Source organism: Glycine max, chromosome 11 (genome assembly GCF_000004515.6).
Source record: "Glycine max cultivar Williams 82 chromosome 11, Glycine_max_v4.0, whole genome shotgun sequence".
Lineage (NCBI taxonomy): Eukaryota > Viridiplantae > Streptophyta > Magnoliopsida > Fabales > Fabaceae > Glycine > Glycine max.
The window spans coordinates 2,840,949-2,957,158 of NC_038247.2; the positions used below are offsets into that span (position 1 = coordinate 2,840,949).

The 116,210-nt window shown below is 33.7% G+C and overlaps 5 protein-coding genes, 1 long non-coding RNA gene and 1 pseudogene across 10 annotated transcripts; 3 read left to right on the plus strand and 4 right to left on the minus strand.

The window, feature by feature from the left end:
* The first annotated feature begins 10,338 nt into the window (after positions 1-10,338).
* Positions 10,339-11,305, plus strand: LOC100527873 (uncharacterized). The gene is made up of 2 exons (NM_001248042.2): positions 10,339-10,819; positions 11,072-11,305. The coding sequence occupies exons 1-2, from the start codon at positions 10,527-10,529 to the stop codon at positions 11,256-11,258; spliced, it is 480 nt and encodes a 159-aa protein (NP_001234971.1). The 5' UTR covers positions 10,339-10,526; the 3' UTR covers positions 11,259-11,305.
* A 4,499-nt stretch (positions 11,306-15,804) lies between these two features.
* Positions 15,805-70,786, plus strand: LOC100780088 (uncharacterized). Its single transcript, XM_006590526.4, is given in 64 exon segments — positions 15,805-16,125; positions 18,421-18,524; positions 21,265-21,399; positions 21,496-21,546; positions 22,972-23,066; positions 23,159-23,276; positions 23,694-23,795; positions 24,392-24,580; positions 24,672-24,832; positions 27,131-27,301; positions 27,407-27,499; positions 27,606-27,927; positions 28,029-28,133; positions 28,227-28,322; positions 31,871-31,938; positions 32,654-32,774; positions 32,855-33,049; positions 33,127-33,330; positions 33,430-33,539; positions 35,550-35,646; positions 35,754-35,852; positions 37,503-37,664; positions 37,741-37,815; positions 37,889-38,383; positions 38,463-38,939; positions 42,505-42,618; positions 42,704-42,888; positions 43,090-43,198; positions 43,388-43,531; positions 43,698-43,988; positions 44,317-44,955; positions 45,057-45,248; positions 46,438-46,541; positions 47,519-47,808; positions 47,905-47,989; positions 48,083-48,412; positions 48,722-49,081; positions 49,191-49,680; positions 51,201-51,364; positions 53,434-53,596; positions 53,697-53,966; positions 54,103-54,300; positions 55,266-55,308; positions 55,839-55,963; positions 56,047-56,544; positions 57,305-58,069; positions 58,179-58,252; positions 58,377-58,568; positions 58,570-58,723; positions 58,803-58,901; positions 58,992-59,147; positions 59,932-60,113; positions 62,468-62,980; positions 63,820-63,997; positions 64,110-64,246; positions 65,296-65,422; positions 66,317-66,538; positions 66,606-66,965; positions 67,338-67,496; positions 67,584-67,868; positions 67,938-68,156; positions 68,275-68,327; positions 69,377-69,485; positions 70,171-70,786. Coding segments are annotated over 64 exon segments (13,059 nt in total). The 5' UTR covers positions 15,805-16,028; the 3' UTR covers positions 70,510-70,786.
* A 285-nt stretch (positions 70,787-71,071) lies between these two features.
* Positions 71,072-76,057, plus strand: LOC100780619 (lon protease homolog 2, peroxisomal-like; annotated as a pseudogene).
* On the minus strand, positions 73,806-75,812 carry LOC112998373 (uncharacterized). Its single transcript, XR_003263363.2, has 2 exons — positions 75,677-75,812; positions 73,806-74,786 (listed from the first exon to the last, which is right to left on the minus strand). It is a non-coding gene; the product is annotated as an uncharacterized lncRNA (long non-coding RNA).
* A 1,709-nt stretch (positions 76,058-77,766) lies between the features above and the next one.
* On the minus strand, positions 77,767-93,045 carry LOC100781159 (uncharacterized). Of its 4 annotated transcripts, none has more exons than XM_003538715.4 (23): positions 92,863-93,045; positions 90,903-91,750; positions 90,246-90,361; positions 89,005-89,213; positions 88,327-88,446; positions 88,089-88,217; positions 87,841-87,966; positions 87,461-87,516; positions 87,248-87,347; positions 86,690-86,807; positions 86,339-86,548; positions 85,827-86,151; positions 85,455-85,548; positions 84,830-84,938; positions 84,481-84,746; positions 84,235-84,359; positions 83,201-83,435; positions 82,170-82,358; positions 81,794-82,077; positions 80,733-80,940; positions 80,412-80,651; positions 78,933-79,018; positions 77,767-78,209 (listed from the first exon to the last, which is right to left on the minus strand). In XM_003538715.4, the coding sequence occupies exons 1-23, from the start codon at positions 92,863-92,865 to the stop codon at positions 78,050-78,052; spliced, it is 4,356 nt and encodes a 1,451-aa protein (XP_003538763.2). In that variant the 5' UTR covers positions 92,866-93,045; the 3' UTR covers positions 77,767-78,049. The 4 variants fall into 4 exon arrangements, 3 of the variants coding, with proteins under 3 accessions (XP_003538763.2, XP_014619299.1, XP_006590590.1); XM_014763813.3 differs by having other exon boundaries at positions 90,903-91,889; positions 92,863-93,015; XM_006590527.4 differs by having other exon boundaries at positions 90,903-91,895; positions 92,863-93,015.
* A 3,623-nt stretch (positions 93,046-96,668) lies between these two features.
* LOC100792689 (histone-lysine N-methyltransferase, H3 lysine-9 specific SUVH3) lies at positions 96,669-99,214 on the minus strand. Of its 2 annotated transcripts, XM_014763815.3 has the most exons (5): positions 99,071-99,214; positions 98,903-98,967; positions 98,262-98,702; positions 97,098-98,149; positions 96,669-96,943 (listed from the first exon to the last, which is right to left on the minus strand). In XM_014763815.3, the coding sequence occupies exons 3-4, from the start codon at positions 98,696-98,698 to the stop codon at positions 97,117-97,119; spliced, it is 1,470 nt and encodes a 489-aa protein (XP_014619301.1). In that variant the 5' UTR covers positions 98,699-98,702; positions 98,903-98,967; positions 99,071-99,214; the 3' UTR covers positions 96,669-96,943; positions 97,098-97,116. The 2 variants fall into 2 exon arrangements, with proteins under 2 accessions (XP_014619301.1, XP_006590593.1); XM_006590530.4 differs by having other exon boundaries at positions 96,669-98,149.
* A 2,402-nt stretch (positions 99,215-101,616) lies between these two features.
* LOC100793750 (regulator of nonsense transcripts 1 homolog) lies at positions 101,617-114,211 on the minus strand. The gene is made up of 29 exons (XM_006590532.4): positions 113,438-114,211; positions 110,226-110,477; positions 109,971-110,141; positions 109,800-109,850; positions 109,550-109,642; positions 109,312-109,407; positions 108,622-108,672; positions 108,421-108,539; positions 107,788-107,896; positions 107,192-107,314; positions 107,042-107,113; positions 106,886-106,957; positions 106,674-106,740; positions 106,090-106,232; positions 105,931-106,002; positions 105,728-105,856; positions 105,389-105,544; positions 105,108-105,221; positions 104,928-105,026; positions 104,772-104,849; positions 104,509-104,643; positions 104,179-104,253; positions 103,914-104,034; positions 103,305-103,675; positions 103,141-103,203; positions 102,981-103,052; positions 102,675-102,806; positions 102,464-102,583; positions 101,617-102,301 (listed from the first exon to the last, which is right to left on the minus strand). The coding sequence occupies exons 1-29, from the start codon at positions 113,963-113,965 to the stop codon at positions 102,179-102,181; spliced, it is 3,807 nt and encodes a 1,268-aa protein (XP_006590595.1). The 5' UTR covers positions 113,966-114,211; the 3' UTR covers positions 101,617-102,178.
* Between the last annotated feature and the right edge of the window lie 1,999 nt (positions 114,212-116,210).

Genomic DNA, 116,210 nt, shown 5'->3' on the forward strand with positions numbered 1-116,210 from the left:
ATGAATCTCTCCCTTAAAATTTATTAAACTAAATTTTGAATCATTTAATAAATTAAACAAAAGAACCAGATTGATGCAGTTATTTTCATAATTGTGGACGATCTTCGTGACCGAGATTGATAAATATGACACCTGATCCCTGTCTAGTCCACAGTTACACTTACAGCACATGTACAAAGGAGTATGTTACTTATATGACCATTTTTATGATATCATTTTGCAACATTATTTTTTATACATAAAATTTTCAACTATGTATCTTCAAAATTTAACTCTGAACCCAAAAAGTTATTAAGTAATTTAGGAATACTACATATCTATGGTCTTAACTAATTTAGGATTAGTTGACTACACTAGTAAGGATCATAATGGTTCAAACTACTAAATAATTTTTCCAATTCATTCTTAAGTAACGGATAAAAATGGAAAAAGTTATTTTGTCTTTCACCAATTTCATTATCATGTTTAACTTAGCCTTCTATATATTTATGATATTGATTCTTTAAAGATTGAAAGACACAAAAATACCACTGAGCATGTGGATCCACTGGTGTATATTTTTCAGTTTAACCAGTAATCTTGAATTTAATTTATTGTATAGTTACATTAAATATTTTGAAAAAGAATCTTGCCTCTATACCAAAAAGGCAGAAGAATAATTTTTATCTTCTAAATTACAGCTGTATATTTGCTAGATACTTTTTGGTTTATTTATTAAATACTTTTTAATTTATGTTGATAGTATTGAATTTAGTTTAAGTAAAATAGTTTTTATCTTCTAAAAATATTATTGAATAACAATACACAAGTATCCTTTGTGTTAAATTTTTGCAAAAAAATTAACACATCTATTGTGTACAATTTCATAATAAATAGCAAAAGTTATTTTCGTCGTGTATGGTAAATTCACACCTCTTAACGTAATAGAAAAAAGTTTTCATTGTGTATGTATTATGTATGACTACTGGAAATGATATTTTTGTTAAGGGCATTTATATCAAAATAATAAAGTTGGGTTTTTATGCAAAAAGTTGGGGGTTAACTTGGACAAAAAAGAGATGAGAATAACAAAGTCCAATGGATCACCCTTAAATGACAGTTTCTCGGATGGTTAATTTCACGGGTCAGGCTCTCATGATGGGCTTCTTTTATTTCATACACAAGCACAACTATGGACTGTGACTGTGAGGCCTATAACCAGGTATTTTCTTCCTGCACCCAGAAAATTTCCTCATACACCCAGCACTGAAAGGAAAAAACCAAAAACACCCTTATATATAGCCTATAGGATTTTCAATCCGTATAGGCCTTATGGATTGTTAAAAATATGTTTAATAATTTAAAATTAATGACCCATGCAGGTCTTAAACCAGTGACTTTCGTATTATTAGTACAACACTTTAACCAACTAAGCTAATAGGTCAATTATATTAAAAAATAACTAATGTCGCTATATATAACACTAAAAATTCTAATGTATATTTAATACGCATATAATTTTACATAATAAATTATATAACATCTAATTTTGATCTAATAATGCATTTTTTACATATATAATTTTTTTATTAAACCTATGATTTTTATTTAAATTTTATATATGTAAAAAAATACATTATTAAATCAAAAAATGGTTACAAAATTTATTATGTAAACTTATATGTGTATTAAATATACATTAAAAATTATAGTGTTATATATATTGACGTTAGTTATTTTTTAACATAATTAGCTTATTAGTTTAGTTGGTTAGAGCGTCATGCCAACAATGCAAAAGTCACAGATTCGAGACCTGCATGGGCCATTATAAGCCCATACAGATTGTCAATCCGTATGAGCTTATGAATTGGCTTTACGGATTACCAATTTGTATCGGTTATAAATAAGGACAATGTTGGAATTATAAAAAATATATTAGGTATAGAAGAAAAATGTTGGTACTACCTATACTAACAAGATACATATACTTTTCGGTAACCCATCATTTAAGAACTTTATAGTTAAGCATGCTTGCCTTGAAGTAGTTACGATATGGGTGATCTTTCGGAAAGTTTCCTAAGAAGCATGCGAATGAGAACAAAACATGTTAAAAAGTCTTGTGTTGATTTGTGGGGTTAATCATTGATCTTGAAAGCAGACAAAACTGATTTTCAAGGTCTAAAAAATGACTACCTATAAAAGATTCTGATCGACGATGTTAAATGAAATACTATCACGTGAAAGTGTTGTAGTGCGAGAACTGCTGAGAAATAAAAAATTAGAAACATTACACACGACATTATAAAGAGGGTGTCGAGGGAAGGAGAAACCACCACGAGAAAAGCAAGAGTTATTGTGGGAGAAAGGGGAGTCATTGCGGATCCCATATACTTACCACCCAAAAGACTCTTGGAATAAAAAATAAGAGAAAAAACCCTATGCATGGCATTTTCATGTAGAAACCTTTTTTATGGTATTCATCTAGAAATCTTTGTGTTGGTGACATTGAGATACTCGAAAGTGCCTAAATAAATATTAATGCACATACTACTTTTTTTTTTCCTTCCATAACATACAATAAGAAATTCACACAATTATGTATTAAAATCTTCATAAACACGTAACTAAACTTTAGAAAGGAAAAAATCATGCACTTTCTAAAAAAATTACTTATTAATTAAATTTTTATTTAAAAAACATTTGAGGAAAGTTTAAAAGCTCCAAAACAGTTATGCACCCATCATGATACTTTTTTCCTTTTTTCAAACGTTGTATATTTTGAATGACTCGAGGTAAATATATCGATCTTGTAGGTAAATGTTTTAAAGATATCTATTTAGATAAATCGAAGAAAAAAAAATCTAATTAGGATCGGTTTAGTGAAAGAAACTTAGATAGTTCATATAAAAATTTATAGTTAAAACTTCACATCTTATTGTTGTCATTGCATTAAATATTTAATTTTCAGTATAATAAATACTTTTTTTGTAAACATTTTTGTGTTTTCATTACTTTAATGGGTCTTTAGCAACTTTTCCTAGAAGTATCAGATTGGCCACATTCATGATTATGTTTTCCACTTTAATTAGGAACAACTTAGTGCCCCTGGCTTTCCCCTCCTTCTGGAAATGGTTTTGGGATCCAACTGTATAGAATGGTAAGAGTTCAAGTTGTGATTTGGTTGTTGTCAATTGTGACATGTGAGGCTGTCAGCCATATGCGATTCTTCTTCTCATGATTTACAATAAACTAGCGCTAAAGAATACTACAAGGTAAACAAAAGACGGAAAGCCTTTATTGATTTAGCTTTAATTGCTGTGCCTTTGCCCGTTAATGAACTTTTCATAGTACTAATTTAATAAATAATAGTAATTGCTCTAACTCAAATGAGTGTTACTCTTTAATTATGTAAGAATCTAACAAAATATTTTAATGTGGTGGTAGCCAAAGATTTGCCGCTCAAGATTATCACTAATTATATGTACTGTATTTTGTATCCATTTAGGAGGATTCCCGGGGATGGTGGTTTCGTGTAAACATTTGGCTCTCCTCAAACTGCTACATAACCTGATTCTTTTTTATGCTTTTTCTCTCTAGTTATTGATTCAAGCATATAAAAAATTAAAACCTTTCAAAAGATTTTTTATAGTATTTTCTAATACAATTTAAGATAGTTTTTGACAGAAACTTTATTTATTAACCTTTTAATTATAAGATATTTCTTAAAATCAACCCCTCGAGTTGTGTTTTACTGTTTTATCTTCATCTGCCTTTACTCTTCTACAACTATCAAGGAAGGACCCATCTTTATAATTCATCCATTTAAATCATAGATTTTATGTTCCTTTTTTTCATATTTTGTTTTGTCCAGATCTGTGATGTAAACTGTTCGACTTTTCATTAATCCCCAAATATGAAATATCGCTAGGTAGTTTCTTCCATCACTTATTGAGTACTGATAAGAAACTACGAACAATGTATACTCTCCTATTATATTCACTAGCCCAATTGGATGGACTAAATACAGCATCTTCGTAAAGTAGCTTTATGATCTTCTTATCGAGTTCGTCTATATTAATTTATATATTATAAATATTTGTAATATTCAAGAAATATTATTTATTAAATCAACTAATTTACTTATTCTAATGACATAAAATCACTTTCCCATAATAGAATACATGATCAAGTATCCCACTATAACCTTCTTTTTTATACTTAATCTTTGTTTGCTTCATCCAATTTAATTACTCGAGTTTAGCTTCCATGATTTTTCAATGGTTAAAATAAACTATTTTATTAAAAAATCATTAATTAACGAAAATATAAACGAAAAGTGTAACACTAAAAGTAGCTATTGTAAAGCATTTGAAACAATCATTCATGCACATATATTATGTAACTTACATACACCACATCTTGTATTGCTGAAATGATTGTTTTTAATAAATATTATTCGTTTACAAAAATATATATAATGTTGTTGTTTGTCGTCTAATTCTCACGATTAAAAATGTGTATTTTATAGTTTCCCGAGAATAAAATTACTTTTCTACAATAATTACTTCTCCGCATTAGATATGACAATTAACTTTGTATTATTTTATCAGAAGTTTATCAAGGGATCAACCGTGCAAGTATTCACATTGTTTTTAAACCAGTGTATTATAATGTCTTTCATCATTCAAGATGTGGTCCGAACTTGATAATTGTTCTGTAATTTTCATTGGCTAGAATTTAGATTCGACGTCTTCAACTTCAATCAATCAAAGCATTTTACAATCTTAAATTTTTATGATCGTTTACAATTAAATAATATTATAAAATATTTTTATGCAGATATATATGTTTTAATTAGGATTATAATATAATGTAATTTTTAAAATAACTTTATTATATACTAGTATAATAGTTTAGCATGAGATAACAATATAAAATACTTTTATATTATTATAAAAACTATGATTTCTTTTTCAATGAATCAACCATATATTTTTTAGTGGTAAAAATGGAAGAAGAAAAAATTAAAATAAAAAGTACCATAAAAGTGTGTTCGGTAGTGGGAGAAAAAAATGATGAATCTCTTATTTTTTATATTTTATTTTAATTTAAATATTTTTTTATTTTATCATTTGATCCAAACACACCCGTTTTCATTTTATTTTCTTTCAATCAAATATTATTTTTAGATTAAATTATTAATTTGGTTACTATAATTTCATGATTTTTATCTTTTTAATTTTCTTTTAGTCCCTATAGTTTTAAAAATAATTTTTTTAATCCTTATAATTTTTATTTTAATTCTCTTTTAATCCTTATAGTTTGAAAGTAGTCTTTTTAATTCCTATAATTTATATTTTAATTCCATTTTAGTTTTTGCCATCAAAATATCAAAAATATTATCAATTACAATTAACTACAAAAATAATAGTAAATAATTTATCATAAGATAATTTGTAATAAAAAAGATTAATAATTTATAACTAATTTATAATTAATTATTTATATATATATTTTTTAATAAGAATTAAAATATAATTAAAATATAAATTATAAGAATTAAAAATATCACTTTCGAGATTAAAAATGAATTAAAATATAAAAAATTATAAAATACACTTTTAAATTATACAGGATTAAAAAAAATTAAAATATAAATTATAAGATTAAAAAATCACTTTTAAATTATAAAAACTAAAAAGTTAAGAATTATAAAACTAGACAGATGAAATAAATAATTTAATCTTATTTTTATTTCTTTTGATTCAAAGTCAAACACAAGGCAACAAAAGAACTTAAAATTGAAAGTTCAGCAAACGCAAACTAAAAAAAGCAAGAGAATTAGATGCAAGATCCGACGGTGACATGAGCGAGTCAACTAGTCAATGGAGTTGGACCAAACCAAAATAAAGGAATCAGAGGAGCGGGAATTAGGGAGCAACAAGCAAGAAAAAGTTGCATCTGTCCGTTGAGACCACGTGGCAGAAAATCAACAGTGACGAGTGCCAGCATCAGCCACGTGTCATACACGTGTTGAAACGGTAGCAGCGGGTGGGTGAGCCGTGTCGAAGGCTCGAAGGGGAACACTGAACACCAGTCCTTGGGAAAAGCAGGTATTTCTTTTTCTTCTAAAAACACTAGCAATTTTCACGAGAAACAATTATATACAAAACTTTTTTATTCTAACACATTTGTATATCTAAAAATTCAATTAAACTAAAATAATATCGTATTAATTGATTTGTTTAATGCGGGTAAAGTATGTTGATTTGAGCATGTAATAATAATGGTAAACAAATCCCGAAAAGGGCATCGAAACCATTTAAAAAAGTAAGCCACGCCATCATATGATTATGGTGTCAGTGTTGGTGGGGCCAACGTGCTTCGAGGTTAGCGAAACGGGACCCGTTTCGGTTTGTGGAGGAAAACGACGAAAGAATCTGGGAAAAAGTTAAGGGCATGGGTGACGTTGGGGAACTGGAGTGAGAAGCAAGGTTCAGGGAAAAAGCGGAACCGTGGGTTTCGGTTTCGGAGCGGGAAAAAAAGAGTAGCGATGCACGTACAATTGGACAGTTCGCTGGTTTCACATTTCTCACTCCCACTCAAGGCGCGTGCGTCCCAACACTTCTGTGTCTTCTCATAAATTTGCACCAATTTTGGAATTTTTGTTTGGCGGACACTAATTTGAGATTTACACACAACACAAAAGTCTATATGTGCCTAAAAAATTAATAATATACATGTCTAATTTCTAAGCCTTGACATTGTCGAAGAAAGTTCAACTTGATCATTGCCGCTGAGTAACCTGTACAGTTGTTAGAAGTGACATGTATTCATATTTAAGAAATTTCAAATAATTACTATATTAACTGGATAAGCCTGTAAGGTACTCTACCAAAATATATAAAAAAAAGTAACTCTACCAAAAAAAGTGTATAAGGTACGATCAACAAATAAGTTTTTTTCAAAGCTTTTTACTGCTCCATTCCAACTAAAACAATGATATTTTAGTTTTTCTTTTCATAATTATTGCTATTTTACGGATTTTTAATTTCATTAATTATTTTTTTCACATAAGATATTTTGAAAATAAAGAAGTTTGGACTAAAGATAGTTACATAAAGATAACTTCTAAACTTTTTGAAAATAAGAAATAATTTATATGAACAGTGAATGGTAAATAATTAATTTCATACTGCTTTGTTAGTTGATAACAGGAGTTCAACATTTTTTCTCCAAAGCTTTTTCTTTATTTTTTATATTAATTTCTTTGTATTCTCTCTCTGTTTTCCTTTTATCATTAAACAAAGACTTATTAATAATGTATTAACAAATAAAATATGATTTTTTAAACTTTAATTTATTTAATGAAATATGAATTTAAACATGTATATTTATCTCGCAATACGAAATTAAATATTAGGTATTAGCTACTATATGTGTAAGATCCTTTTAACAACTTCATAAAATAAAGAAATTTAATTAATTTTATTAGTGATATTAAAATTTTCGATTATATATATATATATATGTATATATATAATCATTAGGATTTCATTTGGTTAATTTATTTCCATTAATTAACTAATATATCTTTAATTATGATTTAAAAAACAATTAATAAATCATTTTATTTATAAGGTAGTATCTTTTATATAATAGAGGTATTCTTTAATTGGGACTTATTATAGATTAATACACAATCAATAATTAAATTGTTCACAAAAAAAGTAATTAAATTCGGACTAAAATATTTGAAAAAGAAATTACTATAATTGTGTGGGACTTTATTTTTTAATAATAAAATAAAAAAATTCCGAAATCGAATTTAATTTAAATGGTTTTTTTTCCCTAGTAATTGTATTCATACTCCCATAGCAAATGAAATTTGTTCAAGGTCAACCGTGCTACACGCGATATAAATACGGTAGGTTTGGTTTTTGAAAAACACCTATCATTAAAATGAGAAAAGAAAAATAACTCCTCCTCTGTTTAAAGTGAATTTAGGAAATTATTGATTGGTCATTTTTCTTAAGGAAAAAGGTTCCACCGGGCGCCGGTTAATGTCAAGCGTCGAATGGTGTGAAAAGTCGGGAAAAGTCATCATAAATTGAATGTGTTTCTGTAAGTTAGAAAAACAAGTTAACTTTAGGCATGGGCTAAGGAATCACCCGAATTTGCAACTTAATTGCGCACATTATTTTTTTTTTGGGTACAGATACGCACAACAATTTAAATATTCCCTATTTTCTGTTATTAGATTTAAATTTAAAATGATACTTAAAACATTTTATAAAATTTGATCTATAATATTTTTATTAATTATTTTTAAATTAAAAATAAAAAAATATATTGGCAAATAATTAGAAGAAATAAAAATATTAATAATAATGATAATTTTGTAAAAAAATTTAAATTTAAAATAAATTTATTATTATCAACTAAATTTAAAATAAAAAATATTAATATTGATTTTTTATTTTGCTGATTACGTCACTTTTTTTTTTTATCAAATACAGTCAATTTTAAACCTGGCACTTAATTGTTTTCAGTCTTAAAAAAAATATTTCAGTAAAAAGTGCGGTTGTTGTTTATTTTCATTTTTTTTATTTCTACAAAATCAAACATACACAATTTCTTATCTTTTTTCTGCATTCACTTTTTCCTTTTTTTTTTTCTTTTATTTCTCACTGCTCAACGGACCGTAAATGAGTTCACGTAGATTTTTTTTATAATAATAAAAAATTATAATCTAAATAATACGAATCATTTGTTTAAACTATATTATTCATAGGCATCGACACACTCAGGCCTCATGATAATTGTCTTTCCAGTTCGGTCATATGAGCTGGGTTCGATTCTAATATCAAAACTATATTATTCACAAGGTATGAATCTATAACCCAACCTTATTTCCAGGTTATACTTTCTTGAAAACATTTACCTATAGAATAAATATACTTCCTTTTTCCTAACCAATTACTTAATTATTTATGATTAAGAAAAATAATTAATTTAATCTATAGCAATAAATTATTTTAAATTTATAATTTTTTAAAATTATCATTACCATTAATATTTTTCTATTTTATAATTATTTGTTAATATTTTTTCTTCTTCTTAATTTTAAACTCGAATTTTATAAATAGGAAGGAAAAAAATATTAATTTATGGTCATGTTAATTAGTGTCAACTAGAAGAGAAATTATTTAATGTAAAAAATTATAAGAAAGTAAAAAAATCATAAAGAATATAATTTTTCGTTTCTTAATAAAAACATTTATTTTTAAGTTGCTTAACAATTGATATTAGAACATTGATTATCATTCATCATTAATTTATTTTAAAACATTAAAAACCATTTAATATTTGCTAATTAGATTTTCGTTAAGTAAATAAGACACTAGGTACCCAGGATTAGTTGTAAAATTTAAAGTTATTAATAACATTAAAAAACCAGAGTAGGAGGTACTGAGGTAGTAGGAGTAATTCCGAAGAGAAGATTAGTTGGGTTTAGAATTAAATTAAGCATTGAATGTGAGAGGCAGGTGGCCCGTGGCCCGTGGCCCAATTAATTAGCCCCTGAAAAAAACCAGGGTAAAGAAAGAAAAGAAACAGTGCAGTAGTTATTGTGGGACACACATACATTAGGGCTTAGGCGGTGTGTGAGTGACCGTTACTCTTACGCGCACTGCGCGAGTTTGGGTCCCAAGACTTTCCTTACACCCCCAGCACAATTTCACAACAAGCAAGAGAGAGACATGTGCCTGGGCCCCACCACTTCCCAGAATTGTAACTGCTAAGATCTTCCCTCCCCCACTTCATACCCTCGCATTCCCTTCAAATCACAAAACTGCCACCAACCCCCTCCCTCATCATTTTCTAATGAAAAATGTTTCATACACAATCTCCTTATAGAATTTATGATAGGAGAGACTTTGATAGAGGCAGATCATGAAAGAGAAATAAATAAACGGTAAATATATAAAAGATCATATTTTGGAATTCATTTATTTATTTTTTTTTCTTTTTCACTTTATATTTTTTTTCCATTCTACCAAATATATACAAAAATAAAAGGAGTTAATTGAGTGTTTAAAATACAAGATGGTGAATGGATCGTTACTCATCTCTAATTCCTCCCTTAGGCCTTCTCGCACATTCCATGGCATTTCTGTAATTTTGGGTACCCCTCCAATAATTCCATTCTTTAATTAAATGAAAGTATTTTTCTTTTTAGATGCAGGTATTTCGAACCAATGGATTCACCGGGACGGGTTCGTGTTCGTAAATGTGTAACTTGTAACCTGCCGCTGTTTGTTTGTTTATTATTATAGCCCCCCCCTCTCTCTCTCGTTTCCGCATTCAACGAAGAAAACAAAAAACCTTCACCTACCACTTTATAAAACCCGTCCCTTCTCTTCTCCTTTCCCAAATCATTTGATCACTCTGTATTGTGTTTTGTTCCTTCCTTGGTTCGTTCCCTCCACAAACCAAAAACCCAACAAAAGAACGTTCATTTTTCATTTTCGTTTCTAATAAAGAGCATGGCCGGTGGTTCTATCAAGAGACATTCTTTCTCCGAAGAGGACCATGGTTTCGCTTCTTCCATGGAGCCTGGGTATTCTGGGCACAACCACCACTTCCATCATGGTTTCGTGTCTAGGACTTTGGGTTATGGCACTTTCTACAACCGAGGTGTTAGGAGCCATTCGATTTTCTCGCCGAGATCTGGGAGATTTTATGATGCAAGATTCGAAGATCACCAACCCCACTTTCTTCAAGCTTGTTCTCTTTGCAAGAAGCGTCTCGGGGATAATAGTGACATCTTCATGTACAAGTTAGTTGCAGGCCCTAATTCCATCTTCTTACACCTCTCAATTACTTGATTAGTTTCCTTAATACAAATACTTGATTTGTTTCATCTTTTACCAGTCTTGATTATGATTCTTAAATCTAAAGATTTATTTTCCCCCTCTCCGCATTGCTTAGAAATTATTTCATGCCTCAGAATTGAGTATCAAGATTTAATGTGAATTTTGTTAGATCTCTATGTATTTTGTTCTGATTGGGGGTGTCAATTTAATTGCAGAGGGGACACGCCTTTTTGCAGCGAAGAGTGTAGACAAGAGCAAATGGAGAGAGACGAAGCCAAGGAGAAGAATAATAACCTTTCTTCTTCGATGAAGGCTTTGAGAAAAAAAGAGCAAAGAAATTCTGTCTCCCCAAACAAGACCCAAGATTACTCATTTCGTGCAGGGACGGTTGCTGCTGCTTAGTTGAAACTTGTATGGTGATTAGCTATTAAGAGGAAAGAAGAACGAAAAAAACAGTTTAACCGCTACAGCCTTCTCAAAAAAGAAAGGAAGAAAAAAAAGGAGGAAAACAGATGAACAAAGGAAAGTAGAAGCCAAGTTCCAATCCAAGTTACTTTCTTTTCCTCGAAGAAGGGTCAAGAGAGAAGAGATCCCCCCCTAAAAAAAAGGATTTTTGTTCATGAAGCTGTATATGGTAATACGTGTAGAGAAGTTCGTTGCGTGTGGGATCCTCTCTCCCAATTGGCTCTTTTTCGGGTTTATTTTTTATAAAAAAAAACATATATATCAATGTCTCTTAGTTACTTACTAGTACTATTTTATATGATGGTGTGGTGTCTAATAGTTTCAAAGTTTTAACGAAGAAACTGAATAGTACCAATTTAGTTGATATTTCTTTCCCTGATTCCATTTGTATATTTTTAGCCTTTTATGTGGCATTTGACTTAAATATGAAAATCCAAGAAGGCAGAAAAAATGTACATGGACGGACTTTTATATGCCGTGGCTGTGGCCTGCAGGACGTGAAACACTATGCCACTAAGAAATTGGGAGAGTCACGTGGAATTTTGAGGTGTGAAACGAACTAGTATATGCCATTGATATTATAGAGAAGAAATAGACAATTAAGAAAAACCTTCTATCACTGTTTCGTTTTTTATTTGTTAACTAATGTCCTTGATTCAAGAAATAAAAACTGTGCTGTAACCATGTCTATAATTGAATCTTTGTTTTATGCGGGCGAGATCAGTGAAGCCTCACTAATACTGAGATCATTAATTAACAAATACTAGTATCAAAGTAACGAATTTAGAGGCTGTTAAGCCGGATTTAAAAAATGAAATGAGAGTGCTATTATTAACAAAGACACTTGTCTAGGAACACCAAACATATAGATCAGTTGCTAGTTTGAATATTGGGAATGTAATTGCTTTATCAGTTAGTGTCTAATTTGAGTTTTAAATATGCAAATCTAAGGGTAAACTTGCTTAGATTTACATATAATAATAAACATAGTACATTCTAAACTTATAAAAACATAAATAAACAACATATTTAAAAAATAATCAACAGCTTGACATATATTTTGTTTACATAAACAATCATTTAAAGTATATACAGCATATAGACTCAATTTTATGGAGATTCTTGATATTTTCAGCGACTACAAGCATTTCTTAACAGGGTGCATCATGACTACCAAGTTATAACAACGGCCAAGCTTTAGTGGTTTGTGAGAATAAATACACTTGGGTAATGGCTCAAGACTTGCGATGGCCTTGGCACCTTGTGGAAGGGTGTTACTAGGTGCACCTAGCATTATTGTTAGTGCACTCAGCACTTAAGGTGAAATGACGAAAATATTTTTAATCCGTAAGTCATTTAAATTTAATCGCAAAAGTTTTAAGGATCAACTTGATCCGTAAGCTTTTTACGGATCAACTTGATCCGTAAGACTTCTATGGATCAAGTTGATCCGTATTGTTCCATAAAAGACTTATGGATCAAGTTGATTCGTATCAACTTTACAGATCAATGTGATCCGTATGATTTACAGATCACCCTCACACACACCCATCACAAATGCGAAAAAAGCATAAGAACAGTTTTAGTATTTTAATAAAATGCTAGGTGTAACTAGCAACACACCTTGTGGAATTAGCTGTTGTTCTTGCCCAAGTCCATCATCAATTACCCAAGGCCGTATCCAACACTAGGTTGAGGCTTCTACAAACTCAACTTTTGTATTTGTTCAATCACAATATCAGGTTTATTATAATCTACCTCAAACTCATTTGATATTCTCTTTTCTTGCAGGCAAAAAACATGTAATATAAATCTTTTTTTTTTCTTTGATTCGAATAGATAAATAATAGATTATGTGATGAATAAATACTATTCCCTTCGTTTTTCGTTCTTATTTATAAGATCTAATTTAAAATAATATTTATTTCATTTTATAACACACAACCTAAATTTCTTAACAGTGAAATGAATTTAAAGTTTATGATTAGGGCTCAAATATATTTTTAGTGTCTCAAATGTAGGTCATATTTTTTGTCTTTTAAATTTAAAGTTATTTTTTTAGTCTTTAAAATTCATAAAATATTCTTTTTTAATCCTTCTCTATAATATGAGTTAAATATAAAATAAGAAATTTATGATTTGTAACAATTTTGATTGTCAAAATTTGATTTTTTATTTTATTTTAAAGTACATTTTTTTGTTGTTTTAAATGGCTAGAATCAAGTCAATAAAAAATAATTTTTAGTCCTTTTACACAATTTAAGTCAAATATAGAATACTGAGATTCACAATTTTTGTCATTGTTGATAATCAAAATTTAACTTTTTATTTTATATTTAAAACAACGGGTTGTGAAAGTTAAAAAGTATCATAATCAAGTCATTAAAAAAAATTAAAACCCATTAATTACTTTAAAAATTACTTTGATTTTTTATTGACTTGACTCTGGTAGTCTAAAATTGCCAAAAAATTATACTTTAAAATATAAAATAGAAAATCAAAATTTGATAGTGAAAAAATGACAGAAATTATGAATCTTTTATTTATTTTTTGACTCACTTTACATAATGACTAAAAAAACATTTTATGAATTTCAGGATAAAAAAATAACTTTAAATATGGAAAACTAAAAAAGTGACTTATATTTAAAAGACTAAAAACATATTTAAGTTTTGTTATAAACTTTAAATTCATCCCACTATTAAGTATAATTATTTAATTCATATTTATTCATCTCCCTCTTATAACATATATCTTAAAGTCAAAATTTAAGATACAAAGAAATAAAGAAATAATATTATAGAATTTGGTTTAAGTTGAGGGCATGCTGTTTATGAATGTTTTTTCTGCTAGCATTTGAATATTACATGCATAGAGTTTTCAGAGCTCAAATTCAAACAATCTTTTTAGTTAGATAAAAATGTTTAAGAAAAGTAAAACCGTAAAAGACTCATCTTAATATTGAGGATCCAAGTACTGTTTATTAGAACAAACAAACCTGTTTTCTATACCATTTTTAGACATCCATTAGTAATCATATAGCATATATTGGTGACACTTTTATTTTAATACTAACAATTATTTCAAATGTTTTACTAGCATTTTTTTTTATGTTGGATTAAATATAAACATATAAATTTAAAGTATTTAATTTAAAACGAGATATATTCCATCAATTTACATTTTTTTAAAGTCATATAAATATTATGAAAACTATAAAAAAATGTAGAATTACTTTAATAAACTTATCGTATTAAAAAATACTCTAAAAAATTTAACTACCTTCAAAAGATCACTCGATTCTAATTTAATATAAAAACCTGGATGAAATAAGATGGTACTATATAATTTGTTATAATTGAACTGCAAAATACAATTATAAACAAAGGGCAATATAATATGCAATTTAAATAATTTCACTTGGATTATATGGTTGTTGTTCCAATTAAGGCTGACATATGAGTTTCATATTTTTCAAAATAAATATGCATACTTAACTACTTATTTCGTTACTATTTTTAGAAATTTATTTGTTTCTTTTTATAATATTTTTTTTTTAAATATATTAATTATTTTTTCCTGTTTACTTAATCTCTTTTCAAATATTAATAAAAATAATTAAGTGAACAAAAAGATAAAAAAATAATTTTAAAATAATAATATAAATAATTAATATATTTAATATAATTAATTATTTTTATTAAAAAACATAAATTAATTAAAAGAGTCTTGTAATGAAAGACATAATGAGTAATGTATTGAAAAATTATTAAAAGAGAAAAAAAATAATGAAAAATATAATTTTTTTTATTAATTTTAAATAAATTTATTATTATAAATAAAATTAATTAATTTTCTTAATTTTATTGAATTAGATATTGAGTCTCTAGAACAAAAGAAATATATAATTTTTCATTATCCACGTTGCAAGGTACTGGCTGACTTGCGCTGTCAGCAATGGCAGATCAGGCCACGAAGTCATTTAATTGCATACTTGAAGGGCAAGCGTGTCTCACCCAACGGCAACCGCATTCAGATATTGGTAAATGTGTAGATTAATAAAATGATAAAAAAGCTTTTAACATACTCTCTTAAGTTTATTACTACTACTATTTCATTATTAATTAAAATTAGTTAAAGATTAGTAAAGAATTAGGAAAAAAACTTGTACAGTAGTATTGAATAAGAAATAAAATTTAAAAATATAATTTCTGTTAAACTTTAGTATTTTTAATTATTAATTATGTTGGGAATATATTGATAACACCTCTTTAATAAAATCGATAATTTTTCACGGTTTCCTATGTCTACAATACTACCCTCCTAAACAGCCACGTTGGTGGACACGTGATCAGTTTTGTACGTGGTCAACTCTCATGTTTGAACAATAATCGTATAATATTATTAGTTTATCGTATACTTATGCAAGATATGAATCTACTACTGTTGGAGAACCTTACAGAGCAAGGATAGTAATAACATTTTTTTTATTTTAATTTTATTTTAATTTTATTTTATCTTTATTTATATATTTTTGGGGCCAAAGCGACAACAACGTGACCTTCAAGTTCCGAATCACTCATTCCTTGAGAAGTTTTTGTATCCTCTTTTTTATTTTTCTTCTTATCGCCGTCGTCGTCGTTTTCGTCTTTCTTAATCGCCGCGATCGTCGTCGTCGTGCGGCGTATATGATCACTCCGCCTCAAGATGCTGGAGGATCAGGTGGCGTACCTCTTGCAGAGGTACCTTGGCAACTATGTGAGAGGGCTCAGCAAAGAAGCTCTCAAAATCAGTGTCTGGAAAGGTTCTCAAAATCCTAACTCCTACTCTTCTTATTTATTCTTCCTCGCTTTCTTAATCACTCTCTGAAACGTTGAAATGCTGAACTGTTTCTTATTTTTCACTTGATTGCTGAGTTGAAGTTAGAGTGAGGCTACGAGTTCGTGTATCAACTGCAGTGGTTGATATTTATTTCCGGCGTTTATATTTGTCGAATTGAAATTTAAGTGCTCAATCTCTTGAATGTGCTAGAGCAGGCAACCGTAGCGATTGCGCGCGAGTGATTCGACTACCTAATTGTGTTTGGAACTGTTGTTTTTGGTGTTTGTGATATTTCTGCATTGTTGCACTATATGTGGTTATTAATTTCGGGCGTTTATATTTGTAGAATTAAATTTCCGAGTGTTCAATCTGTTGAGTTTGCCAGAGGAACCGTGGCAAGGGTGCGCGAGTGATTCGAGTAGCAAATTGTGTTTGAAACTGTTAGTTTTTGGTGATTGTGAAATTTTTGCCTAGTTCCAATCAATGTAGTTTTGAATGAGAGGGGAAAGGTATTAGATGATGATTCTGCTATCAACAGTTAGCATTTGGCTATATTGGATGTTTTTACGTTTTTCTTTTATTTCCTCTTTCTGAAAATGTGATGGAGAATTCAATGCATAATTTGTTCTAGCTGTCTTGATTTAGTGGGGTGTTATTACGAGGTCAATGTGCATTTTTTGGCGAGGTCCATCTATGCATACAGATATATATCGTAGTTAGTCATCATTATTGAAGGATTTGGGGTAGACTTCATGGTTTCGGATGGGAAGGAAAGACAGGACAATTTTCTTATTTTTAAATGATGAGAATTATATCATATTTACAAGAAGGCTTAATCATCAATTTGGTCCCCAAATTATTTTAAAAGATTCAATTTCGTCTCTAAGTTTTTAAAAGATTTAATTTAGCTATCAAGTTTTTTAAAATGCACCACTTTGGTCCTTTTAGTCCAATTATAGTGACGCTGTTAAGATTGCAAATTCTAGTAGTTTTTGTTTACGAATAGTGACGGTTTTTAACCGTCACTATATTTTGCTCATATACATATCCGCTTGCTAGTGACACACGATGACGCCACCTAGCCTGACCTCCTCCCCCTCCCATTCCATCTCATCACCGATCTACAATGGATGAAGAAGAATAAGCAGTAACAACAACAAAGAGAATGTCCCAAAAGCTAGGGTTTCCCCTCCTTGCTGGTGGTGACACAAAGCTCGCGACAAGCCTCAGCATCCTCATCGCATCAATTGAAGAAGCCAAAGGCTGCATCTCGCAGATCGAGTACATCTTATACTCTCAGCTCTTCCCGCAGTTCAGATCCGATGCCGTATCCAAATGATGTCACATCAAGCACATGGAGGAGTTGCTGTAGTACAAGGAGATCATGCTCTGAGAATCCGAAGAGAAGCGAAACACTGTTTTTGAAATCCTCCCATGTTGCCAAGATGATTAAGTCCTCCAAGCAGAAGAGCCCCAGGCTCTGGCAAAGCTGGTTGAACAATGTCGTGGAGGCCGAGGTGGTGGAGAGCAACGACCTCGTGGCCGACGCCGGTAGAGACATAGATGATGCGGCAGGGGTCAAAGATGATGTTCGTGAGTGTGACACTCCCTTTCCTATTGACCTTCTTCCTCACACTCTCCCAAGCTCAATCACATTCCGATGCTCCACTGCTGCCCTCCTCCATCGTCTGTCGTCGATGAGTTTGTCTCCTCCCCCCATTTTATGTTTTCTGGATCTCCTTGTCATCTCCTTCTATGCTTCTTTTATTAAAAATAATATTGAATATAGTGGCGGTTAAAAACCACCAATGTTCGTAAACAAAAACCCTTGGAATTCGCAATCCTAACGGTGTCAGTTTAATTGGATGGAAAGGACAAAATTGGTGCATTTTAAAAAACTTGAGGACCAAATTGAATTTGAGGACTAAATTGAATCTTTTAAAATAAGTTGGGGATCAAGTTGATAATTAAGCCTTACAAAAATAGACAAAATATTAGGACATCCAATTTATGCTAATTTATCACATTATTTCTTCCATTAAAAAAAAATCAAATTAGAGGATATTTTTTGGAAATTAAAAATTTGTCTTGTCTTCCCTTTTCCTCCAAAATCCAACTCCCAAATATATCCTTACTGAGTTTAATCCAACTCCCAAATATATCCTTACTGAGTTTATGTATGTACATTTGTGTGCTTTTGCTTTTTATCTACCTCGAATTAACTTTTCATAATATATCTCTTATCTTTTTTTGTTGCCTGAACTGAAATATGAAACAGGTGATGTAGAGCTAAAGAATATGCAGTTGAAGCCTGAGGCTCTAAATGCTTTAAAACTTCCTGTGAAGGTTAAGGCAGGTTTTCTTGGATCAGTGAAACTTCAGGTTGGTGGGGGGATCAACTGTTGTTACTCAGAAATTTAGAAATATAAGATGTTGAGTGTGGTTATATATATAGGGATTTTCTAATGTACACACACTTGTTTTTTAGTATGAGTACATTAGCTAGCTATACCATTGATATAGTTTTTTTTTATCAGCAAAAGTATATATATATATATATATATATATATTATATAGAACATTAAAAATAGTACAAGCAGTACTATTGTATATACATCCTAGCATTTGTAAGGTGCAGAATTGTGGTGACCTAATACATGCTAACCAACTTGAATTAGGAAACCAAAGATCTGGTTAACCGCTAGGTACCCAACCAGCCTAACTTGTATTATATAAACTATCCCCCCTCAACACAAAAAACTATCCCTAATGTTACTGGACCAGGAGTGAAACGGGATATCAAATCCTTTCTCTAGATTTTTAAGCTAGGTCCAACAATAAAATAGTGTCCTCCATCACTTTATGGTTGTTGAAACTTTCATTTTGGAAGACCATCCTATTCCTATGCTGCCAAATACACCATGTCAAAGCAATCCACCAGGTCTGCCACCTCTGAAGTCCGCTGATATTGTAGTAGGAGTGTTGTTTCGAATTTTCCGAGAAAGCACCCACTACATTTACCCATGATTGCGATTCCCACCATAGCGGAAAGATGTTAGTTCAAGTGAAGAATAAGTGAGCCTTGTCCTCATCATGACTTCTGCAAAATGCGCAGGTGACGTCATTAGTTTCCACATTCCTCCTTCTTAAGTTACTCTTTGTAGGCAATCTTTCTCTGATCAATATCCAAGCGAAAATTGTTGCTTTACTTGGGACTTTTATCTCCCATAGTGCTTTAAACATTTCATCCAGACTCTCCAACGGAAAATTCCTATTGAGTAATTCGTAAGCACTCCCCATTGTATACTTATCGCTCGAATCTCCCTCCCATCTACACATGTCCTGTTGCTGCACATGTATCGTCAGACGATGTAAGTGTTTCATAAATTTTGCAGCCGTGTCTATTTCAGCCTCCAAGAAGAACCTCTTCCACTGAAGCTTCCATTCCCAACCTGTATCTGTTATTGTCCCCATTTGCTGGATGTGTCGGTTTTGTTGTTGAGAGATCTGGTACAGTCTTGGATACTTCTCCTTAAGCGAGACCCCATCCTCCATCCATCCATCTTCCCAGAACAAGACCTTTGATCCACATCCTACTTTCCATTTTGTCCCATTTTTAAGCCAGCTCCCTTTCTCGGACAGATTACAAGCATAGCCAAGATCTCGCCACCAAAGAGATTCTCTGATGGACCTTCTTGTCGCATCTAAATTCCTCCACCCCCCAAACTTTGATTCCAAAACTTGTGCCCACAGCTCCCCATGATGATTGAACAAATTCCAGCGCCATTTCCCGAGTAAAGCCAAGTTAAACTTCCCCAAATCCCTTATACCCAAGCCCCCTTTCTCCTTTGGCAGACAAACTTACCCCAATTCACCCAAGCAATCTTCTTTTGGTCTGAGTTTCCGCTCTACAATAACTGCCTCTGTAGCCCCACCAGCTTGTCCATCACTTTCTTTGGCACCCTGAAAAAGGAGAAAAAGAAGATAGGTATTGAGTTCAGGACTGACTTTATTAGAGTCACCCTTCCCCCAAAAGAAAGATATTTTTGTTTCCACTTTGATAGTTTTCTCTCACATTTTTTGACTACTGAATCCCATGTCTCACTACACCGTGGGTTTGTCCTAATAGAGATACCCAAATAAGAGAAGGGTACCGACAACACTCTGCAGTTTAAGATATAGTTTAAGATAATCTCTAGTTATAGGTTGCTAACGTACTCATACTAAAAAACAAGTGTGTGCGTGTTAGCAAACCCCACAAGCATTTGCTAATGTACACATGCGTGCACACATACTCACAGACTTGTTTTTTAGTATGAGTGCGTTACACCATTGGTGTATTTTAAAATATCTAGTTATAACTTGCTAATGTACTCGTATCAAAAAACAAGATAATATCTAGTTATATATATTGCTGCATGTAATTAAAGTACGTATATATGCATGCATGCATTGGGTGAGAGGAAATGATTTTGATTATTCAATCTTCCATGGATAGCCAAGATTGATTTTACTTCAATCTAATCTTGATTCTTGATCATTTATGTAAGATTGAATGATCAAGATTGACTCCTCTTTCTTTCTACTGCAAACCTCTTCGGCCTAGGATGAACATAAAGGAAAACAGGAGAATGAGGTGGAAAGAAATGGCATTAAAAGAGCAAGAGCTTAGATGAAGAAACATGAAGCTTGAGCCTTGTAATGTTCGATGAAGAAATGAAAAGTTGAGATAGATTTAATTTACACAGTAAAGCAGCACCTTAAAAGTATTATATTTCAATTATTTTTGCTGTGTTATTTGTATTTTGCTAGCTTTATTCTCCCATTTTTGTGATTAACTTGTGGTTAAACCAACTATTTTATTTCTCATTTTTCTAATTTCTGGTTTTTGTTTTTCATAGTTGATTTTTCATTTTGAGGATAATGACATGTTAAATGAGTGAGGCACTGTGGGGGCTATTTCAGCAGCATGGCCATGGCATGGAACGATTTTTCCTGTTGATCTTCTTTGTTTTATTGTTTTATGAGCATATCATATTCATAATTGCCAATGCTGTAAGAGAGTCACATATTCCTTTCTGCACGAGTGATGGTCACATTTGATGTTTGTATTTCTTTTAAGGTTCCATGGAGTAGGCTTGGTCAAGATCCAGTCTTAGTATATTTGGATCGCATTTTCTTACTAGCTGAACCTGCAACTCAAGTTGAGGGATGCAGTGAGGATGCTGTCCAAGAAGCTAAGAAAAGCCTAATACAGGTAAGAACTCAAGTAAGAATTAGATGAAGTTTAGTTCAATTTGGCTTGAAGACGTTTTATTTGATGAAGCATACTTTCCCTCCCTTTTGGCAACAGGAGATGGAATTGAAACTGTGGGAGAAGTCACAACAGTTAAAGTCAGAAATGGTATGAGCTTGGCTTTTAGTAATTTTTTGTTAAATAAATAGTGGATTTTCACTTTGTATTGTGTCAAGCACCATCCATGCACCCAAGGTTCTGCAGAACTGCTCAATTTCTGGACTTATTTGAAATGGTAACTCCTTAATATTTAATGGCAGAGTACTGAATAGAATAACCCATAAACAGAGAGCATTTTGCTCCCTCCAGGTTCAACTACACAAAACCGGATTGTAAGATGAGGACTGCCTAGGCTTTATAGGCTCTATTTAAGCCAAATCTCTAGTTGATGTGGGACTAAACACCACACTTGAGGCTACAATTAAGGTAGCCTCCAAAGAGGCTGTAATTAAGGCTGGGTAGGGGTCACTGCAATTAAGATGACTTTCCAACACTTGGCCTCTTGCCCAGGGTACCGGTTTAGAGTGTGATAATGCAAGTGGCCCAACAATTAATCTAGGATAGACTCTGATATCATCATATAATTTGGGCTTAGGGCTTCTAATTTAATCCCACAAAATAGACTTGTAAGGTGAGGACTTCCCAAACTTCATGAGCTCTATTTAAGCCATATTTGATATCTCTAGTTATGTGGGACTAAACACCACTTGAGGTTGCAAATAAGGCAGCCACCAAAGAGGCTGCAACTAAGGCGGGCTTGGGGAACTTCATTTAAGGAGGCTTTCCAACAAAAATGATGAAGAGAAAGAGTAGGAGAGAACTTTCAGAAAAATGAATGTTTTATTAGGAAAATGTGAAAAGCTTACACTGTGCATTTGATCATACTCAGTTGTCAGTTTGATAACTTACTAGCTCTAGCTTTCTAATACAGGGTACAACTATCCTAACTCCTAACTAACTCAACTTAGTTGCATGATGACAGGTCAGCAGCTGAGTTCACACATCATGAACACACCCAAAACTTGCACAGTACATACTGTACACACTGAATATAATACATATACTGTTATGTTTCATCAAAGGACTGCCAAAACTGCATCACTGCCACAAAACTTTTGCCTCCTTCTTGTCAAAGCCTTTAAATTTTAAATGTTAACAATCACAAACTGTTCCAAAGTTGAAGGACAAATCCCTGGCCTCACCCTAAACCCCAAACAAGATATTTCTCATGAAAGTTACCAACAAATTTGCCTTATAACTAAATGGTGATGATATTTTTAAAGTTATCTTTTCAAAGTTGCATTTCATTTCCTATTAGTAGTGAATTGGGAAATATGTGTAAAGTTTATTCATGGATTCTGGAATAAAGCCATTTCGTATATAATTTTCTTGTACCTATGCATTGGATGCATATGTTTAGGGTGATGCTTTCCATATTCCTCTTTGGATCCTTATGTAAACATATGCATGCATGTTTCTGTATGATCAAGAATACCTTATATGGGCTCATGTATCTTTTTCTTTAATCTTAAGAATAAATCATGGTTGGGATCCCTCATCAGCACCATCATTGGAAATTTGAAGCTTTCAATTTCTAATATTCACATCAGATATGAGGATGGTGAGAGGTAAAGGAGAATTTTGGGAATGTTTTATGAATGTAAATTTGATCTCACTCAACTTTCTATATCCTTCTATAGCCTGATATTCTGTCTTGTAGCAATCCAGGGCACCCATTTGCAGCTGGAGTTATGTTGGACAAACTCTTGGCTGTGACAGTCGATGATTCTGGGAAGGAGACTTTTATTACTGGAGGCGCACTAGATCGCATTCAAAAGGTTCCAATGTGACTTAGTGTCAATTGATATTGGTTGTAGCAATGAAATCCTTTTGTACTGATTCAGATGCTTGTTAATTTGATAAAGGTTTAAAGTATATCTTGCATTGAAACAAAGGAAGGTTATCTTAAATTTTGTATCTTGGAAATTTTATTTGCTTGAGAGTGAGGAGCTTATTTTGTCTATCATATTCTGCAACTCTATTATTTCCTTGTTTTGTTTTCTTTCAATGAATCTTTTTACTTACCAATGAAACATAATTGCTTGGAACAATAGTTAAGTCCATAAATTGCTGAATGAAAATAATGCTACTGCGTAGTCTGTAATGATTAATGCCTTTCATTCCGTCTAACTATTCTATTGCTACTTGCCAGTGTTCTTTTGTTGTTAATGTCTTTTTTCCCCATTGCTTTGCAGTCTGTTGAACTTGATCGACTTGCAGTTTATTTAGATTCAGATATTATACCATGGCATGTTAACAAAGCATGGGAAGATTTGCTTCCTTCAGAGTGGTTTCAGGTATGTATGGTGGATACTGGAGTGGATAAGGAGGGCTATGGATTTACGTAGATCCGTTATTTCTTTCCTCAACTTCTTTGAAGTCCTTTTCTGTTTTAATATATGTCATGTATTTAAGGAGTGGATGTGAATGTGTTTGGTATCCTAGTTAGTTTGGTTATCATGATACTATGTTTGTGGTCAATGTTGATAGTCTTGCTGTGCGGGAGGAGAGGGGCTGTTTCAAATTGGTTCTCTTGAATGGTAGGGGAAATTAGTGTGTTTCTGTGCATTGTCTAGGCGGTTTGATGGGAGTTTGCTTTTGCTTGTGGATTGTACTTATTGGCTAGGTGTCAGAGTGTTCTTTTATCCCGATCCTGTAAAAGATGGGGGGTGGGAGGTGTTGAATGGTGATAGATTTCTTTCCTTTCCCTGTTAAAATTACTACAACAACAACAATGGTCTTTTCCCACTAGAGATATTTTGCCTCTCTGACAAATTATTCACTTGGCTCCTTTGGAGGTGGCATGCAATTTTCTTTTGTTTTCATCATGAATTTATTACTTAACCTCTTTTTCTTTTAGTTTCTCTTCGTAATTTTCTTGTAAAAAATTCAGATATTTAAATTTGGCACCAAAGATGGGAAGCCAGCTGATAATTTGTTAAGAAAGCACTCGTACCTTCTGCAACCGGTGACTGGGAAAGCAAAGTACTCCAAGCTGCTGCCAACTGAAGTTGCTGATAGCAAACAACCTTTACAGAAGGCTATGGTGAATTTGGATGATGTTACAATTAGCATATCTAAGGTTCATTTGATGTTTCTTTATTTTTGTTTTTCTTTTTTTTCCAGAGTTTGTGATTAATTTTAGGGATAGTTTTTGCATTTTTTCTTTGTAGGATGGATATGGTGATATCATGAAATTAGCAGACAACTTTGCTGCATTTAATCAACGTCTAAAGTATGCTCATTATCGTCCACTGGTGCCAGTAAAAGCTGATTCCAGGTCTTGGTGGAAGTATGCGTACAAAGCTGTATCTGACCAGATAAAGAAGGCAAGGTACTTGAACACATTCTGATTCTGTTCACAGTCTTTTGCCAAGCTAAATTTTGTGAATACTAATTACTGTAGATTGGGAGTGTCACTTTGATAAGTAACCCCAATTTAACAGCCAAACTTACAATTAAAATAAGACTAGTGACTAGTGTTTGACTGAATTATCTTGGAAACATGTTAGTAAGTTAGAATTGATATCTACGTATCTGTTTCCCAAATCTGCCATAATAGAGTATCCATGCTTCATCTGCACATATGCTTTTTCATCAAATTATTTGTATGATTATCTTTAAAATTGAAACTCTCAACTAGTAGGCTTTATATTTAGGTGAGTGTAGTTAAAGGAGTTAAAAAGTGTGCCTTAAATGCCAAGATGGGATGAATGATGATGGATAGTACAAGTGCCTCTTACATGTTATTTTTCTGCCTCTTCTGTGAGTTGTGCTCATGTTATATCTTAAAAAGTGCTTTTACTTCACAACGGAAATGCCCCAGGTAAGTGCCCTGGAGAGCGAGGAATTAGCAAAGCTCAGTCCATGAGAAGCCTAGATATTAATATGACCAATAGTGGCAACCCAGAGATCAATCACCGCTTGAAGCAAAATGAGTTGTATAAAGCCGAGGATGATGTAGAAAAACAGAGTATAATGGTGACTCTGATATATTGAGGAAGAACAGTACAATAAAGAAGTGCTGGCCACAGCAAGGATTGACCTGTCAAATCCCATAGAATCAGAAATTAGAAACAGAGTCACTAAAATAAGGAATTAAAACTTTAAAATATTCCTCTTGAAAAAAAAATTAAAATATTCAGATTGACTAAGATAATAAACCTAATAATCCCAAATAAGGAAATATATAAGATACAATAATTTTGATTTGTCACAATCTATCACATTTCCACACGTGATTAACTGTTGGAGAAATTGCCTTAATTGTGGTCATCCTTAACCTGCCTTAATTGCAGCCTAACAGAGTTGGTTGTCTATGTCTCGAAAAGGGCTATGTATGAAGGGGCTTACCAGAAAGGTTAAGTGAAGCATTGTATTGTGCAGCCCATGGTAGGGGGTTAAGATCTCACATTGAATAGAGATAAAACCTAAGTAGTGCTTATAAAGATTGGACAATCCTAACTGAGTTACCATACAGGCCAGTTTTGTGGGGTTGATTTATGTCATAAGTCCAAATTCTAAAGATTAACAACAGTTGAAAGGAGGCAAAACATCACTCACTGATCCATATCATACTTTTTTAATTTTTAATTTTTTTTTGAAGTTACTATTCTTTCTTTCTGTATATGTTTGGCGGTTTCATGATACGATAGGGCTGCAGTCAAAGCATGGTGAAGCTGTGTATATCTACCCTCCCCAGATCCCACTAGATGGGTTCTCATGCAATGGGTTGCCCTTTACGATAGGGCAAGCCTTGACACAGTGGTAAGGTTGCTGTCTTGTGACACGGAGGTCAAGGGTTCAAATCGGAGAAACAGCCTCTCCACTTGCAATGGTGAAGCTGTGTATATCTACCCTCCCCAGATCCCACTAGATGGGTCCTCATGCAATGGGTTGCCCTTTATGTTGTGCTGCAGTCAAAGCATGATGCTCCTTTATTCTCTTCGTTGTTTTTTCACTACCAAATCTCTTATTTAGGAAATTTCAGTGTCACAACAACTTTTTATATATATATTTTATCCCTCTTTATAATTTTTTGTTTTATGTTTATTGAGTGCAATAACATGCACTATTTTTGGTTTGTTACATGCGGAGTCTACAAACACTCTTCTTTTTCATGTACAGAACAGAGTAACATGAACCCTGTTCTTTTGCATTGGACCATCATACATATTTCCTAATAGCCGCAACTCTGTTTAAACAACTCCATACAGAGAATATGAGCAAATAACATCATTGTTGCTTGTTTTATTAGCTTTCATCTCTAAACTTAATCAAAAGAAGTCTAATAAAGCTCACTAATAAAACTCCAACAACAGAAGATACTTTAAGGGGCAGTTTTTCAAGGGATGTTAGAAGATGCTGTTCTAAAACATTCACTTAGCTTTCTTCCATCTATTTCTCAACCTTAATCTTTATTAAACCTTTATAAGTACAAATTTAGAGGGTGTTTGGTTTGTTATGTTCTCAAATTCTCATCAAACCAACACCCTCTTATGGTTGCAGTTTCAACTTTTCAGAATGTTGTACAGACATCTAAAAAAAATTAATATTAGAGCTTTGTGGGATCTTTGGTGATAGTTGATCTTTATTTATTATTCATTGACTACGGATATTGTGCTTCTGTCAGTGGAAAAATGTCATGGGAGCAAGTTTTAAGATATGCAAGCTTGCGGAAGAGATATATTTCTCTCTATGCTTCACTACTCAAATCGGACCCCACTCAGGTGACAATTAGTGGCAACAAAGAGATTGAAGATCTTGATCGTGAACTTGATATTGAACTTATACTACAATGGAGGTACATTGTTGGTTTTGTTATGTTAATATTTAATATTAATATTGAATTAATCATATGAAAAAACAAGGGTATGTAAGGTAAGTCTATATTTCATGGTGTTGGCAGAATGTTGTCTCACAAGCTGCTGGAAAAATCGGCAGAGTCAAATCATAACATGAGGAAACAGAAAGCACAGAAATCTTGGTGGTCATTTGGATGGTGAAGAGTCTTGTCTTAAAATATTTTCATGTATCAGTAACTAAATAATGGATTTTATTTTAGCTTTTACTGTGTTGCTCACCTATGATCATGTTCTATGCTCCAGGACCAGTCAATCTTCTAAAGAGGAAAGTGAGGAATTTAATTTCAGTGAAGAGGACTGGAACCAGTTAAATAAAATAATAGGATATAAGGAGGGTGATGATGGGCAATTGGCTGTAAATAGCAAGGCTGATGTTATTCATACTTTCCTGGAAGTTCACATGAATCATAATGCTTCAAAGCTTATTGGGGAAACCAAAGAGTCCGTTGCTGAATTATCATGTGAAGACCTCAGTTGCTCAATAATTCTTTATCCAGAAACAAAGGTCTTTGACATTAAGTTGGGCTCATATAAGTTATCCTCACCAAAAGGTCTCCTTGCAGAGGTTGGACTCCTTATCATTGATGTTAATTTTCTGCATTTTGATTTTTATGCTTGCATAATACTATTTGTGATATCTTGAATATTTGTTCCACATCCTTTCAGAGTGCAACTTCCTATGACTCATTAGTCGGTGTCTTCCATTACAAACCTTTTGATGACAAGGTGGACTGGAGGATGGTTGCCAAAGCTTCTCCATGTTACATGACTGTATGCTGTTATTCATTTTTGTCCCCTTTCTCTGCTTGAGTTTTTATTTGTTTGGTTTACGAGTTTACTGATTTGTCTTTGGAGTTTGGACAGTACATGAAGGACAGCATAGATCAAATTGTGAAATTCTTTGAAAGTAATACTGCTGTAAGTCAGACCATAGCACTAGAAACTGCAGCTGCTGTGCAGGTATTATTTGACTTCACATCTCTGCTATTTGGGAACATGTTAATTGTCAAAGACTCAAAGCTGGAATTGTATATTAACTATGATACCAGGAGTCAGTATATTAATTAAGAAGGTTAAGAGTGTGAGCCTTTGTTAAAGACATGAGCATTCTTCTCCAATCAAATGAACCAGAACTTGGAAAAACCAAAAACTTTGTAATGAATGCCACAAAACTTTTGCTTCCTTTTTTTCCAAAGCCTTAAAAAACTTCACCTCAAGAAACTATTCGAAAGTAGGACATAACTAAACCTCACCGGAACCCCAAATAAAATTTTCATAAGGTGTTGCCTTGTTCTACAAGAATAAGTGCTCTATAGATTCTGAACTTGAAGAGTACATCATGAAATTGACGAGTTCTCTGGTGCACCCGATTACTCAAATGATGGTGGACCTATAAATTTTACTGGTTATAGCAAGTTATTACCAGTAAGCATTTTTAAAAAAAAAATAGTAAAGATACACTTAATTAGGTTCTTAATCGATATAAGTTAAAACCTTGAATCTTAATCTTCTTCATTGTCAAACACACACAACCCAGATTTTAATCTTTTTCAGAAAGCTTTATCTTCAAATAATTTTTAATCAAAATAGATCCTTTTCTCTACACAGGCATGACTTTTCCCTGAATCTTCTCCTTCTTCAGTGTCAAACCACGCAACCTGCACCGTCCTTGTTTGGCTTCTTCCGTGGATGCCATTCTATCAGCACCAAATCAAAACATCCAACCCCATAGGAACCATATACAGAGAATCGAAACCACATCATAAACAACATAGGCACCGATACCCACAACAAACCAAAGCCCAAAACCTGTAACCAGAGCATGAAATAATTAATGCAGATAAAAAAAGAAGAAAAAGAAAAGAGGAGAGTGGAAGAAGGAAAAGAAGAGAAGAAAAGAGAAGGAAAAGGCAAAAACGAAAAAAGCAAAAAAAAATACCTTATTCAACTGGGTTAATTATGTTTTTGGTTCTTGAACTTTTTCGGATTTCCACTTTTAGTCCCTAAACTTAATATTGATTGGTCTTGGTCCCGTATCTTTTGTTCCGTTAGTGTTTTTAGTCCCTACCATTGAATGATGACATGACATAAATTTATTAATATTTTTTCAGGCGGTTACTTTTTTGATGGTTAAAAATTGCCAGGAAATTGATTTAAAATGTTTAAAATGGATTAAACAAATTCTGACAGTTTAAACCTCGAGAAAATTGCTTTTGCCTTATATCCCGTCGCTTGTTTTATCAAAGCAACCAAAACCTTCACAGTTCATTAATGACCAATTTCTTTTGTTTTGTTCTAAATCTTCTCTAAAATAATATTTTGAGCTGTTCAATAGTGATTTAAAAATCTAGTTTTTGGAAGTATTTCAGTTTAATTAGCGAGATTATATCCTCACTTTCATTATTTGTGGCCAATAAAATGGACCTTGGACGATTAGTCCCCAGACTGCAAAAGTCTATCACTGTTCTTTCTTCTTCTTTAAAGTTTCATTATATATCTAATTGCGTCAGTTCCGTGGAAACATTTAATTGCGTCAGTTTCATTAGGCTAAATTCCTTCTTCAACCACTGTGAATCCGCTTCTATGGTTGAAACATCATCATCATTGAAGCAAGCATCCACTTCCGTGGCCAGCTATGGCACCACCACTACAAATCCATAACCTCTCATTAACCACCACTTGAGCTGTTTGAAAGGTTCATTGATACCACTCTCCACACATCCAAGCATTCCTCTTCACCATGGCATCTCGCCACTGCCGGAGGTGAAACATTGCAGATCTAGGGTTTTTTGCCCTAGAAACAAGGGAGACGATGTCGTTTTGGTGGAGGCGCAGATCAAATCCACGATCTCCATAGATCAACCTGCACATAATCAACGAAGTCTACACCGTGGGCTGCGTTGCCCTCGCTGCCGACAAGCTCGACGAGACTCTCTGCTCTCTCTCGAAGTGCTTTCTCAATAAGTCCTCCTCAGCTCTCGAAAATCCAACTCATGTAGTTTCATTGTGTTCTCGTGAATGTTGAAGGGCAAATTGTTTGAAGTTGTTTTGTTTTTCTATGTGATTGATGTTTTGAACATGATTTTGTTTTTCTCTATCACTAATTCTGGAAAGTTTTGTGTGATGGGAGAAGGTGAGGGGAAAGAAACAATTCATGCCTTTCAAAAACCCATCCAAACATTTTCTGGTGGCTTTCAACCGCCAAAAAATGAACCCATTAAATTATTTGAAAAGTATAACACGTGGCATTCTCAGTGGTGGCCACATCATTGTTTAATGGGACAACAAACGGCAGGAACTACAAAACATTAATGGAGCAAAAGATCAAGGACCAAGACCAGTCAATTTTAAGTTTAGGTACTAAAAGTGAAAACTTGAGAAAGTCCAAGGACCAAAAACATAGTTAACCCTTTTCAACCTCCACTGAGGGCTGCTGTGCGCTGCCGCCGGCGATTTCTGGTGGTGGTGCTCCCCGTACTCTTATTTTTTCCTTTCTTCTCCTCTCCTTCTTTTCCCCCCTCTTCTTTTTCTTGCTTACCTCTTCTCTTTGCCACTGTGTGGCTATGTCATAACATAAGTGGTTTCCGGTGGCCCTGCTCCCGTTTCTTTCTTTCTTTTTCCCACCTTGCACCACCACCCACCATCTTCTCTCTCTTTCACCTTCTTGTACATGCAGCCACAGGCAGCCTCTGGCATTGCACACTTGTTAGAAAGTCTTGCATCGCCTGCCAATTGGTTTAAAGCAGAAATCTTGCAACACTCCCTTCTCCCAGCTGCTTCAGCAGCTGCCCAAGACAAACTAACACCATTTTAATTTTAGGGTTAGGTTTACACATTTTGTTAATCTGCAAATCCGTAGTGTTCATGAAGATAATAAAAGTTAATATGCAAAAAAAATTAATCAAAAGGTGGAAAATGATAATTCATGTTACTAATAATGAATCATAACCGTTTAATATTTAATCAATTAATCTAATGGTTATAATTCACTTGTCCAGCATAAACCACCTGGGACAGTTTCCCATATTAGTCACTGTCCATGGAATCAGGATATAGAGTAAGGTGATGCTCACAAATTTGTATCAGATCAGTTGTCTATACCGTTAGAGGGACCCCTGGATTTACCAATTGGTTATATAAAAAGAATATCTGGTGATTGGGGGAGCGAGGTAGGAATTGAAACAAGAGTTTACAAGGAAACAAATAGATAAATCTAAAGTCCAAACTCCCTTATCTGGAATGGTAGTAGCCTGAGATGAACATTGGAACCTTACTAGCTTCCCTATATTTAAAGTCTCTATGTACGCTCTTATTGCACTGTCTATGCTTATCTTTTCATTTATCTTTTTCTCCTGCATTTTTCTTTTTTTTTTGTTATATTTCTCTTTGTTTTCTTAATATATTTTCTTATGCTAAAAACATGGAATTTATTTTTGACTCGCTAGAGTGTTCTGCTGATTAGTCTTGTGTAAAAGGATGTTCTCATTAGCTTGTATCATTGTTCCTAGATGACAATTGATGAAGTGAAGCGCACTGCACAGCAGCAAATGAACAGAGCATTAAAGGATCAGGCCAGGTTATTTTCTCTATTGTCTTGCTCTATTATGTGTGTGTGACAGCCATTAGTAAGAAACTGTCCTATTCAGTTGTTGAAGTATGACAATGGGAAATTTCTTTTTTATGATTATTGTCAAATTTAAATAATTTAGAATGATTTAGATTTATGATTATTGTCAAATTTAAATAATTTAGAATGATTTAGATTTAAAGCACATGCTTGATGATTAGTATTAGATATTACCCGCTATATATGTGCTGATTAGATTCTCTTGTAACTAACGATGTACATAGTATATATCTAACTGCATGGGTTGATACACAATTTTACCTCAATTATTTTCTGATTCTATGTGTGGTATAAGTGATTTAATCCTTCACACCTGTGGCTCAATTCCATCTGTTTACTTGAAAGAGAAAAGTAATTTCCGAATATTATTACTTGATAATACAAATGGAGGTACGACATGTATAGGTGGATTCTAATCTAATCTAAAATAGGAAATATTGGGAAATGATGTCAAATAGAATCTGTACAAATCAAGTCTGCCCTAATTATTGGAAATTAGGGAATAAATTTAAACAAGACTAGAGGATAAAAAATTCAAATCATTGCTAATTATTCTGGATTTCTTTTTTCACTGTTTATTGTTCCATTATGTAATCATTCCTCAAACCAGAGGGTTTCTTCTTGAGAAACTCCTTACTAATTCTAGCTGTTGCTTATCTGTTAGGTTTTCATTAGATTTGGATATTGCAGCTCCCAAGATTACTATTCCTACTGATTTTTGTCCGGACAATACCCATGCTACAAAGCTTTTACTGGACCTAGGGAACTTGTTGATTCGTACACAGGTGGATACTCTGGATTATTTTCGTAATATTTTTATTTTGAACTTGTTTAATCTGTTTAAAACATTAAAATATGTATTCAGGACAACTATCAACAGGAATCAGCTGAGGATAATATGTACCTGCGATTTGATTTGGTCTTAAGTGATGTATCAGCATTTTTGTTTGATGGTGACTATCACTGGAGCCAAGTTTCTCTGAATAAGTCGGCCCATTCTACCAACAGTGGTTTCTTCCCAATTATTGACAAGTGTGGAGTCATCTTACAACTTCAACAGGTAAAATTCTTCACATATTGGAATTTCTAATTTTTAAGATAAGAAACATTCAAACTTTTTTTCCTCATTATGATCAGGTTCGTTTGGAGACTCCATATTATCCTTCAACACGCCTTGCTTTGAAGCTTCCATCATTGGCCTTTCATTTTTCACCTGCTCGGTATCATCGACTGATGCATGTAATAAAGATCTTCGAGGAGGAGGATGGTGACAGCTCTGAGTTTCTTCGACCTTGGAATCAGGCCGACCTTGAGGGGTGGTTTTCTCTTCTAACTTGGAAGGTAGTGGTCTCTTTCAGACCCTCTAGGTTACCTATTGTTGTCCATGTAGCGCCATCATAATCTGATATATTCTATCACTTGTCTCCTTAAATTTATTAGGGTGTGGGAATTAGGGAAGCTGTGTGGCAGCGGAGATACTTCTGCTTAGTTGGGCCTTTTCTTTATGTACTTGAAAGCCCTGATTCGAGATCTTATAAGCAGTATACCAGGTGCGAATGCCTTCTTTTTGTCTTGTTATCATACTATATATTACACGATTCTGCATGGATTACATTTGAGGATTCCAGTAAGTTTGTTCGGTAAGCTTTGGTATAGTTATTATTGTAGAGTTGAACTCCTAACTGGATATTATATGGTCAGGAGTATTTTAGAACGGTTTTTATTTTTTGGTCAAGTTTTTTGATTTTTTGTGTTTCCTAATTTTAGTTTAAACATTTTTTTGTAATTTTATTTAGATGATTTTTCGTAATATGAATTGATCTTTAAGACTTAAAGGGGTTCTGTAATTGTTATTTTGGGTGAGATTTTAAACCCTAAAACCTAAGTTTCCTATATCCTTTATAGAAAATGGGGACTTATGTATGCGCTGCACCTGTACAACAGTTATATGTACCCTATTCCTTAGGTATAAATACACTTAATGGGGCGAATGACAAGTTTGCATAATTCATTCACAATTCTTTGTCTCTTTTGACTCTCTGTCTAACCTCTTTCTTCATGGATCGAATTTTTTTTTTTTTTTTTTGGAAGGCTTTCATGGATCGAATTACTAAGACCATTTAAGGCTTGATCCATTAGATAAAATCGGATCCACTTTGCAAAATTCAAATGCTGCCTTTCGCTTCCTAGAGCCTAATTGTCTACTCTTGTAAGATGTATGTCTCTGGAGTATTTCCATGGTGGCATAGTTTGGAATGACCCATTGACTACTGAATGTGAGCTTTAACACTTTGTTTATATGGAAACGAGAAGGATGGAATGAGACTGAAAATAAAGCACTTCCACCATTTGGTTTAAGCATAAGTGGGAAGGGAAATGGTTAAAAGTATGTGGGATATGCAGGAAATGGCTTTCCACCCCTTTTGCCATGAAATTTAGTTGCTTCTGGTGAATATTTGCATCTTCCGATCTTACCCTTTCATTATGAACTGTTCTCTCTCCGTGCAGTGTTGTGTTGACATGCAGATTCATTGCGGTGACACAACCCGTAGTAGGAATGGGCTAGTTGATTTTAGGAGTTATGTAGATTTCCGTTGTTTTTTTTCTTTGATTTTTATTTTTGAATTTATTTAATTATATTTATCATTATAGTACTGTATTCAATTGCAGTATGAGGGATAAAATAGTCAAATTCATGTTTTATATTTCTTTCCTTTCACTTTTTAATCTAACCAAACAACTAAAATTAATTATTTCTTCTCATTTCTTCCTAATTTCATCAATCCAAATAACTCTAAAATTCCACTTTAATTCATGTCAATTCCAATCTTTCTTTCTTTCTTTTTTATTTCTTTCCTTTCTATGTCCATGATTATCCAAACGAAGCCCAAGTCTGATGGTTTCAGTTGTGATAGGAATACAAGTTCACTATGTACAACCTGGATCTCCATTGTTGTTACTACACACTCCTCTTCCCACTGCTCCGTCTTCATGCTATTAGTTGTGCACATTTAAGTTTTGAAATAGAGGCTTGGCCAGTAAGATCAAACTTCAAGACCCCAATGCCATTGGTGTTCCACCCACCTCCATGTTCCAATCTAGGTCTGGTGGTAGCGGCAATAGTTTTGTGACTCCACCCACCTTAATGGACAAATCTGGGTTTGGTGGCTTGGACATTACTCACACTAGTTTTTGTTTCTCTTCTTCCATCATCTCTGCTGGAACCAAATTGTTGAAGTCCCGAATCACTGCTGCTTTGTCTTTTACCTTAATTTTCTTTACCATTTTCATGGTCTCAAGCATCTTTGTCGCTGAGTCATCTTCTATTTCTGTCTTTTCATCTGATTTTGATTTTGTATTTGGTTCTTTGTGCGCCATTATTGATAGCTTTGTATGGTGCACCTCAGAATTTGTTTGGCCTAGTGATCCATCCCAAAGGATCAGTTTTGTTGAATTTGGGCAATTCAATCGTCTTTGTTCAACTGTTTATTTAATTGTTATCTGCATCTTCTCCTGGATTATATATGCTATTAACAGCCTATGTAATCTGATTGTCATAGCTTACGAGGGAAACAGGTATATCAGGTTCCACAAGAACTTGTTGGTAATGTACAACATGTTTTGGTTGTTTGTAGTCCTACACGATCCATCAATAAGGTAAAAATTCTTTTTCTGTCATCCAAAAACCAGATATGGGAACTTTCTGTTCTTTCCATGAAGGTTTGAATTTCTATTAATAGAAATCACTAAATGGTTGGTTGTAGGTTGTGGAGGACACAAATGCACTAATTATACGTTGTGAATCTGAGGATTTGAAGAATACCTGGCATAGTTGCTTACAACGGGCTATTTATTATGCATCGGTTTGTTTTCTTCCTTTCCCTGTGTGTGTGTGTGTGTGTGTTGAGAATGGTTTTATACTTTTTGTAATCCCGATATAGTTTAGAAGTGAATGTCAAATATATCTATGTATGGTCTTGCAGCATCATTTGCCCTTGTCAATTTTTCTAGTTTTGCATTTCTCATTTAAATTTATCTAATTTTAGCAACCCATTATGGTAAATTACTTTTTCCCACTTGTTGCAGTTTGCCCTGATAGTACATCAGACATTTACAACTTTCTTAGCAGTGAAGATACTTGCTTATAATTGGACAATATTCTATTTTCTATTTTATTTTCACAAATAAAACTCCTCTGCATTGAGAAATTGTATGAGCTTACTACTTATATAAGGAAAATGATAGGAACTGGATAAAAAATGGAAGAAACAGAATTTCTTTATTGATTGAGTCTATATCTACTGAGAATTTTCTGGAGATAGTCCCAATTCTTTTTCACCAAATGACTAACTCAAGATTGAGAAGGGGTCACATGATCATAAATCATGGGATCACGAATCGTAAGATCCCACATAACTTATAAAACTTGTATATATGCATATAAAATAGCTTAAATAAAAAAAAACCTTAAAATCACACTTTAAATGCTTAGTTAAACTTGTTCATAAGCATAGGAAGGAAAGCAAGTCAACCAACCAACAAAGAACACCTTACTGAAACAGAAAAACCCAATCAACCTAAAGTTAAAATACTGAAAAGTGAAAACCCAAGCACCCTAAAGAAAAGTGCACGACCTCAAAGTCTTGAATCTGGATACTTCTGAAACAGAAGAAAACAAGCATTTGGTGCTACCCTGAGCGCAATGGAGATGGCCTTGAGGGCGTCGGAGAATTCCCTTGCAAATGGTGACTTAGGGTTCACGTTGTGTAGCAGAGAGAGAGAACAGAGAAGGTTGCATAAGGTGAGTTGTTAGGGTTCAATGATATGCGCCTAGTGGAATAAGTGTGGTTGAGAAAATGGGCTTGGGTTTTAAACCCAAAAGCCCAACATTTTTCTTTCATGGAGTGTGAATCTGATCTGCAAAATCCAATGCGTAAAAAACACATGCTCCCCCATTTTTACGATTTAGCACAGTGATTTTTATGATTAAGCAGGAATCCAATTTTGCTTGTGATCAAACTCGCCTGGGTGCCTTACAATTGCGAAATTGGACGATTTGACTTGTGATCATGACTAAACTGCCTCTTCCTATTTAAAGGCCCTGCCTTTTTTATTTCTTCTGACTATGTCAGCCTAATAAAACCTAAATAACTAAGGCCCTAGGCTAACACTTCAATCATAAAAAACATTGTGTTTACTTCTTAAAAGTAATCCTTGACTTCTATAAAAAAATTTAAGCTTTAAGGTTCTTCTCCATTTAATTGGTTGTTTTTGTTTACTACTTGAAGGTTCCATTTTCATTGGTAAAATAGCTTTCACAATCTTTTAGTGGGTTTTTTGTGACTGATTACGGGAAATAGTTGTTTTTCCTCTATAACTCTGGAAACTGCAGAATAAAAGGACTTTTTCAAAATAAACAAGTCTACAACCATTGTTTGATTGAGAGTATCTAGTAGACCATGATGTTAAAGTGATTGAATGTTAAATGTCGATATTATGCTTTATTTGTGCAGAATACAGCTCCTATTTCTGGTCTATCTGAAACCTCATCAGATCATGAGGATACTGAACCGGAACAGGATAATCATGGTATGATTGATGTAGGGATTGCTGAAAGATTGTTTGTAACTGGTGTTCTTGATGAGTTAAAGATTTGCTTCAGTTATAGTTATCAGGTTAGCCTGTTGCCTTTTTCGTGATTTAGTTTCAAATTTGAATTTCCACATGAACTAAAAATGTGTGTTGCTGTAGTCTGATCAGAGCTTAATGAAGGTTCTTTTAAATGAAGAAAAACGTTTGTTTGAATTTCGGGCAATAGGTGGTCAGGTAAAATAGCTAGTTTGTTGTTTCTTAACTGGATGCTTTGATCTTCCCTTTTGAGGCATTTATATTTAAACAGGTGGAGGTTTCTATCAGAGACAATAACATTTTCGTTGGCACTATCTTGAAATCTTTGGAAATAGAAGACTTAGTTTGCGGTAGTCAAAGATGGTCTCAGCCTTGTTTTTTGGCAAGATCTTATATTGGGACGGCAGATGAAAATTTGTTATTCTATAATACCATGACAAGAGATGTTGAAAGTGGTGGGTTAATCCCTACTGAAACTGATGATAAGTTTTATGAGGCGCCCGAGACTTTAGCAGACAGTGTTGATTATCCTATGCAATCTCCTGGAGGTACATCAGAATACCCATCTAGTTCGCCCAGCAAGATCCAATTTAATTATTCATCTCTGGAACTCCCAAAGTTTAGTCGCATTACTGGACTTCTACCTAGTGACACTCCTTCTATTAGGAAGGAGCTTGAACTCAATGACACATTGGAGAGTTTTGTCAAAGCTCAAATAATTATCTATGACCAGAATTCTGCTCAGTATAAGAATATAGACAAGCAGGTGGGTGTTGATGGGTTTTAACAAATTGCCTTTAGTTCTATGTATTTTTTCACTAAATATTTTATTCATGTCATTTCAGGTGATAGTGACTCTGGCTACCTTGACATTTTTTTGTCGTAGACCAACAATCCTAGCCATTATGGAATTTATGAATTCTATTAATATCGAGGATAAGAACCTTGCAACTTCTAGTGATAGCTCTTCAACAGCAGCCAGAATGATAAATGATATATCAAGAGATGTAGATGATCTACAAGCTACTGCTATTGAGGAACATGCTGTTAAGGGCTTGTTTGGAAAAGGGAAATCCAGAGTTATGTTCAACCTGACATTAAAAATGGCTCAGGCCCAAATCCTTTTGATGAAGGAAAATGAAACAAAGCTTGCTTGTTTGTCTCAAGAGAGTTTGCTTACAGACATCAAGGTGTTCCCTTCCTCTTTTAGTATTAAAGCAGCATTGGGGAATCTAAAAATAAGTGATGATAGCCTACCTAGTAGTCATTTATATTACTGGGCATGCGATATGAGAAATCCGGGGGGCAGATCTTTTGTGGAGGTACCTCTTTCTCCTACCTTCTTATATTTCATTTTAAAATGTGACCCATGCCTTAAGTGTCATTGTTTGCTGTACTTTGTTTCCTTTGTTTAAAAGGGAATGCTCAGATTTTTAAAGGAAGGTTTTTTCTTAGTCATGATCTGCTGAAGATTGTTTACTTATTCTGTCTTTGGTGTTCACCACATGGATGATTCTGGGAATCTCTTTGGCTTTATTTACACAGGCATCTGTATTTGATTTTTTTTTTTTGATCGGCAAAGATAAGTATATATATATATATATATATATATATATATATATATATATATATATATATATAATAGCAATGGAGTACCAGAGGTACTTTGTACAAAAATAGAATTCCATAAATATGGTTCCTCAGTGAAACTGATAGAGTTTGAATAGGAACCAAATTATGGCTACATGTTTAAATTGCAGCTGCTAAAAGCCAATAAAAACTACCCTCTACTGATACAAAAAACCCTGTCTAATATGGCTGGACCAGTGATTAAAATGCAGTGAGAAGTCCTTCTCTAAGTTTCTGAGCCAAGTCCCGATTAAAAACATTGCATCCTCGATCAGCTTGTTGCCATTGAAAATAGCATTAGAGAATATGATTCTGTTGCGCATCTGCCATATGGACCATACCACAGCCAACCACCAACATTGCCATCTCTTTACCCTTATGCCATCCACCTGAACATATGAGTGTTGGAGGAAATGACATTTTGGGTTTAATGGAAGGGCACTTTTAATATTCATCCAAGACATGGTTTCCCACCAAATGGGCAGGATTTTTATGCAGTGAATGAATAAATGAGATGCCGGAAGAGGATTCTTTTATCTTTGTTTGGTGGTTGGCTTTCTTATTATTTTCCGGAAGAGGATTCTTTATTTTCCATTTTTTCCTATCCTTCCCGTTAAATATATGATTTGATGTGTTTTAATTACAACAGTTTAGTATGGGATTATTTCCTTTATTACTCATTATTTATTTTCCTTATTAATCAATATTGATTACAAGATCAATTACTGATTAATAGGAAATAAAATATTCTAATAATAAATACAATATCAAGAATAATATCAAAACATAATCTCACACTCCCCCTGAAGCTGGAGTATATGTGTGATATTAATCAAGCTTGTTAAAAATGTGGTCAACCCGATAGAAAAGAAGGCCTGTAGTGACGATGGAGACCAGTGTGACGCTCGTTGGAGATGAGGCAGGCATCGTGCGCGGGAACTTCATGTGCCAAGGTCCTATGTGGGGCGTGTGTATCGTAAATTTAGACTAGCAGCAGGTTTTTTGTTTTGGTGTGGCCTGGCTGTGGTTCCAATTCAGACTCCATTTGGTCTGTTCTGGAACCAGTGGCATGGGCAATCAAATATTTGTAATTTAGTACCTCTGGTACTCAGTTAATTATATATAATATCTATCTTTGCTGAGCAAAAAAAAAGATGGATGGTTTTGATGTGTTTTGTTGCACTGTATGGTCAAGAAGTCAGAAAAGCATTGTTTAGGAAGTATTGGTTATTTTTTGTTCGTTGCTCTTTTTTTTTCTTCTTTCGAACAATACTCTTCGTTATTAATAAGAAATCATTTTGTAGTTTGGATTTAGGTGTATATTTTTTGTGTTGTTTTTTAATTAGAAACAAATTTTATCTGAGTAAAGTATTGATTAGGGAAGGGGGATAAGACACTGTCTGCATCCGAAAAATGAAAGAACAACATAGTAGAGAACTTGAGAGTTTAAGATAAAGTGCTGTGTAGCACTTGAAACATACAAATTCCTATCCAATATATAGGGGCAAAGGAAACCTATTAAAAATGTGAGCATTTCTCTGCAATCAAAAGTATGAAGGGACAGTGAAAACCTGATGCTGCTACAAAAGTTTAGCATCCTTATTCCTGCAAAAATCTTTATGACCAAAACAAAATTCCTGTGTAACTGTGAAGTGAAAGATCACTTCCAGCATTCATCCAGCACAAAGAGCTAGCTCAATGAAACAATAACAGAAACCATTTCCCCCTAGGTGAGGTGGGTTACATGAATTGCACTACACCATTTGGCTTGACTGAAAACCTAACTTTTAGGTATTTGAAACTTCATTTGGGTGCTGATGCAATAGCTCTTGCTCATTTAACATTGAGCCATATAGTGTATTACCTCAAGGTAAGGACCTAGTTCACTATTGGGAAAATTTCAAGTCCCACATTGGCTGGAGATAGTGCCAAGATAAAGTATATAAGTGGGGGGAAATCCTCACCCTATGAACTAGTTTTTGGGATTGAGTCGGGTCTATAACCCACATTCTAAGATGGTATCAAAGTTTATTCTAGATCTATTAAAGAGCCACCCACTACATTAACCATGCACCTAGCCCAAAAGTGCTTAAGTGTGGGGGGTGTATTGGGAAAACCAGAAGCCACACATCATCTAGAGATAGTACAAAGAGTATATAAGTGGGGGATATCCCTCATCCTATGAGCTAACTTTTGAGTTAGAATTAGGCCCATAGCCCACATTCTATGAAGCACACATAATTTGTCATGACTGATCCATGTTTGAGATTTTGACAAGTTTTACAGTGGCTGCTGAGGTCCTGACACAACCTCCTCCTTTACCTGGTCTTCGGACTGGTTATGAGACCATAGGCGGAGTTTGTAATTATCAATGAAAACAAAATAAAATATGTAAGGATTTGTTAAACAAAACAAGCCTGTCGATTTCCAAAAGAATCAATAGTAAACTACTCCAATTTGGGGAGAGAGAAAGAAACTGAATATGGCATTTATAAGAAAACACACCAGATTGATCAACAGTCTAAATTCTTCTAATTTGACTAGAAGAAATGTGAGAAGATTTAAGTAATGGAATGAATATCATTACTCTCACTCATTCAGGTTCTGTCAGTTTGGGATATATTTTGAGCTCTTTGGGAACACTTGTGTCCTTCAACCTTGGATTAAATTTTGGGGATGGGCTTTGAAGAATTATTCAACATTTTATAGTATTTGGGCTGATACAGGAGGGAGTTTTGATCTTTTAGTTGAAGTTATGGGATAGAGTTATATATGCATGGCCTCTCTGGTTTTTTGTGCAGTCTTATTAGCATATTTTTCCTTTTTGATATGCAAATGGTTTGGACAGCTTGGATGCATTTTTAAACCTTTGAGGCTCATTTTTCATACTTTTTCTGTTTAGGAAGATATCTTATCCTCTTTGGCTGTAATCTTTCCTCTTTGTTAATTTTCAGCTTTTATCCCAATTTTTTTATTTTTTTTTATTTTCTTCAAACAATGTTTCTTCTTTTATAAAAATTCGTAAATTAGTAATCTATATTTTGTATGATTTGCTCCATATTTCTATTAGATTTGTTGTTACTAGGCAGGATTAATGATTGTAAGTATTTAGTTATCAAATCTTTACACGTGCCTTATTCCGTTTTGTTTTAATTAATAGACTATAAGGGCAAAAAATGATAAACTTCTACTTAACTTTCAGTGTTATGTTTTGATATGATAGTGAGTTTCTTGTTGAATATCTGACTGACCATGTAGTTGGAGTTCACATCATTTAGCAACGATGATGAAGACTATGAAGGTTATGATTTTAGTCTTTTTGGTGAGCTTTCAGAAGTGCGCATTGTCTATTTGAATCGATTTGTGCAGGAGGTATTTTACCAGTTTGTTCAAGCTTTGTGTATTTTTATTTTATACACATCAGTTATAAAGATTTATTGAGTCTAAATGCATGCAGGTTGTTGGTTATTTTATGGGTCTTGTTCCAGACAGCCCAAAAAGTGTCGTAAAAGTAACAGATCAAGTGACAAATACAGAGAAGTGGTTTTCAGCTAGTGAAATTGAAGGATCTCCTGCTGTAAAGTTTGATCTTTCTCTCAAGAAGCCTATAATATTAATGCCGCGGAAGACAGATAGTCTTGAGTAAGCTGAAGAATTTAGTTTTCCCTTTCACTTATAACTTCTCTAAATAATAGGTTTCTCATTTATTTATCGCATCAGACATAGTGTGCTGCATAGTTGATGTTAATGGGACACTCAATCTAATAGCGTAAGCTGTTAAGTAATGGCTCAAGCGTGGTTTTCATCCCTTTAACATCAGTTATTGATATTTCTTGGACGCAGTTTTTTGAAGCTTGACATTGTTCATATAACTGTGAAGAACACATTTCAGTGGATTGGTGGAAGTAAAAGTGAAATCAATGCAGTGCACTTGGAAACTTTGACAGTCCAGGTGAGGTTGGTTGCTCATAATATGTTTCGTTTGCTGGTTATAGAAACTTGGTTAGAAGGGAAAGGATCTTGACGTGTTCCCTGCCTTGTGTGCTCACTATGATGTTATGTTTTTTTTTTGGGCTTATTGTGTACTGCATTTTAAAGCATTTTGTTTTAATATGACTGGTGTCTAATTACTGGGGTGTAGGTTGAAGACATCAACTTAAATGTTGGAACTGGATCAAACATAGGTGAAAGCATAATTCAGGATGTGAATGGGCTATCTGTGATTATTCACCGATCTCTTAGAGACTTGTCACATCAATATCCAAGTATTGAAGTCATAATTAAGGTAATATATTTAATTTTCTTATGTAATGTTTCCTTAAAGTTGGATAGACTCACTTTCAAATATTAATGTTATTATTTCATTTACTTTCCACTGCTAGTATAATCGGTTGTTTCTATTAGCTTGCTATATTTGAATGTGTTTTGTATTGGATGTTGTGGTTCTACAGATTGAAAAGTTGAAAGCTGGAGTGTCAAATAAAGAATATGAAATTATTACTGAGTGTGCTGTTTCTAACTTTTCTGAGGTCCCACATATTCCTCCACCACTGAATCAATATTCCTCCATGACATTGAATGATACAACAGGAGATATTGTCCCTGAGGTTACAAATGTTGTTGATTCAGGGACCATAAATGTTGAAGCCTCTATTCTACTGAAACTCTGTGTGTCCATAAATCTTGTTGAGTTGAGCTTATATACAGGGTTAACTAGAGATGCATCTCTGGCTACTGTACAGGTACATTGTCTTTTTTACCAACAAGGAAAGACATCACATTTTTGGATCCCTTAAGATATTTCTACTAATTACCACACCCATCAAAGGAAGAATATACTTCTGTAGAGTTTTTGTTTCTGATAACATAAATTGTCAATAATGTTTGTGAGAGTTCATAAAACGGTCAAATAATCAACTTTGTTGAGATTGATTAATGAAGGTTGGGGAATTGGCCTCATAAAACTAGGATTAAACATTTTTCTACTGGAAACTTGGGACTAAATTGCTCTAAAAACAAAATACACCTATTAATTTTGTATTTCTCAGCTCTTGGTTCTCTCTTGTGCAGGTCAGCAGTGCATGGCTGCTGTACAAGTCCAGCACAGCAGGAAATGGATTCCTCTCTGCAACACTGCAAGGTTTCAGTGTGTTTGATGATCGTGAGGGAGTTGAACAAGAATTTCGGTTAGCAATTGGAAAGTCTGAGAATGTTGGAGCCAGTCCTCTAAATACTTCTTCGTATAATCAAAACCAGGACTCAGTGGATAGTGTTAAGGGAGATAATTTTGATCTAGTTCAGACAATGCTCATTGTTGATGTGAAATTTGGTCAGGATTCAACATTTGTTTCTTTGTGTGTCCAAAGGCCTCAGTTGCTTGTTGCACTAGATTTTCTTCTGGCTGTAGTTGAGTTTTTTGTTCCAACAGTTAGCAGTATGCTATCATTTGAAGAAAATAGGTCTTACATGATGGAAGCTATCATCATTGATCAATCAGTCTACAAGCAACCTTGTGCTGAATTTTCCCTATCTCCTCAAAAGCCTTTAATAGTTGATGATGATAGTTTTGATCATTTCATTTACGATGGTGATGGTGGAATATTATATTTAAAAGATAGACAGGGTTTTAATCTCACAGCAGCTAGCTCGGAGGCTATAATATACATTGGAAATGGGAAGAAGTTGCAATTCAGAAATGTTGTTATTAAGGTCATAGTGTCTAACTTTATCAACTTCTTTAGTGAAGTGCTTTATGAATATAAAATTTTGGTGGATGCCCAAAAAACTAATAACCTTTTTATTTTTTGCAGGTTGGACAGCATTTGGATTCTTGTGTTTTTCTTGGAGCAAACAGTAGCTATTCAGCTTTAGAGGATGATCATGTCTACTTGGAAGAATTAGTTGAAAGCCCTCAGTCTAGGTCTTTGAGAGGAAGTGTGGATGAATTACCATCTCAGAATAGTGCAGTTAACAACTCCACAGAATTGATCATTGAGCTTCAGGTTGAGTGTTGCTTCAGTTAACTACTCATGGATTTGTGCATGATTGATTCTAAATGATGGAAGAGTTTTGTAGGTGTAGCTTTAATTGTATTTACCTGAGTCTGGAAGTTTCTTTGTTAGCAGCACTCACTAAGCAATTGTGGATATTGTTGCCTGTGGCCGTTGACAAAGGTTAATTATAATACCCAAGGTCAATATTTTCAGGGGGGGCTTTAACTTGTTTACTCAAATTATATTTAAAACACTGTAAAGAACCTTGAACTTGCTTAGGGTCAGAATATCTCAACCTCTTTCTTATTTGTGTTACTTCTTTCTCTTTTCAAAAAAATAAGAGAAATGCTAACAACACACTCTAACACACTATTATTGGCTGAATTTTGTTAGAAATTACAAAATTTGTGTGTTTGGCTTCTTATTTAATGAGCTTCATTCATGATTTTGTACTTTCCAATAAATTTTAACTAATAGTAGAGAGTGTTTTAAAGAATGTGTTGCTAGCACTCCTCAGTCCTCACATTCTTATTATATCAATAGGAAAGGAAAAGAATCGAAGGGAGGAAAGTTGCAAATAAGAGCAATGAATTTTTTGTAAAATTAGTCTTCTTTCTATAAATGAGAATTGAACTCGGAACCTTTTGATTGAAGGGGCTAGATTCCATTCCAATACAACACAATCTATAAACCTAAAAATATAAGCCTTTATGCCCAATTTCTTTTGGTTGAAGGGGCTAGCTCAAAGGGTGAGGGTTGCCCCCCACTTATATTCTCTATATTGTGCAAACTTCACACTCCAGATGTCTAGGCTTTTGTGTGAAGGGAGTGTGTTAAGATGTTTGACATTGGTTAGAAATGTCATAATACTCCTTATAATACTTGGGCAATCCTCCTCCCCTGAGCCTAGCTTTTGGGAGTGAGTTAGGTCTAGCCTGTTTCTAATATAATTTTAAAATAATAAAACTTTCTACCCATAATGTTGTGTTTTTGATTCATGTTGCCGACCCTGCTTGAGAAAAGGCTTGGTTGTTTCTGTTGTTTGTGTTTGACATTTATTTTATCATCATGCCATATTCATATAAATATGCAATCAAGATTGTATTATGACAAGAAGTAATGGTATGATTTGTAGGTTTGTTTTCAATGTCTTTGCTTTATGCATGTCTTAATATGTGACCGTAATATCTCTTTGCAGGCTGTTGGCCCAGAGCTTACCTTTTATAACACATCAAAAGATGTAGGAGGGTTATTAAACCTGTCTAATAAACTTCTACTTGCACAGTTGGATGCATTTTGCAGGTGAGTTCCTCTACTTAATAGATTAATATGTTAGGAGGGCTGAACATTTGGCATGGTATTCAAGTGTATCTGAGTGCTAATATAACCAATTGTTTAGGAGATCAGTCCTAATTTGTAATAGTGAAGATAAAGTTCTGCATAATGTAGAGTGGGCTTGTGCCTTGTCCATTAAGTCCAAAGAGAGTGTCTTAGAGATATTTAACCAGTCTTGAGCTGACGTCATCTAAAAGCTTAATGTTTTTTTGAAAATTGGTCCTTTTGAAAATTCTTTCCTGGTTATTATCTTTGGACCTGCTTCTAATTTTTTAATGGGAAAATTGGTTGAGCAATTTGATGTTTCTGTTGGAATATACTGTGCCTATTTTTCAAGTGTACTTTGGACCAACTGAGATTGTGATTTGTTGATAAACTGATATTATTGATATTGTAACAGAAAATGTAATTGGCCAATTGAATCTCTGAGCACTAACTGATACTTATAGTCAGAGACTCTATTAAACTCTTAATTATCCATTATCTCTAATTCTAATAGATTATCTGTTGTAACTAACTGACAGCTGTACTAACTAACAGGGGTTAACTCTAACAGATAGAGTTAACTTACAGAATATACACTCACTAATTCTAACAGATCATCTATTGTAACTAACTGACAGCTGTACTAACTAACGGGTTAACTCTAACAGATAGAGTTAACTTACAAAGTATACACTCACATGATTGTGTCTGATTCTGTTTAATGCATTTGGCACGAGCTCAGATTGAACATCTCATGGTTACAACTTGAGCACATAAGACTTTGAGATGAAAGATAAGCTCTTTTTGGTACTTATATTATAAGCATCCCTAATTATGACCCAAATTTTCACTTTTAAGTATGATTTTTGTGCCCGAGACCTAACTTTAATGATTCACTCTATTTAAGGTATAGTGGTAATGTGGGATTAACTGACTTTAATGTGTTTTGCCATTGTTAGGCTTGTTTTGAAGGGTAGCAATACTGAGATGAGTGCAGATGTACTTGGTTTGACTATGGAGAGTAATGGAATCAGGATTTTGGAGCCATTTGATACATCCTTGAAGTACTCGAATGCTTCGGGGAGGACCAATATACATTTATCTGTTTCCGATATTTTCATGAATTTCACTTTCAGTATCTTGAGACTATTTATGGCTGTGGAAGATGATATTTTAGCATTTTTAAGGATGACATCAAAGAAAATGACAATTGTTTGTTCTCACTTTGACAAAGTTGGAACAATAAAAAGTGTGTTTATCATTCTCTATTTGCTTTCCATTTTGGTAAATATAGCGACACATGTGTTTAAGGCTAGTCATATTCATATTTTCATTTCACACGCAGATTCTCATACTGATCAAACATATGCCTTTTGGAGGCCTCATGCTCCTCCTGGTTTTGCTGTACTTGGTGACTATCTGACCCCACTGTAAGTGAAAATTCTTTAATTTTTTTTCTGATCTAGACTGATGCATCTATTCCCCACCGATTTGAATGTTATTATGTTGTGTTTGCTCAACAGAGACAAGCCACCAACAAAAGGAGTGCTTGCCGTAAATATCAATTCTGTAACAGTTAAGAGACCTATTAGTTTCAGATTGGTTTGGCAACTTTTAACTTCTGTGGGCATTGAAGGTGAAGAAGTGAACAATTCTGACTTGTTATGGAAAACTGAGGCAGATGCCATTTGTTCCATTTGGTTCCCTGAAGCTCCCAAAGGTTATGTTGCACTAGGCTGTATTGTTACTCATGGAAAGACACCTCCCCCACTATCTTCTTCCTTTTGCATCCCGTCTTCTTCTGTATCTCCATGTTCTTTAAGGGATTGTATCACAATTGGCTCTACTGATATGTAAGTGGAAATTTTCTTTTGTGTGTTCTGTTGTAACATGCAAGGCCGTTTAACAATTTTATACTTTAAACTACCAAACTTCTGCATTATTGTTGAGGTTAGTGCCTTCTGCTATGTATATATTTGGTAATGGCTTAAATGTTATCATTTTGCTTGACTGTTTAAGTAAATATTTTGAGCATTAATTCTGAGATTAAGTTGGGTGTTTTAATTACAGAATTTGTTTTAATTACTTTTAACTAAAGATCTGACATAAGATCATGGTATTTTTGTCCTTTGAAAACACAATATCGTTTATCTTGATTGCAGATCCCCATCCAGTGTGGCATTCTGGCGAGTGGATAATTCTGTTGGCACTTTCTTGCCAGTAGATCCTGTTTCTCTTAGTTTGATGGGTAAAGCATATGAATTGCGTTGCATTAAATATGATTTTTTGAAGCCATCCTCAGCAGCATTAAGTAGTCTGGATTCCCATGCTCCTTCTGGTGGGCATCAAGCCTTGCAACCTGACCAGTCTGTTGGTGCAAATTCTAATAGACGCTGTGAGCCTGTTGCTAGCTTTGAGTTAGTATGGTGGAATCAGGGATCAAACTCGAGAAAGAGGTTATCCATATGGCGTCCAGTTGTCCCAATGGGAATGGTATATTTTGGTGATATAGCTGTTAAAGGGTGTGTTTCACACTTATCTTCTTTCTTTTCATCATTAATGTTTAGATTGTGATTTGTTATCTTGCTCTTTACAATTAATACGGAACTGATACAATCTTCTGCTTTTTAGGTTTGAACCTCCAAACACCTGCATTGTTGTTCATGATTCCAGAGACGAAAATATTTTTAAAACTCCACTAGATTTTCAGCTTGTTGGACAAATAAAAAAGCAGAGGGGAATGGAAAGTATGTCATTCTGGCTTCCGCAAGCTCCTCCTGGTTTTGTTTCCTTGGGTTGTGTTGTATGTAAAGGGAAACCTAAGCAAAATGATTTTAGCACATTAAGATGCATGCGAAGTGATTTAGTAGCAGGAGATAAATTTTTGGAAGAAAGTGTGTGGGATACATCTGATGCCAAGCATGTAACTGAACCATTTAGTATATGGGCTGTTGGCAATGAGTTGGGGACTTTTATTGTTCGTGGTGGTTTCAAAAGACCCCCAAGAAGGTTTGCTTTGAAGCTTGCAGATTCTAATGTGCCAAGTGGCTCAGATGCTACTGTCATTGATGCAGGAATTGGGACTTTCTCGATGGCTCTTTTTGATGATTACAGTGGATTGGTGAGAATAAAATGCTTAGTTTGTAGCTTTTTTTAGAATAATAGTGTGAGTGCCTAATCTTCTAGGATCTTACGCTTTTAGAATGAATGGGTCTATATCTATAGTTGTTCTCCAGAGATAGAAAAGTGCTAATTGTGGCATGCTTTTAGATTTAATATCTAAACAAAATGGGTGTAGTCGACATTAAGTTATCTATAGATATATGTATATGATATACCTTTATCTCTCAATTAGATTGCAAACACAATTCAATTAACTCCACCAAATATAATGAATTGTAGAGTGAAAATAGAAGAAAGGAAAATGAACCATTTATTTAGATCAGATATTTCCCTTTCTAATATAAAATTTGTTAGATTATGTAATTGATAAGTGTTTTTGGTGTGCCACATTAAATCTTTTCCTAATATTCTAACATGCCTCGTTGGCCAGTGAAGAGGGAGTTGAAACTTCTTTTTTCTATTTTGATGTAATTCTTAAACAGTACCGTTAGATATGAAACCATCCATGAGCTTTCACCTAACTGCTTAAGCTTTTGGAAGAGTTAGTTGTTTACAAGGTATTAGAGCCTCCATGGAAGTATTACTAAGTGTTTTGTAAATGGATCCTTGCTGTCCCATTCTTCTATAGAAAGTTGAATTTCAGCATAAGTAGGGTGACTGTTTATTGTCCTCGCTTCAAGCCCAAAAGTGCTTGTGTGAGGGGATGCATTAGAGATAAAACTATAAATAAGCCTTCACCTGATTGTTTAAGTTTTTGGTAGAACAGGTTCCTGACATATCTTTAGAGTTTAAGCTCTTTACTTGTTCAGTATAAAATTATGTGAAGTTTTGTAATTGCCTATTTTCTTTCCAGTTTCTTGGGAAGTGGGCTTGCATTATACTTGCTGACACCTAGATTCTTGATTTGCATGGTGTCAGTCCCCTTCGGTTTTTATTTGAACTTTAAGTTATTTGAGGGCGAGCCCTGGTGCAGCGGTAAAGTTGTGCCTTGGTGACTTGTTGGTCATGGGTTCGAATCCGGAAACAGCCTCTTTGCATATGCAAGGGTAAGGCTGCGTACAATATCCCTCCCCCATACCTTCGCATAGCGAAGAGCCTCTGGGCAATGGGGTACGAAGTTTTTTTAAGTTAACTTTGGAACTGTAGAAATTGCTTGAATAATGGTGCCGAAGTGTGAGTTGTAAGTGTTGAATGATGTCTTTCTTCTTCACCCTAGTAGTTATACTTTAAAGATGTAATAACAGAAGAGATTGCACTCTGAGATGGGGTCCTCTTTCTATACTACTTTAGGTCATATACTGACCTTCTATTCTCTTCTTGCCAACCTGAAATTTTGATTTGAAGATTTTGCGGGAGTTTGCTCTCTGTTGAGGTCTATGGGATGCATGAAGCGATTGCTAGCTGTTGATTTGTTTTCCTCGACATGAAAAGTCATTGATTGCTGTTACTGTTGTGTGAAATTTAATCATTATAATCCTTTGTACATCTGTACTGACTGCTTTTCTTTGAATTTGACAGATGGTTCCTTTGTTCAATATATCTTTGAGTGGAATAACATTTAGTTTGCATGGAAGAACTGGGTATCTAAATTGCACTGTTGGTTTCTCCTTGGCTGCCAGGTCATATAATGATAAGTATGAAGCCTGGGAGCCTCTTGTTGAGCCAGTAGATGGATTCTTAAGGTAATTGCTTTGTGTTAAAAAATTATAGAATCCGTGTGATACATGTTGCCTTTGGTAGAATCCTTGAGTGCAGATTGGGAGTTTAGGTTGTTATGAGTAGTGGTTTAATTTGATTTATGAAAATGAGAATTGAGTTAAAAATAGGTCTGGGGTCAGTAAGTACATCCTCTTTGTGACAGTTCTTATTCTTAGAAATTGTGAGTTTGGGCCTAACTAGACCCTTAAAATTCAGCTTGTAAGCTGAGGGTTGCCCCCCACTTATATACTTAAATTTGCCCATATCTCTAGCTAATGTGGGACTAAACTACCACCCCTCGAGGTTGCAATTAAGGCAACCCGCAAAGAGGCCACAACTACAACGGGCTAGGGGGTCTGCAGTTAAGGAGGCTTACCAACACTTATTAAGATGTGGGAATATTGGAGCTGTAAGGATGGGAATTGTTCCTTGGAGTAGTAAGATTGGACCTTTAGATCAATTGTTCCTTGGCGTAGTAAGATTGTACCTTTAGATCAAAGGACTTGCAAAACCAGGATGAATGGGAAAGCCAAGATGTACATTGCAAACTATTTTGAGCATTCAAGAACTGAGAGACAAAGTGACATAATGTAAGATAGAGAAGAGAGCATAAGAATCTTTTCTCCTGTTTGTGCCCTGGCTTCCACCCACTAAACCCACCAGCATCACACCACCAAAATCACGACTCCATCAATGACAGTTGCAACAAACCAAGCTGTCCCTAATGTGCGACTGTGAGTGTTTTGACCCTTTCTTCAGGATGAAGGGATTTATATACTATATTTTGGTCATATCACTAGTCGATGTGGGATCTCCAACACAGTTATTCAACTGCACTCTCAGGTAGTTAGTAATCTGTTAGATTAGTGGTGACAGCTGTCATAGAGACAGCTGTTATGGTTGGTTAATGAGAATCAATTACTTTTTCCTCTTTCATTTCTAGCTTCTCTGAATTTCTAAGATGGTATCTAGAGCTCAGTAAGATCAACAATGGTCGAAACTTGAGTTGAGTAATAAGCTGCTGAACTAACTGAGAGGAACTTCTAGTGACTATGATGTCATCTATGTACACTAGTTAAACAGTTTGGAAATGAGTCTTGTAAACAACGAGAGAAGGGTTGCATTTGCTGGCTTTGAAGCCAAAATGCAGTAGAGACAACTGCAGTGTGTCAAACCATTGTCGGGGGCCCTGCTTGAGGCAATAAAGAGCCTTGTTGAGTTTGCAGACCAGAGAGAAATCTGCAGCTTCAAGCCCTGGAGGCTGTTTGCCTGTTTCATATACACAGTTTCATGAAGCAAACCTTTCAGAAAAGCATTATTAACATCAAGTTGAAGAAGGTCCCAACTGTTTGTAATAGCTAAGGTGATGATGAGTCTTATAGTAACTGGTTTTACAACTGGTGAAAAAGTTTCATTAAAATCAAAACAAGGGAGTTGATGGAAGCCGTTGGCTACAAGCCGCCGGGCTTTGAATTTATTGATGGACCCATCAACATTCTCTTTTTACCTGAAACACCCACTTACAACCAATAGCTTGCCTGTTGGGTGGAAAGTGAAGGAAAAAAAGGAGAGAAGAAAATTTGAAATTCTCAGTCATTGATTTAAAAGTGAACCTATCTAACAGTTCCTACTGTGGGAGATGTGGAGCACTCTCCAACCGAAGCCTCATCCTGAAGAAAGGGTCAAACTGCCTCAAAGATGCTAGTTGAGCCAAATAGTAGACAAAACAGCAATTTATGCTGAAACAGAACCAAACTGCATAAAAAATATACTATAATAATTTGAATACAATTTTTTAATTTCTAAATTGTCGAGCTTTCATGTATTAAAATTGGACATAATTCCTTGAAAGTGAACAAAAGTGTAAAGTGAGAAAGTAAGGATGCATTTACCATTGATTTGAATTAAAGAATTTTGTAATCTTAACTAACTTTAAATCAACAGTAGATACACACTTAATCGCTTCACACATTTCCTTACTTTAAAACAGTCAAATACATTAAAATTATATTTTGGTTCCAGTTTCTCTTTGCTTAATTACAGCTTCCTGTAGGTACCAATATGATCTCAATGCCCTGGCTGCAACCTCTCAATTACGGTTGACATCAACTCGAGATCTGAATTTAAATGTTTCAGTTTCTAATGCGAATATGATCATTCAAGCTTATGCAAGCTGGAACAACCTTAGTCATGCTCATGAATGTTATAAAAACATAGTAAAGTTTCTTCAACCTTTCTCATTTTTGTTGACGAGTCTTCTTTTTTTTCGTTGTATTTTACATTCTCCATTTTACATCACTTGTTTTCTCTTACCAGGATGCATTTTCTCCAACTTATGGTGGAAACTCTATCATTGACACACTCCACAAGAAAAATTATTATATAATCCCTCAAAACAAACTTGGTCAGGATATTTTTATTCGTGTTACTGAAGCTCGGGGTCTCCAAAATATAATTCGGATGCCATCTGGGGATATGAAGGCTGTGAAAGTTCCTGTGTCGAAAAATATGCTAGAATCTCATTTGAAGGGTAAACTCTGTAGAAAGATTAGAACAATGGTTACAATCATCATAGCAGAAGCACAGGTATGATTTCGGTTGCTTTTAGTCATTTATATTTGGTTTTGGCATTTGGCAGTCTTAGTTTTCAGGTAACCTTCAATACCTGTCATGCCTATTATTCAATTGCCCACAATTTTTTTTTTCCATATTGCTAATGCAGTTTCCCCAAGTTGAAGGTTCAGATTCCCAGCAATATACAGTGGCTGTCCGCCTTTATTCTAATCAGAGCCTCCCTAGTGATTCATCGGTTTATCAACAGAGTGCACGCACACGTGGACGAAGGGCACATCATTTATTGCCTTCAGATCTTGAGTTAGTCAAGTGGAATGAAATATTTTTCTTCAAAGTTGATTCCCTGGTATTGATAAGTATCTTAGTTGCTTTTATTTATTCTTGTTCTAGGTAAGTTTTGTTGGAAATTGCTGGTTATTAAGTTTGTATTTCCTAAAGTTCAAATTCATTTGGAATAGATTTTGGTATTTTTCAAGTCCTGAATGTTTACTTAAAATTTGGATCTGTGTGTTTTAATTGGTTTAGATGTGATGGCCCTAGAAGTCTATGGCCCTAGATTGGATAAGGTTAACATCGTCCCTACTCCCTATGTTTGTGGAGTATAGTGAGCTATTTTATCAAGGCATAGGGTTATCTTCGTAGCTTCTTCATGCTGTTCAGCTCATGGTTTTCTGTAATAGAAAAAGGACCAGTCTGTTATTGAGAAAGATAAATGAAAATTACAATGAAATGAGTCAAATGACAATGTAAATGTAAATGGAAATTACAAAATGAAAAAAATAGAGTATATCCCTAATAAAGAGTAATCTTTCTATTTATGTTTTTGGGGGGTGAATAAACTTTTTGATTTTTATTAAAAAGTAAAAGTTGATTTCTAGTTCTTCACTTACGTTTTTTTCTCAATTAATATTTTTTATTCTATACTTTTTTAATTTCAACGGGATGTATAGTATTTATTTGATTTACTTTTTCACTTTGCTACCTAGATTGGAATTTTAAACTGTGTTGGCTAAGATAAGGCTATATTGAGCATTTAAACTTTATAATTTTTCAGGATTGATATTTGATGCTTACTTTTTTTTGGCGGGGCTGTATATGATAAGATTAGATATGATCTGTATTTAAGTAGGATTGTGTTTGTAATTACTGTAAATAAGGGATTGATTGTGTACAGTTTTAATTTCATGTTTGTTTCTGTGGAATTTACATTTGATTTTCAAAATTAGAGCATCATTTTTTCTTTTAAGTCTCCATTTTGGTTTTCCAATTTTGGAACTAACTTCAAATTTGGCTTCTATACTTTTTTTACAGGACAACCACTCCTTAGAGTTAATTTTAACAGATATGGGTAAAGGTACTTCCTTGAAACTCCATTCAGACCCAAGTGACATTAAATGCTGATGAAAGTGCAAACCAATTAATTTTAGTTCAGATGTCTGCAATAGATATGGATTGGGAATATAATACTACCTCCGGTCCTATATATAAGAAAAAAAACATAGGACTACTTTATTGCTAAATTTCCTTTTTACCCTTAATTAATTGTGAGGTCTATTAATGATATACACTCATTTCCCCATGAAAGTTGGTGCATTTATTGAGCTTTCAACAAAACAAGGTATACTCATTGGTTGAAAAATTATCTTTTGAAAAATAACCACCTCTTAAACCATTTTATGTCATGGGTAGCCTAGGAATAAAATTATTTTTTTTGAAAAATTAACTGATCTAACCACTTATATTGGTATTGATAGATTAGGTAATTGTTTCTTATATATAGGACCGCAGGTAGTAATATTTTGAGCACCTATAAAGTTTCTATGGTAAACAACATAGATAGGCTGCACAATCTTCTTGATTACATGCTTCTCTTCTTTCTTCTAGGTGTTCCCGTTGGATTTTTTTCAGCTTCCTTGAACGAGATGGCAAAAACTATTGAGGACTGCTCATATACCCAAAATTTTGCCAATAAGTTGAACTGGATAGATTTGTCTGCAGAAAACTCAATGGTGAATTTTGTGTATGATTTGCCTTTTTTTTTGTTTTGTTTTCTCCAAGTACTTATCTTAATAATGTCATGCTGAGATTTCAGGATGCTTTTTCTAAGAAGCCTTGCAAATTACAATGTGCCATACTAGTGCATAATTCTGAAGTCGAGACTAACAATCAACTATCTAATTATGATGCCCATAAATCTGGGTTTATTCAAATTAGTCCAAGCAAGGAAGGTCCTTGGACAACTGTGAGGCTGAACTATGCTGCCCCTGCTGCTTGCTGGCGGTTAGGCAATGCTGTTGTTGCCAGCGAAGCTAGTGTGAAGGATGGAAATAGATATGTGAATATTCGATCACTGGTTTCTGTTCGTAACAACACGGATTTTGTGCTTGATTTATGCCTTACTTCAAAAAGTTTGTCAGAAAAGGGGAATTTGCTGAAAAATTCAATTAATTCTGAATCTATTCATACAGAGAGCTACAGAATTCAGACAGATGAGTTTTTTGAAACTGAAAAGTTAACTCCACACATTGGTTGGGTACACTGTTCAGGTTATTCTGAGAACCAAATGTCAGACAGGGGAAAATCTCATCAGGTAAATGTTAATAGTTTTCACTTTCCATGGGGAACTGTTTCATTGCTGCTTTCTGTATTGCTTATATGCCTGAACTTTATTTTTTCTCTACAGATGAACGTACAAACTGATATTTGTATAAAATGCTCATAATTTTTTCTCAGACTTCTCTCTTTAAGAGGATCAATAATATGTGGGATGCTTAGGAAATTTCAGCATTGATCAAGCACTTGTGCTGTAATCACTAGCCTTAGAACAGGGGCATGCTGGGAATTTGATTAGGACTACACAAGCCACTACCTAGCCATATGCTAATGTCTTTACAATCACATTTGGGTTCTTGTTTTTGTTTCTTTGGTTAGAAGAATTTTGCTGCATGTTGAGGTTTAAACATTGCTCAGAAAATTGATATGAACTTATAGATTATATGATTATCATGATTTAGAAATCGACAGACCCCAAGCTTTTAAACTTTCATATCAAAATTCCGTTTATGTGGCACTTTTACGGCCTCTCAGAAAACCTTTTGGTCGTCCATCTCAAACGCTTTTGTGGAGGAAGAATGGTGTATAAATTCTAAGCCACATTTAGATTTCATTTTTCATCATTCAATAATCTAAAATTCAGCCTAAACATGAAACTAAACTTTGTATGGTATCAACGTAAGGTAAATATGTTTAAAACTAGTTCATAAACTATGTGACTGGCAGGTTGGATTGTAGTAGTAGCATTTTTATTATTCTGTCTTTTCTTATTTTATTTTTAAATTTTTATAATCCAGGTTTTTCCTGGAATTGATCTACCGCCAGGTTGGGAATGGATTGATGATTGGCATTTGGATACAAAATCTCCCAATACTTCTGATGGATGGATTTATGCTCCTGATGTGGAGAGTTTGAGATGGCCTGAATCCTTTGATCCAAAGGTATCTCTTAATTCTGCCAGGCAAAGAAGATGGCTAAGAAACAGGAAGCTAATAGCAGAGGATCTTAAGCATGAAATATCAGTTGGGCAACTGCAACCAGGAGAAACTGCTCCACTTCCTCTATCTGGTTTGACACAATCTGTACAATATTTCTTGCAGTTAAGGCCCTCAGAAAACTCTTGTGAGTACTCATGGAGTAGTGTAGTGGACAGACCTAGGCAGCCAGAAGAAATTGGTAGGGGAGGTCAATGCTCAAATCTGTGTGTTTCAGCTCTTTCAGAGTCAGAGGAACTTTTGTGTTGCAGTGAGGTGCATGGAACCTCTGGTGGCTCCCACAAGTTGTGGTTTTGTGTAAGCATACAAGCAACTGAGATTGCTAAAGACATCCATTCTGATGCCATTCAGGATTGGTGTTTGGTGGTCAAATCACCTCTAATAATAAGCAATTTTCTTCCCCTTGCTGCTGAATATTCTGTTCTTGAAATGCAATCAAGTGGCCATTTTCTTGCATGCTCAAGAGGAGTATTTTTATCTGGAAAAACTGTACATATATACAGTGCTGATATTAGGAATCCTTTGTTTTTATCTTTGCTTCCACAAAGGGGTTGGCTTCCCATACATGTAAGATACAGACTTTCAATACCTTTGTTTTTTGTGATTTAGTTACTAGGTCATTTTAGTTACATTGTTTTATGCTGTTGATATCTCACCGGTCCCCTTTTTCGAACAGGAAGCTGTTCTTATATCTCATCCTCATGAGAATCCATCAAAAACAATTAGTTTGAGAAGTTCAATATCTGGAAGGTTGTAAAGTTCTGGATGTGGAATAGTTAGAAATTTCCCAATCTATTACCTTATTATTTCTAAATTTCTATAAATTTGGCTGAAACTTTGCATCAACTTGTCTTATTTGCCTCCTTATGTGCAGGGTGATCCAAATAATTCTTGAGCAGAACTATAACAAAGAGCACACCTTGCTGGCTAAAACAATTAGAGTCTATGCTCCTTATTGGTTGGAAGTAGCTAGATGTCCTCCACTTACATTTAGACTTCTTGATATGTCAGGAAAAAGACATATGCCAAAGGTTGCTGCTCAATTTACAAAAAGGAGCTGGAAGAACTAAAGTGGTATGATCTAGTTTTTTAGAATTTTGTCAATGCTATGATCTATCATTTGAGTTTAACTTTAATATCCTAGCCCTTTCAGTGGCTATTGCCCAATCAGGAAATGAGCATTTTGGACCTGTTACAGATCTTGCTCCTCTTGGTGATATGGTAATGTCTAGATATATGTCTTGACAAACTAGAAGTAACTGCACATGATTTTATAAAATTGACTTTTTTTTATCCTTAGGATGGCTCTTTGGATATATATGCATATGATGGCGATGGAAATTGCTTGCGGCTTATTATTTCTACAAAACCATGCCCCTATCAATCTGTTCCGACAAAGGTTGTCACAGAAGATCAAATTTAGCACAAATGCTATTACTTATTAGGCAGTCAGGTTGTAATACTTCTGTATTTGTGATTGTCATTGCAGGTAATTTCTGTTCGGCCATTTATGACTTTCACTAATAGACTTGGTCAAGATATATTCCTCAAATTGAGCACTGAAGACGAACCAAAGGTTTTGCGTGCTTCTGATTCAAGGGTATACTTTGTGTGTCGTGGAACTGGTGGACCTGAAAAACTCCAGGTTGGTTACAGTTCATAGTTGATATATTGCTGTAATAATTGACCTCATTTAATTTATCCTACATTTCTTCTGGACATAAAGATAATTTTTTTTGTAGAATTTCATATTATGAATTGTCAAAGGTAATGTTATTGATATTTGTGATTTTGTGGTATTGATTTGATTACACCATGCTAAAGCTCCTATTAAGAATATGTATTATAGGAGAAAGTAGAAACAGAAAAGGGCCCTATGTAAATACACCCACAACTAGGTGATGTCTCTTTAGGAAGTCAGTGGGTAGCAGTTCTAAATAGGAGGAAATAGGAAGGGAATTCAAAATAGTAGAAAATAGGAGGGGAAGAGGCTTATTTTGGGAGCTGTTTGGTTGTTGAGGAGAGATCAGGCTCTTGAAGTCCTAAATATAATTTTTGTGATCATTTTCTTTAGGAACCCACTCTTCCAAGGAGAAGATACATTGCAATAAAAGATTATTATTATTATTTTTCCTATTATGGTTTGTATAGAGAGAGAGAGAGGCATATGAGTAAACTATAATTGGATAAATTACAATGTCTAGCGATCCTCATTTATATTACTGATATATCATAAGATCACAGTATGTCAACGAGTCAACTGAGTGATCTTTCTAAGTATAATAGCTTATTAAAAAACATTATTTGTTGTGGCCACTTAGGGATTATAATTTTTTCATCACTTGATTATTTTTAAACTTCTGTCCACAATCATCATCTGATTGAGTTTTAATGATCTAAATGCTTTTTTTTCTTATTTCTACTTTTAGGTAAGACTAGAAGGTACCACTTGGTCATTTCCTCTTCAAATTGTAAAAGAGGATACAATCTCCCTTGTTTTGAGGATGAATGATGGCACTATCAAATTTTTGAGAACTGAAATCCGTGGATATGAAGAAGGATCCCGTTTTATCGTGGTATTCCGTCTTGGATCAACTGATGGTCCTATCAGGTACTGATATGCATATATTGACTGGCCTAATCATATATTCTTTACTTGTAAGCAAGACAAATGTGTATATCTAGGTTTTCCAGTACCTCATATAAGATCTCTTGTACAGTACTACAGTAAGAACAAAGTATGTAGGAACATGCTTACACAAAACAGATTTTAGCTTAAAGTTCTCTTTCCTGCTTTTCTGAACAGAAAATGACACATTACACACACTAGATCTGATTAAGTAGTTGAAAAAATCTCATGGTTCTAGGACCTCTTGTAGTGTCTTATTTGCACTGCTTGCTTGAATTATTTGCAATACATCTTTTACTTGTTTAAAATTTTATCATCTGTAGTGCCTTTATTTTTCACCAAACATTTATGTGTAGATTATGTGAGATAACCTTGTCAATTTATTAAAGAATTTCCAAATTATGAATGTCTTTTTAGAATTGTTTTTTGAGTAGATATTTCTGGTGTAGATCTCTTGGAATATCTAAGATATTTCCAGGGATCTTATGCACTGAATAATTTTAGGTTGACTTGATTTATGTATAGTCAGGGACAGAGGCAGACTTGGAACACAGGAGGGGCAAACAATAAAATAGATGCACTTTTCAAAACGATCCAAGAACATTTAAGATTATAAGTATCACATTCTATAGAAAATATTCATAATTATGTACTTTTCAAAACGATCCAAGAACATATTTGAAAACATATTTACACAAACTACAAACTAAATATATTATTTTGAAGACCTAAGATTGCAAAAGATATTATGAAATACTTGCAAGATATTCTTTGATATTCTAACATACACTATTAGTTTATTGGCTTAAATAAATTTTTGGTCCTTGCAATATAACGCTTTTTTCATTTTCATCCCTGCAAAAAAAAAAAATTCACTTCAATCCTTGCAAAATGTGTTTGTTTTCCTATAGATAACACTTTTTTTCACTGTTCAAAACACTTTTTTTTACTATTCAAAGCATTATCTAAAGCACTTTAAGGACGAAAAGCAAAACAAACACATTTTGTAATGACTAAAATGAAAAAAAAAATTGCAGGGACGAAAATGAAAAAAGCGCTAAATTACAGGGACCAAAAATGTATTTAAGCCTAGTTTATTTAACTAGTTTTCACTTTTCACTTTTCACTTTATGGATGGGATGCAAGCATTTGTTAGACTTCAGAGATGGGCTTGTAAGCATTGCAGTTGCTCATCTGTTGAAGTTTCTCTGTATTGGGCCAGCCTGATCTGAGATTAAGAAATCTGATTGAGCTAGTGCTGGCCAAATTTTGATTAGGATATTATTTCTTTCACTTTTTTTTTTTTGATCAGCCAAGATAAATATATATATAAATTTGAGTACCAGAGGTACAAAGGTTACAAATTTAGGAACGACCATACATTTGGTTCCAATTATCAGACTTAATGTAGTCTTGATAGGAACCAATATCTGGATACAAAGATGAGTGTAATTTCTACTGTAATTCTATGTTTCTAGCCTCAGCTAATAAACAAACCCTGTTCTAAGATTACTAGACCAATGATTATAATGAGTTGCAAAATCCTTCTCCAAACTTCTAAGCCATGTCCAGAGTAGGAAAGCTACATCATCCATCACTTAACTCATATTTTATGTTGTGTTATTTGGTTTGACTGCAAGAGGTGTAAGGAGAAGGCATATGAATGACATTTATAATATATTTCTTATATTTATTCCCCCTAATATGTGTTTCTGTTTATTTTAGAATGAGGAAAATGGACAAACTTAATTAGCAATAAATGAGTTAAATAATGTGAGACCTCCCGCGTATTCTACTCTGTGAGACTCAGCAATCAGTTTTGCATCAATCTATAATTTTTAGCCATAAGTATATACAGATGTAAAGGAATACAAAAATACATAAAGTTAAAAACTGTGCAGGGCATGTATTTTTCTTACGTTTTCATTCAGATGCTTAATGCTCTGAATCTGTTATTTTCATACTACCTACATGTACTATAGTACCTCTGGTACTCATTTTCATTTATATATATTTATTTTTGCTGAGCAAAAAAAAAACAAAGTTAAAAAAACTTTTACCCCCACCCCCCCCACCCAACCACCACTTCCAACAAAAAACATTTCATTTTCCAACTTAGTTATAATTAAAGCTTTTTCTTAGAAACCACTACTTAAAGTAGTTTCTCAAAATAATCAGAAATCATTTTTTCAGTAGAAAAACTTAAAATAAATTAGCTCATAGTAGGTTTCACATGATAGATTCAGTGTCTTGCCATTATGTCTGTCTAAATCTGACTCAGAAGCTTGCATGAGTGTATTTCTTTGGGAGAGAAGCTTACTTTACTTTATAAACAGGATTGAGAACAGAACGACAAACAAGGTGTTTAGCATTCGACAGTCTGGATTTGGTGAAGATGTTTGGATTCATTTGCAACCACTGTCGACCGCCAACTTTTCTTGGGAAGATCCATATGGGAATAAGTTTTTAGATGCTAAACTTAGTGATGATGATAGCAACACAATTTGGAAACTTGATTTGGAAAGGACTGGATTATCTTCTGCAGAATTTGGATTGCAATTCCATGTGATAGATAGAGGAGATATAATAATTGCAAAGTTTACCAATGATGGGATGCCGAGTTCAAGTTCGTATGAAGAGATTAGAGGCCCAATGTCTTCTGGAAAAGGGGGAGTTTCTGGTGTTCAGGCTGAAATGCAGAGCAGTGTTACTCCTTTTGAGCTCTTAATTGAGTTAGGGGTGGTTGGAATTTCTATGGCGGACCATAGATCAAAGGAGCTCTCATACTTGTACTTGGAAAGGGTTTTCTTAACATATTCAACTGGCTACGATGGTGGAAAGACAAGCAGGTAACAGCCTTATCATATTAGAAGATGCATCATTTAAATGAGGCATGTATCTAAAATGCATATTTTATTCAACTGGCTCTCTGTATTACTGATTGTACAATGTACAGTAGTATTCCCAAATGTCTATAGTAGGTGATTTCTTTCTCTCTAACTGTATCTTTGTCAGTTAGGATAGTTAGTTATTAGCCACATCTTTGTTGAGTCAGCACTGACATTAGCCTCCCCAAGACACCTCTCAGAGTCTGCACTCCCTATAAATATGTATACTACCTCCATTCCTATTTATAAGACCTAATTACCTAATTCACCAGGATTAAGAAAAGTGGTTAATTTTGTTAATATCAATAAATTTGTCCTAAATTTATATAGTTATCCAAAAATATCATTGTCATAATGTTTCTCTCTCTCTCTCTTCTAAATGTATGTCAATATAACGTCTCATTTAATTATGGGTATTTTAGTCTAAAAGTAATTAATGTAAGAGACATGATGGATTGGGTTTTATAAATAGGAACAGTGGTAGTACTGTATTTTCAGTGTTAAATGTTAATAAAATCTCTTCAATTTCAGTTTACTTTCTCTGATTTCACAATTACTTCAAAACCTATTAATACGATTGATGACCATTTTGGATTCTCTTTTGATCTTGCAATGGGCCACTAGGTAGTTCCTCTCATTTGTGATGAGTTACAGTTTTATACGACAGAGTGATCAACAACTACAGAATATAATATCTTTGAGATCACATGTATAACAATTATTTTTTTCAGGTTTCTGTCGCATGTTTTGTAAGTTTACTCATGCATACTTCAGAAAATTGATTTTAACATTTTTGACAGGTTCAAGCTCATATTTGGTTATTTGCAACTGGACAACCAGCTTCCTCTAACATTGATGCCTGTGCTCTTGGCGCCAGAGCAGACCTCTGATGTGCAACACCCAGTTTTCAAGATGACAATCACCATGCAGAATGAGAATAAAGATGGAATTCAAGTTTACCCATATGTTTATATACGAGTATGCTTTGTTGAATTTGATGCTAATTTGTGATCTGATATTCTGATTTTCTTTAAGTAAAATTTCAAATATTTAAATAATATAATCCCTTTAAATTTGGTGGACACTCTAGGTAACTGACAAATGCTGGAGGCTTGAGATTCATGAACCTATTATTTGGGCTATCATGGACTTCTACAACAATCTGCAGCTAGATCGCTTACCTAAAAGTTCAACTGTCACAGAAGTTGATCCAGAGATACGTTTTGAGTAATATTCTTTCTTTTTACTTTTTCGAAATATAGTTTTGTTTTTGTTCAAAATTTTCAGTTTATTATAGCTGGTTGGGCTTTCTATTTTCTCCATCGGCATCAACCACCCGTTTGTCAATTATATCATATGTATCTGTGTCCTCTAGGAGTGCATTGACAATTTGAAGCATGCATAAAGTCTATATAATCTCTCTTAGCAGTTGCAAGAGAAGTTAATGAACAGAACAGAAAATGATCTGTTGCATTTCTCCTTGTCAAACCACAAACTTAATTATAGTCAAGCCGTACTTAGGCGTTGCTTGAGAATGTTTAGTTTTGTAGATGGCAATTTAAGGTTTGTAACATTACCTCACTGCATATGGACTACTTGTTTGGTACTACTTTCCAGTAACATACACTCCAACATTTCAAATAATTTTTGGGCCAAGATTTTTATGCAAGTGTGTTTTGCTAGAAAAGGTGTCGAAAATATGGATAGAGCTTAAACTAGAAGTTGTAACAATAGATATGTGTTTTCCCATTATGTTATCTTGGGACAAATTACTTTCTTCCTTCTCTGTGGGTTTCTTTTAATGACTGTGTTAGGGGAATTGTCATTTATAAGTACACAAAGGGACTGGAAAACTATTATGAGCTTATATTATGCTTCTTATTCTGTGTCTGCTTATTTTGTTTTTTGGCTTCTTCTAGGATGATGCCTTATTTTTTTTTACTTCTGTAGCCTAATATTTAATCACTTTTCTTGTGTATACTCTTTATTAAATTTTTTTATTTTAGGCGAACAATGATAAAAGCCACTTACTCTGTATATTCAAGAAATTTTATTCTATCATTATTTTATTATACTTTGGAGGATTTCCTCCCTCACCCAGTTGTACTATCTTCCTTTATCTCTGGAAAAAAGAAACTGCATATGTGGCTACATCTTAGCTTAAAAAGAGGGGGTACTGAAGACTGATCAGTTTATCCAACTAGTTATATGTTACTATCTTGTGGTTTTGTTTGAAAAGAATGTGATTTTATTATTTGATCCCATTAATTTTGCAGCCTAATAGATGTTTCAGAAGTAAGGTTGAAGTTTGCACTGGAGACAGCTCCTGGGCAAAGACCTCATGGGATCCTGGGCATATGGAGTCCTATACTTTCAGCTGTTGGAAATGCCTTCAAGATCCAGGTGAGCTATGTTTTGTATACAGAGAATTACATTCAATTGTGATAGGACATTTGCAGTATATTATCCTTTCCTTTTTAAATTCGATGTCATTATGTTGCCCTGCATCATACTTTTGATATTATGTAGACTTGGATGAACACAAGTTTCATACATCTGCCAGGTTATTTTCATGGTATTTGGGTTTATATTGGTGGTCTGGCTTAAGATATGTGGCCTTGACTGGTTTAGGGGCCGTAATTTTGTTGTTCTAATACTATAGCTTGTAATACTATCCTTAACATTCTGACACCTCAACCATGCATTTTCTATTCTCCCTCACTATTTTGTTCCATTTTGCATGATCATGTTAAAAATGTTGGAGAACAAGTCCCACGTTAGTGGGTTAGAAACAATTAAACAGGTATATAAGCAAGAGGAGCATGAGTCCAAAGAGCTGAGGCACAGGCTTCCCAAGCTGAAAGCACACTCACTCTCCCACACTATTGGACATGGCCCACACATATATTATAATAGAAAATTAGGAAAATTACAACTAATGGGAGGATAGAGTATCTTTCAAAACATGAAAAGCAAGGTAAAACAATGAAGCATTAAAATACCAAGAATGTAAGCAAGGATGCCAAGTCTGCTTGCATGCTTTAAATTACTCCTGATTCCAAAGAGAAGCATTTTGCTTTACTGTGTTGCAATGTTCATGTGTAATCGTGTTGTTTGCAAGTTCTCTGTACCACTGTGAATGATTGAGTACAGCTGGGCTTTAGAATTTTCTAGTTATGGCTTCATTCCATCATTGTTGTGACATTTTCCTTTACCTGAATGTCATTAGCATGACCAATAAATTGGTGTGACCATTTGTAAATTAACTATGATAACACTATGACCTATTATTTTTAGGTGCATCTGAGGAGGGTGATGCACAGAGACAGATTCATGCGGAAAAGTTCAATTGTTCCAGCCATTGGAAATCGTGTTTGGAGAGATTTGATTCATAATCCTTTACATTTAATATTTTCGGTTGATGTACTAGGTATGACAAGTTCAACATTGGCTTCTATTAGCAGAGGGTTTGCTGAGCTATCCACGGATGGACAATTTCTACAATTACGTGCAAAGCAGGTAACACTTCTATCATAATCAATTCTTTAATTCCTGTAAACCAAAATGGCTTAAAACGTGGCAACAGGTAAGATCAAGGAGAATCACTGGGGTTGGGGATGGGTTCATTCAAGGAACAGAAGCTCTTGCCCAAGGTGTTGCCTTTGGTGTCTCTGGTGTTGTGAGAAAGCCCGTTGAGAGTGCCCGACAGAATGGTATCCTAGGATTGGCTCATGGGCTTGGACGTGCCTTTTTAGGTTTCATTGTGCAACCAGTAAGCGGGGCACTTGATTTTTTCTCATTGACTGTTGATGGAATTGGTGCAAGTTGTTCCAAATGCTTTGAGGTTTTCAACAACAAGACTGCATTCCACAGAATTAGAAATCCTCGGGCTGTACATTCTGATGGGATACTAAGAGAATATTGTGAGAGAGAAGCTATTGGGCAGGTATGTGAATTAATTGCATCTCCGCAAGCACTGAATCATTTAAAGTGTTTTTTTCTTTCTTTTTTTTTCTGGGAGGAGGAGAAATGGGGGATACATTTTCTGTTTGTTCCCATTAAGTTTGAGTGTATTGTCTACATAGCTACTATGGGAGGGAGTTATACTTGTAATGTCATGATACCATTACATGGAAAAATGAGTATCTCTAGTCACTGAAAAGATTTGCTTACGACCTGCAACCTAGCAAGATTTCTGAATGCTTTTATTGTTGTATGTAAAATCATCTGCCTGTCAGTGGGCAAATTGCATGTGTGATATAATATGCAATGCCTTACATATGTTTTCTTTTCTCCATTTTAATTTTCTGGGTTTCAGATGGTGCTTTACCTTGGAGAGGCAAGCCAACAATTTGGCTGTGCTGAGATTTTCAAGGAGCCTTCAAAATTTGCGTTGTCTGATTATTATGAAGAGCATTTTACTGTGCCTCATCAGAGAATTGTTTTAGTAACCAATAAACGAGTCATGCTTCTTCAGGTCAGTCAAAAAACTTAGGCATAGGGATTTAGGGATTATGTTTCTCTTATAGAAAATAACTCGACTGTCTTTTCTGTTTCTGTCTAGTGTCTTGCTCCCGACAAGATGGATAAAAAAGCATGCAAGATTATTTGGGACGTACCTTGGGATGAGTTGATGGCACTGGAGTTGGCAAAAGCAGGCAGTTCCCAACCTTCTTTCTTGATCCTCCATCTGAAACATTTCCGGAGATCTGAAAATTTTGTGCGAGTGATAAAATGCAATAGTGTGGAAGTGTTTGAAGGAAGAGAACCCCAAGCTATTAAGATATGTTCAGTGGTGCGTAGAGCATGGAAGACATATCAGTCTAACATGAAAAACTTGATTCTGAAGGTAAGTGGTATTCAAACCTGATTCATTTCTAGAAGTGGAACAGAATTTTAATAGCATTATCACTTCTAGGTTCCTTCAAGTCAGAGACAAGTGCATTTTTCCTGGACTGAAGTTGATAGTAGAGAACCACGAATCCCCAATAAGGCCATTATTAGTTCTAGGGAGATTTCATCAAACAGTACTGCATCTGATGATAGACGATTTGTGAGACACATCATTACTTTTTCAAAGATCTGGAGCAGCGAACAAGAATACAACGGTCGATGCTCGTTATGCAGCAGAAAACAGGTGCCTTACTATTCTCCTTTACTCATTTCTCGCTAAAGTTGCTTAAGCAAGAACTGGGGCATGAGGTTGTAAAACTGAGTTAATTGTGTTAAATGTAACAAGCATCTTATGTTTTCAGATCTCGCAAGATGGCAGAATATGTAGCATTTGGAGGCCTGTGTGTCCTGTTGGGTAATTATCATTCTTTACAATTATACATTATTGGAATTATTAAATTTTCTGGTTGCAAGTGAGTCAAGCAAGCTGAGCATTTGAAGCTCAAGCCACGCTTATTTATTTAGAGAAATCAAATTTAAATGTTTAGCTTGGCTTATTTTAAAATATGAAGTTTGAGCACAACTTGTTAAGCTTTTTTATGGATTGATTATTCGTTTACCCATTACCAAATATCTTTGATGCATTTTTATGTTTTTTAATTTAGTATTTAATAATGGACATTGGCATGCTAGAAGATAAAGTAAAAAGAAAATTAAATTGAGGGTAAAAGAATATTTAAACGCTGGAGATAGGAAATGATAATTTCTTGGATAAAATTATAATGTACTGAGTATATCCCTTTTCGTATCTAAAATTAGCATATTATATCATTACCTCCCCTCCTTCAATGGTTGTGTGCATGTTGACTTCTTATCCTTTATTTGTCTTAATACTAATTTAATTGAAGTGTTTATTCAATAAGCTTATTAACTTCATCACCAAATATTTTGCATTGCTTGAATGTATGGGTTATTTTTATGCATGTCTTGGGAGTCTTATAGATTGGGTTTGGATTATTTGTCCTGTACTAATTTGTTTCAACAATTTTTAAAATTGTCAGTTGGCATATGATTTCCATTTAAAGTTTCACATGTATGCTTACCATGTCACCTATGTTAGACAAACATTGCATGGTATTTTTTTCTTAGCATGAATTTGGTCCTACCAGAACTAGCCGTGTATCATAAGTTTTCTTCACATTCTGAATTTTCTGAAAAAGATTAGTAGCGTTCATGGTGCATGCAATTTTCCCAATTTGATGTGGCATGATCTAGTTAAGTTCACTCATTCTTCAGATGAAGTCATCTGGAATGATGAAAGCCTAATTATTACATTGAATTAATTAAAATGAAATGTATTCTTGGGCCTTTTGTTTAATTGAATTAAATTAAAATTGGAAGGACATGCCTTTATGCCCAGGGATACTGTACATATTTGTAATGTCGAATTAATTACTTTTCCAGATATATATATATTGGGGATATTGCTCGTGTTGGTATCCATCCTCCAAATGTTGCTGCTGTCTACCGCAAGATTGATGGATTTTTTGCTCTCCCGATGGGATATGACCTGGTAAGTTTATAATTGATGTTAAGAGTACTAGTTGGCATATTATGACATTCATATTATAGTAAATCAAGTTTCACTGGTCATTTGAGAAGATTAATACTTTTTCTACTCTCAACAAAAATAATATAAAATATAGGCTTAAATATGTTTTTGTTTTTGGTCCTTGATAAACTTTTGAATTTTGTTTTTGATCCCTAATAATTTTTTTATTTTGTTTTTGGTCTTTAAATTTGTTTAGATAGCACTTTGAAAACTCGAATAAAGTGTTTTAGATAGCGCTTTAGGGACCAAAAAAAAATATTATGACTACAAGCATATTTAAGCCGAAAATCAATATTATATAAAATTTCATTGACTGCTATTTTCTTCAGTTTGAGAAAGTCAAAAGCTTCAGTTATATAAAAGTATTGTTATTGTTAGATTATGACATTATTAGACAAGAAATAGTAACATCACTTACACGACTTTGATTTCAACAATACACAGTCCTCTATATTCTGGTTATTTCTAATTTGCATTTCAGTTTTGTATGGCATGTAGATAGTTTTTAACTGCCATTTGATAAAGAAAAAGAATCGGTGGTCTTCTTGTTGGGTTGTTTCAAAATGCTTGAACTAGCAGACAGTGGTTATCATGATTTAGTATTTGAGTGGGTCAGAGGTTTTTATTCGTTTGACACCCTCTGCAGGTGTGGCGAAATTGTCCGGAAGATTATGTTACTCCATTATCAATTTGGCACCCACGGGCACCAGATGGATTTGTGGCTCCCGGATGTGTTGCCATTGCTGGTTATTTGGAACCAGAGCCTGATCTTGTTTACTGTATCGCGGAGTCACTTGTTGAGGAAACAGAATTTGAAGAGTTGAAGGTTTGGTCTGCACCTGACTCATATCCATGGACCTGTCATATCTATCCAGTACAGAGTGATGCTTTGCATTTTGTTGCTCTACGACAAAGCAAGGAAGAATCCGACTGGAAGCCAAAGAGGGTCCGTGATAACCCTCACTGTCAGTTGCAATCACCTTAGTCTTTAAACTGGTTAACCTCCGTTTTTTATTTCTTTGGAGGTCAGCTCCAAAGAATGTGCGTGTGCCATCTCCGAAAGAAGACAGTAATGTAAGTTGGACGATGTTTATAATAGGAGAGGCTGTGTTTGTCGCGTGATTATTATTACTACTTTCCAGCATCCAATGGTGATGGGACTCAGATTGGGATCATGTATATTCTCTCTGATTCTGTGGTATATAGTGTATAAAAGCACCACGTCGGAAACTGCCAAAAGGCACATGTAACTTGTCTACTTATCCTTGTGTGTGTTTTGCTCATGTCTCAGACTATTTTGCGAAGATGCGTTGGCGTTTTCTTTTTCAAAAGCCACATACATACTTGATTTGCGAGGGATAGAATATTACATGGTTGACAATCTAGGCAAAGACTGGCCACCGAGGTCTATTTTTGAAGATATGCCAATTTTATGATGCGATTCGAACATTATATTTCCATGGCTCAATTGATGAACTATGTCCTTGAGCGAAAACTCTGCTTGACAAATTGTGTGCATAGCCTTTTCTTGGTTGATTCCATACTAAATTTGTAAATTAGGATTATTTTTTGTCTTAGATTAATCATGTTGCATATTGAAATAATCAAGTTGTTTAATGAGCGATCTGATTTTGGGTTTTCAAACATTGGTATTCGAAAGTTAATTTTTACTGAAGAGTTGAGTGAATCCAACAATACAAAGTTATTCTTGTACTTGTCTTTTCCATTCACTAGTCTTTATACGGGTATTGTTAAATTTAAGTTAAATTTTTAAAAGGTAAAATATATTAGATAAAAGAATTGTAATCGTAAATCATGACATTTTGCATTTTAAAATAGAAATTTGTTTTTAAAGCTTATTGTTAGACATTATTTTTTTTATATGAAATTCATTTTTAAACATTGATTTCTTATTTTATTATTAAAATGGGTTAATCCTTTGACTTTACAGATAGTTGAATTCTCATGTAATTGTATTCAATTATCATATATATCAAATAAGAAAGAAAGATGTGTAAGATTTCCTTTATATCTTCAATATGGAAAAGATATATAAATATGGGTTCATTATGAGTACATAAGCATATTTAAGAATTATTAAATTAATAATTAAAATATATTAAAGTGGGAGAGTCATCAAACCATCTGCATAAAGCTGTATCACCAAAAGATTTTCTTCTAACGGATTTTGATCTATTTTGTTGTCTCTTTTCTGCTAAAAATGGTTCCTCTTTCATATTTCTACCCTAAACATTTTATATCACACCATCCCTCAATTTTCTAATGCTATGGAGTAAAAATTATCCTGTGGTTTTTTAGAGAGAAAACAAAATTATCAAATAGATGTAAATTTTAATAGAATTCAATTCCAGGGGGGTAGCTGCTCGAGCACTACATTTATCAAGGGGAGTGGAGAAACCAAGTGGGAGAGTCACATATATTGTTGTTCTTGAAGGCCTGTGCAGATTTAGTGTCCAGGAACTAAGCACGAGAGGAACATACCATACTGCAAGGATCTCATCCCTTGAGATGACTAAGACTGGTAAATCAATCATATTTTCCTTAAATAAGTTTTTGTATAGGAAATGTATAATTCTGTTTTAGATGTTACTTTTAAACTTCATGCTGGTATTTTTGGCAACCAATTATAATAATGATAATCATTATCTCAACTATAATTAAACTATGAATACATTTAGAAGTATGTTCCACCTAAGACTAAGGATCACCTCGCTACTTTTTTAATAAACAATGGGAGGTAGGGGCATGTGATTTTACAAGTTCTTGTAGTTTTATTCTTTCAATCTCCTTGTTTTCATTTTAATAAACATTGTTACATTTTATGATGATGATGATGATGATAAACAACTTAGAGAAGTTTGCTTGATATTATCATTGTAGATACTTAGTTCTTATCTTTGAAGATGCTGAGTTGCTTCCATCTTTCTCAACTAGAGATGGAACAGGTGGAGCAAGACCCAGATTTCATAATGTTATCTCGTCAATTTAAAGCAACTGCCATGGAGCTTATTTCTGTTCTGGAGCAGGTAATTCAACTAACATAATAACATAGATGGAAATATTGTTTGAGCATTGATCATTAAATTCCCCTAGCATGCTGATATAGATGGTTGAAGAATATCATTTGATCCCATGATTGCATATTCTTAAATATATGAAATGTTGCCTATGGACCTTTGTCTTCATAGCTTGTTCTTAATCTAATTGGTTTATTGGTAAGAACTATTGAGTTTTAGACTTTTAGTTATATATTATAATTATTTATGATATCATGGGCATGTAACAATTTCTATGTTGTATGAGGATTAGTACCTTATATTTTATTCTTGTGTATAGAAACAAAAAACTGGTGGAATGACGAAAGTTCTTTTGGAGACTGTTGCAGTTCAAAGTTGGCTGATATATTTGTTGCTAGCTTTGAGATAAGTTTTGAAGAACAGATATCAATGTTGGATTCAGTTGACCCTAAAGTGAGGCTTTCAAAAGCAACAGAATTGGTTGATAGGCACTTACAGGTAGGTAATAGTGTTAATGATGCTTCATATGGGTTCGGTTTCCTATTATTTATCTCTGATTCCACTTTTGTCAATGGACGCAGTCAATACGTGTAGCTGAAAAAATTACACAAAAGGTTGAAAGACAATTGTCAAAATCTCAAAAAGAATTTCTTCTTCGACAGCAGGTTAGCTTTCTTGCACCATCCATTTGATATATACTTGTAATGTGAATGCAAGGGTATAGAGGAAATATTGGTAAAGATTTATACCTTACTAAAATTAAATTACATGTTCCATACCAAAAGTTTTTTATGACAGTGATTTCAAATGGAAAATTTCTCTGAGCAATTCCCTTAGCTCTGCTCAAGCTTTGACTCCTTTAATATATTGGGAGTTCCTATTCATATGTAGGGTTTTATGCAAAAAAATTAGGTGACACAGGCTGTCCGCTAGCTATGAGAAGCAGTAGCCTCTACCTATCTCATTATTTGGAACTTTGGATGTAAGTTTGTTTGACATAATCAGTGTGTCTTTGTTGCAAATGGGTATTGCTTTACCTTCTGAAGTTTAATGGTCTAAAGATTTACAAGCACCATCAAAGCTTTGTTGGCCTTTTAAGAGTGGAAAAATACAGACTAAAGAGTGTCTTTAATTTTGTGTATGGAAGTAGCACGTAAATGGTTAAATATTAATATTATGCCAAGAATTTAATAACTTTTGAACTCTTCGGCCAGTTCTGCTGCAGAGGATCATTTTATTTCTGTTTATGTTTTGTCCTGTATGGGCTTTTTATCTAATAGGACTGTTTTTTGTATTCTTTTCTGTGTAAAATACATGTTAGATGAGAACTATAAAAGAGGAACTTGGTGATAATGATGATGACGAGGATGACCTGGCTGCCCTGGAAAGAAAGATTCAAAGTGCAGGAATGCCAGAGAATATCTGGAAGCATGCTCACAGAGAATTAAGGTACTTTTTGTTGGAAACATAATTGTGCATGGCAATTACTGATCTTTCCAAGGGAATTTCTTGCCATAAATTTCAATAAGGATGAAATTGGGATATTATCATAATACAAGTTACTTTACAACTTAGCGGAGACAATCAGTTGATTTTACCGTAATTCTCTCAGGAGACTCAAAAAAATGCAGCCTCAGCAACCAGGGTATAACAGTTCACGGGCTTACCTGGATCTTCTTGCTGATTTGCCATGGCAGAAGGCCAGCAGAGAGCTTGAACTGGACTTAAGAGCTGCACAGGAGCGCCTGGACACTGATCACTATGGTTTAGTGAAGGTCAAGCAACAGATAATCGAATACCTGGCTGTTCGCAAGGTTTTCAACACCCTGTTACTATGCCTCCCGGTAAATATAAAGTAGTCTGCTTCTTAACGTGTATCTGATATAAGTGTATGCATTGCAGCTTAAGTCAGATGCAAGGGGTCCAGTATTGTGCTTTGTTGGACCACCTGGTGTTGGGAAGACATCACTGGCATCTTCTATTGCTGCTGCTTTGGGCAGATTGAAGTTTTCAAGGTCATGCTATAAGATTGGACCAAACAAATAAAAACTCATAATAATTGCTGGTTGTTTGGCTTTTCTTTGGGGTCTGATTTAGACTGATAGTTGCTTTTGTATTTGACCTATAGAGAGTAGCTGTTTGCAATCCTGTCATGTTGCTTGATGAAATTGACAAGACAGGGTCTGATGTTCGTAGAGATCCAGCTTCTTCATTGCTAGAGGTTCTTGATCCAGAACAAAAACAAAACATTTGATGATCAGTATCCTATACTCTTCATGATGACTTTCCCTTATCTTGGTTAATAAGTTTTCATATTTTATGATGGAGAATTGTTTATGTTTTCTTCTTTACATATGGAAATGAAGTGACGAGAAATCAGTATCTATTTTCTGATCTGTGACTCCAGTTATCTTGCATTTTTACTAGCAGGCTCAGTCCAAATGTCAGTCACAATCTCTTATAGTGTAAATAAATGTTGATCTATAGCTTGCTAGCAATATATCTGTGTGTAGACTGTAGATTTTTAATGCCATTGCCCATTTGGATGGGAAACTGAACTTCGTTAGATTGCTTTGAAGAATGAAAGAATGTTAACATCAGTAAACAGTTTTTATAAGGAAATTATGTTAATGTTCTTTATATCCTGATCTATCCATCATTTCACCAGAACTAGTTCGTTTTTATTGTTGCTTTTTTTCTTCTTCTTCTATTGCAATAAATAAATAAATAATTCAAAGTTGTTCCTTAAGTTGGCTAGCCATTTGATCTATCCAAGGTAATTTTTGTGGCTACAGAAAATAGAGCGCAACCTATTCCTCCACCTCTCCTTGACAGGATGGAGGTCATTGAGCTTCCTGGATATACTGCTGAGGAAAAGCTCAAAATAGTCATGCAACATTTGATTCCAAGAGTTTTGGAGTAGCATGGGTTGAGTTCTGAGTTTCTTCAGATTCCAGAGGTACTGAATTTTTACTTAAGCAGTGAAAAGTTTGTTCTCATTCTGTGGAAGTGCAAATAGTTTGGGTGCCATTTTGTTTATATTAAACCAAACAATCAAACAATATGTTACCATATAAATTGAAGGGGAGATGACGTTGAGGGGTCTTGTACTACCTGTTGGCGGTATGTTGAGAAGGACGACGAGAAAGGCTCGGGATTCTTGTAGGGTTAGAAAATCAGGAATCGCGATCTTGTGCTTCAACGACGTCGTTGAGGAGAGTCTGCGCAGCCTTGGAGATGCAAGTGCGAGCCATGAAGGCTCACGCTGACCTTCTCACCGCCGGTGCACCGCCGCCCACTCCAATTGGTCTTCTCCGTCCTCATAAGAACTGTCCATATCTTCGGCGCAACCCAACACCTCCACCATCATCAACCCTCCGCGCGACCCAGAACCAACCTTGGTGATTCAGTTTTTACCAAATCTAAGTTGTGATTTTTGTGATATGCTTTTGTGTTGTTTAATTTGATATACAAATCTGTGTTGTTTGAATTTTACCAGATCTGTGTTTGATTATTTTTTTCACCAGATCTCTGTTGTTTAATTTGTATGATTACCAATAAAAAAAATTATGACCATTTTTCACATTTTGCTGATGAAATGCATTGCTGATATTGATCTCAAAAAAGAACCAGTGGGTACCACTAGTCCGTCAACAGCCAACCATGGTACTGGATAGGTCCTATGGTCATTGGAGCCTCCTAATAACAAAATTCATCAAGTTGTTCCAAAACGTGGTTGGACTCACTAGTGAAACTAAATCAAAAAAAAAAAAAATACATTGCTTTTACCCATGACAACATCAAAGTGGTAGTAACGAGCTCTTGCATGTGTGCCTTGTATCATCAACACATGCAACTCATTATTTTATTTGTTGGTTCAAAAAAAATTAATTAAAGAGTTGTGAGAAATTGGAGAGTGAGACTCACTCTTCAAGTTGTGTATTTTAAGATTTAATCACCCATTTATCCATTAAATTGTAAAGGTGGTCAAATTAATTCTTAAAATTAATAATATAACAAAATGATCCTTGAAATTGTAAATTGTCAATCAATTCAATCTCTTTGTTAGCGGTGTCATTTAACATTGTTAGGGAGGATGAGTTCTTTTCTCTATTTTTTCTAAGTAAAAAGGATGAGTTCTCATATCATTAGTCTTTTAATCTATCTATTGAAGATATGTCACCATAATAATCATTAAAACCAAGTTGTATGAAACATGTAAGATTTAACTCAAAAAAATGTGATCATGTTGAGGTTGGTATCTTGACGGAGGTGACACTCAATCACATTGTAGAAGAAAAAGTAACTAGGAATCAAATTGGTTTAGAAGCACCATGCATTGTCATGCTTCAATTCATCTAATGGCTAATACATTCTTCCTTTAAAGAAGGAGACATTTTTGTCCATGTGACATGATAGTCATATGTGTGCCTAATTGGTTGTTGCTTGTGCTAGCTAACACAACATTTTTAAAAGTTATTTTTGATTTACAATTTTATGGACCATTTTACCATTTTATAAATTTCAAGAACAACGTAGATATTTAAAATTTTAAGGACTAAATTAGTTTTCAATTGATCATAATGCTGTGGATGACACAATATAGTAGTGAACATATTTGTGGACTAAAAAGTCAGACTTTAAATTTTACTATTTTGTCCAAGACTTCCTTTAGCCGAATCAAAGGAAAAAAATTAAACTTAATTACATTTTTAATCCTCATAATAAACTTTAATTTTGATCCTTCAAATTTACATATTTTTAACATGTAATGCTAATTTATAAACTCCTCCATACTAGTATTTGTAAAAAAAAATACAAGATTAACTTGGTGGTAAAAATAGAAGAGAAAATAAATTGTGAGTTCGAATCCCCAACTAACAAAAAAAATTAACATATTAAAAATTAACATTTTTCAATAAAAAAAATATTTGGAAAAAAAAGTATTGTTTAAATAAGTTAAAAAAATGTATTCCAATTGAATAATTAAGCAAAAAATTAATAGATTTGAATTATAATAATACAAACATTATTACTCAAGTCAAGCACTATAATTATTTTAACAATCTAGTCATTCAAATTTTTTTTAGAATAAAATTATACAATGATGAGGCTTAATATATGTAAAACTCGTGTCATGCAAAATTTGCTTTAATTTATGATGAAATGCATAGACAAGAGTAAGTGGTGAAGCTTCAGTGGTATTAATCATGAGAAAGCGAACCCAAAAAATATATAAACTAAAAGACAATACTAGAAAGAGGTGTCTTCCGTGTAACTATTATACCTTGAAACTCTAGAGATTTTTTTTACAAAGAAGCGAAAAAGTGCAGAACTGTACTTCATTCTCCTGTACATCTCTGAATATATATATTCACACGGCAAGGCTCCTGCTCCACGCCGAAACGAAGCATCATTTTGAACTGTTGGATTTACCAAAAACTTAACATCCAGGTTCACATTTCTAATGCTTCTATTTCTTTTCTGTCATAAACCAGGTTCATGAGCCCAAAAAGCATCTGGATCCGGACAAAATAGAGAATAATCTTCCATTTCTAGATTCGCTATGTGCCAATTGACAAAACGGGCCTGTACAGACTTGAATAGAAAAAGGATGATAGGCAAAAGCCAGCATTTATCATCTTCCCTGCAAGAGAATGTTATGTATTAAGACTTGAAAATAATGAACACCAAAAGTTGTTAACCAAAAATAAATAAATAAACACCAACCACGGGATGAATCTCAGCAGTTGCCTTGAACTTGAGGGGATTCTTACTCTTATCAGGGGATAGCACAGCCCGTTAATCAAAAACTGAGTGAAAAGTACAGAGAAAACAGATGGAGGAATTTAATGATACTTCATTACTAGCACGTCAACATGGATTTATAAGCCAACCCAAAATTCCTCCAGCTTGCTTTCTCTGTACTTCTCTCTGCTGCCTTTGATTATTGAGTCACATTTCTCCTGCCATGTGATCCCCCTGTTCAAGAGTCAAGAGTAACAATTTTCTTGTGTTTGAGACAACTCCTTACATTCACCCGTCACAAAGACATTCCATTCCAGTTTGTAAATAGGTTCAATTTCTTAAAAAAACAACTGTTAAATTTGACAGAATATTTTTCTTCCTCAGACAACAAAACCTCCATGGAGAGAGGCAGTTTAATGATTAAGCATAATTTAACTGGCTGTCACGTTTAAATATGAAGTAAATCGTGATACTATAAGCATAAATATGATGTTATAATTATTCAGAGTTGATATTTTACTGAACCGCCACCGAAGTAAATTTAAACAAAAAAATGCAGGTTGTTTGTAATGTCATTGTTGTTTGAGATAAAATGCTGTCATTTAAATGTTGACAGCCTTACCTCTTAACATTACGTGTGCTTGCCTCATCAGGGTGGTAAAAGTGGGATAATGAATAATGAAGGAGACAACAAATAAAAGCCACTCCCTGCACATATGCACATACAGAAACAAATGTTAGATAAATCATAAAAATAATATATTTCAAATGGTTGCATAACTATATGTATCTTAAAAAGTTAAGAATTCAATATGCCCAGAATTCCATAACTGTCTTCCCTCAACCTACAATAGTATGTTACAAGGCCTTGCCAATTCTGCATTTCAAGGTAATTTCTAGGCATCATAGGGCTCTACTAATTTTCAGAAAAATAGAAGGCTTTAATGTTTAAGATGTAGAATGTATCATAATTCTGATATCCCCCCCTTAATCATGTAGTGGGAGGGTAGTATATTATCCCCTTTCAATGCTTAAACTGCTTTATGCAATTTTCTTTTACTACAAATGTGGTTTGTCTCAATCCTCCACAATAAACTTTTCATGGCAGATTTAATTAGTAAATATACGAGAAGAATTTTTGTATGGAACATTGCATAAACAAAAATAAATTTTAAATAATATATTTGGACTGAATATAGTGTTTTTCAAATAAAAGTTACTGTTGATACAAGCCTCATTAGCAAGTTTTTTTTTTATCAGCAAAAGTAGATATATATATATATATATATATATATATATATATATATGAATAGATAAAGTACCAGAGGTACTCAGTACAATGGAGAAGAGGCCATACAAATGGTTCCGTAGACAGACAAACATAGTCTGAAAAGGAACCAAACTATGACTCAGAATGAAATGTACATCTGCTGATAATCCTATATATGCTACCCCCTGCTACTGTAAGAAGCTCTGTCTAAGGTTACTTGACCAATGGTTAAAGTGGATTGAGAAATCTTTCTCCGCACTTCTGATCCAAGTCCATAGTAGAAACACTGCATCCTCAAACAATTTATTGCCATTGAAGGTTGCATTGGAGAATAGTATTCTGTTGCTGATAATCCTATTTATGCCTCATTAGCAAGTTTGATATTTTTTAGCAAGTCATTGCCTTTTTTTTTGTACAAGTCATTGCCTTTTAGTCACTAGAGCTTTTTGATATGTTTTAACTATATCTTTCAGTAATTACCGATTTACAATGTTTATCTCTGCATTTATACTGCAGGTTGCTCGCTACAAAGCCAATTGAGATAGTTTACAGTCAAGGTTGAAAAAGAAATTTTGGCAATTCCAAACTATTTTGGACTGCTTTTTCCCCCATTCTTCTAGAATTAGAATAACCACATTAAAGCTATGCATCATAAGCATGATGGGGCAATTTGCTACAAGCAACTCATCATGAAATCCTTATTATAAAACTAAGTTTTTTAAGGTCCAATAACCTAAACATATTATAATTGCAAGCGAAGGCATGTTTTCCACTGTTTTACAATTACACGACAGTTATACTAAATGGTATCACAATATAGACAAAACTTACAATATTAGATAAAGAAGTAGCATTCCACAGTGCATATACTCGAGAAAGTGAAGCTCTACTAGGTTCTTTACTGAATAATGCATTCAGACCAGCAGGAAATGGAGAAAGTAGAGAGAGAGGAAGAATTAGTAGAACAGAAAGAAAAGCCGCAAGAGCAATCCAGTAGAACTGAAGCAACATGAGGAGAGTGACAGAAAGATCTGCTAAAAGCATCAAAGTAATCAGTAACTGTACAGTGTCCTGAAACAAAGATGTCATATATTAGACAATGTTCAATTTATAGTTGTGGAGAGGTGAAGCACCTAAAAATAATTTAACTACCTGACGACCAACAGGTCTAGTATTGCACAACAGTAGAGAAAGTGGGAATAGAAAGTCCCTTCTAAAGTCCAATGATTTTAAGGTAGCATCATTTACTAGGCCACCATTAATTCCTCCAGTTATCCTTTTAAGAGATAATGAATTGCTCATGTATGGCCAACTATGCTGCAGCTGCTTAACATTCTTTCTTCCATGTGCCACATTTTTCCTGTTATAAATAATAAATAAAAAACTTTTCAGCCTAATACACAAGTGGGATTTAAAAACAAAGTCTGTACTAATCTTCGTCTAGGAGGAATTAAACAATATCAAGGAACCATGCAACTTGAAGGCTAAAAGCAAAGAATTAGTAAAGGTTTTGCACCCCAAATATGTCCCCTGATGAGAGAATCTGCTAGCATTAAAAGTGACAATGCATAAGCACATCATACATTGTGCTGGATCTCAATATCAACTTAATCTGGGGAAGAAAGAATCCTCTCTAAACACTCATTTGTATCATATCAAAGAAGAATTTTGTATTTTTTCCTAATCCACCTAATCTAATCAGATCAATTTTATAAAACCAAGTATTATGAGTCATCATTACTATCATAAGGAGTAGCAACAGTCATGAACAACATTGGGTTTAACTGTTTTGTGAACAATTACCTGTTTGGTTTAAGAATGTATTTTCTGTTTACTAATAGTTACTAAAATTTCACCTTTTTCCCATTTCCAGAGATTTGTACAAAAAATGGTGAAAACCACAATAACAGCGAAAACAAGGTAGAATATTAGTTATCATTATTGGAAACAGAAAATGAAAACAAAACATTTCTTAAACTGATTTCCCAATATTTGAGTAGGCACCATGTTCTTTCCAACAATATTTCCCACACGAAACCCATTTACTAACATTCAATTTGATGTTATTTAGATTCAATTGGCACTATCAATTCTCTAATAGGACAAAATAAAATGATTGTTACCCTTCCCTGCCATGTTGTTAATTGGATTAATCAGAAGAAAACAAGTCTATGGTCTGCATGTATACAGCATTTGTCAGGATCATAAATTACCTCAAATATTCATCTGTGCCAACCAAAGTATCAGACTGGTGCAAATCAAGAAGGGAATAATCCCCAACTGCTACCACGATACCAAGCTGATAGTAACCAGAAGCTGTTGCTTGGAACCATCCAAGCTCAATTTTAACTCCATGAAACTCAAGTTGGGGGTTTGCATGGCTATTTATCCAATCAACAACAGGACCTAGTGCAGTACGAATTGATCCATGCCTTACAGTCCTTAACTGAGCATTCAGTCCAGCTACCAAGCGATTCCAAACAGTTGCCGGGACATGCTGTGGATATCAAGTTTGGGATTAGTATGTCAGCTATGTATAGAGAACATAATTGACTAAATCTTCACAACATTAACAATGAATCAAGATACCTGACCAAGGAGGTTGGTCAACAGTGTATCATTGTGAAGATTATAAGGTGCCATGTAGCTCCCATCCCCACCAAAAATTATGCACATGGGAAATCTCTTCTGTATAATTGATACAATGTCTAATCGCTTCTCATCACCACCAAGAAAAAAATCAATGTATGCTACCATTAAATCCGGAGTTGCCCCAACCTGCATCATTTGTTTCTTAAATTAAAGAGATTAAAAAAAATGACTGCATTATTTAACACTGTGGAAACCTCTATTGAAAGGTCTTACATTCTAATACAAGCCAGGGAAACAAAAAAGTTGCAAATTAACATGTATATATGTTATATGTTTATGTAACAAGCATAAATAAAATTAATACTAATGTTTTAAATCACATTGTTTTGCTTTTCTGGGCAAATGAAGGAATGCAATCTGATAAACATAACATCTTCTGAACATATAGCCATGTCGTAACTTGCCAGATGAATAAAAAGCACCTATTGCTTCTAAGAAATCCAAATAGTCCCTGAGAAATAACCAAATAAAGAAACTTCCACATATTTATAGTACTAATCAAAACACAATTCTTATGATTAGAAGCTGAAACATTTTATGATTAGAAAATAGAATTAAGGGTGAGTACAATACATTGGCTCAAATTTCTATTATTGCACTTCTATGGTTCTTGGGCTAAAAAAATACACCATTTGGATATTTTTATATCAATTATGGAGTATTTTAGTATATTCCTTAATTTTTTTAATTCTCTTTTGGGCAGACCAGGTCTTTGGCTATATTATCTGGCTTGGATTGTTCTTTAGAAGTGTCTCTTAATTAAGTAGGAAGCCCTAACTGGATGCAAATCACCACCCTTATTGCCCCTAAGAAAATCCTAATTTTTATGTTTAAAGCCTAAGGCTACTACTTCTATACATCAGTATTCCATGTGTCTTCCTATAACAGGAATAATTATATTAATAAAAGTAACTAACAAGGACTTTATGGAAATTACTCCATCATGTTAAATGCTTTGCAAGTCAAACCTTCATCCCTTTGTACAAAGCTCGTGATCGACAGGAACGTAGACAAGAATGGTCATATTCAGACTTGACATATTCCTGAAGGCAACTAATTTTGACTCTCCTTCGCCAATGCTTCCAGGACCAAGCACAAGGATATGCAACAACTGAAAGTATACTGTGCACTGATCCCTCCCACCAATCATATGCAGCAACCGAGTTGATTTCATCAATAAATCTATTAAAAGCATCCTCATACCTGCATCACAGTTAGGATTAAATCTAACTTAAAATCACAATTATTGTTAGAGAAGTAATATAAAGCCAGTCATGTGTTTTCACCTAACAGCTTAAGCTTTTGGGATAGTAGATTAATGACACAGTCCTAAAAGTTTATGCTAATGGTGAAGACATATAAATGGTCTTATCTTACATCCCTAGATAATTTTTATATCAAACAATTATGGCATATAGTAATATGATGCTAGATTAGAATACTAACTGGATTTCTTTATCTTTGCCTTATACACAAATGCTTGATGTAGAATTTTTATTACCAAATACCAAGACCTTTTTTTCCTATTAGGAGAGGAAAAGCATTTTGATGCTAGATTAGATGTGATTTTCAGTTACACCAAATATTGATGATTTTCAGTTAACAAGTAGGTGTGATTTTCAGTTACATAAAAGATTAATGATTGATATCAATATAAACAGATAGTTAACAAGTACCTATGGTTTTTCAGTAACACTGAAGATTGATGATTTAAGCTAAAATAATAAGTTTCCAGTATTTATCAATGCACAGCCCCACATTTTTTTTTATCAGCAAAAAAAAAAAAAATATATATATATATATATATATATATAATTGAAGTACCAGAGGTACTTAATACATGGGTAGTGAAGCCATACAAATGGTTCCATAGTCAGACAGAACAGTCTGAATAGGAACCAGACTATGACTACATATGAAATGCACAGCCCCACATATAACGCAATATGACATCAGGATCCATGACATACACATGAATAATTGAATATGGAGTTTCTCTTACACAATCTCAATTATAGCATGGGGAGGTGAGTAAGGAAGATGCCAGGGTTCTCTAAAAGTATTAGGACCCATAAAGTACATTCTGTGTACATGACTTTGAGTCTCTTCAGCTCTAGCTCCACGGACCTAGTTTTCAAACAACAAAGATATAATGCATCAAATAGTTTCAGAGATAATATGTTAAGGCTCAATTAATGCTTCAGAAAGAACTAATTAAACAGTGGAAATTTTCTTATCAGAATAGTACCTCAGAAAGAGAAAGAAGATACGGGAAGCGGTGATGATTATGGTGTTCAATTGAACTTGAACTACGATATGAACCAGAACCGGTCAACTTGTTTCTCAAAGTACTTAGTAGCAGAGCCACAAGCAATAAAATGAATGACAACAATACTGAAAATGGCCAGGGACCCCCAAATGTATAAATGAGCTCCTCTAGAGGTGTATAGCAATTAGGCATTCGATATTTGTCTGATATACATTTATATGGACAAGTCCGTCTTGTAACACCCCCTGCAATGAAAAGAGCCATCCAAAAAATTTGAGATAGAACATAATGTTAGGCATGCAAAGCCAACTAATATCATCAAAGATACCTCGTTTATATATGAAATTTGCACGATTTGGAAGAAGATCAAGAGGACAAGGAATGCAAAGGTGTTCATCAGAACCATCAACATCTTTGTAAGTACCAATAGGACATTCCTGTAAAATCAATTGCACAGTTTAATAAATTTTCAGAAAGCATAAATCCAGAGAAGGTGCAAGAATTATTAGATTTGTGATAGAAGTGGTTCAGAATCTAAAGGAAAGAATAACTTTTTATAGATGAACGATAAATCTCAATGTTGTGCCAGCGTGGTGGCAGTAAAGAGGGTAGCAAGAGAGTAATTCGGTCTTAGGGGGTGTAGCTGTGTAAGGGCTGAGTGATGATGGTGAGATGTAGGCTGGGATTGGCTAGGACCTCAAGGAGAGACTTGGCACTCTCTAATTACCTAGTCTGATTTTCTTACCTGTTCTGTATTTATTTCATTGTGCAGATTCAAGGCTTTGTTATAACCTTGATACATGCCAGAAATCTGCTGCACTACAGTGAATTTTCATCTCTGATCTATATATTTCTGATGCCTAACATTTATCATAGCATATCTCTAACATTCTGAGCAAATCCAAGAATAAGAAGAAACAAAAAGGAAAAAACAAAAACCTAATGGAGCAAACCTCGCAGAAAATTCCATAAAGGCCTTTAGGGCATGCTTTCCCAGTTATAGTTCCCTCCTGTCCATGATGGCCATCATTGTCCCCAGCACCTCCACTGTTTAAAATAATGAAGAAAGAGATGCTGTTTCTCAGCAAAATTTAATTGAAGAAAATGTACACTGCCATTTTACCATGATAGCGATTAAATTATTTACAATGATCATGTTTCAACTTTCAAGTTCCTTAAAAGTGGCCTCAATTTGGTCCTCCGAAAATTATGAGTTGCCACATTAGTCTTCTGACTATGGAAATAGTATGTGGCCCAAGCAAAAACAGTAATAATCTTTTGTGTTCCAATTCTAAAGCCGTTAGCAGAGACATGATTATGCACACCTGTTATTCACGGTGCCAGTAATACTTGCAACAGGAACATATTCTTCCTCCATACCAATCTTTGACCAATGGAAATGAATTCGACCTCCACCTCCACCACCACCACCAACTGGACCACCATTGCCCCCAACAACAGATAAGGATGAATTCTCCAAGAGCCTAAGTTCTTGAAGGAAAAGAAGGACTGTTCCACCAGAACCTCCGCCAAGACCCCCAACCAAAGAACCATCACCGCTTTTTATTGATTTGCTAAAGCTTTCACCATCAGCCCTCAAGGATCCATAAAGGTCTAGTCTCAAAAGTGGCCACTGAATGGATCCCATCACTAGCCAAAATCAAACAAAAATTACAGTGATCAGAGAATATCATAAAAATGTAGATATTTTCCTTCATATAATGAATAGAGATATAGCATTTGCAGACATCTGCATCCATGTTTAATAGCCAGAAATAAACTTGGGAGTATCCTTTACATGAAATATATAAAGTCAAATGTGTTTAAAACTAATTACCAATCATTCCGCCTCCAACAACATGCCCATATGACTCATTAGGACCCTCAGTTCCACTTCCTAATTCACATGGAAGAATAGCATTTCCATATTCATTACCACCAATACTCTCTCTCCCATTGAAATATCCAGACCCTCCTTTTCCACCATGTCCAGCACCACCACCAGCTCCATTCAAAAAGTTTCCCTTACCAATACCTTCAGTGCAACCTGAAAGAGGTCCCTATCTAATCAAAATCTCAATACTATACTTTTGTGGTAATTAGCATTTTTACTAGCAAGGTAAGCTCGGAAGAACAGAAAGTATAAAAAAAACAATAAAAAATTAGGTTTCTTAAACATTTTAATTACCTAATTCGGATGCAGTAATCATACCATCGGTATCAACAATCACAGTTCTTGCCCTGTGAATGTGAATTATGCTTCCCTTCATAATGCCATTTACAAGAAGATCCTCAACACGGCAAATCTGCAAAAACTCATAAGAAAATAAGAATCCACCATAATGTTCAACTTGAACAGCAATATTTTGTTGTTCTTATGTAGACCCAATCACAAAACAATGTCCAACAAAAGAAGTTGATTGAATTAGAAATGATGGTGGCAATGATAGAAAGATGTTATTTCATGTCATAAGACTCAACCACATTAAAGATACACAAACATATGTACCAAAACAAATGCAAATGTAGCATTTTAACATGACTAAAACCAATATTGTGTACCAAAACAAATTCATTTTTCAGAAATTATATAATTGGTATTGCATTAAATGCAACAAAGGTGGGGGGTTAAAAATTGGTTCCAACTTAATTCCAAGAGCGCAAAAAAATAAGACAAGAAATTCACCTTTTTTTTAAATGAAATACAGCTAAAATATCACATTTCCTATTACTTAACAAATCTTACTTGAAGTGAGAAGGAGAGTGTATAGTTGACATGACAATCGTCAGGTGGAGTTATCAAATCTATTGGGCATCTCTGTGTGTCGCAAAGATGTTTTGTCACCCTACAAAAATTATTAAAAAAAACAATAAAATGGATTAAGTTTAGAGTTTCCAAATAGGCCATATGGAAATTGTTTTAAGTCAAGCAATGTGACTAGAAAGCAGTCATACTTACGTGCCTCTGCTAGCATCATCATCTAAAGGAGCTTGAAGTAAGGAACCTGGACCAACCTGTCACAAGAGGAGCACTGTCAATTAAAATGCTGCACCCAAATGCAACTTCAAAGGGGGTAGGGAATTGAGATATTACGTAGATTATAATGATATCCCGGGAGATATGATACAGATTTGATTTACTAGACTTTTTTCCTATTTATATTTGTATTTATGTAGATAGCCTATTTTTAAGAGATCTGTTGTACATACATTATTCAATCAACTTTTTGATATTAGCATCCCTTGCATAAGGGAGAGCCCTGAAAATCATTTAAAACTCTTGTAACCACTTCAAAAAATATAAAAACAACAAAATCCCTGGTAAAGATAATTGCTTACAGTTACATTATAGAAGAGAGACAAGGATAGTCGCTGGCCTTTGATTGCATCACCGTCACCAGTCAATTGTAGTAGTCCTTGACCATATAAAGCCAAGTTTGTATTTGAACTAACGACAGAATTTTGCTACAAAGGCAAAAAATCACTATCACAATGGAAGTTCCAACCAACCAAGAACAAAATATGGTTATAGGTTCTATAACCAAGAATGCTGCACAACTTTGAATAAAGAATAAAAAACATCATACCCTCAAAACAGCCAGATTTCTCACTTCAAGTACAGAAGCAGTCACAACAGTACTTTCACCACCATCAATTTGAATTGTCGAGTCCCACATTAGTAACATTTTAACAGAAACTCTAAATGCACCAAAAACCTTCATATAATAAAGGTAAAATTGTTAAGTTACAAGTTGATACTACAACTCAAAGAAATAGTAGTTCAAAATAAGTGACAGAAAAACACTTTGAGTCACAATCTAGTACCTTTATAATAGAATCACTCAATAAAAGCTCTTCTGCAACAAGCTCAAACTCAGAAATTGGATAATCAGACAACCCAAAGATTAAGCTTCCACCACTGTATACACTAATTTGGCCTCTTACCTTCATAATTAAAGAAGTCAAACAAATATCAAACATTTGGCTCCAATGGTTAAACATTGCAATGATTAATAAAGAAAAATATAAAATATACCAATGAAATTGTTTTTGAAAGCAAAACAAAAAGTAAAATTACAAAAGGCAACAAAACAGTATAAAGGCAACAATTAAAATACTTGAAAAGATTATTTGAGAATTTTAGAGGAATTTTATGATTACAAGATAATAAAAATGCTACTTCCCATGTACATGCATGATATATCCTATTTACAAGAATCCACTATTTCCTAGGAATATGAATGATTCAAGGAACTAGAAAATAATTACTGATATTTACACCAATTTGTAATACCAAAAGAAGCAGACTTACAAAAACAGATAATGGATTCTATAAATGTTTGAACAATAAAATGCTTCAGCACATCAAAACTGTTATAAAGGTAGTTCTGTATCACATAAAGAATTTTCTGAAACATAGGTAATACTAAAATAAAATTATAAAATGGTGACTCCATGATCATGTGTGGTTTGGTATAGTACATAACGTGTATAATTAGCTACCTGAACTCTGGACCACACAAGCGGAACCAAAACTTTCGCGTTATTTTCCACATAAACATTTGACCATAAAGGGCTGGTTGAGAAATCAAGCAAAGGAGTCTCAGTTTCTGTTGTGACATTGTCATTGCTAACTTTTAAACTTAGTAAATGTGCATTGAAATATGTGCCAGCAGCTCCAGAATTCTCAGGACAGCCAATACTCAAACCTCCTGTCACAACAAATGCATATATTGTGTATAAGATCCTTCTTGCTATCCAGATTAAGAAAAGCACCCCTGCATGTTACTTGATTTGAAAAAATTGAAGATACAACTACAACAATGTCAAGCAATTTTTTTTATTAAAACAACAAATCTAAAATTATCAAATGCATAGTCTCAACACCACCAAAAAATTTAGACTCAGTGTAATCAGAAACGTTAACCCCCTCCCTTTTGCACAGATGTTAGCATCATCCTCTTTTCACAAAGATAAAGAAAAAGTGCTTTAAATTAACAACAAAACAAACCATTAAGCAAGCTCATCCTATTTGGTAAACTACCTATGTGGTTTTCCCCTCACTCATTTTAACTTATGCTATTCATCCATATTATCCCCGCTGCTTCATCTCACAATGCAGAAGAAATTGATAAATTGGGAACACTGGATTATTCACCACTTCAAAAATTCTGAAAGAGTTAAGCTTGCAAAAGATGGGAGAAACTTCAAGCTTAACAAAGGATCATCATTGTGACAATTAGAAGGCAATCAAATAAAAATGAACTCTAATCAGGAATAATTATGGACAGCTTTCAGAATCTAAATCAGCAGAACAACCTTCCAGAAAAAACTTCAAAATTCCATTGAAAACCTGAGAAGTTGAAAGATTTCCTTTGCTGAATTGGTTCTGGACACCATCCTTATAAGTAATAACAAAAACATGACAAGTTTCTTGATTAAAAGTGAAAGCTTTCCTTTTCAACCATTCATATATCAGAAACTGTAGCCAGTGGCTGTGGGTAAGTTAGTATTACATCACTCTTTTTTCCTTTATAAGAGAAGGTGTCAAATCCTTATCTATGATCGTTTTTAACTAAAAAAAATGGTTTTTGCTTATGCTCACATTGAAAACTGAAAACCTTTAAAGAATATGCTAATTTTTGGTATTTTGATTCACATAGATTAAGCTACTGTAGAGTAAAAGATCAAGCAGGAGGCATCATTGGTTTAACTGCCATGTACAGGAGTGTATCAGAACTAACCATGAACAGTAATGTTAAAATCTTCTTGTATGCTGTAACAATCAAGTGATATTCTTCCTCCACCTCCTCCACCCCATCCCATTCCACCAGCAGCATTGATGATACCATATCCCTTCCTACACTCAACCGAAAAATGAAGTTGAAAAGAAAAGTTACAAGCACAATTCACTGGATAATATGTATTAGTTCCATACAAAACCTTCAATGTACACATGGCACTTTTAAAAACTAGAAACAACTCAAAAACCTTCAACTTCAACAAAGGCAAGACATTTCCAAAAACATCCACATTCTTCAAAAGAAAGAGTATACTACCACTGCAATGGTAAATGAGCATGGGACAAATGCCAAAGCAGATCCATGTAAACAGAAAGTATGCCACCATCAACAAAAGCCATAATTCTCTGCCAGTAATATCATTAAAAAAATCTACGAACATTTGCTATTTTCTCATCATCTAATCTTCAAAACCATTTAATATGTAATAAAACCATTAGTTATAATGCTGTAACTGCTAATAGAAGTGACGTAATATGACAAAAAAAAACTGCATTTCACTCTTCAAATAATAGCTACAGGCACCCTTAACAGTCATTTAGAAGCCATCATATGAAAAGAAGGTATAAGTTCACAGACTACCAAGTAGATCATACTCACAGCTTTACGGCATGAACCAATATACTTCCACCAGAGCCCCCTCCCCCATCAGACCCCCCATCTCCTCCTTTTGCAGTAATAGATCCGTTTACATATAAATTGTCTTTCACTAGAAGCTTAACACGCCCCCCACCATTCCCTCCGTATTTCTTTTTAGTAGATTTTCCACCACCCTTGCTCCCGTAACTCCATGGTTCAGACAATGTAGACCAAGCATAAACATCACCACCCCAGTTTGTCTTGTTATTTTTTAAACAAGATGCACCACGCCCACCATGCCCTCCACCAGCTCCATCGTCGCCAACAGGTGTGCCACTAGTTTGGGAAGGTGGTGACCCTCCTAAAGATGATGAGTCTATATAAGAATTGTATTCCATTGTCAGATTGGCTGCAGATAAAACCACAGAACCAGCAACAATAGATGCATTTTGACCAAGTTTAATGTTGCCGGATACATTGACTGTTATCATGCAGCCTTCCACGGGACATAAAAGTGACACATCAGAGAGTATCTCCAGGTTTCCAACACCATAAATGTAAATATCAGATTTTAAATAATGAGTTGAGCTTAGCAAGCATGTGGTATTAAAAGATCCTACACCTTCCAAGTCCTCACAAGAGACTGACTCATTCAACGGGAATGACGAAGTTGATGTTTCAACAAATGCCGAATCATAGGGTTGAGAATCATATCCCACAAGTGACCCAGAATAACCCAACCAGTTTTCTAAGCCAGTACTCCTATTCAAGTGATGTCCTGAACTAAGAGAAATACAAGATATATGAAGATATCCGAGAAGAATGCAGCACCAGAGGTTCCAATGCATTACCACAAAGTGCATCACCACCTATGCCAATTATATATCAGTAGAAATCAGAATAAATGTATAGTTTCAATCAGCTCGGTGGAAAGTATCAAGAAATTTATTTCTGAAAGCTAGCTCCATAGGGATTGGTCCTCAAGGAAGCCACTTTTATACATTTATTCTGCAACTAAATACAAAGGAAATATCAAAAACTAAGAAAACCAAGAAAGCATTGTTGTAAGTTGTTATAGTTTGACATTGATTAAAAAAATGTATGCAGGTGTACACACACAGACACAGAAAAAGGGAGAGAGGGAGAGAGAGAGAGGTGATACTCATCAATTTGATAGTTCCCCTAAGATGCATAAAATGCAAAAAAGGACAATATATTAGTATATATACACCAATAAACAACAATAGTGACTAAAACCTAAATTAACCATTGTAGCCATTGTAAATTCCTGAACACCTTATGTCATGTTGGGCATCACATTGCTGGAATAAATACTATAACATAGGTGCAATGAAATACTTCAGATTGCACTATTTCTGTAAGAAAAATATGTTTCCAAGTATGACCAACAACATCAGTCATCAGCATCAATTAAGAATAAAACACACTATACAATTTTTTTACAAAACGCTCTACACTTTGTTAACGTCTGATATGGAATATAATTTCTATAGGAATATAAAAGTGAAAATCATCGGCAACATATATTCGCAAAGCCTTTTGTTACACAAACATATGCATATTCTGACAACCTTGCGTCTCGTTTTTCAAGGCAATAATATTTTCTTAGCTTGCACACTTTCCTTTACTCCCCAATCCCCTTAATTCCAACGAATTATGCACAATCCATTCAATCGATGTAATAAACCCACCGCAGTGAAATTCAGCTCCACTGATCACACTACAGAAACTCGATCACGAATCCATTCACCAAAAAACAAGTTCTCAAACATTGAAAACTCAAGAAATGCTATACGAAATAAGTAAAAAGTGAAAGGAAAAAAAAGCACAAAACCTAGTAATCACTAATCAAGAGCGATGCAAAAATTAAAATGACGAAAGAGGCACAGGTGGAAGAATCAGAAATGAAAAGACGAAATAGCGGAAGAAGTGATGTAGTGGGAAATTGGAGTGAACTAACCATAAGGGGGGAAGAAGTGAAAAAATGCACTGAATCTTCGAAGGTTGAATTATTATGGTAACAGTTGTTGGTCGTGAGTTTGGGTGCATCACTTTCTCTTTTGCTTTTACTTTTCTTGTTTTTCGTAATTAATTGATTTACGAGCTGGCTGGCAATAGAGAGACAAATGAGAAAGAGGGTCTGTACGAGTCCAAGCCACGTTACTAATTTCCAGATTAAATATTAAATACATGATTGGTAAAATTAATTTCTACAACAACCCATTTCAACGTGTCACTAAACCAAGTATCGTTTATGGCCAAAAAAGTTTCGTCCAATTCGTCTCGTCGGTGAAAGAAATTATTGATCACGAAGCTTCCCATAAAAGAAAATTTGCAATCAGCTTTGTTGATATATTTTAAATTTTACTCCTAAATAACTTTTTCTTTTTTGTGAAACTCCTAAGTCCTAAATAACTAGTATGTGCTACTGCAAGTCATTAACAAAATGAAAAGCAAAAACAATTATTATATCTTCGATTTTCTTTCCAATGCAACCAATAAAATATTACACGAGCTTTCAACGAAGGATGCAGCAGCCAGCAGGTGAATTAGATAATGTTTAACTCGATTTCTTTCGACGTCTCCTTCTTCTTAAAAATAATTTTTTTTATATTTTTGTTTCATTAAAAAGTTGTTGTTTGTATTGTTTATTAATTATCCATAGTTGTGTCTGTCCTTACTTTTTCCCTATAATAAGGAGGGAAAATTCCATAAATAACTTAGTCGAATGTTGCATTAAAAAGAAATAAGAAAAAAATACTTCCCAAAGAAAATACATGTGGAAAACCAATAAATAAATAAATATTTTTTATCAGAATAAATAAATAATTTAAGACACTGGTTAACGGAATATCATATTGTTGAATAATTAATTGATATCGAAGATTGAATCATATTAATTGGTATATGAAATTTTATTCAGCGTTATGCTTAAAGAATGTCACTTCCTTAAATATTGGTATATGAAATTTATTTTCGAGTGGTAATGGATATGGTTTTTTAAAGTAAGGTGTTAAATTTGAGTATTATTGATGTGAAAAATGTGATTTAAAGGAAATTTTTTTATTTAGTTAGATTTTTCAATAAATATTAATTATGAACAAAATTAATAAATATTTTATTTTTAATAAAATGTCACTTCAAATATTTTGTGAGCTGTGTCGACCAATTCTAACGCTTTAGGCAAAATTTACGAGTCTATATTTTATTATTTTATTTTGCTAAAATATAATTATTTTTTTATTTTTTTAAATATGTGATTTTAGTTCTTCTATTTTTTAATTGAAATTTTTATTATTTATTTTTTAAAACTTGATGTTTTTAGTTCTTATATCTAAATTATTAATCATATGATAGAAGATTTTTAAAATTATTTAATTACTAATAAGTTTAATTTATGAATAAAAAATACATAATGAACTTTTGAAATTAGTCACGTGTTAAAATTAGGAGACAAAAATTTTCAAATAGAAAATGGAAATTAAAATTATAAATTTTTAAAAAGTAACAAACAGGATGTCCTGATTAAAAAATAGGGAACTAGAATCGCTTATTCAAGAAAATAAAAGTACAAAAACTATACTCTATTCTCTTTAATTAAGATTTAATAATCAAGTCACTTTAATATTTCATCTTATAGTCATTCATTCAATCCCTACGTAATTTTGAAAAGTTTCTTTTCACAATTATAACAATATTTATGTATATACATATTTTTAAATCGTATAATTTCACTAATAAAGTAAGTGCATATAATATAGTAAAATTTATTACCAAATAAATTAAAAAAATAATAAAACTATACATAAAAACTAAAAAATCAATAACATAAATTTGAGGCCTAAGGCTACGGCCTCATTTGCCGCACGGCTCTGAATACTTCATTTATATTATCAATATCAATGCATACTGAATAATATTGATATTAAACTTATTCAATGATGTAATGCTGTATAAAAAGATCTTTAAGTATTTCATCAATTATGAATATAATGTATTGTTGTTCTTTCTTATTGAAAATTAGTATTTTAACTTATTTTGAGCCTTTACTGTAAAAAGAATATTCAAAGTTAATTATAATTAAAAATTACATAAGACAATTTAATTCAACATTTTAAATAATTTATCCTTAATACGTGTTGATCGATAGAGGAAGAAAAATGAGAAATAGTTAATTATTATAAAAAAAATGTCTTCCCCTCATTGATGGAGGAAGAAAAATAATAATATATTGTATTAAACTATTGCTCCATGCATGGCTACGCTACACGTTGATGTAGGAAAGAATGAGTGATGAAATGAAATTGATTACTAAAAATATTCAGTGTTTGTCTATTCTGTTGCGTGCTTTACTAATTGAATTCAATTGTAAACTGAATGAGATTAAAATTATTTTTAATCAACCATTGATGGGTACATTTATTTGTTAAGAAAATCCGAACTACTTTTTCTCTTCAATTTTTTTGGGGGTTACAATTAGTCAATTACAAACAACTGTATATTTATTTTATTCCTCTGCTCTTTTTCATGATCAGGGGCGACATATGACTGTTTTCATTTGCCTTTTTACCCTTTTGAGTGGATTGGTCCATTTGGCGCAGCTTATACGTGTATAATATAAATAAATGACATGTTTGGTAAAGTTGAATACGAGTATAAAAGTTGATATTTTATTTTTCAGGAACACATATAATAATTTATTTGAGTATAATGTAATTTTTTCCTTTTATTTTTTTAAAAATTTATAATTTTAGTCTCATTATTAAACAATGTAGATATTTCATGTCTAACTTTTAAAAAGTCTATAATTTTAATCTTTTTGACCAAATTTAAATGTTAATTTATATATTTTATAAATGTTGTTTGACACATATATTTATTATCTATGTGATAAAATGTTTATTTTAATTATTTAATTGTTAAAAAATTTAATTTATTAAAAAAAGAATTCAAAAAGTATCTAAAATTTAAGAAGAGATTAAAGAAATCCAAATGTTGATTATCATTCCATGCCCAAATTGAAATCCAACACAAAATCTTGATTAAAAAAATCAAAAATGTTGAACCACTTGTGCCAATAATTATAAGTTACCTTTAATTTTAAATATGGACTATAATTTTATATTTATCTTTATAATAGTTATAAATAATCACGAGTTTGTTGAGTTTATGGATTTAATTTAAATGCAATGGCATGCAATTATTTTTCGTACACTCATCAAATAATGATTTGTTATATAATTGACTTTTAACTTTTATAATAATTATTTTAAAAATTATATTAAAAGTGATTCTTAATTAATGAACAGTGTAAAAATCCTTATAAAAATTAAAAGTATTTATTAAGTGAAACAACTTTTTTTAACACGTGTGTAGTCAATTTACTTCAAGAATAAAAGTAAACGGTCTTCAATATTTTTTAACAATTTTTTTATTAATTTAACTGTTGAATATTTTAGTATCAAATAATATTAAAATTTTATAAAAAAAATTGTAGTCTTAACCTACATGAAAAACCTTTTAATTTAACAATTAAATTATTAAAAATTAATTGTTACAAATAGTTATTATTAAAAATAATTTTATTAAGAATTATTCTAAGAATGTATCTTCTCTCTTTCTCCATTTCTATATAAATATTTAATTTTTTGCTTTGTTGCATATAATAAAGTTTTTTACATTTAAATTTAATGAATTTTTTTATTTAAATTAAATATAGTTAAAGCTATGGAAGATTATTACAATAATTGCACTTAATTAGTGATGTTGAGTTTGAACTGAATATAATATAGAAGAAATTTGTCAAGCTCTTCTAAAAAAAAGAACTTTGTCAAACTTTGAGGCTTGTAGTGACTCGAATAGTGAAAGACACATATATCTCTACTAAAAAAAGTTTATTACAAGCATGCATGAAAACCCTCAGATCAGACAGATTTCTAATTCATAGGGTAGCCGGGCAACCACAAAGAGGTTTTGTGAGAAGAAACGTGAACATTTCTCCAAGTCTAAGCATCCATTAGTACATTTACAATCACATCCATCTGCAGGAAGACGAAAAGGGTATATCAATATATCATGCAAGCTAGTTATGTACTAAAACAGAAAGGGGGTTTTCATCATCTATGGTGTTCACACTTCACAGCACATATGGGAATTCGTTTTTTTCCAAAAGAAACATAGCATCAACACATATACCTTCTCTTGTCTTGAACAACTATTTAGATTTCTTCACTTCCTTCAAAGCAAGCTTTTGACCAGGAATTCTTTTAAGGCGAAACCTATAAACCAGCTTCCCATGTGATCCTCTGTCCTGCCAATATGACTCGACCACATACAGCCCATCATATACATATGTCTTGTATTTATCATCCATTGATTCAGAGCCGCGAATCACCCTAACAGGATTCTTTTCCTCACTACTGTTCTTCAAAGCAAGATTGCCCCGCTTGAGCTTCTGATCTTCAGGTTTTTTGTCATTGCTCATCACATTCCCACCCTGCCCTGAATATACCAAGACATCCGAATTGACCAAATAATCAGCATAGCCACCTGAAGCAACAATACTAGTCGCAAGGATCTTACCATTGTGCTTCACATAATCTATGCCACCCTGAATCTGAAGATGAAGGCCAATTATATTAAGCTCCACCCGATATTGAAACTCATCACCAACTTCAACCCCAGGTACAGGGCCCAGTATCTTCTTGCCTGAGTTAACATGAATCCCATTGTCCTTAAGAATCCTTGCAGCAATTAAATCAACCCTCTTTCTTTTCCCTAGTTCATTTGACTTTGATTCTCCTTCCTCTAAAAGACTTCTACAAACAACTTGAAACAACCGTAATGCTTCCCTCACTTTTTCTCGGGTCACATCCGAGTCACTCTCATCACCACCAGTGAAATTAGAATGAGAAGAGGGAGTAACATTTACATCGAACTCATGTGATTCTTCACTATTTTCAACAGGGTCAAGCCAGCCCTCCTTTCCCCAAATTTCTAATTCACCCATACCTTCAGAAGCAGAATTTGCCTTCTTTTTGAAAGGCTTCTGCCCAAAATTACATTTAGTCTTGATAGCTCTTCTAGACCTGTCAGGCAATGCAAAAGAAACCACTTTCTTTCTCTTGTCTTCATTTTTAGCATCTCCCAACTTAAAGTGGGAGGAAACTTGACCAGACCTCCAAGGACATTCTGATTTAACCATGAAACCAAGTACCACTTTCATGTCTGATGATGAGACCTGCAATCTATAAAATTTCCTTTCAAATTATGCACAGAACAAGAGATATTATATCCAAAAGCCTTGTCTCAGCCTTGGAATTCATTTTAACTAGATGAAGATCAGGGAGTGTGACATACTTTTTTTCCGGCGCCATTTTCATCTGAGAAGATGGTTCTTCAAATGCACGCAGCTCCTTCAGTCCCTCAGTAACATTCCTTTCAGAATCAGTTTGATTTTGATAGAAGTCCACAATATTTCTCTTGCGACTATAGTCATCTTGAATGTTACTCTTAACTTCTTCTTTTACATCATCAGCTGCTGATACTTTTTTCAATTGATTGTTGTCATCTACAGCGAGGTTTTGTAGACCCACTTTCTTCCCCTCTTCTTGACACACATCCATGTCATTGCATGCTCCAAATAAAGGAAGGAAGTCTCTGACAGCTGAAGCTTTTCGTGGAGGAAGATACCTTCTTGCTAAATGTTGATCATTCTTATTCTTAATATCCTCAACAAATTTCGGAAATGCTCCACATCCATCCGGAAAATCACGAACAGCTAGTAGTATTGTCATGACTCTGCAATCGGCAAAAACATAAAAAAAAAAAACCCCAACTCCCAACATGAAATGCCAAAAATCACATGCCGTTAAAGTAATAAATCCCTATAATCTAAAGCACGCAGTTAAGAAAGAACAAGAATCGAAGCATAAACATAGAAACGTAAAGACGAAGGAATGTGTTATGTTAGGGTATGAGAAAGATAGATAGATAGATACCTTAGCGGAGTGCGAGAGTGAGCGAAGAGAAACGAAAATCAGAAAACCTGTGTTTGTTCCCAACTCTGAAAACATGCAGCGAAAAAAGTACAAGTGAAAACGGCAGAAGAAAAATGAGAACAAATGAAATGGTAGATAGATACATAGAGAATGAGGAAGAAAAGAAACCCTTCAACTTCTTCAAAACGCAGAGGAGAGTTGGAAAAAATGGATATGGAATGCCAGAGTCCTACTGAAATTAGTATAGTAGTGTGTGCGTGTTTCCAAAACTAAACTCTTTCAATTAATAATAATAATAATATCTGCGTCAAAATGAGTCAACTGTGCGGAAGCTACAGTTATATACTGTACTTCCCAATTAAGAATCTTTATTGTTTACTATTGTAGTTTTAAATATAGGCTATAATTACGTATTTATCTTTATATTAGTTATAAATAATTTTGAGTATGATAAGTTTGTGGATTCAATAATGACATGCAAATGGGGTATTTTTTAAAAACACTTATTTAAAATAAACTGTTATATAATTATTTTTTTCAACTTTTATAATAATTATTTTAAAAATTACATTTAATGTGATTTTAATTAATGAAAAAAGAAAATAATGTAAAAAATCTTTATGTTTATAGTTGAAAGGCTTAAATATATTTGTCTTCCAATTTTACTATTTTTTTGTCTTTTGTATTTTTTTTTATTTTAGTATGTTTATCTTATTTTTTATCTTTAAATCACTTTAGATAACACTTTAAATAATAAAAAATACTTTGAATAATTAAAAAATATTATCTAAAATGCTTTAAAAATAAAAAACACATTTTATAATACCTAAAACAAAAAAAATACCAGAAAGAAAATGAAAAAAAGTTAAATTGTTGGAAAAAATGTATTTAAACTTAATTAAAATGATTTATTTGTACAAAATAAACGTTTTTTTAACAATGTGTTTAATTAAATTGCTCTAAGAATCAAAATTAATCTCTTTAATAATCTTTATGCAAATTAACTTTTATAATTGAACCGTTGAATATTTTAAAAGTATTAACTAAATGATTATACACACCAAAACTTAGATAACTTGAACACTTGTAATTATGTAATTTTATAGTAAAAAATAAATTATACAGTAGATTAAATTTATTTTAATAAAATATTAAACAGATTTAAAATTTATAGACTTAATCTTCATGATGAATTTTTTTAATCAAATAGTTAAATTAATAACTTTTATTTTGTACAAATATTTATTAATAAGAGGCTATATTACTAATTTATTTAATTAGTTCAATTTATTTTTTTACTGTTAAAAAAATGCATTATTTCTTTAATTTTTAAGATTGATATAATACCTTTTAACATCCAATTATGAAAAGCAAATTTTTTGTATATATGCCACGATAATAAAAAAATAAAAAATTGACGCCTTGTTCTCATATCCAATGTGTTCTTCGACCCGAACCCGAAGGGAGCACTGTCCGAAACGCTGAAAAGAGTGTACCTCACTGTGTTGGTCCTGTTGGCAAACTAGGCCTTTGGGATATAAACCTCATAAGGAGGACCCAAACGGGAATCAAACTTTGACTTTTGTGTTATTAACATGACACTCTAACCAATTGAGCTAATAGATCAATTATATTATAAAATAATTAATATTATTATATATAAAACTAAAATTTTTAATGTATATTTAATGTGCATGTAAATTTAGATAATAATTTTTGTTACAATTAATTTTGATATAATAATTAATATATTTACATATATGAATTTTTATGAAACCTATGATTTTTATTTAAAATTTATATATGTAAAAAAAATACATTATTAGATTAAAAAACACATTAATAAATTTATATTAATAAATCTATGATTTTTATTTACAATGTATATAGGTAAACAAATTAATTATTAAATCAAAATCAATTGTTATAAAATTTATTATTTAAATTTATATACACACTAAATATACATTAAAAATTTTAATATTACATATATCAACATTAATTATTTTATAACATAAATGACCTATTAGTTCAATTGGTCAGAAAGTCATAGATTTAATTTCTATGGATCATTAATTTTAAATTAATTTGTAAAATATTTTTGGAAAAAAAAAATCAAATGAGCCACTTACGGATTTAACAATCCGTGTCAGTTTAAAACGAAAATCACACTATTATGCTGGATGTATCAACAATTGTGCTGAGTGAGCATAACAACAACCCAAAGGTCTAAATGCTTTGCGCTTGAGGCTTCGTCTTGAAATCAGCTGACAGGACAAGTTCCCATTATAAGAAAGACGGACCAACTTTCTTTGTACTGATTCTACGTTGTTTATTCCTTTCGCGCTTGTACCACTGTGTTACTAAACTTTTGTGGACAATGCAGCAGCTGCTAATCATTAATCGCAAACTGCATTTCATACTAATTTGAAATTACTGTTTCGGAGCCTTTGTATTCATAAAAATTATCTTAAAAATTCATTAGGAAGGGATTCCCTATCACTTTTCTAGTCCAGTGTCTCCGGTCGATGTAATTTGTATAAATACGAGAATCGTCTCAACTAACGATACATCATTACATATCACCCATTGAGGACAGTAGACATCTTCAGATTTGTAACTTCCAACTCCAGTTAGCTATTAACCAGGAGATTAAAAATCTCTGCGTAATTACTACTCAAAGCACTCAGATGTTGCACTTATAAGATAACTAATTTACAAGGAAACAATTATCACACCTTTATATGCCACAGAAAATTACGAGTGGCAATAGTTGCATAATATAACTTGTGTCTATAATATCGAGTTGAAAAATTACATGTCAGGAAGAGCTGAAAGGGTTCACCGCATCCCTGCCTTCTGTACAATAATAACTTCCTTGGCGATGATTGGTGCCGTATGGATTACTATATTCAGTATTTCACCGACATGTAAACTGCCCCTTCTGCTTCAAGATCGAAACCCTTTCGACAAAACCATTCCATGTAATGCTTTCTCGAACAATTTCACCTTAATCCCAAACAATACAAAACTTCAGTACGGTAAAGGGGGTTATCTTATCAATTTTCAGCCCGGGATGCGCCTGCTTGTATCTTCGTAATGCCCCAAACTTCCATCAACTGAAATCATATATACCAATTCCTCGATATAGCTATCCCAAGGCAATCCTTCGGATGTCACATGCAAACGTATTTCAGCACAAAAGACAGGCACAAACCCAGTTGCTGATTGCAAAGACTATAACCCATCAAAGCCACATTAAGCTCCTAAAGTTCCTCAAACGTTATAGTGGATTTTCTGATTTTGGGAGTTCTGAGCCTGAGGCTGCTGTTGGGTAGCCTGCATGTTAAGCGGCTGTGTGTTGTAGTGAGCAAAAGGTTGGGAGTAAAGAGAATTCATCTGCAAAAATAAAACAGAATTTACCAGAGGAAAAGATATGTGTTGAGTAAATCAAAACAGGAATGAAATAAAAGTTCCTAAAATCAATCAGTAAAACAACCACAGCCTTTCAATTTCTGTAATTATTGCTCTTATAATAAAAAGCTTGGAACTAACAGAAACCTGGGACTGAAGAGGGTTGGCATTTGCCACACTGAAATGGCTCTGTGTTGCATCATCTTGCAAGGGATCACTGAACCCCACCTGAGTGAAAAGGCCTTGTGATCCATGGCCCATGTAGTCCTGTGAATTAAGAGATAGAAAATTAGAACATTAAGGACATGGCAACCAAAATCAATGGGGAATATGCTCATTACTAGCAAACTTCAACAACCTGTGACATAAAGTCGTTTCCAGAACCAAAGCGAGAATATCCAGCTTGAGAATTCTGGTTAAGAAAATTCCCTGGGAATCCACCTTGTGCTCCTTGTGTAGCATAATCAACAGCATATCCACTTTGAGAAGCCTTAAGTTGGTCCAAGTGTCAGTAGGAAAAAAAACAAATGGACATGAACATCTAACTAATATGTTTAAACAAAAGGAATAACAAAGCCATGCACCCTGATTTGCTGATAAACAAGGCTAGTTTACATCTAAAGAACAAATATAGTATGTACAATATTAACATTAATTCACAAACCTGCGTAGAGAAATCAGTGACATTATACGGAACATGAGATCCCTGGCTTTTGAAGTCATCGCCCAAGAAGTCCTGATGATAATTTTAAAACAAAATGAACAAAAATGAGCCAATTTTGCATTGAAACAAAACCAAGCTTCTACCAAGTCACAGTAAGTACCTGGGACATTCCAGGCATAGAAAATTGATCACGAAATGATTGGCCAGCCCCTTGAACATGCATCTATTATCCACAGGAAAAATATAGTCATAACCCAGACAGGAAAAAAAATGACAAGGACATGAAGATAGAGTACATGAAGTTTGTACAATGAAAGTACATACATTGTTGGCAAACCCAGGTTGGGATAATGGACCACCAACAGATGGCTGGCTGTTGGGATTCTCTAGAGCAGGGAAGTTAAATGTAGATCCAATAGGCTGTTGGGTGCCTTGTTGATGAGGTAGATGATTGCCAATTGGAGGAGCACCAGAATTACCTCTCCCAGCCCCAAAACCTCGACTCCCTGGAGATGGAACATGAGGAACTGCCCCAACAGGTCCATGAACAGCCCCACGAGATGGAATGGCATATGGTTGAGATTGGGGACCACCATGAAAATGAGGCAAGGGAACCCTTGGCACAGGAGGATATCCAGCAGGATGCACTCCAGGCTTATGAGTTCCATTTGGTGGACCAGGAGGTATATAAGATCCTACAGTTCAAAGAAAAAAATAGTCATCATAGATCTAAGTGATCAAAATATCAAAAGCTCCAGAAGGCGGAAGGTGTAGGAAATGACAAGAACTTGAAAAAGACCACTAGACCTTCGAAAAGTTCTAAACTACAGTTTTTTTATTGGGACCATAAAGACATACCAAAGACCACAAGGATATACTAGTGTATTCATGAAAAACAAAAACACCCTATCCAACAAATTATAAATTACATACCCCTTCCTCGACTGCTCCTCCGATCTGAACTTGTGCCAGCACCAGATCCAACGTTACCAAAATTATCATTAGATGCAATTCCAGGTCCACCCCCATAAAAAAGCCTTCGTTCATTGTAAATCTGCATTAAAACAGTCATGACATAGATATGTAATATTCTCAAAAAACAAATTCCTCGCTACAAAAGCACTACACTGAAAGCATTAACACCCTACCACAATCACAAAAAACTTAAATCAACACTATCTAATCCTTTAACACCTACCTTCTTGGGTTTCTGGAACTGAACCATACTTTGCTTCAAGTTATTTAAAGGCCCTTCAACTAAGCACTCATGCTCCTGTTTAGAAAGTGGGGAAGAAAAGATCAGCTTTTTTAGAAAACAAAACAACACTACAGAAAAGAAATTGATATGAAATCACTATTATTATTATTATGAGAGAACTTTTAATGATGAATCATAGACGGGCAGTTAAAAAAAATCAGAATTCTGCAACTAGCAAAAACATTTCAAATTATCTTCTGGTTCTTGCTAGACCAGCACATTTTTTATGAAATCAATAGCACCAGCAGTAAAATCTCAAAACGCATGTACCTTGTAGTGAGTCAATAAACTATTCCATAGAGGCTGCTTGCTCAAAACTTTAGGGTTTCCCAAAATAACAATGCCATATCTTGCTCGTGTCAAAGCAACGTTGAGCCTCCTAGGATCATTCAGGAATCCAATGCCCTACATGAGGTATAGAAGTCAAATTCAGGAATCCATTGATCACTCAAATTCTTGATAATGGCTCAAAATGCAGATATTTGCAGCATGCAAACTTTGAAAAGCCAAAAACAAAGAATAAGGTGTTCAACCTGATGTTCATTACTTCTAACACAAGACAGAATGATGTAGTCTTTCTCCCTTCCTTGAAAGGAATCAACACTAGCAACCTGAAAAGAATAAAACTCATGTAGCAGCTGCAACAAGGACAGAGATTGCATATAGAAATCAAGATAACTGTCTCAAACCTCAATCTCCTTGTAAAGCTGCTGCCTGAGAGCACCATTTCTTGACATATAGTTCACAATATAAGCCCTTTGCCCCTCATAAGGTGTTATCACACCAATCTGTTTTAACATTTCACAAGAATATTAATATTAACACTAAAAGTGTCAGTGTAAACCCATTTGTTACAGTTCAAAAAATACCTGACTTGGAACCACACCACTTTTTAAGAAAGTAGTTACAATCTTTTCAACATTTGCAGCCTCAGTCCTATTTAAATAAGATGTTCCACTAGCACTTATCTCTTCTTGTCCCATCTAGTAAACAGTTAGGCAAATAATTAAAGAAAGTTGAAAGAAAAACACATGGGACAACAAGGGCCCAACATGAAAAGAACAAAAAATTTGACACGATGTCTGTGGATGATGATGGAAATATTTCAACAAGAAAGAAAACAATATTTGCATACATGTATTTACAGTACCTGAACATAAAAAAACATGGGACGGTTTGGCACTGGCCAAGGAAAATCAATTCCGGAAGATTGTCTTTCATTAACAGTGACTCCATTTTGCAGGGTGCCTTCATAGAAGCTGTTTGAGGGAAATTCTGAAAGGCATGGATGCATACGATACTGAACCTGTTTGAGACAATAAAACAAAAAATTCTTAAAAGTTTTTGTAGTGAACAAAATTAGAAAAATAGCCAAACAAAAGTCACAATGGGATATTACAAGCCTGGATAAAACAATGAAAAAACCTAGGGTATGGATATCATAGCAGGTAGTTAGTAATTTTTCCATGAGACCTACAACATCCTTTACCTGCAACCTAATTGGTTTGACACCAAGTAGAACAAGGCGTTCAAAAAGTGACTGTGCTAACCCAGCACGGGCTGCTTTCTTGCACATAATAACTGGACCAAGCTGACAATGATCACCAACAAGAACAACCTAAACAGAAACATCTTGTTAAAACATTGATGATCTAGGAGCACACAACTGCAAGTGCATATTTGAAAAAATACCTGCTTTGCTCCAAGAACCAAGGGTATAAGGCACTCGGGTTCAGTTGCTTGAGTGGACTCATCAATAAGTACCTGAGGAAAATAATATAATAATGTCGAACAGTGTAAAAAGTGATCAAGAATGTGACAATTATACATTGCAAGTACAAGTATGTCAACCTGACGGAACCTAAAATTTGCAAGCCGAGGATCTCCAGCACCAACACATGTACAGCAGATCACATCAGCACTCTGAGAAATCTCCCTTTCTGTTGCTCGCTTAAGTGCTTTGTATTTTTTCTCATCACTGCTGGAAAGTTCGCCTGAAATATGAGTCAACAAAATAATCATCATTTTTAACTCTCATACATATTAGCCTCACCCAGTACAAGTTAAAACATAGCATCATCTGTAACAAATAACAGAACATCGGAAGGCAGAAAGAGAAATTTCTTTTATATGGGGAGAACAAAATATAAACCTAGATCATTATAACACTTGCCTAGCAGCAAAAGCACTATTTCTATTTATTTTCTCAACAGATAAAGTGAAGATTCAAGAAGATTGATGACATCTCTCTTTCCTAGATACTAGAAATGCAAACAGGATTACTGTAAATTTCTTGGATAAAAAGAGATGTATGAAATTTAACTAAATTAATTAGGCTATAACATAAAATGCATACAAATCAACCATACTAAGTCTGCAAATCAGGTAATATTTCTAAGTTTGAGTAGCTTTTTGAGCAAAAATGGCACCCTGACCTTGTTCATCCTTCAGCTGTTGTAACTTATGAAGTTCGCTCTTGTCTGATGTGTCAAGATGTCGAACCTGCAAGAGACACCATTTACATTCACATGCATCATGCAGTGGTTCATAATTTCAAATGCATCACTAAAGATGGAAAATAATCAAAGTATACAGCATTTGGCCATGATATGAAAAGAATATAAGTCAAAGTAAATGCAACACTAACCTGATAGTGGAGAGTTAAATGCTCAACGGGAGAACTCACAGCTTCCCTTGACTTTGCGCAAAGCCTCACAACCTTAAATGAAAGATATGTATTACACAGGAGCTTCACTATTTTCATATATAACCAACTCATGAACAGAACAAACAGCGACTATACCTTTAATCCAGTAGCACTTATCTTTTCAGCTAGCTGGTCCACAGCTACATTACTGGGAGCACAAACCAAAACCTGAAAAATAAATTGAGAATCAGGAATAAATGAATAAACACAACACAAATGATATCTAGAAAAGTTTTAAGAACATACCTGCCCCTGGCCTTGCTTGGCCATGTGATATACAAGTGCTGCAGATGTTACGGTCTTACCAGTTCCAGGTGGTCCTTGAATCAAACTAATAGGCCTCTGAAGCACACTCTTGACAGCAAAAACCTGCAAGCATAGGTGATCAGTGAACAGAAGATTATTTTATAATGTTGCATCTCATACAAAATGATACAGTAAGGTTACAAGGCATTTCTCCAGTTTTATTCAGGTTTTTAATCCTTGAGTCAAAATATATCTTTAACAAAAACATTGTTAAAATACAAATATACAATGTTAACATAATAGTTTATTAGAGAAAAAAATAATTGAATTATACAATTTTCTCTTTCTTTTATTTAAAGCACTGTTTCCTCATCCAATTCGAACATCCAAGTAAAGGCAAAGACAGTATCATATATTTCGATTACAATCCCCCCCTCACAAAATGTTCTCTCCCACCTCCTAAAGCATACTCCCTAAAGCAGCAGATAATCTGCTAACTGCCATGGAATATAGCAGGAAAAAACAGACCAATATCAAACATATTAGCACGAAAATCACAAATCAATTAACATATATCTGAAGAAACAACAGCATACTTGAGATGCATTCAGCTCTGGAAGCCCGGGTGCACCAAAGCGACGAGGCAGGGCATTACGCACCATTTGAACCTCAACTTCATGACCCAATAAGTGATGGTAAATATACCTAAATATTGATCAGAAATTGTCAAATTTTCAGATAAACAAAGTGCACCGCACAATTGAAACAAAATCATAACCTCTATTATTTAAAGATCCCTCAATTAGTTAAAACAAAAATAACCCTGGTGCAATGCTATTTCCATTATAGAGATGTTCCCTTACAAGTTTATGCTGCAGTATAACTTTAACCTCACAACTGGCTCCAAAATCATCCAAAAAACACATGACACTCACTCACGTATCATAAAAGATGCTTATCTAACAAAACCATATCATAAAAAGATTTTAAAAAAATGCAATTTATAATGTCCCTTTACTAGCCCATTCCTTAGTACACTGAAATTAATAGCAACAAATAGAACTACAGCCAAGTCCCTTGTCATGTTTGATAATAAAAATACAACCCTGAGCATGGCAATCTTCAATTTCGGTGAAAAAACAAAGGAAGGACAAAAATAACATAAAAAGAAACGGAGGAATACAAGGCATCCACCTGATGTCATAAAACTTAATCATTGGCCAACTTACCCACTAACACTTGTCTCATCCACAGCAAAGGTTTTCATAGCTCCCTGCATCCTATCAAAACTTGTACTTTTCCAGACAAAATCAACACTGAAACCATGGTTAACATCAACTGGAACCCCCTGCAAATAACAAGGGCAATGAGCACAAGGCACAGATAATTGAAGGCACAATATAAGCATCACAAACTAATGCTAAATTCACCTGATTAGCACGAAGCTCCAGTGCAACCTCCTCTTGTGCAGTTAGCTTAATCTGAAAATAGAATATAAAGCATCTTACACAGCATATAATGGAATAATATAAATAAAGTGCTAACATAATATATCTATAAAATCATACACATTATTCCATATAAGTTGCACGCATACACTAAACAAGTGAACAATAAAACAAAATAACATATAGCAGTCAATAATGCTTCCTTTACATCTAAAAAAGGAGATAATGGGCATTGGGCCATGGTTGAAAGATAATTGGATCTATGTATGAGATACGCTAGAGAGAAAGGTTTCAATACTTTATTTAACCATTGGTCTACCAATCTTTCGGAGTCCTTTGGTTAATTTGTATTGTCTCCTTTTGTGGTGGGGTTTTGTTGGGTTTTCGTTTTTTTGGAAGGTGGCACCTTAGGTGTCTTGTATCTGATCTCTTCAGTACCTCTGGTACTGTTCTGTTTATTAATATTATATATATTTTTGCCTTCCAAAAAAAAAAGTACAATTTTCATTATCTGAAAATAGTTTTCTTCATTATGTTTATTGGCCCGTTTTTTGCCAAAAGTTGATCAACAGTTTTCCGAACAGCATGGGGACAATAAGTGAGAATTAAGAAAACCAGGGACTTTGATTAATTAATACTAGAGAACTAGAGAAAAATAAAATCCATACATACCACGTGACCCACTGACTGCCATGCAGGATGAGCAGCATCACCAGAATAACGCAATCGTAATTCATCACCAGGCACAAGCCGCAACTCGTTATCTTCCTACAATATGGGACATCGTTGTTTATCAATTAATAGAAAAATAAAAAATAATAAAGAAAAGATTGAATACAAGCTATGAAGAACATAAGACAAGATACTGAATAAGATGTACAACAATAGCAATAAGCAAAAGATACAGCACCTTTGGAAATACAAAGTATGCAACACGCTTCTTATTAAGACCAATATCCCATCGGATAGTGACATTGTCCTTGCTTTGTGATTCCTTCATCATCTACATCAACACAACATATAATACACAGTAAAAACATAACACAAGATAAGAGGAAAAGGTAAAGCAATAAGAGATACATGCAGGAAAAAAAAGAGAAAACGCAAAGTAGCTATTATATGATAGAATGTATTACAGTGGAGTAAAGAACAAATATTACCTTATCATAATCGGCTTCAAGCTTAATAAGAGGAGCAAATACATTTTGATACTGAGACAATGAGACAAGAAATGTAATAAATAAGACTCAAGTGTATACGATAAAATTGTGACAGACTCCACATACTACATATGTAAAACATTAAAAAGCCATCCTGATTCCTGAACACACCTGATATGCATCTTCATATTTCAAAGCCACGGACTGAGGTTCATCATCTACACCAGGCTTCTCAAGGTCCTCAAAAGAAGCATCAGGATTTGTCTTCCACAACTCTTCCACCTTATTTATTTGCTGTGCACTTATTTGGCGAGCCCTTAACTGCTCCTGTTCAGATGGGATCTGCAGCAGAAAACAAGATGTTTTGAAGACAGATGGACAAAACATATAATATTAAATTAATTAATACAAAGGAAACATGGTAACCTTGACAAGCCACTGCAAGAAACACCTATCATCAATCAAGGGGCACCATTGACTAAGGTCCCAATTCATGTCCTTCAAGGCATTAACACTCAAGCAAGGTTCACGACAAAGAAGGACGACTACACTTTCCGTCTTTGCAGAAATAAATCCAAGAAGAAACACATTACGACATCCACAATTGTAGCATTCAAGAATTGTTTCTCCCAACGGACTATCTTTGTGTAGGCAGACTTCCTTGTGTTTAGCCCGAACCTACATTTAAAAAAGAAACAAACAAAAGTAAGCAACATTTGCTCACAAAGACCAATATATATTCTCGTCATTACGCATAACAGCAAGAAAATAAAAGACTCATCACTTATTAGACAAATAAACACATTTTTTATATAAAAAACAATGGTAAAGTTTGAACCCAAATTCATAAGTGTATCTATTATCTACCCACTCAGCCAAAAATAAAAGACTGGTTTATTCTAAAAAATTATAAATTCATGAACTAAAACTTAAGAAAACCAGGAATGAATAATGAAAGATATAATAGAATAGGAGAGAAAAATTAGAAGAGACAAAGGAGACAGCACAGATACAAATAATATTGTTATTTCTATGTTTATGGTTTTCTAGCTTTCCTCAGTGGGGCACCAATCACCTCCCATCCCCGGTTTTTATTTTTAAGTCAGACTAAACCAAGCTTAGAGTAGAGTGTTTAAAAGAGATAAATGAGAGAATAATGTTTTCTTATTCATAAGAAAAATAATAATTAAAGGAACATAAGTAGGTAGGTGCCATACAAGCAAATGCATAGATTAATTTTTTTGCCCTTCACTTAGCTGGTTTTCTTTGATTTTTGCAACATAAGAAATTCTACAAGTGTAACTACCATATAGTCATAAAATATATAGTATACATGACAGACAAACTTGAATAACAGATTCAAACCATGGTTATTAAAATCCCACTCACACTACTACATCAGATTACAACTGTCTGGCAATACTAATTACAAAGAGAATAGCAAAATGGCACTGAATCATAGCCCAAAACACTAAAAAGCTGCATCTGAAATGATGGCTTAAACAACTCAGACTATTAAGAAAATAACTATTTCAGGGGTTATTTTCTGTTGGGTCACACCAGTTTGGATCTGGCCGAGCCAAAACAAAATACCTCCCCCCCCCCCCCCAAGAAATCTAAGAGCAAAAATCTACTACAAATGTCAAATAGGACGTTTTTGGGTGAAAACCCAAAAAAATGCTACAACTGCCAACTACATCTCCTATTGAATCTGTTGTATGTGCCTTTTTATTACTTACTATTATTTTTTGAATTCAACAACAAAATATTAAGAATACATACATAACTAACATTGTTAAATTAAGTATTGTCTCTTGTTTTATAAGAGCACAAGTCTTTTAAATAGGACGTTTTTGGGTGAAAACCCAAAAAAAAATGCTACAACTGCCAACTACATCTCCTATTGAATCTGTTGTATGTGCCTTATTTATTACTTACTATTATTTTTTGAATTCAACAACAGAATATTAAGAATACATAACTAACATTGTTAAATTAAGTATTGTCTCTTGTTTTATAAGAGCACAAGTCTTTTATTTTATGCTTAAAACCAATTTAGCATTTATTGTCATATTTTATGATAATTCATGATTTAATAAAGGCAAAATTGCAAATTTGATCCCTCTATTTGTCTCAGAATTGGATTTTGATCTCTCTATAATTTAATTCACGAATTTAGTCCCCTAGTTTTTTTGCAATCCTGTTATTTCAGTCCCCAACCCCAAAATTGGACGTTGACTGTCAATTGCTTACCTTAACCGCCACGTGTCACACTTTTATTGAACGTTGACCGCCATGTATCATGTTTTTATTGGAGGTTGACGTTAATTAGGTGCACAAAATTAACGTCCAATAAAAGCACAACACGTGACAGTCAACGTCCAATAAAAGCGTGACACATGTCAGTCAACATCCAATAAAAGTGTGACATGTGATAGTCAAGGCAAACAATTAACAGTCAACATCCAAATTCGGGGTTGGGGACTGAAATAACGGGATTGCAAAAAACTGGACGACTAAATTCGCGAATTAAATTATAGGGGAACTAGAATAGAATTCTGAGACAAAATAGGGGACCAAATTTGCAATTTTGCCTTTAATAAAAACAATCCTTCAAATGTGGAAATATGATATATCTCAATAAGGCAACTATGCTCGAGAGAACTTGGTCTAACAGAAAAAAAAGGTGAATATAAACTAATTATAATGATAAAAACAAATAAAATGCATATGCGACAGCCACATCAGGAATTTAACTCAACTCTTGAAGACAAGGGAAAAGGGGGAAAACTTCAATTTGCTTTCCATTTTGTTCTTATTGTAACTATTATGTTGACTTCTTCATCTAAAGTCATTATTATATTAAAACGCAATCAATCACCAAGGTTATGTTTGATTTGCTGGTGGGGAGTTCCAAACTTGAAGAGGAAACCCATTTTGGTGGCATGTTTGGTTATAGTATGTTTGCATATGAAAACTTTGCCTGAAAACTCAAGTTTTACAGAAGACTTGGATTATTTATGCGAACTTTGATGAAAATGTGATAGGGGCCACTCAACTAACTTTAAGTTTTTCAAATAATTAATTACTATCTCGACAGAATAGATCCATACATCATTTCATGCTTAAGAACAAGCAAGCACTACCCTTCTATATTTGGGGAACCTGGTATATCTTGTCATACTCGTGTTTTGAACCCAATAGGTAAGAACCCTCAAGCCTCATACGAGGTACATAACCATAGCCCACAAGCCAGATATCTTCTCGCTCAAAGACTCTATTTTTTTATCAGCATGGATTAAAATTTTAAATAACATGAAGAATCACGCACTACTTCCACAAACATGCACGCTAGTTATTCCACCAAAATATCAAGGATTTCATATAAACAATCTGATTTCGAGTAGTGCATGAATATCTTCAATCCTCCCCGCTTATTCACCCAAAATTTGAATGAAATCATTAAAAGACCAAGGCTTCTAAGTTTTCAAATGTCACTACCACAGGCCACACCATTACCGTACCCTTACTCCTCAATTTCTAAACACGCAACCCCACCACTAAACAAAACACAAGGAACAACAAGTCCAAAAATCACACAGCACAATAAACGGCAAATGCAGCGACAAAAAACTAACCAGGTGATTGACGATATGCGATCCAGAAGTGTTCCCCCGAGAATTACAGAACCACTTGCGACAAGAAGGCACATTGCACCTCACAACACACGCGGGATTGGAAACCCCGCAATACCGGCAAGCGTGTTCAGTGAAATCCCCTTTCCCATACTCATAGTTATCATCATCACCGGTGTCCTCGAAATTCAATCCGCTCATCCCCGCCGCGAGCGCATCCACCATCTGGCTGCTGTTCCCGCCACCACCGCTCCCCGACCGGCCGCCCTTTGTGGCACTCCCGGGAGCCGCGGAGACAGGCGAGGTATCTGATTGGTGATCAGAACCGCCTCCCCCGCCGCCGCCTCGCTCCGACGGGTCCGCGAGCGAATCAGACGGCGTTGGCCACGCAACCGGCGACCTAATCGGGTCGCGGAACTCGGGATAGTCGAAATCCTCGCCCTGCGTGTTGAACTCGAGAAAGGTGTAGGCGTCGTTGCCGGTGTCGGGTTGCGAAGCGGTCTCGAAAAGATTGTTCTGTTGCGAGTCCATTATTAGGGTTTGCCGAATCGAGAAGAGGAGCTTGCGATCTTTTGGAGTGTCGGAATTAGGGTTTTAAGCGAGCGCTGTGTGTTGGTTGGGGGTGGGAATGTGGAAAGGATTGTGAATTTTTGTGATTAGGGTTAGGGTTGGGTGTGGAGAAGGGAAAGAAGAGGAAATATAGAAGTTAGGAGGAGAGAGAAGAGAAACAACACTCGAGATGGATGAAAGTGAGAGAGACACATAATAGACAAGGTGAGCGTATGCGCGCCAGTGTGTACAACTACTTTATACATATTCAAGGATCATACGTATTCACTGCTCGCGTGAGCTTTCCACTCTCTCCACACTTCTCACGTGTCATCTATTATTGTTAAATTCTTATTTTTAATTATTAATAATCTAGTATTAATATTACTATAATATACATTGAAATGCATGATTAGTTTTAACTCTTTTAATTATAACTTTAATATTTTTTTTCTTTTCTCCTATATGAAGGTACATTTTATATATTATCTGTAATTAGTTAAAATATTCTCTCTGAATTATTTTAAAAATTATCCTCCTTTTTATCTACATATTTGATTTTGTTAATTATTAAAAAAGTTTAATTTATCATTTTATTATCTATATCTCTACATTAAAATTTTAATACTTCTCTTTAAAGATTTAAAAATATGAAAATATTTTAGATAATCATTTTATGGTCAATTCCGTAACAAAATATATGAAATTAAAAACATCTTTAAATATATATTTTTTCTTGTAGAATTAGATATTTCATGTTTTTTTAGAAATAACTAAAATTATGTTCAATTAAGCAAATATATTATGGTTGCAAAGTCTATATATATCACATAAATTAATCATTATAAAAATAAATAAAAAAGTTTATATTTTTAAATATTTTATTTAGTATAAATTATAATTGAGTTAATCTTAAACAGTATATTTAGAATATTGATTAACAAAATTAATATTTTTGATAGAAAAACATTTTTAAAACTAACCATTAACAAATAATGTTTGTGGATGATAAAATATTAAAATATTTAATATTTCGAGTTTAAGGAGTTAAGAATTATTCATGTTAGCTAGTTAGGGATGCATTTAATTAGGACTTTAAAAGAATTTTAATTTTTTTTTATAAAACAATTGTACACTCAATCAATAATTTTAAATAATATAAGTAATTTGTGTGATATTCAATTGAAACTATCATCATTTTTTAAAGAGAACAATAAAATTTGATGATATTCTATTAAGATTTTTTTTCACCTTATAAAAAAATATCATGGTATTCAAAAACAACAAATTTTGATACATTATTTTTTAGGATACTTTTCTTTTGACATCATTCGTTTTTTGTTCTAATGTTTTCTCCCTTCACACATTATTTTTTCGTTTGACCCTGAGAAATTACACATAACATTAGAATTGTTCTTATCTTTAGTATCATAATGGGGTTAAGAATACTTTTTTTACCATTGGTGTTTGCATTTACTATGTTTTTATGTTTCGCAATGCACGCAAGCTGGGTATGAAAGAAGAAAAAAAAAAAGCTGGGTATGAAAGAAAGAACTTGGCTATGCTTTCATATCCTTTTATTATAAAGGCTGACTGCTTTTGGTTGAAAATAATTGTATTATTATGATAAGAAAAAAAAGACTTTTTGTTAATGGCCATGTAGGCATTGTCTAATATTTGGTATTTCGTTGTGTCTTGCGGTAGTGACATGTTTTTTCAAATGATAAAAGGCTATACGAGATTTTTTTTCTTCTTCAAATTGTGCCTTGCGGTAATGACATGTGCTTATTTCTCTTAATTATTTTATTATTTCTTGTTGTAATTTTGAAGGATTTCTAAAAATCTTTTAAATTATTTCAAATTTTATAATTTCATAAAATCATTTTAAATCACGATATAAATCCATTAAATTTAAATAAATCATATAAATCTTTTTAAAAATATGATAAATCATAGTATTTTTACAAAAAAAAATTAATATTCATTGGTCTTTTAAAATCTCAATCTAATACACTCCTTTGCTATTGGCCATTTGGGTCTCCGTGTGTTTAATATACCTCTCCAACACTGTGTCCCCTTTTTTTTTTCTTCCAAAAATTCTAACTTAAAAGCACAACATAGAGAAGAAAAATTTTAAGAATAAAAAAAACTGAGCTATTTTACACTTTGTTTAGTTGAGAAAAATGTAAGGAGAGATACACTTATTGTTTCTTGCAACTCTTTTTTT

Coding starts and splice junctions, on each gene's coding strand:
- LOC100527873 (NM_001248042.2), top strand. CDS start 10,527: ATGGCCGGTGGTTCTATCAAGAGACATTCTTTCTCCGAAGAGGACCAT. Junction 10,820..11,071: donor AGTGACATCTTCATGTACAA/GTTAGTTGCAGG, acceptor ATTTAATTGCAG/AGGGGACACGCCTTTTTGCA.
- LOC100781159 (XM_003538715.4), bottom strand. Junction 87,967..88,088: donor GAAATCTGGCTGTTTTGAGG/GTATGATGTTTT, acceptor TTGCCTTTGTAG/CAAAATTCTGTCGTTAGTTC. Junction 82,359..83,200: donor CTTTGTACAAAGGGATGAAG/GTTTGACTTGCA, acceptor CAAATGATGCAG/GTTGGGGCAACTCCGGATTT.
- LOC100792689 (XM_014763815.3), bottom strand. CDS start 98,698: ATGACAATACTACTAGCTGTTCGTGATTTTCCGGATGGATGTGGAGCA. Junction 98,150..98,261: donor AAAATGGCGCCGGAAAAAAA/GTATGTCACACT, acceptor GAAATTTTATAG/ATTGCAGGTCTCATCATCAG.
- LOC100793750 (XM_006590532.4), bottom strand. CDS start 113,965: ATGGACTCGCAACAGAACAATCTTTTCGAGACCGCTTCGCAACCCGAC. Junction 105,222..105,388: donor CCATGTTTTTTTATGTTCAG/GTACTGTAAATA, acceptor ACTGTTTACTAG/ATGGGACAAGAAGAGATAAG. Junction 104,035..104,178: donor AGTTCCAGAAACCCAAGAAG/GTAGGTGTTAAA, acceptor GTTTTAATGCAG/ATTTACAATGAACGAAGGCT.